The following is a 144179-nucleotide window of genomic DNA, read 5'->3' as shown; positions in this document are numbered from 1 at the left end:
AAAGCCACTGTAATCAAAACAGTGTGGTGCTGGCTTAGACATATACAAGTTGACCAATGGAATATAATTGAAAGTCTAGAAATAGACCTGTGCATCTGTGGCCATTTGATTTTTGACAAGGGTGCCGGTTCTTTTCAATGTGGGAAGAATAGTATCTTCAACAAATAGGCCTGGGATGACTGAATTTTCCCATGCAAAAGAATGAATTTGGACCTCTGCTTCATGCTACATAGAAAAATTACCTCAAGTTGGGCAATGACTTAAATATTATAGTTAAAATCATAAAAATCTTAGAAGAAAACATAAGGGAAAATCTTAATAACTTTCATTTTGACAATGCATTCTTAGATATATCATCAAAATATAGGCAACAACAAGATAAATTGGGCTTCATTAAAACCGAAAACATTTATGCATCAAAGGACATTATCAAGAAAATGAAAAGACAACCTACAGATTGGGAGAAAATATTTACAAATTATGTATCTGATAAGGGCTTAATATTCAGATTATACAAGGAACTTCTATGATTGAACAACAAATATTTTTTAAAATGGTAGAGGTAGAGAGACTAGAGAGACTAGATGTTTCTCCAAAGAAGATACATAAATGGCCAATAAGAATATGAAAAAAAATGTTCAACATAATCAGTTGTTAGGGGAATGCAAATCAAAATCACAATGAGATAACACTTTATGCCCACAAGATTGGCAATAGTAATAATAATAGTAATGACTGTTGGTGAGGATGTAGAGAAATTGGCACCTTCATACATCACTGTGGGAATGTCCAATAGTGAAGCTGTTATAGGAATCAGTTTGCTGGCTCCTCAAAAAGCTAAACATAGATTTACCATGTGATTCAGAAATTTTTAGTTACACCCAATAAAAAAGAAAATAGTATTAGTAACAATAGCCAAAAAGTAGAAACAAGGACAATGTCCCTAGGTAATGGATAAGCAAAATATGATATGCACAATGGAATATTTTTTAGCCATAGAAAGGAATGAAATTCTGATACATGCTACACCATGAATGAACCTTGAAAACATTGTGTTAAATGAAATAAGCCAGACACAAAAGGAAAAATACTGTATGATTCCACTTGTATGAAATGAATAGACAAATTCATAGAGACAAAACCTATATTAGATGTTACCAGAGGCTGAAGGAAACAGAAGATAAATTATTAATGTTTAGTGGTTATAGAGTTTCTGTTTGGGCTGATGAAACAGTTTGAGAAGTAGACAGTGGTGATAATTGCACAACATTGTGATTATAATTAACACGATATAAGTGTATACTTAAGAGTGATTAAAATGGGGGCACCTGGATGGCTCAGTGGTTAAGCGTCTGCCTTTTGGCTCAGGTCATGATCCTGGGGTCCTGGGATCAAGTCCCACATCATGTCCATCATGCAGGAAGTCTGCTTCTTCCTCTGCCTATGTCTCTGCCTCTCTCTGTGTCTCTCATGAATAAATAAATAAAATCTTTAAAAAAAAGAGTGATTAAAATGGCATATTTTGCAGTGTGTAAATTTTTCACAATAAAAAAATTTTAGTGACCCAAAATATTGAGCAGGTATTTCACCAAAGATATAAGAATGGCCACTAAGCACATAAACAGATGTTCAATATCATTAGCACATAAATGAAAAAAAACCCAAAATTTGAAATCCTTTCTTTTTTTTTAAAGATTTTATTTTTATATTCATGAGACACACAGAGAGAGAGGCAGAGACCCAGGCAGAAGGAGAAGCAGGCCCCATGCAGGGAGCCGACATGGGACTCGATTCTGGGTCTCCAGGATCAGGCCCTGGGCTGAAGGCGGCGGTGCTAAACCGCTGAGCCACCTGGGCTGCCCTGAAATCATTTCAAACCAACTAAGAGGCTAAAAGACCAGTCTGACAAGACCAATGACAGGGATGAGGAGCTATTGAAATTTCCACCCAGTGTTGGTGGGAGTGTGGAAGAGGTACAACAATTTTGGGGAATGGTTTCCAGTTTCTTACAATATTAATGGTATATATCTGTCTTACAATTTAGCAATTCCACTCTGATAAATATATTTGAGAGAAAGGAAAGCTAATCTCTACAATATGACTTTTGCAAGAATATTTTATGTGGCTTTATTCATAATAGTCAAAACCTGGAAACAACTTGAATGTCCATCAAGAGGAGAATAAACTTATGTTCATCATGTAATACTACTTATCAATTGAACGAATAAACAATTGATATACACAAGATACGATTAAATCTCTTAGACATGGTTCTGAGTTAAAAAAAAAAAAAAAACCAGAGATAATGGTATACATCGTATGATCCCAATATGGGGAGTTCTAGAAGAGATAAAACAAACCTTTGTTTAGTCAGAAAGTAATTCCTTTTGGGAGAGATTTGGCTACAAATGATTGTTAGTAAACTTACTGGAATCATGGAGATACTCTATATCTTCTCTTGGTAATTATATGGATGCCTTTGATTATTAAAACTTATTAAACTGGGAAATTAGGATATATTGTGAGTAAATCATATCACTATAAAAAGAAATGAAAAATAAAATTATCCTTGTGAATTTGTATGTAAACTTTATTTTTTATTTTTTATTTTTTAAAGATTTTATTTATTTATTCATGAAAGACAGAGAGAGAGAGAAAGAGAGAGAGAGAGAGAGAGAGACAGGCTCCATGCAGGGAGCCCGATGTGGGACTCAATCCTGGGACCCCGGGATCATACCCTGAGCCAAAGGCAGACACTCAACCGCTGAGCCACCCAGGCATCCCAGTATGTAAGCTTTAATAACAGAGAATGTGACTTTTAATTTTTTGAAGGTGCTCAGGGACATGGTTTGAAGTATTAGCATCATAGATTATTATTACTTGCTGCAAGTGGACTGTATATAAATTATATTTTCACCAGCAGGCTCATTATATTCAGTTTTGATTTTTTTAATTAATGTGAAAATCATCAGAATATCTTTCATATAACATGATTCCTCATTTATATATGCCAACAAAGTGCTGATTGTTGTTTTAAATTCTCCTTGACATTTTTATAGTTTGTAGGAAAGATCATGGTAAAAAAGGAAAAGTTGAGGAAAATATTCATTTATCTTTCTTAAAAAAAAAATCTGTGTTGGGTCCTTGCCTCTTTTGGTGATGTGCTTTAGTTGCCAAGTACAAAGGATTCAGAGTTGGGGTTATCTGTTCTGCTCTACTGCTAATTTGTTGGGTAATGAAGCAAGTAAGACAATCTCTTATCCAACATCATTACCTCCAGCTTCTTTGGAATTGAAGCTAGATGCTCTCCAAGAGTCACCACTCTAGCTTTCAAAACCTAAAGGACTTATTTAGGAGTACTTTTACTTCTGCCCCAGGATTAGGGAATAAATTTTTGCAAATAATTATTGATGTCCATGTGTCATGTCAGACAGTATAAGCTGCCAAAAGTCTATAAGCAATTTTTATGCTAGATTGCAGTCCTCAGGAAATTACAATCTAACCTGGAGTGGACGTGTGATGTGATGGTGAGCAAGATGAAGTGGGGAAGCAAGATTTACAAATAGGAAGCAATTAAAAGACAAGGCAGAACTGCATTTAATTAGATAAAACATGTTATCTAGATAATAAAGTGCTATGGCTGATGAGGAAGAAGGGGGAGAGATCATTGGGAGTTACAAATAAAATGTTTTCTTCCTTAATAAGAACAGCGTTTTAGTGTTAGGGCTGGGGTAAAGGGGGCACCATATGCATATTGCATATGCCCAGTCTATTAAAAAAAAAAAAAAAACTGAATCCCTGGGCCTGCATCACTTTTACCTAGCTGATTTTTTTTTTTTTTTTTATTTTTTTTACTTATTTCTTATAATAGTTTTGTTCTTAGTGAGGAAAGTCACTTAGGTTAATGAGTTACTTCAGATTATAAAACTCATAAGGGTAAAATGGGATTTTAATATAGGTCTGCTGGTTGCAAAATTTTAACAAGTTATATACTATCTTTGGAAACCTCTGAACTCAAATGTCTGAGGTCTATGGTATTTAGAACTCCCAGTGATAATCCAAAAATAGCACCAAGAAACATCAAGGGACATGTGATTATCAGGAGCCCTGCAAGAATACAAGGCCAGCATGCTGCTCTCTTTATGGGAAGCCTATGGCTGTGCTGGTTTCAAGGTAAGTGATGGAGAAGACTCTCTCTCTTTCTCCCTGTAATCTCTAAGGAATTTTAGGAAGTTGGAATTTTAGGAAGTTAGTGGTAATCTGATACACTCTTTGGGTCGCAGAGCCTAGAGAAAATTCACATTGTGTACTTATTGAAATTATCCTGGCAGGGCCTAGAGATGATAAGCTCTGCTCTGATATATGCCAAACCATCAAATTATATTTAAATTAGTGTTTTTTGAGCACCTACTATATATTCCCATAGTGCCTTGTAGTGTTGTCTGGAACAACACTAATTCAGTGGTATGCTGAAGGTAACTTGTACAATCTCCTAAGAATCAATTGTTAAATTTTCAGGAGTTTTGTTAGCTGGCTAGTCATGTGAAAAATTAAATTATATAAACTGACCTTTGAATAAGTTAAAAGAGCACTCAAAAATCATTATTCCCTAATTTTTATGCATTTTACTGTTGTCTTTGTTCTTGAATATCATTTGTATCTATTGAATCTCTAGAGTGGAAGTAATCACGTGCTACTGCATGTACTTTTCTAACTTTGCCCTGAGTGGAATTACATTTATAGTCTGAAATCAGCCATGGTAGGAGTACTTACACCATGGAAACAGGCAAATACTGCAGTTCAGGGTGTGATTTATTGTTTGTTGGTTGTCTAGTCTTAAGAATGTTACACAGAAAATATCTATAGTACAGATTAAACTTGAAATTATGTCATGTTTAGGGTGTGTGGGTTGCTTAGTCCGTAAGCGTCTGCCTTTGGCTCAGATCATGATCTAGATAATAGGTTCTAGATAATAGGGTCCACTGCTCAGCAGGGAGTTTACTTCTCTGTCTCCCTCTGTGCTCACTCCCTCTTTCTCTCCCTCCCTCTCTCTCAAATAAATAAAATCTTTTTTAAAAAGTATGTTATGTCTATAACTGTAACATTGTAAATAGCACAAAAGATTAAGAAAATACGGGCAGCCCAGGAGGCTCAGTGGTTTAGCGCCGCCTTCAGCCCAGGATGTGATCCTGGAGATCTGGAATCGAGTCCCACGTCGGACTCCCTGCATGGAGCCTGCTTCTCCCTCTGCCTGTCTCTGCCTCTCTCTCTGTGTCTCTCATGAGTAAATAAATAAAATCTTAAAAAAAAAAAAAAGATTGAAAAAACACTTTCTCAGTATTCAACTGTTATTCAAATCAGGAATGAAGTCACTCATGTCATTGAAAAATGAGTAAAGTTCCAACATACTTACCTTGTTTCCCTTTCATCTTATTCATTAATATAAAATATTAGCCAACATTCATGTCAGAAATATTCTTATTAATTGCAGGCATAGTTTGGTTATGGATACAAGAGTTTGGCAAAAATCAGACTATCTGAGAATTAATTGGTTATGTGGAATTTACAATAAAGTTATATATTTTATTATCTATAAATTGTTATTTATACATTCTGTATATCAGTTAAATTTTAATAAACTTGTATGCATATATAAAATTCTGTACATATAAACATATCTATGTTGATTTATATCTATGTATAGATAGATATAGATCGACATGCACTCTTTCCCCCAGAGAGGCAACTATTACTTATTTATGAGCATACTATACTATAAAACCCAATCTTTGCCCTCAAACAGATAAATCCAAGTTCACATAAAACAAAGATTTTTTTTGTATGACTATAGCAAATACTGTAAGAGGGCATAATAAAGAAAGCAAATGGTTGGGGGTTCAAATCAGAAAAGGAGAGAGGAGGAGGAGAGAGGAATCAAGGGAGACAGAGAAAGGGTAAGAGAGAGAGAACATCAAGTACGATCACTGTGTGATCCTTCCTACTTAACGTGTATGAGGATGATGGCTTTTCTGATGGATCTTTAAGGATAAGTGAGAACATTTAGGCAAAACAGGACATTCTAAATAAAGAGAAAGACTTGATCAGAGCCACCAGGGTGTGAAGCAATATCTTCTGTGTCCATGAAGTTTCTTTTTATTACAAGGGACAGAAACTGACTTTGCCCAAGTTAAGTAAAAAGAACTGAATCTGCCAGAGAATCTCCAGAAGAGCTGAGGATACGAATGAGAGAAACCCGCAACAGTGCCCCAAATCATGTCACAAAATAGTCTCAACACATTTGGCATGGCAGTATACTGCTGCAACAGGCACCATTGCTTACAACTAGATCTTGTATGACCTATGGCTCTTAGAGCTCTCCATGATTTCTCACTCCTCTGAAGGACAGGGTGGGTATCAAATTGGTGAATCCTGAGTCATAGTCTAATCTTTGGTGCCCCAGTGACCTGGGAAAGCAAGCCAATTTCAACTTCATTAAAAGGAGATAGAATCTCTTCCCCATAGAGTTTCTTGGGGCAGGAAGTTCACCCAGCACAGGAAGTTTTCAGATTCAGATAGGGGGAAAAAAAAAAAAGTCCACTTGGTATTATTTTCAGTTCGATTGAATAATCATTTATTAAACATTCTATTTGCTAAGAACTGTGGTAGGTACTGGGGATTCCAATGAATGAGGCAGCCCATGAATTCAAGGTCCTTACTTTTAGGAGCAGAAATAGACATATACATAAGTAAAAAGAATGATGTATGATCAGCTTTATAGATAAAGAAGTGAGGTAGTCTGGGCTTTGGAGACTGTCAGGGAAATAAACAAAAGAAGGCAAATGAAATAAGCCTTAAAGGGTGAGTAGATTATTGATTTGCAAAGAAGATAGGGACCTTCCAATCACATTCACACTTCAAGTAGTCCCATTTGGGGAGAATAAGGTGAGACTATGCTAGAATATGAGGATTATATGAAGGAATAAAAAGAGGCATGGAACATTTTTGGACAACAGATACAACATGATCAGAATGTGTAACATGAACTCTAATAAAGTATTTCAGCACTTGTATAAAATGCAGCAATAACAGAAATGAGACCATTACCACATTCCAAACCAATATGGCAAACAAAAGCCAATGAGGGCTTGAGCTTGGGTGGTGGCCGAGAAATGAAGAGGAAAACAAGGTTGCAAGAAGTACTGTGGATTTGGAGGGATTTGGCAATTCACTGTCCCTTCAGTTGAGAAGGGACAAATTTAACCTTGCTGCTTTTGTACCAGGAGGTCAAGTGCCTGCCCTAATGCCTAATCTGCTCTAGGCATGTCTGTGTCTCCACATTTGCCCACCAGTCCAACTGATGTTTCATTTATAACAGAGCTCAGGTGTTCGCCCTTTGTGCAAACACTGTAGCTCCGTAAACTTCAGAATGGCCTTGATCAATTTTGTCACATCCCTTTTATGAAGTAGAATGATTGTTTGCTTAGCTGCCAGGCTCAGAAAGCGCAGTTCCTCTGTATTTCCTACAAGGTTTCATTGATCAAGTGATAGCCTTTCCTGAACTGTACACTCAGGCATATCCTATGAGGATCTGTAGTGGTTCTTCCATCCAACAGGACCCAATAAGGGCCTTCAGGGTTTTGAGATGAATTTCTTTTATATTATATTTGATAAGACTTATCTTTCCCAAAATATAAATGCCATATTCTTTGATAAATGGACTGAAATGTAACCTAATTTAATTAAAATTCCATGGGCAATAACTGACTGGCAGTTCTGGGTTTTTTATCTGTTTGTTCTGCAGATATCACACATAATAATTTTTAAATAACTAAATTACAGCTGTTTTGAATAAAAATCTAACTGTAACAATCATGCAAGGGCTGGCTTTTTTCTCCATAGATGAAAACCTGTTAATTTTCCTGTTTTCTTCTCTACAGATAGTGAGGCCATGAAGTTTAAACAGAAATGTAATCCTTTCAGGTCTCACTAGTCTCCAAATCAGAGACTGTACTGTACAAGGTTGCCTTCAATTATTTATTACTTATAGCTTCTTTTTACTCTTTGTATGTATTAAGAGGTATAGTTTTCTTATAAAACTACATATTATTCTGCTTGGAAACCACAACTTTGGTGTAAATCAATTCAAGTAACTCTCCTAGAGCTCAGATACCCTAAGATCACCAGAGGGCTCTGTCCCACAGAGACTCAGTCCAACCATGGCAAGGTATCTGAGGAGCTGCAGAATCATGGCAATGGCAAAGCTGTCTTAAACACACAGCACTACAGATACAGTATTCCAATAGGAATTACAACAAAACAAAATCTAGAAAGATTCTCCAGTGAATATTCACTTGGAATAAACAAATAAAAATGTCCTGGCAATGACAGCTACATTGACTCCAGCCATGATTCAATGATTACAAAAGTGGTTTCCTTACTCTATTGGATTTATGTCTGAATATACTGATCCGCTGCAATGCTGAAGTATGGCCAAAATTGTGAAAATAACAATGAGAATACTTGCTTTTGGAAAAAAAGCATGAAAGAACATTGTGTTTAATTTCTGAGATTGTTTTGTCCTCTCTGCTTAGTTCTGTTCCCTCAGAACTTTGGTTCTCAGTTGTCACAGTACATTTATTAAAGAGTCTAATCTTTCTGTCCTGTTTTCCACTGGTCTATGTCTTATATGTCAAGTTTGCATTTATGTGCACAATTTCTTTTATTCTCTGGAAAGTTGTAGAAGATGAAACTTTTCTGTTTCTCAAGATAGATGGAACATATCCATAAAGCTGTCTGGTCTTCGTGTTTGCTTTGTGGGCAGATAAACAACTACTCATTAAATATCTGTGGTAGTTACAGAATTGTTCAAGGTTGTCACTTTGATAAATTTTTCATGAGTTTTAATGGCCTTATCTTTTAATCTCTTCTCTATTTCCAGCTCTTTGTCACTCTTGGATGTTGTATAAGTTTTCTCTTCTAGTTCTTTCCTTCTCTCCTCAATTGTTATTCCTCAATTGTTATTCTTCTTTAAAACCACATGTTTTGTAATTTTAACAAAATATTTATGGAAGTATAATGTGCACAGTTCATAAGTGTACAGTTTCGTGAATCTTTAAAGTATGGACACACCAGTGTAACCACAGTCTACAACAACCACTGCAAGAAATTATTACAGACTCCTACACATTTTCCTTCATGCTTCTTTCTAATCAGTACTCTCTCATCCACAAAAGCAATCATTATTCTTACTCCTACCCCTGTAGGTTAGTTCTACCTGTTTTTAAGCTTTATATAATGAAATCATGTAGTTTGATCTCTTTTATGTCATTTCATTGCCAGATAGCAAAGAAGGTTTATCATTTTTTTTCTTTTCAAAGAATTAGCTTTTGATTTTTAATTTTTTTCCATTTTATGGATTTCAGCTCTGATACTCATTATGTCATCCTTTTTTGAGTTTGAATTGCTCTTCTTTTTGTAACTTCTTTTTTTTTTAAGATTTATTTATTTATGAAAGGTGAGGGGACAGGTAAGGAGTGAGGGAAAGGGAGAGAGAATATTAAGCAGACTCCACACTGAGCACAGAGCCCAGTGTGGGGGCTCAATTTCACCATCCTGAGATCACAACTTGAGCCGAAACTAAAAGTCATTCACTTAATCAACCACACCATCCGAGTGCCCCTCTTTTTGTAACTTCTTAAGATGGAAACTTAATTATTGGTTTTATTTATTTGATTCTATTATAAGCCTATAAAATATTAAATTTCCTTCTAATTACTGATTTAGTTGCATCAAAAGATTATATTCTTTTTAACTCGATTAAAGATGTTTCTAATTACTCTTGTGATTTTTTTCCTTCAAAATGTGGGTTGTTTAGAAGTGTGCTGTTTAATCCCCCAAATATTTAAAGATTTACAAAAATTTTTAGGTTAACTTCTAATTTGGTTTAGTTGTGATTAGAGAATAAACTTTGTACCAATTTAATTCTTTTCCATTTATAGGGACTTTAGTTTCGTGTTTTAGAATATTGTATAAACTGAAGAATTTTCCATTTGTACTTGGAAACTGTACATATTCTGCTATTATTTGGAATGTTCTATATGTCATTTAGGCCATGTTAATTTTTGGTGCCATTCAGTCCTACAGCCTTGCTGATTTTATGTTTAGGAGGTTTCAAATATGTTACTGTAATCATTAAATTACCACTTCTCTTTTCAAATATTACTTTTTGCATAATGTATTTTAAGACTTTTTCTTATATGCACATACATAAGTAATTGCTCTATCTTCCTAATATATTAACCATTTTATCATTCTGAAATATCTTTTTATCTCTTGTGGTAGGAAGAAAGGGGTAGAGGAAGAGAGAGAAAGAGAGAAAATCCTAAGCAGGTTACATGCTCAGCATAGAGACTGATGTGGGACTCAATCAACCCTGAGATCATGACCTGAGCCTAAATCAAGAGTTGGATGATTAACTGACTGAGCCCTGTTGTGATATTTCTTTCTTTTTTTTTCTTTTTTAAGACCTTATTTATTTATTTATTTATTCATTCATTCATTCATTCATTCATTCATTCATTCATGAGAAACACACACACACACACAGTGGCAAAAATATAGGCAGAGGGAAAAGCAGCCTCCATGCAGGGAGCCTGACATGGGACTCGATCCCAGGACTCTGGGATCACACTCTGGGCCAAAAGCAGGCACTAAACTGCTGAGCCACCCAGGCATCCCTGTTGTGATATTTCTTAAAGTCTATTTTGTCATATAGTTACTCCAGCTTTCTTATATTTACTGTTTGTGTAGTATAGTTTTTACTCTTTGTATTTTTGACCTATTTGTGTTTTTGAATCTAAAGTATATGTCTTGTGAAGTAATATAGCTGTTATTTTCTTTACATTCAGTCTGACAATCTCTGCCTTTTGCAGTAGTTAAAAGCTTGATATTTAATGTATTTTTTTTACATGGTTAGGTTTTCACCTGTCAGTTTGCAGTCTTTTCTATATATCTCATGTCATTTTTGCTCTACTTTTCCTTCTTCCTTCTTTTGTGTTTCGAAATATTTGCTGGGCAGCCCGGGGTGGCTCAGCAGTTTAGCGCCGCCTTCAGCAAAAAATTCTGGTTTTCTAAAATGTGGATACCTTTATTTAATCTTCATTTTTGAAGATTAAATAAAGTTTTTACTAGACAATAGTTTTTACTAGACATAGAATTCTTAGGTAATAATTTTTCCCCTTTTGTCAGCCCTTTGAATATGCCATCCCACTGCTTTCCAGCTTTCACTGTTTTTGATGAGAAGTCCACCGTCAATTGTATTGTTGCACCTCTTAATGTGATGAGCCATTTCCTCTTGCTGCTTTCAAGGTTTTTCTCTTTGATTTGACTATGGTTCTTCTAGGTATGATTATTATTGTATTTATCATACTTGGTGTTTGTCAAACTTCTTGGATCAGTAGATTAATAATTATCAAATTTGGGAAATTTATGACCATTATTTTTTTCAAAAAAAATTTTTGTTACTTTCTCTCCTCTTCCTTTCTCTGGAACTTCGACTCTACAGATATTGATATGACGATACTGTCTTGCAGGTCTCTGAAACTCTTATCATTTTCCTCTAATCTTTTTCTCACTATTCTTTGTATTAGATTATTCTTTATATCTTCCTTCCTGCATTCCTGTATATTGATTCTTTTCTCTTCTCCTACTTCAAATTTTCTACAGAACCCATCTAGTGCATTTTTATTTCAGTTACCGTACATGTCAACTTTAGAATTTTTTCTTTTTTCTTTTTTTTAAAGATTTTTTATTTATTTATTCATAGAGACACACACACAAGGTGGGGGGCGGGGCAGAGACACAGGCAGAGGGAGAAGCAGGCTCCATGCAGGGAGCCCGAGCCGGGACCGATCCCGGGTCCCTGAGATCACACCCTGGACTGAAGGTGGCGCTAAACCACTTAGCCGCCCGGGCTGCCCCTAGAATTTCTTTTTTAAATAGTTCTCATTTTTCTATGGTCCCTCTCCAGTCATTGTTGTCACATTTCCTTTAATTCTCTAGGCATAGTTTACTTTTGAATTTTTTGTCTGACAAATTCAACATTTGAATTTCACTCAGCATCATTTTCTATACATTTTCTATTAACTGCCTCCCTCCCCCATATATCTCATATATTGATGGCACATTTTCAATAATACATTGTTATTAACTCTGAATTCCGACTTATTTTTCTGAAATGTTAAAAAAAGTAACTAGCCAAACATAAACTGCAAAATCTATCTTCACTGCAGTATGTTGCTATTGATATCTCTGTTTAGATTTTAAGGATTTCCCTGTCTCTGCATAGCTAATGATGAGTCAGTGAGTTAGACAGAAATTGTGCTCAAACACCCAAAGCCCATAAAGCTTCTATACCCTCTGCCCATTTAGTTTGTATGACTTTGGGGGTACATTCAAATTTAAGCCTATTTTCAAGTCTCCCTTGCCTTCATCGGAATTATAGGCTCTTTCCAGTATCTTCTCCACATGCATGCAGTTTCTTAGTGAGAAATGTGTAGAATGCTTGTCCGGCCTTTCTGTGGCTCTCTCGTTTACAGGATATCCTTGTTGAATTGCTGATTAGACTGCCACTTTCTCCAACCAGGACCACAAACTTAGGCTAGCAAAGATAATTTTCTTACTTATTTTGATCAAGTTTACCACTTTAGTCAATAAATTAGCAACCAATTCTACCCTGCACCTGAAATCAAACTTTCTCAACAAAGCTGCAGGGATTCTCAGATACAATGATAAAATAACAGCTCTCCTTGACTCTGCTGGGAAGTGAGAGTAGGGTGACAGGAATGGCCCAGCCAAGAAGGCCACAGAGTCCCACTGATCTCATTTGAAGGTGTAGCAGTTTTTCCAAGAATAAATACTTCTTAATGTGCTTTTTCCTTTTGTTGATTTCCAGAGCCCTAAATTTGTTTTCAATAATTTTATTCAGCTTTATAGTTCTTTTTTTAATGGAGGTTAGCCTACCTATTGCCAGAAGTTCCTAAACTCCCTAATTCCTGAAATTCTCTTATACAATTATTTTTAAAGGACCATGCCTTTTTAACTTCATTCCATGTCTTTTTGGTCTTTGCCTTTTCCTTAAATGTTGATATTTTTTCAAGTGCTTCTTCTCAACATTCTTCTATTCTCATAAAACTCACATTGTCTGATTAAATGTAGAAAGGAGGTTCATTAGCCTGCTCAGGCTACCCTACAAAATACCACAAACTGTGTAACTTAAACAACAGGAATTTATTTCTCTCACATTTCTGGTAGTGAAGAGACCAAAACCAAGGTGCAAAGTGATTTGCTTTCTTTCTTTCTTTTTTTAAAAACATTTATTTATTTATTTATTTATTTTAAAGATTGATTGATTGATTGATTGATTCATGAGAGACCAAGAGAGGCAGAGATACAGGCAGAGGGAGAAATAGGTTCCAGGCAGGGAACCCAACATGGCACTCGATCCAGGGTCTCCAGGATCAGGCCCGGGGCCAAAGGCAACACTAAACCACTGAGCCACCTGGGCTGCCCGTGATTTGCCTTCTTTTTTTTTTTTTTCTTTTTTTTTTATTTATTTACTTTTTTATTGGAGTTCAATTTGCCAACATATAACATAACACCCAGTGCTCATTCCATCAAGTGCCCCCCTCAGTGCCCGTCACCCAGTTACCCCAACCCCCTACCCACCTCCCTTTCCACTATCCCTTACCCCTTATGATTTGCTTTCTAATAAGAACTCCCTTCCTGACTTGCAGATAGTTACCTTCTCACTGCCTCCTCATAAGGCTGAGAGAGATAGCAAAATCATTGGTGTCTCTTCCTCTAAGGGCACAAACTCATCATAACCTAATTATCTTCCAAAGACCCCCATTTCCAAACACCATCATGTTGGGGGTTAGAACTTCCATATATGAATTTTTGGGAGATACAAACATTTAATCCATAACAGGAGAGATGGAGTAGGGCCTCTCAGCCAGAGGAGACTGGAACAGGTACAGAATACATATAGTAGGAGAAGATGGCTGGGGCAAAGAGAAGGCAACAGCTTATAATGAGTTCATAGGAAAGGGACTCAGACTGATATGATTCCTGGTGCCCTAAAACTATAACATCAGTGACACTAGTAGGTGGGGAATGGAAGAGTACTACTTGGTATAATAAACTTCAGCAATTCTGGAAGTGGCAATATAACTGACAGAGAAACTTGTGGGCTTTTGTGCATGAAAATCTATACAAAAATTCAATTGACCTGAACAAATACATTTTTCCTTCCTCTTTGGTATATTCTTGCTAAATCTGTAACTCAATTTTCTGCCTTCCTAGAAAGTTACCTACAATTAGCAGTTAGGTAATAGGAGAAACACTTACATAATCACAATTCTGACTAATCACGACTTGGGAGAAGACCTACTTATGTACAGATGAAGTAGGGTATAGTGTTAACAAATATCTGAAGAAGGCGTTTTAAAGAGAATAGGGAAATATTAAGTGAGACACAAGGGAATATGAGTAGGAGTAATGAGATGACAAGCAGAAGGGAGTAAAGAGAATAGAGCAGCTCATGATTGAGGTAAGAAGAAACATCACTAGAATCCAGAAGACTCAAATAAAATCTGCTCTTTCTATGAAAAGAGCATTTTATGAGTCTAAGAGACTCTAAGATAAATGCACAGGAAAGTGAAATTGTAGTACATTTTATGACCCTACTACCATCTCAATGAGGATGTCATACTTTACTATTTTTATCAGTACAAAAAACCAAAAACCAATCTAAAACTAAAACAATAACAAAAACCCTCAACCCTGTCCCCCCAAACAGCTGCAGTGTTGATATAAAAGTTCTAGTTTAACACAATTGCTAATCTCTCAAAGATGTCAAGTCTCTGCATGATACAGGGCCCATTACTGCCTAGAACATTCCAAATGTTAGTTCCCTACTGACAATTTGTGTAGCTTTGCAAGGATTAGAGAACCAAGAGAGAGATACTTAAGCTAATCTATATATTCGTATCCGTATAATAATTGAGAACATGCTCAACTGTATTAAACATTCATTTTATTTTTTAGATTTTATTTATTTATTCATGAGAGACAGAGAGAGAGACAGACAGACAGACAGACAGAGAGAATGGCAGAGACACAGGCAGAGGGAGGAGCAGGCTCCATGCAGGGAGCCCAACATGGGATTCAATTCCAGGTCTCCAGGATCAGGCCCTGGGCTGAAGGCAGCACTAAACTGCTGAGCCACCTGGGCTGCCCTGCATTAAACATTTATAAGAACTTATTTATTTAATTCTTAAGCTAATCCTATAAATTATGTTCTCTTATGTTGTAGATCATATTGATTTATTGCTTCCAATTATTTTCTGTTCTCCCCAAAAGAAAAAAAAAAAACATTGGCTATAGGCTTGAATATTTGGCTTTCTCCATTGCTTAGTTCCCAGTGCTATTATTGTAATATTTTCCAGGTATAAACTATTCCTTTAGCTTGGAACTTAGAAAGACTAGTCTCTGTCAGGCATCATCACATATGAAGCACAGCTAACACACATAACATGGGCAGGATATAAACCTGTGTTGTCTGAAATCACTAAGACTTGTAGGTTGTTACCCAGTACAATCTAGTGGGAACTGACTAATACATTTCATTATCCCTATTTTGTAGACGATAAAGTTGAGTCCTCAAAAGTTATAAAAGGTATAAAATTGGCTGAGAATGTATAATTAAACAGTGGTGGAACAGAAAGTACACACAGTCCCTAAGCTCTCCTAACTTCTACTATTTGGATTCAACACATCTTTTTAAGCCTCATAATTTCCATGATTATTCAGACCCAGTCCTTTGCAATTCTTTATAGCTCACTGATGGATATCAGACCTAGATTCAAGTCTTTGGAAAGCTAGGATGAGAGAGAGTCATTTGTTAAGAGTCATGTACAGGATCATTTTCTTCTTTTAAGATATAAAGGACATCATTGGGTTTACTGAAAAGCTCTTGAGAACATTTTATTAATACTAGGCCTTATTTTTTTATAGAGTTCCACATCTGTTTAATGACTGGTATTTTCTGGGCCAATATTTTCCAGGATTATGATTCTTGTAATGGAAAAAAATGTTGGAAATGAGAACAAATTCCACTCCTGGTAACATCACTTGTCAGAGTTCAACCTGGGATAAGCCACTTATCCTCCCAGAACTTCATTCACATTATTTGTGAAGTAAGGATAGAAATTCCTATGATACAGCCTAAGATAATCATTAAGGAGCTTAAGTGAGACATGTGATACTGCTTTATCTGTTATAAAAATCCACATGCAAATATAAATGGTTATTCTTCTCATTAGAGCCTCAGCATGAGAAAGGCTTTTAAAGATCATATACAGATCCTTAACTTGCATTGAAAAATTCAGATTTCCAGGTAAGGGTTGAGAGTGGGAAGAAAAAAGAAATTGTTCTCACCTTACAAAACTCCACAAAAGCTTCTATATTTGTTTTATGAGTCTGTTCTCCTTTCTGCAGTGAGGAGAAGGAAACACATTCTGTGATTAAGCATTGTAAAGATGAACTCCTAGGTGACTGGAGACAAGGAAGAAAGAGTAGTTTAGAGAAGGGGAAGATTATTTGCTATATCAAGGTTTCTGCTCTTGCAGCCATGTGTACAGTAACTAGCTCTCTCGTGATATACATGTATCCAAATCAGCAATCAAACTTGGAGACGGTTCAAGAAATTAGCTTTTCATTCATTCAGAAACATTTATTGAGGGTCTTCTACATGCCAACTTTTGTTCTAGATATTAAAGATACAGCAGAAGACAGAACAAGGTCCCTCCTGTGATGTACATTTTAGTGAAGAGTTGACAGACAATTGGCACAAAATAAACAAATACATAATAAGTAGAATTTCAGTACTGACCAGTCCTATGGAGAAATTTAAAAATAGAGGCTGAGTTGGAGTGAAGAAATGGAAAGACAGCTAAGATACTGCAGAGAGAATGGGGGAAGAGCCTACTAACCAAGAGAGAAATGCAGTTGTAGAGGAATCGAGGTAGACATGCAAAGACAAACATGGTTCAGGCACAATTTGAGGAAACCTAGTCAGATAGGAGTACTAAGAGGCTCTGTTTTTATAGGACCTCTAGGCTGGGAGATGTGGGTACACTGGCTTTAAATGTAGTTGGAAATACTGCGTGGCTTAATTCTGCAGAGGGATGTGGTCCTGTTTACATTTTTTAAAAGATCACTTTTGATCTCTGTGTAGAATGTGGACAAAAATGGGTCAGGTGAAGAGACCAGAAGATCAGTGAAGAGGTGAGACAGTAATTGGATAGAAGGTGCTTCTGATTAGGTTGGCTAAAGCAGTGGAGGCAGGGCAATGTGGGCAGACTCATACCACATTTGGCAATGGATCTGGGGGGAACACCCCAGATGATTTAAATCTGCAATGTAAAGGAAAGAAAAACCCAAAGGATTTCAAGATGGAAAAGGATTTTGACATTTTACTAGATTAGAAAGAACTGCTGGCATAGGTGGGCAGTGATCAAGAGGTTATTTTTTTGGATATCATTCTAGATGACTGTTACAACATCCAAATGGACAGATGTAGTAAGCGGTTAGATATCTAGTCTGTAGATCAAAGGAGAGATTTAGGCTAGGGATATGGATGAGAGATTAATCAGTGTGTTAAATTTAAATCCCCCAAACTGATGAGCGTGTAGATGAAACAAGAAGACCAAGGAAAATCCTGGAGCAATACAATATAAAGACCCAGAAGCCTCTTACCATCCACACAGAAATAGCACAATAGTTGCACAATAAATATTTGGTGAATGAATAAATTTGTTACCATAGGGGCTGCCTAACTTGTTAGGAAAAGCATTTATTATTTCATGCCTAGGCCAATACATTGGATATATCTATTAAAATATGCTAAATTTATCATTCTTATCTTATGGTAACAAATGTTGGAGATCAGTAAACTTTAAGTCTTCATTTTCTTATACTATGCCAATGATTTTCACCCACTCTCAAACAATCTCTGTGTAATACTTGGTAGTTTTTGCCATTCTCTTGGCTGGGGAAGAGAGAAATCTTGAACTGATTCTATTTATTCTCCTTTCAAGTACAGATAAGAAGTGGAGATTTTCCCCATCTGTCTTGCACATCCAGGTGATCAAATCTTTGCTGTGGGTAGCTTGTGAGTGTCCTGGGTTGCCACAATTTGGAAAGGACTGAGAAAAATATTAGCCCAGACAATTAGCACTCCTACTCAATTATTGACGTGGTATAGGGAATCAGATATTGCTGGGAGGCCCACACAGGATGGTTATAGTAGGTTAATAGGACTTCACCCTGAAGGAAATTCACAATGCTTATTTGAACTGCAATAAAAGACCTGTTGTACACCAAAGAAACAAACAATCCAATCATGAAATGGGCAAAAGACATGAACAGAAATCTCACAGAGGAAGACACGGACATGGCCAACATGCACATGAGAAAATGCTCTGCGTCACTTGCCATCAGGGAAATACAAATCAAAACCACAATGAGATACCACCTCACACCAGTGAGAATGGGGAAAATTAACAAGGCAGGAAACCACAAATGTTGGAGAGGATGCGGAGAAAAGGGAACACTCTTACACTGTTGGTGGGAATATGAACTGGTGCAGCCACTCTGGAAAACTGTGTGGAGGTCCCTCAAAGAGTTAAAAATAAACCTGCCCTATGACCCAGCAATTGCACTGTTGGGGATTTACCCCAAAGATTCAGATGCAATGAAACACCGGGACACCTGCACCCCGATGTTTCTAGCAGCGATGTCCACAATAGCCAAACTGTGGAAGGAGCCTCAGTGTCCATTGAAAGATGAATGGATAAAGAAGATGTGGCTTATGTATACAATGGAATATTACTCAGCCATTAGAAACGACAAATACCCACCATTTGCTTCAACGTGGATGGAACTGGAAGGTATTAGGCTGAGTGTAGTAAGTCAATCGGAGAAGGACAAACAGTGTATGTTCTCATTCATTTGGGGAATATAAATAACAGTGAAAGGGAATATAAAGGAAGGGAGAAGAAATGTGTGGGAAATATCAGAAAGGGAGACAGAACATAAAGACTCCTAACTCTGGGAAACGAACTAGGGTGGTGGAAGGGGAGGAGGGCGGGGGGTGGGGGGGAATGTGTGACGGGCACTGAGGGGGACACTTGACGGGATGAGCACTGGGTGTTATTCTGTATGTTGGTAAATTGAACACCAATAAAAATTAATTTATTAAAAAAAAAGATCTGTTGTATACTGACTTGGCACCTATTTTTGATTAATGGCCCCCATGTAGACAGATTTGGGTGTTCTCTAGTTGCTGGTTCCTCTCTCTTCCATGAAGTATATTTTAGTCTAGCATCTTAATACCATCTCTAATTTTCCTCCCCATCATCAGCTATGCAAATTCTTATCTAGCCTCATGTTTGAAGTTGTATGGCTCTTGAACTGTTCTCTTTCCCCTGTGCTATTTATACATAAATGTGTTTCTTGCTGTAGGAATTTTTTCTTACTGCTATTCATAGTATTCAAGAATATCACTTTACTTTCAAGAGATAACTGTCTTTACCATTATTTTGATATTTTATTCCACAAATGGAATTGATGTTTCTTTTAGTTGGCATCTTCTGTCCTCCTAGGGCTGTTAATGAAATTGAAGTAATTGTTGGTGTTGGGTAGGAGAGAAAACAGAGTAACCAGGAAAAAGTAGGAAGAAAAATCTTAAGTAATATTTAGAAAGAGCATCCATTGGTAAAACATTTTAGGTAAGGAATATTCAGTATTATACTACTATACCTTCTTTTTTATGTTTTAAAGGAAACTTCTAGAACAAAAAATATGCTTTCTAACATACAGAGAGCAGGAAGGCTTTACCCCCCCCCCCCCGAATTCTTTATCTGTCCTATATAAAATCACTCTCTGGGAGATAAGACCCTAAATTGCTCCATTATGTCATGGCTTGAGTTTCTGCAGAAACAAACCCTGAGCTAACGATTTGAGTGTCAGTAGTTTACATAGGAAATATACCAAGAATTGGGAGTAGGGAAGTAAGGGAAGAGAATGATGTCATTCCAGGTAAATTAAAGAACAGGTTACTGCAGAGGACAATGAGACTCAAACACTGCTGGGAATCTTGGAAGGTTGTGTGTGGCATGTGCTTCAAAAGGGTGGGGAAGGAATGAAGAAACTTTGTCATTTGGCTCTCATCTTTCATTGGCTGAGTTCTCCTTGGGAAATCAACTGGCTGATATTCCAGCCTGCCTTGCGTGGGCCTATCATATCAGAAAAAAGTAGAGAGATGTAGATGCTTATAGTAGAAAGCTGTCAGCACCCTGAAGAACTGTGAATGCCAAGGCAAAATGTGTGGGGCACTTAACCTCTAAATCTCGATGGCTTACCAACAACAAAACCCTTTTTCTCACTAGTCCGCATGTGCATCACAAGTTGGCCTGATGGTTTGTCTATTCAGTGACATCTTTTCTTCTGGATGAGGCTGCCTGAAAGTTGATGATCTTTGGGGCAGAGGGAAATGGAACTCAGGAGGATAAGACACAAATAATTAAATTATCCTGCCTGGAAACAACAGGTGTCATCTCTTCTGACAACTCATTGGCTGGAAATAGTCACATGATTCCTCTCCAAAACAAGGGATCCAGGAAATTCAGTTGTGTATATGCCTGGGAAAAGAAAGAAAGAGAGGAGAAAAAAGGGAGAGAGGGAGAGAGAGACAGAAAGAGAGAAATAGATATAAATAAGTAGCACAACTTACCAGTTTTCCCTTCTGGTCGCCAAATATTTGGTTAACACTCATTCTCACACGCAAAATGTACTTATCTTCTTCCTAAGGAGAACTATCCAAAAGTCCCCTCCAGTCATAGAATATAGAATTAGGAAACCCTCTCCTTCACCTTGCACCCAGTAGACAATAGTGCAGCAGGAATAGCATATTTGCAGTAAAGACTCCCATTTGGAAATGGGAACCAAATACAAAGCCAACACTAATCTATGGTAGTTCTGATATCATACTGGACCGACACTTGAAGGGCCTCCTATGAGGAGGGGACAACTATTCCTTGCTTGAACGGCAGTTCTCCCAAGAACTCCCTTGTCTGTTTCCTGCATGAAATATGTCCTTACATTTTGGGATATCATTCATTTTCCATAATCCTTTTTGGTCAGATTTAAAGTTGCAGTTGGGATTATGCTCTCCTGAAAGAATGAGTAAATTTCTTAGCGTAAGTCTTTGCCATAGAAAGTTGAGAGCTAACAGGTTAAATCTTAAGCAATCACAGTCTCCTTTACTCAAGACTAATGCAACAAACAAATTCTTTCAAAAACTTAAGTTTCTTATGAATATTTGATTTGCACTGTTGCATTTGTCAGTAATCCCATTCAAAATTCTTTTCAAGACTTATTTTCATGTCTGGCATCTTTCTTTTCCTCCTTACTCCATGCCTTTGCCTCTCTGTATAGTTGAAGGTGTTTGGAGCTTGTGAGGCTCACACTGTTAGTCTCTTTTCCCCACTAAATCATTTTATACAATTGAAAGGATTTACTAGGGCTACCTTAATCCATTCAGAGGTTTTTAAAGAGTCAGCATAATAGCCACATCCTTTATTTGATTCTTGCTGCAAATTTGAATTTTAAATCTTTGTTACTCAAAGCATTTTTCAATTTTATTCTCATTATTTGGGGTTGGGAGCAATTATCTCTGCTATACTTACAAGTTTCCAAAATTGCAGGACACCCCCCCCATCCATTTTCTTTCATTCCTTCTTGAAATCCAGCCAATTTTTTTCTATTCTTTCATTCTGATAGCTTGCTAAACATAGCTACTAGCAACCAATATATACAAATAACACTGTTTTTCAACCATTTCCCTGTTGCTAAAAGTTCATTAAGTGCATATGTGGCTCCCCAACTTATTGTAGGCATGAGTTCAACCAAATGTATTGCCAGTATATAATATGGAAAGTTATCCTTTTAACTCTTTAAAATAATTATCTTTCCACCTACCACCTGATTCCTAAGCTAATGGCACATAGTTTTCATACTTTTCATGATGTTGTTTCTCTTCTAGATATACATATTTGCATCTGTCATGGTAGTCTAAGTTGTGCTGTGATAGGAGCAACCTCAAAAAATTCAAAAGTTTTGCTGGGAGATTTTCTTAGGGTCATCTTTTTCTAATTACATGCTGATGGAGAAGGGATCATCTTGAAATTTGTCATTGTAAAGTGAAAATGTGGTCTGAGAAGTCTTACACAACAATTAAATGTTCCAGTCCCAAATGGACACACATGTCACTTCTGTTCACAACTCTTTAACCAGAACCCAGTCATTTGGTACTGCCCAGTCACCAAAAGGTCATAAAATTCAGATTTCCCACTGCTTGGAAAGATAAAATAACCTAATGCTTATTAAGCAGAGCAATGACTACCAGAGTCGATTATATGTTTTAAGCAGAACAAATTTGTTTAATATAATAGAGTTTGCTGCTTATCTGTATGTACGTTGCTAAAAAGGATTTTCTTAATTCAGATTTTAAGCTATATTTGTGTATCTCACTGTAACAAGGAAACTGAGGATAATGTACATTGAGAATAGCTTGAAAAATAATCAGTTGAGTCAAATTTTATTTCTTGGTCTTTTGCTATTTAAAGGATTTTGAAAGATTAAAATTGTACTGTTGGTATTGTGTAGCCCAATATTGCCTTTAATAAAGATTTTGTATTTCATTTTATTTTTAAAAATTCTTTGAGAGAGAGAGAGAGAGAAAGAGAGAGAGAGAAAGCATGAGCCAGTAGGGTTGGGGAAAGCAGAGAAAGAAGGAAAGAGAGAGAATCTAAAGTAGGCTCCTCACCCAGTGGAGAGCCCAATATGGGGTTTGATCTCCTAATCTTGACATGATCTGAGCTGAAATCGAGTCAGACACTTAACCCACTGTTCCACGCAGGTGCTCCAAGATTTTATATTTTAAAAAATGAGGTAGAGCCTGAGCAAAGGAGACACACAGTGCTCTCCTCCCACCTCCTCTATGGGAGGTAGAGGAGCAACCATTCTTTACCATCTATGTTCAGCAGGTGTTACCTGCTAATATAGCCATATATAGTTCTAGTCTTTAGCCAGCTCCTAACTGCTTAGGAATATAGGACCTGGAGATGTTAAAGTTTCAGAAACACAAAATGTTAGTGCTTGAGGGAGCTTTTGATATCATATAACCTAATTTCTATTTTTTAAAGATAAAACTTTTTATTAATGGTAGGTGTTAATGACTTGTAAGTCATTAATAGTGTACTATTAATAATTACACTACTTATTGAATATGTGTCAGAAACTATTTTAAGCAGTTTATATTTATTTATTCATTTAATCCTCCAACCAAACCAATGAAGAGATATTATTATTGCTAGACACATTTTATATATTAAAAAGCTTACGCTGAGGGGTGGGTCCACTGACTTGCCTATATTAGCACAGACAGCCAGTCCTAGGTCTTGGATTCAAATGCAAATCCACCTGGTTCCAATATCTTTGTTGTCAAACATTGGAGGATACCTCCTCCTATGACAGTATCTCATCTGTCATTATTAGATTTTCATTTTCTGTACCTTCTATTTTAATACAGTAATATGTTATTAGAATTTGTATTTCCCTCTTGATATTAAAAAGAAACATCTCTGAGTTATGTGATAAGCATAAAGAAATGCCTTTCCTGAATTGATGCCAGTAAAGACTGAATCCCCAAATCCCAAGATATTTAGTTATTGTGTCCAGATGCTGGGATGACAAGTTTTATTTACATGTCCCTCATTTGTTTCCATGCTTGGTTTGGTTCCTCTTTGCTCTGCAACTGTCCTTGGGGGCATTTCTGCTTAATGGAATAACAAGATCAATAAGCAAGGCTGTTTTATTGGCCTTAACAAATGGCAGAATAACTGGCCTGATGGCCACGTTTTTGTAGATCTGTTACCAGGACTTTGATGTTCTGGTTTTATAATAGCCATTTCTCAGGAAATGCAGATTGAGAGATTTAAAGAGTCCTGATGAAATTATGTAAACCCCTGGATCCAGTCATTCTCGGTTAAGTAATTCCATAGTCTCCCTGGAAAAGCCCTTTTTTTCCTATTAAAGTATTGCGAGTATTATAATTAGTCATATTGTGTTGTTGCCATAATTCTTATGGCCAAGGTACATTAGATATACTTTCTATTTCCTATGGATAGTTTCTTCTACCACAAATCTATATGAAGAAGAGGTACTCTAAAGGACACAGATTAGTTCTCATCTCTACATTACAAGTCCTCAGTTTGCATTAATATAGCAATTTGGCAACATCACTTCTCACTCTACACAATGATATTCACTTCAAAGTTACTTACACACAATGTTACACTTTTATATCGTCTTTTATTATAGGCCTTCATAATAAAGAGTTTATATTAGTTTCCTAATTAGTTTTCTAATTAATTAACAAATTACCACAAATCTAGTGGCTTAAATCCATGCAAATTTATTCTTACTATTTTAAGGGTCAGAATTCAGAAATCAGTCATTGGGTGAAAGTCAAGGTGTCAGCAGGGCAGGACCATACCCCCTTCGGTGGCTTCAGGTGAATCTTTTTCCAGTTTCTAGGGCTACATTTCTTTGCACTTATTTTGTTTATGGCCCCTTCCTCCATCATAAAAGCCAGTGGCATTGAATCTTCAAATCTCTGCTCTGTGACATCACTTTCTCCGCTCTGTCAGTATTTCCTTCTGCCCACCTCTTACCATGATGCTTGTGATTGTATTTAGGGTCCACCCAGCTAATTCAGGATAACCTCCCCATGTCAAGATCCTTAATTTAACATCCTTTGTCATATAAAATAATATTCACTCTTTTGTCATATAAGGCAAAAATTACATGTACCAGGTAATAGGAAATATCTTTTGGGCTCATTATTTAGCTTACCACAGTGCTCATAGAAACTTTTTCTCTATCTCCTGATTTGAAGATATTGTCTCCTAATATGTATTTCTGTATACAAGGAATGAAATTTGAATTTCATATTGAAAAAACATTTCTCTTAAATAATATATGAATGTTTTTTATATTTTATATAAATTGTGATGGCTCCATCTCAGTCTTTTTAAAGAAGAGAGCAGGTTATTGTGCTTGAGATGGAAGTTACTTATAGGCCAGAAGAAAAAGGTAAATGTACAAATAAGGCTAAAAGAAATGGGTTGAATAGCGATATAAACCATGTTTTCATAGGGTGAAATAAGGATTCCTGGGAGAGTTGATATTTGAATTGCGTTTTTCAGTTAAAAAAATTTGAATAGAAAGGGGAAGGCAGGGACATAAATGAATTTCAAATTAAGGGAAATATTAATTCGTTACTTAATAAAGATTCTTCTAGCACCATTCTGAACGCTGGGGTACTCGATTAAATAAAAGAGAGAAAGCCCTTCCTTGCAGTATTTGTAGTCAGGAAAGAGGAAGCAGACAATAAATGTAGGCAAATAAATGTATAGTCAAGTTAACATAACAATTATGATGAAGACAATTGTCATATTTGAAGAGGGTAGATGTGGTCTGTACAGCTAGAGTAGTGGTTCTCAGGCAGCGGTGATTTCGTCTGCTCAGGACATTTAGTAATACATGGAGACATTCTTGGTTGTCAAAATGGGAGAGGTGCTACTGGCATCTAGTGGTTAGAGGTCTGGGATGCTGCCAAACATCCTACAATGCACCAGACAGACTCTCAGACAAAGAAATGTCTGGCCCATACTTCTGTAGTGCTGAGGTTCAGGAACTCTGGTCTAGAGGATGAAAGTGAACTTGGTAGGAGTCGAAGTCACTGAGGTTAGCAGAGGCCTGCTCATAAGAGCCTGTTGGCATTGGTAACTATGTGGGCTTCATTCTGTGTGTAATGGGAAGCCCTCACAAGGCTTCAATCAGGGAAGCCACATGATTCAATTTGCATTTTATTTGTTTATTTTTTAAGATTTTATTTATTTATTTATAAAGAGAGCACAGGTGGGGGGAGCAGCAGGCAGAGGGAGAAGCGGACTCCCCTGAAACAGTCCTATCATGCCCTCCAGGGTTTGCAGCCCATCTCCAGCAAAATTACTGATTTCCTCAACATCCTCTCTCTGTGTTCTCTGCTTGCTCAACTGAAAGCTGGATGGCTCTTGCCTGGGATTTCTGCTTCCTCTGCAGCCTCTCAAGTGGTAGCATTTTATTTCTTACAGTACACATCTACAAGGTATGAAGGTGAGTTGAGGGTCTTCTCACTTTCTCACTTCCAAGTTGACTTATCACCACTGAACAGCATATTATTAGATTCTCCCAGCCATCACCTACCCCCGGGACACCCCAATCACTCTTTAAGTTTTAGCTCTTTGATTACTGACTCTTTCCAATACTATGATCATAATTCCTGGATATGTCAATGTCCATGAAGATTATACTCCCAAGATCCTGGAATGTTAGTTACTGGGTCACCTCAACTTCAATAACCTTGCACCCTCCATATCCAGGTCACCCACTTCCATAGTTCTCTCTTGTCATTACCAATAAATTCAACCTCTTTTCTGACTCAATGTTAAATACCTGTTAGTTCCCATTCACCCACTAAAATACTCAGATCCAAGTGTCTTAATTATTAGGACTTACAATCCATTGATGTCATTAAACCATTGTGACCCTTTCATGACCTTGCTAGTCCTCTTACTCAGTTTAAATTTCATGGTTCATCATTATAAATTGTCTCCTTCAGACATGCTCAAGTACCTGGCATCTCTCTATATTTACTATACTTGGCTAGCAAAACTCCTGCCTTGGTTATATCCAATCTTCCACTTATTTTGTATCTGTACCCCGATAACTACACATTGCTGGGGAAACTCATAAACATGATTGCTATAGACAGGATATTTGTGTTCCCTAAGTTCATATGCTGAAATCTAATTTCCTAACTAATAGCCTCAAATAAGCTCTTGGCATGGATCTTTTTTTTTTTTTTTTTTTTTCCGCATGGATCTTAAACTTATTGTATCTTGCTAGTTTTTTCATTCCTCTGCTCTTCCTGATGACCGCTGCTTGCCATGTTCTAAAGCCTCCATTGTCCTCACTTTTCTAAGTCTTCACACTCCTCAGTGTTTGGCCTCACTGGTCTTTCACTGAGAACATAAAAGCCAAAAAAGAAAGAATGCCCAATATATTCATCATCACCACTGACTACCTGGTTGCATTTGTGCCCATTTATTGTTCCTTCGTGCTTGTTATTATGGATTAACTGACCCTTCTTCTACTTGAGACTGATCCTTTTACTTGAACATTAGATCTCGCTCCCTCTCACTCACTCCAGCACATAATTTACAATAATTCCCTCTTCTTTCATGAATTGTCAGTTTTACTATCTCTCATTGATCATAATCTCAGTTTATAAGTGATTTTTATTTCTCCTATCTGAAACAAAGCTTTTTCCGACCCTATTCTCTCTTCCAATTGCCCCTCATTGTTCTGCTCCCTCTTATAGTAAACATTTTCAAATATTAGTCTATGTATGTTAGTTCTAATTCCTCTTCTTGCATTTTCTCTTGAATCCATCCCATTTGGGCTTTCACCTCTTACTTATCCGTTGAACTTTCTCTTGGTAAAGTTACCATGTACCTCTTTGATACCATGTAAACGGTTAATTCCTGAGTCTACATCTTACTGGATCTATAAACTGCCTTTTACATAGTCCTCTTCTTAAACACCATTCTTTCTTGGCCTCGAGAACGCCACACTCTGTTTCTGGCTTACCTTGCTGGCTGCTCCTTCTTAGTTGGAAAATAAACAAAAAATTCATTTTATCTTATTGTTTTCTTCTTGTTGTCAGCTCTTCCTCACTCTCCTGACTTCCAAACTTTGGAATGTCCCATAACGCAGTCTTTCAATAATTTCATCCTTTGATGATTCCCAATTTCTTTTCCTACCTACAGTCCTACCTAACAAAGCTGCACTTCCCACAGTCTTCTCTCGCCTCATTCAATGACAATTCCATTCATCTGGTTGTTAGGGCACAAAACCTAGGGATCATTCTTTAGGTTCATTCCTCAGGACTTGGCAATTACAATTTCTTCTGCTTGTTATGTTTACCCTCCAGACAAGTACATAAGTGGCTTCCCACTATATCAGGCCTTTATTCAAGAGTTGCTTTTTGAGGGAGGAATTTCTCTGACCACTCCTGCTCCCCACCCCACTCCCCCACCCCCCACCCCCCCTCTGCTCCTGCCACCCTCTTGTACCCTTGTCTCCCTTTTCGGCTTTATTTTTTTTTCCCACAGCATTTATGATCTGATGTTTTATATTTTTTACATATTTTTTGTGGCCTGTCTTCCCTCATCAGCACATAAACTCCACAAAGACAAGTACCTTTGTTTTGTTTACTATTATATCCCTAGTGTCTAGACACTGTGTAGTATATGGTAAGTGCTCAAAAAAATATTTGTTGAATGAATGGATATGCCTCAACAGATTCTGATTCCTTATGCATATTTGGATCTCAATAAATGATTGTTGAATTCATCTTTGTTCAAGATGGGAAAGGATCATTGAGTACAAACCTATATTTTGCAAAGAGAAAGCTAAAATCTTAAACATTTTAGCAAGTGATTTACCATAATTGCACAAATAGCAGAGGGCCATAAGTAAAAGTCTCTTCTAACTACACATAACATTTAAATTTGAAATAAAAGCAGAGGTTGATACACTTGAGATAGTTTGGAGCAGTGAGTACCTGAATGGATATATTTATTTTTGTATTTGTTCTATAAATATTTATTTAATACCCCTATGTGCCTTGCCCTGTTCTCAGGTCTGTAATAAAATATTGAACAAGACAGAAAAGATCCCTGCCCTCGAGGCTGTCAGAGGAGACAATTAAAGAGGCAATCATAATAAAATGTGATAGACCATAAGAATGGGAATTGAAGGGTACTCTGCCAGTGGAGATAACCTGACCTGAGAAGAAGCTTCCTGGAAGAAATTACTTTTAAGGTGTGACCTAAGGCTAAGCAGGAGAAACTGATCTTAGCTTCTTCCCAAGCAAAGCTGGGAAGTTTGTGACCAGAATCTTACCACTTTGAGAATCTTAGAATTCAGAGTGTTAGATAATCTAGTCAGATTCCTATTAGCTTCTGTATCTTATCCCCTCCATGTTTATTATCATCATTGTTATCTCCACAATCAGCATTTCATCACCTGGGCCATTGTTTTAGCTTCTGGTATAGTAAGAACTTGCACTTTATTTGAATAAGTTGACTTAAAAAAAAAAAAAATCTAAATACACAGTGTCATGAGAATTCCAGCAGTGTTTGCATCCCATTCAGTGAATGAACCCCGAGGATGAATATTTTCCAAATAGCCCTGAAAGTGCATTATGTAAAAATCTGGACTTGCTTGATAACCTGTTTCTCACAAAGTACCCAATATTCTGAGATCTTTTTCCTTTCCTTCTCCTATCTGCCTCAGCAGTACTTTAAATTGCTTATTAGAGCAGTTAGGCATTTAGAATATTAATGAGGACTAGCATACTCCTCTATTAAATTACAATGATATGTTAATATTCAGAATTTCGGTGTCACCTTTATTTTGGAGTTTGGTCCACTAATAAAGGCAACACAGAGTCAAGGTGATTTTCAGATCATTTTAACAGGATAACTAATATAAAAGGATAAGAATTTCTATCCTGGACTGCTTTCCATTTCAAAGTTGATGAGGACAGTGTTCTACTGGCAATAAGGACAGAAAATTTATAAGGGTATGCAAGGCAGATTATGGTGCGACCTAGCTGTTGAATTTTTCATCTGTACCATAAACAAAGAAGGATGAGAACCATTTACTCTGCATTTCAAAGATCTGTACATGAAAAGAGGCTGTAGAGTGGGGGAAACGAGTGGGGGAAACCGGCACAATTAAATTCTAATCTTTAAAATGTCACTTAATGTTAGACATTTCTGTATATGGCTTCTCACTCTTAATATTTTTATTTTTTATTAAGCGCCTATCTCATTTGGAGAACAAGTCACTGAAAAAGCAGCAACCAAGGGATTATAGCTCCCAATTACATTATGGGTTCTGAAGTAATGCTGGCCCAGTGTTTCAGTACGGCAGTGATTAATGTGAGGAGATTTTCTTATCTTTATAACCCACTTATACTACAATATAACACCCTGATAACAATCCCTGAGCTGGGTAAAATGAATTATCATCATGGGTGTTGGCAGAAACTTCAAATCAGAAATGCAAAATAAACTGAAATTTTAGTGACCACGTAGTGTTCACTACAATCAATGGTTAATGCCAGAAATTTTGGCATGTGCCCAGAAGGTGAGGAGGAAGGATTAAACCAAATGTTTCTGACAAGGACAGCGAGGGACTTTTAAAGGATGGAATGTTTGTTTCCTCTGATGTCAAACACTCTGACATCTACATGATCTAACAATGTCATTATATTAACACCAGGTCAGCATTTAGTAATTTCTTCTGATTCCAGCAATATTGACTATAATGTTTCACTTTTTTTGCCTTCCCTTACTGTTTATTTAAAAGCCATCCCACTTTCTAGGTATTGTTTTTATTCCTTTGTCTGTGCATAGATGCATATATATGTATTGTGGTGTGTGTATATATACATATGTATACACATACATATATTCATTAATATATGCATATATGTATTACAGTAATTTTATTTTTTCCAACTACTCTACAAGGTATATAATTATTCAAAAGAGGGCTATGTCATTAATATCTATGAATCACTTTGGTTTAACAGATGGAATGATTCTTTTTTTATACAGCTTTAAAATGGACTTTTTCATATCCATTGGGGCTTCTTAGCATATGATAATAAATGTTTGTGCACATTTAAGGATGTAAAGAAACTACCTGTGATAAATGTTAACCATTTGGAATTTAACAAATGTACTTAGGCTCCTTTGAGTCTCTTGCTCAATGTTTACGAGTGTAAATTAGAGACCTGAAGGCATGAGCAAGGTTCTGATGCATTGGCATAAGGCATAGGTTGCAAGCAGGTGGCCCAAGGTGATGTTTTATTTTGTCATGATTTAAAAAATATTCGTAATATTTTTAACTTAAAAATTGAGAGTGTTCACAAAGACATTTGACTTTCTGCTTGTCTCAAAATATTAGGCATCTGGGAACACTTGACACATATTCAGGGGTATACTGATAGATGTTTAACGTCCAGCTGTCAAGAAAAAAGAATCCTCATTTGCAGCATTTGCCATTTCTGTGCTATAAACACTCCCACCATTACTGATTTCAAGCTACTGATGTGACATTATAAAAGTGGAGTTGAGAAGATATGCACACAATCGGCTGTTGTAGACCAGTATGAGCTAGCTCACTACTGTCTATGTCAATCCTCAACACAACTAGTTGAGGTTACTAGCTGCTCCTTTTAGAGGAGGCACCATCTCTCTTGTTCTCCATATTTCCTACCAAATCTGTGTCTCATATTTAGATGACCTGCTAGTCCACAGAGGGACTGCTAGTCCACAGAGGGACCTCTGGCTTAAGGAATAATTCTGTTGAGAATTAAGGCCTGCTACCTCAGAAAATGAAATGAGCTCAGTGTTATTTATGTGTGTGCTGTGTAGTGAAGGCCTTGTGTTGAAAGAGCGGACCCAATCAGGATGGCATGACAAACCGGGGGCAACAAAAGCAGACATGGACACAATGTGCCAATATCCACGCATCTGAAGGGTGGAGCTCTCACCTTTTTCTGAAGAACAGCTTTGCAATGGGTGGTAGATAAAGGCTAGAGCAGGGATGGTGGCAACGCTAGGATGACAGTGTTAAGTCAAAAGAAACAGCCCCCCGGAGGCAGCCCCCTGGAATGTCTATGTAGAGCTGGTAACCTGAGCAAGCATCTAGGGATCTGAAATGGTCTTGTACTTCCCCAGGTGCCTCTGGGGATGTGTGGCCAGATAGCTGCCATACCCACTCTGGCCCTCTGTATATTCTATGCTCTGCTTTCAGGAACCAAGGCTGAGCCTGCCCAGAAATGCCCCATATGATGGTGAGGGGTGAAGATGGTACAACTTTAAGGTGGTGCTGTTCCATAGACTATGCCTTAGATGGTCCCTCCTTAGCCTCCAGCATATAGCCTGTACAACCATACCTGTGTGAAAATAAGACCAACCAACTTTGCTCAGAGCTCACTATACCAAGGGAGTCAGCCACCATCACTTGCATTTTGATGGAAACTCAAAAATAAGCAGAGGAGTGGGAAAATTTTATAGTGGAAATGATGGGAGGCCTCAGGTGTGCCTTGATTGGGAGCTGTTGGTGTGGGGGGAGCTGTAGGTGGGCCAAATGGAAGCCTATAGGCATGACATCTTGTATGATCGGTTAAGGGTGCATATTTAGCTCTCTCTGGTTGGTCCTAAATTAGAATGAGGGGCAAGAATTAGGGAAGCTGGGACACTGGGTGGCTCAGGGGTTGAGTGTCTGCCTTTGGTTCAGGTCATGATCCTGAGATTCGGAATCGAGTCCCGCATCAGGCTCCTTGAATGGAGCCTGCTTCTCCCTTTGCCTGTGTCTCTGCCTCTCTCTCTCTTTCTCTCTCTCTCTGTTTCTCATGAATAAATAAATAAATCTTTAAAAAAAAAAGAATTTGAGAAGCTGTCAGTTATTAATCAAGTCCTGTCATTTTGAACTGGATTGTTACAGAAGTTATTGCTTGGTTTCCTGAATTGTTAGTAAAGATAGCAATCCAGCTTCCTACAAGTCTGACTTAAATAGCTGGTAGACTTCCTTGGCTGATTATTGCAAATAAGGGGGTTGCTCCAGGTTGCGGGTCAGTGTTCTATTTTCACATATGGTCTGGGCATTGTCTATTTGTATATTCAGTCTCAGATGGTGGCCCTGACTGCCCTTCTCAGAGACTGCCTTTTCTCTGTTATATTATTTCTGAGAGTATTTGTAAATATCTGTCAATATTAGGTCCTCCAACAATTAAATGGAATTTTACAAAATGCATGTTTTAGGTGGTATGATATTTATGGTAAGAAACATATATTTGGTCTTCATCCACTATTCCTGGCACATAGCTCCTAAAGCCCTAGGAATTCCCTAAGTTATGCTAACTAGATGAATTTTGGAAAGCTGAGGATGAGAGTTGGTTGTCAGGGGAACCCAACCTCTCAACCTTCAGGGAGAGGAGAGGGCCTGAGGATTGAGTTCAATCATCAGCCATCACTAATTTAATCAACAGAGCTTCTATTAACCCAAAAGGATGGGGTTCCAGTTTGGTGAACATGAGGAGATGCAGGAAGAAGGGTGCATTCCTAGAGCACGGAAGCTCCATGCCCCTTCCCACATACCTTGCTGTATGCATCTATCTACATAAGTTAAATCCCTTTATAATGAACTGGTAATATAATAAGTAAAATGTTTCTCTGAGTTCTGTGAGTGCTCTAACAAATTAATCGAACCCAAGGAGGTAGTCATTGGAACCTCTGATCTGTAACCAGTTAGTCAGAAGCACAGGTGACAACCCATACCTACAAATTGCATCTGAAGTGGGAGGTAAGGGGTCAGTCTTGTAGGACTGAGGCCTTAACCTGTGGAATCTGGTGCTATCTCCAGGTGGCTAGTGTCAGAATTGAGTTGAATTATAAGATATTCAGTTGGTGTCAGAGAATTGTTTGGTGTTGTGGAAAAAAACTCCACATGTTGGAAATGGATAATACCAGAATCCTAGCAGTGGGAAAGGGAGATTGATGGAGATGGCATAGAATAGACCATGACATTGAGCTGCAAAGGGAAGACAGGAGAACACACAGAGAAAGCCTGGCGCTAGCAACAAGTCATGCTCAAGAGACTGGGCACTCCTCTATGCTGGCTCTATTGTATTTTGGTGTTGCTCAAGTCTATTGTATTTTGGTGCCACTTAGTCTTTACTGGAGGAGTTTCCATCTAACGTGATAACTGAACTTAGCTGCCCACCTTGAGATATCTAGACCAGCAAAGGGGTTCAATATATCTTAGCAAAGCAGTAAAGTGTAATATGCCCGTAGCCAACATGGTAGCTTTTTAGGCCATGCTGTTGACCTCGAATCAGGCCTGGATCAGAGTCCAGCCTCTGTCATCTCTGGTCAATGGACTCAGCTCCTGTCCCCGTGCAGAGCAGCACACACGCTGAACTGCCATTTGGATTCCTTTTAAAACTTGACAAATGGTGTACAGGGAGTTGTGCTTCCAAATTTCTTTGGTTTCATATTAGAGAGGAGTTCTTGAAAGTTGGAATTCCTGGATTCTGCTTTTTATTCCACTTCTATCTTGCAACTATCTCTTCAGTATTTTGTTTTTCTCCAACCCTCAGACATCGGTCTTCCCCACCCTTTTAAATAAAATTCCAACTTTTAAAGATATTTCCTTTGCTAATCAGAAGCAATAAAGTAATTTCTCTCTAGTTTTGGCTTATCTTAATGAAGCATGAAGACTTTCCCTCCCATTTTTCTGCCTTTTCTCCCACCTCTCTATTTTTCCTTATTTCTTCTTTTTAGCTTATCTATGTGTCCTTTGGCTTAGCTATGCCTGTGTTATTGGGTAGTGTTGATGGGAATTTAGAAGGCAGGAGTATGTTATTGAATTTGCTTTGCCCTGCATTTAATACTGTTCAATATCCAGCTATGTTTTCTGGTTTGACAGCAGTGCCACCAGAAAATAGTTTCTCCCCCCAGATGGCACACTGAACTTTTAAATTTCAAACCATCTATGCTAGATCTCTAGCAGAAAAAAAAAAGTCATATAATTTTGCATTATTTGTGGTGATTTCTGTTCAAATACATTAAGAGGTATAGAAAAGCAAAGGAAATGGATTAGGAACCACAAGGCATCCAAGGTTGTAAGGATACTGGGAAGTTACTGGGATATATATATATATATATATATATATTTTTTTTTTTTTTTTACCACTGTGTAATATAAGGCAAGTAGTTGATAACCAAACAATGCTTTGCGTTAAGGTTTAAATGGTAGGTGTCTTCATGCTAATTGTCCTCAGACAGACACATTTTTAAAAAGTCTCTCCATCTCCCCTTTTGGACATATACTCCCTTTGGAACATATGACTCAAAAGTGAGCACAAAGTGCTTTTTCAAGAAGAAAAATTCACTCTTTCCTTCTGGCAATCTTCCTCCTGCCAAGGTGGTCCATGACTCAGCAAATTCTGCCATTTGTCTCATTAGCTGGGTGGCTTTAGTAGATGGTGTCATTCTGTGCCCTTTACCCAATGGTGCAGTGATCACCAGCTGCTCTCAACCTCAGCTGCTGTATCCCTAAGGGTTCCAACAGAGAAACAGAACCAGTGGGGGAAAGAGAGAGAGATGATTGATTGATTGATTGCAAGGACTGACCACATGATTCTGAGTGCTGGCTAGGCAAATCTGAAGAAATCCATAGGGCAGGCTGTTGGGAAGGGCAAGCTAGACTTCATAGGCTGAATTTGCCCCCAAACTATTGTCTATAAACAGAATTTCTTCCTCTCCAGGGAAACCTCAGTTCTGCTCTTAAGCCTTCTAACTGCTTGAATCAGGCCCACCCAGATTATCTAGGATGATCTTCCTTACTTACTGTAAACTGATTATGGACTTTAATCACATCTGCAAATACCTTTACAGCTATACCCAGTGTTTTACTGGGTAACTAGAGACCACACTTAGCCAAGTTCCCATATAAAACTGTCACAGCTGCTCTTCCTCCAGAGAATTGCTCTCAGGTGATGGGAGCTGCCTGGCGTGGAGGGATATGTCCCCAACTGAGGAGCATGCCAGTCATGCACTGGCTGCAGGGTTACAAAGACCTGCTTATTCTCTTTTAAGATGGGGACGGTTTGTGGTTCAGTTTACATGAATTATTATAGATGACATATAGTATGACTATCTAATATGTCACATATTATTATAATATTATATAATAAATAATAATAAATATTATAATATATAATAAATAATAATAAATAATATTATAATATTATATATTAAATTCATAAATACATACATCCTAAATTACCATTGCCTTGTGTGCAGAAACCAGCTTTGTTTTCACCAAATCATTTCTCCTTTTCTTCTTCCTGGGCACATAAGAGGACAACGTTATTTTAGGGTGGACCATGTGACTAGATCTTTCAGCTGCTATAAGCAGATGTGATGTGTGTCACTCAAGGCCAAAATATAGAAGGGCAAAAAAAGTGTGGGTTCTCTGCATTTTCGGTTTCCTTCTGTGGCTACCTGGATAGTGTGAAAAGTTTAAATGCTGTAGATGCTCGAGGTAGTGTAGCTCTGTGATACTAACAGCAGTGCAAGTCCATGTGTCAATGCCTAGGAGGAAACTGCCTTGGAGTCATTAGACCTGGTGTGGATTTTCATAAGCAAAGATTGAACCTCTCCATGTTATGCCTCTAAAATTTTAGGATTTGTTTGTTACTAACCTAACATATATATACCTTTTCTTCTTCTCTTAGGGTGAAAGATACTATATCCACCTAAAGTTTTTGGTTTTGTCCTTGTTTTTTTTTTTTTTTTTTTTTTCAAGATACAATGTAAGTAAGCAATTTTCTGAAAATGCAGACAATGTAAGCAATTTTCTGAAGCCACCCTGCATTTTTATACTTCCATGCTCATTCCAGTAATGTGTCCTCTTGGTCTAGAAAGTCCCAGCACAGACTTGCAATCAGTCCAGTCCCTATTCTACTCTTTAGAGGCATAGTCCTACCTAGATTACTTACATTTCTCATTAATAAGAAAATTATAATTCCTAGTCAAAGTGTTGTTTTTTTTTTTTTTTTGGACTTAATAAATCAGTGTTCACAGAAGCCCCTAGTGTAATCTGATTCAGAAGTTAAAATGCCTAGCAGAAACTCATTAATGGTTTTGCTGTCTTCCCCCCCACCCCCCGCCCCTTATTAAAAAAGCCTAGACATCCTTCAAGGCTTACTTCAAATGTAACCTCTTCTTGCTTAAATGTTTTCCATTTTTCCTTTGCAGTCACTAGGCACAATATATGCTTTGTTTAGCTTTATTTCGTTCTGCCTAGAATGAGAGCTATTTGTTCGCACATCTTACAGCTTTCTAGTAGATTTTCAATTCTTCAAGGGCAGAAAGACCTGTCTCTTTCATCTTTGCATTTTCTCCTTCCTCCTCACAGCACCCAGTGAGTGCCTGGTAAGTAGGAGGTTCTCAACAATATTTATTAAAATGGAATGAAATGAAACCTAAAGGGTTTTGCAAATAAAAATGGACCTGTCTTTTCCCAGAACCTCCAAAGGCATTTTGGAAAGGAGGGCAAATGAGATAGGCAAAGTGTACGCAGTGTACATTCTTTAAATCATTTGCAAGGTTAAAACGGAAGGTTCATGCTGTCTGAAAGCTATGACAAGGAATATTTGCAGTTAAGCAAGTTTTATGAGGCAGTCATTCTACATGGATTTTACACAGCTCTGCTGGTAGCAAAGACATGCCACAGAGATATTTGACATTTTTCTTTACAGACCTCATTCCACTCAGCTCTGGACTCAGAGCTTCACTTAGCTTGCATAATGGCTGTCAGAAGAGGGAAGAAGCCTGCAACTTAAAGTCTCAGAAGGTGGCGAAAGAGAGAATGAAACCTGCAAAGGCGTTCTGGCTTTCATTGCCTTTTCACAGCTTTGACCACAGGGTTTAAAAATAATTGCAATGGCAGAGATTTAGATACTTAGGAGAGAACACAAGCATGTGTTTTTAAGTGTTTGCTGTCATTCTTCTTAGATAAGCCATAATTATTAGAATAGCTCATGGAATTATGGTTGGAACAGTTTTTAAAGCTGAGTTTTATAAATTTAGCTTTATAAAATTTAGTTTTGTTTTGTTTTTAAATATTTTATTTATTTATTCATGAGAGACACAGAGAGAGAGAGAGAGAGAGAGGCAGAGACACAGGCAGAGGGAGAAGCAGGCTGCCTGTGGGGGCCTGATGCAGGACTCGATCCTGGGACCCTGGAATCACCACCTGAATCAAAGGCAGATGCTCAATCACTGAACCACCCAGGTGCCTCAAATTTAGTTTTATAATAGAGGAATGGCAAAATATATTATGATCCATTAATTCTAAGGAATATTCTGAGACCTTTAAAATACCATATTTTTGCAGGGTATTTATCAACTGAGAAAAAGGTAAGAAGGAGTACGTTATCCAACCAGAGCAGCCCAGTTAAATATGTATGTCTAAAAAAGGATGTGTGTGCATATGCACGGAGAAAGCCTAGAAGGAAATATATCAAAGCTATAATATCTGTTATTTTAGGTTTTTGACTGGCAAAACTGTTGTGGGTAATTTTCAGGTGTTCTTTTTTGTTTTTGTTTTTAAATATGGAAACTTCACAAATTTGCATGCCATCCTTGTACAGGGGCCATGCTAATCTTTTCCACATCATTCCAATTTTAATATATGTGCTGCTGAAGTGAGCACAACTTTGATGTTTTTATAATTACTTTTCTGTGTCTCACTTTATATTTCTATAGGATTTTCTTTGAATTTTCCCCTTATATGTGCTATAAAAACAGAAAAAAATCAGAAAACAAAAGATGACTTATTTTGACTTAACGTGATAGCTTCCCTTTAGGCAGTTAGTATAGGTTTGGCACTAAGCATTTTTCATAAGTTATCTTATTTCATCTTCATAAAAATCCTGCTGTTATTTATATTTATTTACCAACTCCAAGAATCAAGGCATGGAAAGCTTAAGGAGCAGGGTTGTGGTAACCCAGGTAGAAAGTGGCAGCACTCAGATTTCACATCCACTGATGCACTCCAGAACTGTGCTATTAACATTAGACTCCAGGCAACTCCTAAGATGCACAGAGGGGAGAGGATATTCATGGTGAAAGGTCCTTGTATTATTTGGGAGGAATTCTGTTCCTAGCCTAGCCTGCTGAACACAGTGAGAAAGACTGAGGACTGATCTTGAAATGGAGGAAAGATGATCTCTGAATTAAGGTAGTAGGACTGACTGGTAATACACGCTGTATTATTATCCAAAACAGGTCCCCAATTTTTGATGGCCTGATTGATGGTTACAGAAATTGATGGTATTTGAAGGTTTTGACAGGAGAGTGGTAGTCAACCCTGTCCTTTTTTTTTAAATAAGAAAAATATGTTTGTTTTGTAATGTGTGTTACAGTAAAAAGGTCATATCCTTAACATATATAAAGCTCTTCCAAACCAATAAAAATGAAGAGTACAAGAACAGCCACTTACAAAAGAACATGTATGACCAGAGAGCCCATGGAAAAAATAATCTTTCTCATTAAACATTTCATAATCAAGCAATAAAATGTGATACCTATTTCTCTTTTCAAATTGATAGATGATTAACATACAGCACTGTATGAGCATTAGACATACAACCTAATGATTTGATACATGAATGTAACACAAAATGACTACCACAACAAGTGAACATCCATCACCACACACAATTACAAATTATTTTTTAACTCTATTCTATTCAACAAATATTATTTGAGACTGTATCCTAGGGACAAGTCTCTTTTTTTTTTTTTTTTTTTAGGGACAAGTCTTCATGCAGGTGGTTTTATTTTATTTTTTTTAATTTTTATTTATTTATGATAGTCACAGAGATAGAGAGAGAGAGAGAGAGATTGGCAGAGACACAGGCAGAGGGAGAAGCAGGCTCCATGTACCGGGAGCCCGACGTGGGATTCGATCCCGGGTCTCCAGGATTGCGCCCTGGGCCAAAGGCAGGCCCCAAACCGCTGCACCACCCAGGGATCCCCATGCAGGTGGTTTTAAAGGCTGGATAGGGGCAATGGAGACTAGGGGCAGCCAGGACTGTAGGTAAGGAGAGAGGTCAGGTTGGGCTCAGCACAGGAACAAGAATGCCAAGTGCTATCTGCATGCTGCCTTCCAGTTTCTGATATGATTTATTTATTTTTATTTTATCCACTGAAGATCCTTATAAAAGGGAAACACAAGCAGTATTTAAGAAGTACTCACTATATGCTAGGCACTATGCTAGAAGTTTTGCTCATTCTGGCTCATATAACCTCCTGAAAAGTTCCTTTTAGGAGGTCATGGTTACATACTAGCCACCTTAAGGTCAGAAGAGTGAATGAACACATTGTGAGCTCTGGAAACCCCCAGCATCCACATGTAGAGCTCTACCCACTGTACCACACTGCATGGGCTCTGGGTCACCTAAGGCTGACATATTGGTCACCTAAGGCTGACATATTGTGTCTCTCTCTTGCATTTCCACAAGAGAGAGATGTTCTTTTTTTTTTTTTTTAATTTAAAATTTTATATATTTATTCATGAGAGATACTCAGAGAGAGGCAGGGGGAGAAGCAGGCTCCTTGTGGGGAGCCCAATGTGGGACTCGATTCCGGGACCCTGGGATCACAACCTGAGCCAAACGCAGATAATCACGGAGCCACCCAGGTGCCCAAGAGACATGTTGTTAATCAACTTGGTACCTCTTTCAGCTTTTTTCTCATCTATAAAAGGAGTTCCAGTTTGCACATGCTCACCTGGTAGTTTCTCAGAAAATCTCTCCCATTATTCACCAACTGGGTCAGGATCCACTTGAGACATTCATGGCACAGTGGTGCAGGCTGTAGACTTTGGGTTTAACTTTTTTCTCCTCATTGTGCTCTGTAAAGTTCACTGCATGGGCTGATGCCTGTTTTTAGAAACAGTTTTATTGAAATATAGCTATGTTCATTTGTTTACATACACCTATGGCTGTTGTTATGCTACAATGGCAGAATTGAATAGTTACCAGAGAGACTGGCCTTCCAGGTCCAAAGTATTTAGTATCTGGCCCTTTACCAAAAAACAAACAAACAAAAAACCCACCCTAATCATAATACCCTTTGTCCTATTGTCTACTTGGGTCCCCTACTGCTCTTCCTACCGACTGCAGTTTTAGTTCAGTGCCATCTTGGAAGCCCACCATCTTTAAGCCAGCCCTGTCTACTCCCTGTCCCAACCCATCTTTTACCTTGGATAGGAGTTTGAGGAGAACACAGGAGCTTAGCTCAGGTCTTGGAGAAGTCCCCACAATTACAAGAAAAGAGGAAAAACAAAACTGTCAGAGGGTTTGCAGAAACTAACAGCAAACAACAGACAGATTTCAAAACAAGGCAAAAAAACAAAAGACAGGCATTTAATGGTGTCTAGAGTTGCAAACACACTTGAGAAAAGTGAGCAATGAGAAAGGCTGCTGAACTTGACCCTTAGCCGTTTATGGGTGACCTTTGGAACTGAAGTGTCCCCTGAATGACGTGGGTGGAAACCAAATTTCTGGCAATGAAGAAGATAATGATTTGGATTTCCAGAATGGACTCTGAATTACTGGCTGAGGAGGTTAGCACTTCCTGCCTGCCTAATTTCTCATGGGCAATTTTGTGATTTTGTTTCCTTATTTAACTTCTCTACACAGTAAGAAGCGCTAGTTACGCTCATCATTTGCAATCAAGCAGCTGTTGCCTCCGGAGGCTCTCTGGTCAATCCACGTGTCTGCTTCCCCAGTAGCTCTGAGTGTTTGGTTTCACTCAAGTTTTTCTTTTTTCCCTTTTTTGAAAGTGTGGAGACATAGTTTGTGCCCTGGTATGTGCTCCTTGAATTCCTTGATAGGAGAAGCCTTGGAATGTTAATGAGGTCACTCCTTTCCTGGTGGACAGAGAGATCAATGGCTTTCAGGTGTTAATGAGAGGTCCTCAAAATTTATGCCCATTGTTAGAGAGCTGATGGCTCCCTGCTGAACTGTTAGACCTTTCTTAAATGGACAACCAAAGACATTTTTTCAGCCCTGCATAAATTTCAGTCATCAGGCTCGGATATGCAGTACATGCATCAGAAATTCCAGCTGTCTCAGTTATGAACTTCTTTCAAACTTTCATGTCTCTGACCTCAGATAGAATTGGTCCTCTCCATTCCAACCATTCGTTTGATCCCCATTTCTATCACCTCCTCCAGGCATTCACCCATCATTTATCCCATTTCTTCAATGTTTTTAACTTCTACCTCTCCACTGTGTCTTCTCTTCAACCTACAAATATATTTAAGCTGCTCCCTCCCTAAAAAAAATTTCTCATGTTATCTGCCTTTTTCTCAAGTTATTGCAGTCTGTGCAATCACACACACTCCCCTTTTACAGCAAACTGTTTGAAAGAGAACACTAACCCTAGGTATTATTCCCTCACTATTTTTCTTGCCTTCATCCAACTGGTGTGGGTCCCTGTTAAAAATACTCTGGAAAGGTCATTACTGATCTAACTGCCAAATCCACTGACTTCTTTCTCTTCCATCAGGCCCCTCAGGCATCTGGTCCCTTTCCTGAAACCCTCTTACATCACGTGCTAGGGATCAATGGTTTCCTGGTTCTTCTCCCCTTCTGATCACTTGCTTCTTAGTCGTTTTTGTGAAATCTTGTTTCTCTCTTCCTTCATGCTATGTCTTCTCAGAGTTCTGTTCCAGGCCTTCTTTTCTTTATTTACAAATTCTTCCCAGGCTTCTTCATCCTCATTAATGATTTCATCTACCTTTCAAATGCTCAAAAGACTCCCAAACCTGTATCTCTGGTCTTTCTCTCCCTCTCCTGAGTTCAAGATTAGTGATACCAGTTAGTCATTTTTGCAATGATGGGAGCTTTTTTTCTGTACCAGGTGATGCAGTAGCCACTAGCCTCGTGTGGCTATTAAACATTTGAAATGTGACTACAGTAATGAATCAAATTTTAAGACTTATTTTTTATTTTTTATTTTGAGAGAGAGAGCATGCATGGGTGGAGGGAAGGGCAGAGAGAGAGGAGAGAGAGAATCTCAAGTAGGCTCCATCCTCAGGGCAGAGCCTGGGTCTCGATCTCACAACCCTGAGATCATACCTGAGCTGAAATCAAGAGTCAGAGGCTTAACCAAACCGAGCCACCCAGGAGCCTCGAATTTTATGTTTTATTTAATTTTAGCCGATCTGAATTTCAGCAGCCACACATGGCTAGTGACTACTGTATTTGATAACACAGCTAAAGACGCTTTAATTTAAATTCCCTATTATATATCTCTTTTAATTTTTTTTCTATAACATATCCCAAACCAAGCCCATCACCTAATTCCCCAAATATCTCCTCCTGTTATATTCCCCATTTCATTAAAATGGCATCACCATCTGAACATTTACCAAATGTCAAATCTGATTTTTTTTCCCTCACCTCACACTGATAATCAATTGTTACTGTTGGCAAAGTATTCCTAAAATCTGATTCTCTTTTACTGCTAATGATTCCTTAACTGCTAACTATATGTCCAACATTCATTATTAATGGCTTTTAATGCATTATCCAATCACTTCCTACACATGTGCACATGTGCACACACACACACACACTCATGCTTGATATTTGCCATTATAAGTGCTAAGACACACCCAGTACAGCCAGGGAGATAATCTTAATTACAAGTCTGAAAAGAACAAGATAACGAGATACCTTAAAGAACTATTAAAAATGTTGAATTCCTTAGACTGTTGTGTTCTCTGGACACTCTTTGTAATCTCACCTCCCTGTTATCTCATACTCCACTGTGGCACATGACAATGTTGCGATGGAGACTGCTAATTCTTCATTTTTCCTGTTCCTTTAAGATCAATCAGTAGTTTACTTCTATTCCTCCTTACTGTCTAGTGATTTGAACAGCAACCAGATTGTGGCCAGAAACTACTTTGAGGGATGGCCTTCCGGTTCTACTGAAACCATGCAACAGTCCCTAAGACAATGTCATCTGGTTGCAAGTGTCAGAGCCAAGTGCCCCTTGAGTCGTAATAGTTATATTATATTAGTTCCTCAAAAGTTGATCTTAGAGTTGCCATGTGACCTAGCAATTCCATTTCTAGGAATCTATCCAAAGGAATCAAAATATGCGTTCACAGAAAAAAAGTGCACATAAATGTTAATAGAGGCATTATTCATAATAGCCAAAAGATAAGGACAGCCTAAAGATTCATCAACTGATGATGGATAAACAAAATGTGGTATATCTATAAGATGGAACATCATTCAGGGACGCCTGGGTGGCTCAGTCGGTTAAGCACCTGCCTTTGGCTCAGGCCATGATCTCAAGTCCTGGGATCGATCCTGTGTCAGGCTCCCTGCTCATGAGTCCACTTCTCCCTTTCCCTCTGCATCTCATGCCATCCCCACCCCCTGCTTGTACTCTCTCTCACTCTCTTTCTCTCAAATAACTAAAATCTTAAAAAATAAAAAGATGGAACATCATTCAGCTGTAAAAAGGAACAAAGTACAGAACATGCTACAACACAGATTAAGTTTAAAAACATAATGCTAATTTACAAAATCTAGACACAAAGTTCACATATTACGTGAAGTATCCAAAATAGGAAAATCCACAGAGACAGGAAATAGTTTAGTAACCACTAAGCTATTTGTCAGGGAGTGGGGAGGGGAAGATGGAAAGTGAACTAAATGGGTATGGGGTTTCTTTAGGAAGGGATGAAAATGTTCTGGAATTTATTGATAAATTCTATAGTGGTGATGATTATACCACCTTGTGAATATACCAAAAAAAAAAGGACAATTTAAAAGGGTGACTTTCATAACATATGAATTATGTCTCAAAAAGAAAAAGAAAAAGAAAAAAGAAAGAGAACCTATATATGCAACTATGACATAACCCAACAATTGTACTCTTGGTCATTCATCCCACAGAAATGAAACCTTAGGCTCATTAAAACACATGAGTATTCATAACATGAGTATTCATAATAGCTTTATTCTAATAGTCAAAACTAGAAACAATCCGACGTTCTTCTATGGGTGAATGGTTAGTCCATTCACTGTGTACATTCATACCAGGAAATGATACTAGCAATAAAAAAACATACACCATTGGCATAATCAACCACCTGGATGAAATGCCAGAAAATTATGCCTAGTGAAAAAACAGCCAATCCTCAGTTCTTACCTACTGTATAATTCCATTTCTGTAGCATTATTGTAATGACAGAGAAATGGGAAATAGGTTAATGATTGGCAAGGGTGAAGAATGGGGAGGGGAGGCGTGAGAGGGAAGGATGTATGACTCTAACAGAGCAACAGATAGGATCCTTGTGGTGATGGAAATGCCCCACATCTTGATTTTATCAATATCCGTATCCTGGTTGTGATATTGTGCTATCGTTTTGCTGATGCTATCACTGGGGGAAAGGAGGAGAAGAGCATGGGGCTCTCTCAGTATTACTTCTTACAATTGTATGCAAATCTACAATGAACCTAACATTTAAAGGCTTAATTAAAAATAAAAAACAACCTCTAAAGTCAGCATCTGGAGGTACTTGCCAATTTAAACTCAGTGGAAGAACTTGAATACCCTAAGATATAACTGTGCCACTTAAATTCTCTGTAGAAGTAATCAGTTTGGAAGAAAATGCCAGGGAGATTGCACATTTGCTGAGCAGGAGCCAAATGTGACCATGAGATGGGGAGGGTCAAGTCAAAGGCATCTGTCAGTGTAAGGGTGTGTTTTGCGAGAGAGTTTAGCTGATAGGAAAACCTCAAAACTCCAGGCAGGATCATCTGACTTTGGAAAAGAGATTTTAATGGTCAGTGTTATGTGGCAACTCGGCAAGGCTATAGGCCCCACTTACTCAGCTAAACACTAACAATCTAGGTGTTGGTCTGAAGGTGTTTTGTAGAGATGATTAACATTCATAACCAGGAAACTCGAAGTAAGGAGATTATCCTAAATAATCTGGGTGGGCCTTATTCAAGCTGTAGAAAGGCCTCAAGGGCAGAACTGAGTTTTCCCTGAAGAAGAAGAAATTCTAGGGGTGAGGGGTGGGCAAAATGTTTGAAGGGGAATGGGAGATACAGGTTTCCAGTTAGGGAATGAACAGGTCACAGGGATGAAAGGCACAGTAGAGGGATTATAGTCAGTGTACTATGGCAACTACACTTGTGGTGAGGACAGCACAATGTACAGAGAAGTGGAATCACTATATTTATTCACTGGAAACTGATCTAACTTTGTATGTTAAGTGTACTCCGATAAAATTTTTTTTTTAAGTAAAGAAGAAATTCCACCTGCTGATCGCAATTTCGGTTCATACAGATTCGCGTGTTTGCCTGACAATTCCACTCTGCTCTTTTTGGTGGCCTACCCTATAGATTTTGGATTTGACTGGCAACCCCTGCAATTGCATAACCTATTTCCATGCAATAAATATCTATATCTATATCTATATCTATATCTATATCTATATCTATATCTATCTATATATAGTTGACCCCTGAATAACACTGTACAGGTCCCTTAATATGCAATGGGTTTTATTTTTTGTGTTTATATGTGTATATAAATACAGTGCAGTACTGCAAATGTATTTTTCTCCCTTATGATTTTCTTAATAACATTTTATTTTTAGCTTATTTTATTTTATAAATATTGTAATAATACATATATAAAATGTAGGCTAATAAACTGTTGGTGTTATCAGTAACTCTCTAGTCAACAATAGACTATTAGTAGTTAAGGTTGGAGGGGGAGTCAAAGTTATATGTGAATTTTCAAAGGCACAAGGGGCAGGTGTCCTTAACCTCTGGGTTGCTCAAGGGTCAATTGTATGTTGCAAGCAATAAATCTCTTTATCTCTTTCTCTGTATATATATGTGTGTATCTCACCTGTTCCTACCCTCTATTGAGACCCTACCTAATATAAGAAATTGTTGTATTTAAAAAAAAAAAAAAAAAAAAAAAAAACCTCTTTTCTCATCTAGCAGACTCCAGAAGTGTTTTGAAAACAACTCTGCAGACCCAAATTTTATTATGTTGTAGCTTTGATTTATTTCCTGGAGGCCTATGAGTTATAATAAAACTCTAATTCCTACAGTCAATTAGAAAATAATGGAGTTAAGTTTTAAAAAACTCCCCCTAAATTTAAAGGCCAAATGGGAGTGAGTTGTTTGATCTTCATTTTTGATGAGATATTATCAGCTACGAGATGGAAATGGCCTATATTGCCAAAAATAAACTCTTTTTCTTTCTTTCTTTCTTTCTTTCTTTCTTTCTTTCTTTCTTTCTTTCTTTCTTTCTTTCTTCTTTCTCTTTCTTTCTTTCTTTCTTTCTTTCTTTCTTTCTTTCTTTCTTTCTTCTTTCTTTCTTTCTTCTCTCTCTCTCTCTCTTTCTTTCTTTCTTTCTTTCTTTCTTTCTTTCTTTCTTTTCTCTGTCACTTTCTCTTATCCTCCTGTCTTGTGTTTATCAAACTTCTATTGAGACTTGGCCATGTCAGGCTAGGTGCTAGATACTGATATTACAAATACAAGGAAGCTGAGTCCTATCTGGCTTCCAGGTCCTGCTTATGGTCTCTCATGGAAGAAATGAGCATAATTGACTAATATAAAGAGTGTCTTGTGGGGATCCCTGGGTGGCTCAGTGGTTTAGCGCCTGCCTTTGGCCCAGAGCACGATCCTGGAGTCCTGGGATCGAGTCCCATGTCGGGCTCCCGGCATGGAGCCTGCTTCTCCCTCCTCCGGTGTCTCTCTCTCTCTCTCTTTCTATCATGGATAAATAAATAAAATCTTTGAAAAAAATAAAAAGAGTGCCTTGCCCTAAGGAAAGAGATTAGTCTCCACCACCATCTTTGGAGATTCATTTTCCATTTTGGGGCAGGGTGAGGGGCATCCATGACATATCATTTGTTCATGATTTTGAGGAACCTTTGAACTATTAACTGCATGCCCAACAGCACATTTGACATCAAAGAACAGAGTGGCAAATTCTTCTGAGTTCTTAACATTCTTTACTCATGAACTATGCATTCCCTGCTGATAACATTAGGAAATCTATTTTACTAAAGCAAAATTTCTGGAATTACTCCCTATTGCATCTTGTCTGTCCTTTTTTTCTGCCTAGGCTGAACATGAATACATGATTATACTTTCTCACACAATATAGTGCAAGTTCATATTTTAGATGGCGAAGTAGTGGGCTCTGTGACATGAAATCTCTATTCAAGTTTTGATTTTACCTCTATTTTAAAACTCTATCTGATGTTCAAAAATAACTTTTTGTTTTTGTTATTGTATCTGTAGTATGATTTTAAACCAGCAGAAGAGTTATTTTTCTTTGCCAGGTTTTTGACATCAAAATAAAGACACTATGGCTTTCATTAGGACTCATGACTTTAATTTACTTGTTTAGGGTCTTCTCAGAGCAGTTAAGAGGATGGCTTTGGGGACAGTATGGCAGGCTTATACCACAGGAGCCTGAGTTTCCTTATCTGTGAAACAGGGATAATAGTTAATTCTTCAAGGCTTAAATGAAGTGGCTAGCTAAGAAATACACCCAGCATGCAGTGAGTACTCTATGAATATTAGCCATGGTTATATCGTCCTAGCAGTATTTTATAAGTACCCTATTGGTTATAGCATGTGTCTTATAATGCTCACACATCATGGAATTTTTAGGAAGGCAGGCAGCCCATCATTGCTAACACTGTGCAATCAAGGTAAACCCTAATCTTCAAAACACTCTCTAGATATATATATATATAGAGAGAGAGAGAGAGAGAGAGATAGATAGATAGATAGATAGATAGATAGATATGTAGATATGTCTCATTGTACAGTAAATGTTATATATATATATAACACTTACTATTTTTAAAGCATTCACCTCCTCATCTGCTTTACTTAACCATTTATATGGCCTGCAAAAGCACATCTAGTTTTCCATTCCACCAAGAAGTGGTTCTTCAAGAAACGGAGGAAGGTTCTCAAGCTTAAAATCTCAAACATGGAAGACCTTGAACTAGAATTCCAGTTCTTTTGAGTCTATATTTTCCCATCACATCTCACTTATTTTGTCTAATTCAAAAATTCACATTCCTTGAAAGTGAAGAATTTGAATCTAATAAAAACATCCCTATTTTTTCAGTGACCTCCTTTTTAACATGCCTCACCGAAGAGTGGAGATACACAGACTATGTCTCTCAGGATTTACTCTGATCACGCTGCCCTTCTGTACAAATATTTCAGTTATTCTGTCTTCCAAGACACAGCTCAGTGCTCATATCTTCTTGATCACTCTTGCCTGTTCTTTTGTCTGTCCAACTCTCTGAACATTTATCCTATCCTCCTTTTTATTGTTAGTTACCTTTTTATATGCATGCCTATTTCTTCAGTGTGACCATTAACATCCTTATGCAGAGGGACCATAGCATAGCACAGTACAGTTATTTGATGATGAAGACTGTGATAATGATAGTGATAATGATTACAATACCTACTGTAATCTCTCCAAGTAACCTTTTTGATGGTTTGTGCCCCATGGTTGTGACCTTGGCAAGCCATCATCAATTGGTCACCAATTGTTCACCTGTTCACTTGTATTCATTCATTTGACCAATATTTTCTGAGACTATATACTAGACCCTATCTACTTTCCAAGTTTATAAAGACAAAGAAGGTCTGAACTCAGGGACTTGCATTCTAATGGAAGAGACAGACTTAAAAGCAAATATGCAAGGTAGTATTATATATATTTCAAGTGCTAGAATAGTAATACTACTAGGATGGCAAAAATGAGGGAAAGATTTCTAAGTTATTAATGAGGGGAGAGATGGGTTCAAAAAAAACTTGAAGAGAAGAGGAGAGATAGAGAAGAGATGTGGTTCAGAGAAGAGCAAGTCCTAGAAAATGAGTAGGTGGGACAGCTTACTTACATCTGTTTTTTTCCCCCCCTGCTATTGGCAGCTAGTACATCCCAACACATGACAAGACCACTAGTTTAAAGTGCGTAGAGCTAAAACAGAACTGGAGATTTTGACCTTCAACAACTGGAGTAGAAGGTAATGACATGATCTAATTTAAAGAAATAAATTACCCGTTATTTGGAGAAGTTGACTGTGAGATGACCCAGAATTATATTAAGATCATTGTGGCCTGCTTATTCAGAAGAACAAGCCACTCTGTGGGATTCTAAAGAGCTCATTAAGAAAAACAGACTTGCTCTGTCTTTGAGACTTTCACAGAAATCGTGTGTAGATATGTCTCATTGTACAGTAGTAGGCAAAATCTCAACGTAACATATTTTACTCAGTATGTGGTACCCTGTGCCAGGTACCATTATAGGAGCTGAGACTATAGGAATGAATAAAGTAGAAACAAGTTATTGCATTCCTGAAGCTTACATTCTAGTGGGAGGAAATCAGTAGTAAGCAAATAAGTGAATGATTTAGTGCATTAGGAAAAGAAAGTGTTATGGAGAAAAATAAAGTGGGGAAGGCTGGTAGGGAGTATTGAGTGGGGCGAGTAAGCAAGTTGCAATTTTTATTTTATTTTATTTTTTAAATAATTTTATTTATTTATTTATTCATGAGACACACACACACACACACACACACACACACACACATACACAGGCAAAGACACAGGCAGAAGGAGAAGCAGGCTCCATGCAGGGAGCCTGACGTGGGACTCAATCCTGGGTCTCCAGGATCACACCCTGGGCTTCAGGCGGCACTAAACTGCGGCACCACCGGGGCTGCCCGCAAGTTGCAATTTTTAATTGACTGATTTGAAGAGGTCTCACTCAGAAGGAGGCAATCAAGCCAAAATATGAAAGAGATGAGGGCCCAAGCAATGTAAATGTGTGGGAGAAGAGAATTCTAGGCTAAATAAACAACAGTATGTGCAAATGCCCTGGGGTAGGACTATGCCTGGTCCATTAAGGAACATCAAGGAGCCAATGTGGCAGGAATGGAATAAGTGAGGGGAAGGACATGAGGTTAGCAAGGTAATTAGGGGACAGATTATGTAGGGCTTTTATCTTTTTTGAGTATGTTGTCTTTAACTCTGAATAACATGGGGAGGCATTGGAACTTTAAAGCATGATCTGTCTTTTGTTTCAGTGGCATAATGTAAGCCGCTGTATTGAATATATTCTCTCAGAGAGCAAGGGGCAGAATTGGAAAGAATAGTTAGGAGAGGGCAGTCCCGGTGGCTCAGCGGTTTGGTGCCCCCTTCGGCTCAGGGCGTGATCCTGAAGATCCGGGATCGAGTACTACATCGGGCTCCCTGCATGGAGCCTGCTTCTCCCTCTGCCTCTCTCTCTCTGTGTCTCTCACGAATGAATAAATAAAATCTTTAAAAAAAATAGGAGATGTTTCTTGATAATCCAGGTAAGAAGTAATGTGGCTGGGTCCATGATGGTAGCAGAGATATGTATAATGACAATAGGTCAGAATCTAAATACAATTTGAATATAAAGTAAACAGGATTTGCTGATGGTGAGATATATTGTAGGAGACAAAATAAAAAGTAAAAAATGCTTTTGATATCATCTGTTTGCCATTAACTGAGATGGGGAGGAATAGGGGAGAAGCAAGTTCTGAAGTAAGATCAAGTTTTGGACATACTGTATATGAGATATTTACTGGACATTTAAGTAGAAATGTTGAATAGCAATCAAATGTATGAAGCAAGGAATTAGGGGAAAAATCCATGTTACAGATCCAAATTTTTGAGTCATTGGCACATAGATGGTATCTAAAGTCATAAGACAGGATGAGATCACCAATGAAACCAGTTGAAATACAGAAGAAAATCCTGGGGTACCCAGATTAGGGGCTGTGAATATGAAAGGAGCCAGCAAGAAGTCTAAGAAAGAGTAGCCATTAAGGCAGGAAGAAAGATATGTGGAATGTGTGGTATGCTGGAAGCCAAGCAAAAGAGGTTACAGAAGGATGTATCCAATATTATATCCAATATTTCAGTAGACCAAGATGAATGAGAAGGGAGAACAATCACGGCACTTAGCAACATTGTAATCATTGGTGACTTGATAGAAACACTTTTCAGTGTGGAGTGATGGTGAAGAAAACCTAACTAGACTGGATTTAAAAGAGAATGAGGACAGAGAAATTGGATACAGCAAATATAGACAACTTTTAAATGAGTTTTCTTTAAAGTAATCAGAGAATGGAGCTAAGGTTAGGGAATATAGTGTATTTCGTTAGTTTGTTTGTAAGGGGATATAATATTATAACCCTAAAATCTGTATGACCCCAGTATCCTTATTGGAAGAATGAAACTACATGCCAGAGTAGGGACAGACCAAAATCTGGGTACCTGTATCACTATGCTTCCCCTGTAAAAGACTAAAAGTTCTAAGAGATTGAATTCTTTCAGAAGAATTTTTCACCTTAATTTAACTGACATAGCAATCAGAAGAGTTTGACTTAAAGTAAACCAAATTGTAAAATCATAAGCCTTAAAGCTGACAACCAAAGTTAGGATTCAACAGTGATACCCCTGGTTGATTTCACTCTTAGAAGAACATTGGCAGCTTAATGACAACTTTGAAACAATAATTTGGTGACCAAGCTATGAAATTTTGATCACACCAGTCTTCGCATTTAATTTAAGGATTATACTTGGGAGAATCACAGAATATGGGGGTAAAAGCAGCTTTGAAGAGGATTTAATTTAATGTGCATCTTTTATCAGTTGGTCACTTGAACCCCCAAAGAATAAAATGACATAACTGAAATCACAAAGCCGGTAAAAAAACCAGACCCTGGCTCTTATGATCCCAGCAGGGGCCCAGTGCTATGTCTCAGGCTCATTTCACCTGGGAGAGTGCTCTGCTGAGGCCTAAGTGGCCTGTGTATCAGTTTATATGGCAATTTTCCATGAAGAACAGACATGATAAGAAAAAGCTGCTAAATTAGCTGGTAAATGCTGAAGTCAACACTTTCTTGATTGCTTTCCCCGGCAGTCAGCAGCTAAAATAAAGAATTAATGCCCCAAAGCTGTGTCATTCATATGTATTTATAGAGCACCTTCTGTATGCCAGGCATCATGCAGACCTCTAAGAGGGATATGATGAATTCTGTGCTTTCTTAGGGCTTATGTCATTTCCAGAGAGGAGAGGGAGAAAGGGGACTGACAATTTCTGGGCTGGGCACCTTTATGAATAATCCCTTCTTAAATTTCAGCATAGCCACATGGGGTGGGAATGGTCATTCCCTTCTTACAGGTACATAAAACTGGGGGTAAGCAAGGTTAATCATGTTGCTCAAAAAGAGCTATTCTGGACACACATTGCTGACTGTGGAGATCATGTTTTCTTCTTGCACACCCAGTGGGCAACTGGAATCTGATATTTTACTTACATGGTAAGGGGCTCTTTCATGTGGGAAACTACATTTTTGAGGGACTAGAAAGAAGATGTGAGGAAAAGATTCTAACAACTCAAGAGAAACTTGCATGTGGCTTGAACCAGTAACTCAAAGAAGGGGTGATGTGCTGTCCTTTTCTGTCTCGTAGGGGAGGGGGAGGGGAAGAGGGCCTGGGAAGTCCCTGCAATTAGTTACTCAGACTTGCATTATTCTAACACAGGAAACCGACTAATTTTCATGATGCCACAACACTAGCTGAGAATTTCTTTACAAGCTGGTTACGAATTTTAATGTTTAGAGTTAGTGACCAGTCATGTTGTTCTATCTTTGGAAAAGTTGAGTTTCAATAACCTAAGGGACAGATTTAAATAAATGGGTATTAAGTATAGTGGCAGAAAACATATATCTAGGAGTTGGGATACCTAGATTTTAGTCCTAAATCTGCCTCTTCCTGGCTCTGAAACTGGGGGCAAATCACTTTGGTAAGACTCCCAGGGTCCTACTTTGCTCATCTTTAAAATGAACAAAATGATGAGTGCTACTGGACATGATTCTTGAGAACAACTGAGATATGTAAAAGTGCTTTATAAACTCGAATATTGGAGTGACTGGGTGGCTCAGTTGGTTAAGCATCTGCCTTCAGCTCGGGTCATGATCTCAGGGTCCTGGGATTGAGCCCTGTCTTGGGCTCCCTGCTCAGCAGGAAGCCTGCTTCTCCCCCTTCCTCTTTGTCTGCTATTCTTTCTCTCTCTCTCTCTCTGTCAAATAAATAAATAAAATCTTTTTAAAAAACCTTCTAGAATACCAGTACAGATCTCAGTTATCATCATTTTATAAGTATTCTTAAATTTCTGATTGCAGTATAAGGTATTTTGAACATATGAGGGTTATCCAGAAATATTTAGTCATCTCTGCTGGTCCTTCTGAGAGTCTTTGCTTTTGAGTGACATAGAATTGCAAGATCCAGTTATATCTCTTGGGCCACTTCAAAGAATCCCTGGCTCTCGGAAGTTCTAGAGCCCTTGGAGGAAACAATGAATCTTGGAGTACCTTGGACTCCAGCCAAATTCCCAGGTGCTCTCCCGTGCCAGACCTCACAGTGGACATGGGATTATATAGGCTTTAGAAATGTGATAGTTTTTGGTGGTGCTGTGTGTTGATCATCAAAATCACACTGAAAATGAAAAATGTAGGCATTCTTTTTTTTTATTATTTATTTATTCATGAGAGACGTATAGAGAGAGGCAGAGACATAGGCAGAGAAAAAACCAGGCTCCTCACAGGGAGCCCGATGTGGGACTGGATCCCGGGACTCCAGGATCACGCCCTGAGCCAAAGGCAGATGCCTAACTGCTAAGCCACACAGGCGTCCCAATGTAGGCATTCTTAATGAAAATATGTGCAACTATTAATGTGTTGAGCCTGGGTCACTGTACTTGATTATGTACTGTTGGCTCCTTGGAAATTTGGAATTTCCAATGTGTAACTGTTCCTAGCAACAGTTGTTCCTTGGAATTAATATGAAGGACGTGATTATTAGAAACATCCTCAGTATATTGAGACCTTGCATGGAAATCTATATCATTGGCTTATTTTGTGCAGAAATTTCATTTAAAATCTACAAAAGAAAAGATAGAAGGTGAAGTATTGTACTAGAAATGTGAGAAGATTTAATTAGAATTGTGGCTCACTTTTTCTTTTAAATTAAATTATTCTGCATCTTTATTGTTTCCCACCTCATTATTGCATTCATGATGGCAATGGATGAAAGGTAAATTGTTCTGATTTAATGGGTTGAAGTTACTGCAGAGGGATTTGATAGTCAGAGTTCTTCTTAGCTTTTGTAATTGAAATAGATTTGCACTAAAGATACACTGTTAACAATTTAAATAAAATGTTTTTTATCAGCTAAGAACAATTTTCATGGGACAAACTTAAGTCTGTACCTTTCTGACTTTGTGGGCAAAGAATTTGATTAAAATTGACCAGCTAAGTGTGACTGCCCTTTAGAGCAATGGAACATTCTAATGAAAAACCCATTTGCTGGGGACCATGTACTGGTGAGCTGTAGCTGACTGGAGTCACTGTGTGGTTTTGGCTGAGGAGCTGTTCTCTCTGTGAAAAGGAGAAGAGGGAGGCAGTAATAACTTGCATGGGCCAAAGTTGGCCAGATGAGATTGCAGTCACCTTGGTCGGGAATTGCTTGATTACAAGCAAGAGAAATCTGTTCAAAATTGCTTTAATATAAATGAGACACCAATTGCTAAGAAACAGGGTATCTTTCAAAGCAGGGAGTGTAATCAACCTCATGGGAGGCTGAAACCAGAGCCTGGACAGCAGGTGGGAGCCCAGGCAGCCTGTTTGCTTGTCAACTTATTTCTACATCAACCCTTAGATTCACATGGTCTCTTACCGTTGCCTCTTTTGGCATATCTGATTCATTTTTTATCTCTCTAGACACCAGCTTTCTCTGGCTACTTGCACATGGGCCCAATGAAGCCATCCTAGACCAAGGTGATGGAGCCAAGTCCTGAAGTCTTTTGCATTCTGATTCAATTTCTTAGAGTTTAAGGCCTACTTAATTCACTCTGAAACTGGTAGTATAGTCTGGCCTTCAGGATCCCTGGAATTCTAAGTGAGTACCAGAAGTCCAGGGAGATGCTCTGAGGGCTGGGCCCCAACATATCGGCATGGCTTGGTAGGGGGGAATCTGAGAAAAATTGAAAAGTTAACACGTGCTCTTGTCTTTCTCCATGTTTTCCATCTGAGTGCCATCACCCCACCGGGGCCATCTGCTGCCCTCACACTGCCTCCTCTGATCCCCATGTTCTCTCTTTCTATAGACTCATTTCAATGATCTTCATTGGTTTTTACCTTCTCAGCTATGACCTCTCATTTATTCAGCTGTGATCTGACACCATCTAACAAACATAGAGTCCTCTACAATTTACAAAGAATACTTGTTTTCAAAAGCGTTGACTCAAATGATGAGAATGCCAGATGCAAGACAGGAGTCATGTGAGGCCAGAAGAGTCTTGACATAAATGTGAAGTCAGAAATATTTGGATTTGAATCCCACTTCTGTTACTTTTAGTTGTGAGAACTTAAACTTGGATGGCATCTCTGCTCTAGCATTTTCAATCATTTCATTTCTACTTACTGCACAGAGTTACCATAAGCATTGAATGAGGTAAGGTGGAGGCCTGGGTGGCTCAGTGGTTGAGCGTCTGCCTTTGGCTCAGGGCATGATCCTGGAGTCCAGGGATTGAGTCCCACATCAGGCTTCCTGCATGAAGCCTGCTTCTCCCTCTGCCTATGTCTCTGCCTCTCTCTGTGTCTCTCATAAACAAACAAACGAATGAATAAATAAACAAACAAACAAATAAATAAATAAATAAATACATTCTTTTAAAAAAAGAATTAGGTAAAATATGCAGGTATATAAAGTACCCAGATTTGCTAGGCTTTCAATAAGTGATAACCCCTCAATCTTCTCCGTTCCCCGTGCCCTTCACTCACATCTCATTAGAAGAATGGTCACTTTTTAGAGTGAGCTCAACACCTGGTGGGAACATTTAGAAACTCTACGGCTTCTCCTTCCAAGGCAGGTAATTCCCCTTTCGTATGCACAGATTGGAGACAGGCTATCACACTCTTCCAGTGAAAGGTTGGTTACAACGTCCAAGACAAAAGGCTCCAAAGCAAAGAGCCATTTCAGATCTAAAAGGTGTCTGTGGGCATCATGGACCAAGGAAAAGATGGGGACACATTTCTAGTAATACCACCTTTTAACCCTGGAAGCTCCTTTTTTAGATAGCTGTATTAACTTTATATATATAACCCAAGGTATATACCCAAACATAGCCATAGTCATGAAAATAATAATCTTATGAACAAGTGCTGCATTTTTGCCACAGGTCCTATATTTACCATATCAAGGGTAGCATTTCATCTCATGCAAAACCCTTGGAGTCATTATCCCACTTTACAGGTAAGGAAGACTTAGATCTGTTCAGTAACCTGTCTAAAGTTTGAGTGTATTAAAAGATATAGGGATTCCAACTGCAAAAATGATGCTTCTAACCCACTTACAACATGTTGCTCTGTGCTCCACTGTTTCCCATGTTGCTCTCATTGTCCTCAGCCCCAATCACAGCGCTCACCAAGTCACCTGGGAGGTCCAGTTCCCCATGAACCCTAGCCCCGCTGGGCTGCATGGACAAACTGCAGCCCCATAGCTGAGATCCACACCCCATCCATCTCATAGATGTAGAACTCTTGCCACTAACAGGCATACTGAAATTCTGTTACAAATGCAAAATTTCACCCCAGATGTACTGAATAAGAACTGGCACTTTAAAAAGCTTCCCAGTTGGTTTCTGTGCATACTAAAGTTTGAGAAACACTGATCTGGTGTGTGAACCACAGTGGATGTAGATTATCTTAATTGCTTGGGTATTTTTCAGCGTGTTAATCTCCTTTCTGCATTAGCTCTAATGTTTGATCCCTGTTAGGAATCTCTGTCATGGAGCTTTTCACCTCCCTCTCCTTTCCTAGCTTTATTCAATAGCAGTTTCTTCATTGATTGAGGGGATTTGGGAACTAGGACAGAATTTAGTTTTGAGGGGCGTCTTTTGTCCCACCCCAAAGAGAAGGCACCGCTCAGGTCCTCTACCACAGAGGTCAGGCCCCCTGACTGGGAAAGAAAGCATTCACAGCTCAGAAGAATGAAGAGATGTCTTAACTGGCTTGCTGAATTTGAGCCTTCTCTCTCTGTTCTCCTTTCCACTTCAGGCTTGAATACAATTACAGTTGCAGGCATGACACTTGTCCATCTTTAGGTGAGACGTGCTAAAGATGTCAGCGGCTGTGCACCGAGTTTGCTGCTTTCAGAACATTTCTGTCTTATTTTTAAGAGCAAAGAGAACCAGAGAAGGGTAATTGATGCCTTTAAGGTAGTAACAGAGGGGCACTGGGTCCTTCACTCTGGCGAAACAGAGATTTCAAGTAATTCTTAATAAGTGGCTTTTAAATTGCATGGAGGTTGGTGAAAATAGGTCAAGCTGTCCTTGGTGCTGGCCAATCAATTATAATAGATGACTTTTAAATCTTTTAAAAAATTCTACAATTTAGAGATGCAGCAGAACAGGGGAGCTTCCCAGACTCTCTCCATCTCCATTCCTTTCACTGAAGCCTGGCTTAGAAGGCCCCAGGAAGGATGTGGAGACCCTATGAAGGCTGGCTCCCCGGCTGCTGACAGTAGAGCTCAGATAAGAAGGCTGGAAACCCTGGAAGAGGGAATTCTGAGAAACCTGACTATCGCCTCTCATGGCTTCACAGTAGTTCTTGGGGAGAAGACTTAGCCATCATTTAGACTACAAATCACTTTGTTCTTTGGTTATAAAACTAATACATGCTCATTATAGAGAATTTAGAAAACACAGAAAGATCCATAGAGGGAAATAAAAATTGCCTGTAATCCCACTAGCCGGAATAATTATTTATATTGGGTTATAGTTCTGTTCAGCTATACACATTTTCTTCCACTTCACATCTTCATGATCATTAATAAACGTTGTTAAAAATGTGACTTTAATGATTGCTCCATATAAATGTGCCCAGTCTTACTTATGCAAGATTACTAAATTGATCATTTCAGCTATTTCTAATTCTTAGCTATTAAAAATATCTGTTATGAATGCTCTCTAACACAAGTCTTTAACCATCTGTGATTAGCCCCTTGGAATACAATCCTAGGAGCAGGATTATAAAGTGAAAGATGTGATTCATTTTAAAGTTTTGGATACAGATTGCCAATTCCCTCCCTGGAAAGGTTGCTTCCAGTTTGCAGCTTATTAGTACCTATTGTGACCTTTTCAGATAAAGTCGTCAGTATGCTTTGATTCATAAATAATAATAACAACAGCTAATTCAAAGTGATTTAAACAGAAAGGAGATTTAGTGGTTTAAGTAAATGGATGATACCTTCCTTGTTTCTTCCCTGTGTTAGTTTTATCCTCAGTCTGAGATGGCTGCTGGCAAAGTGCTGCTGCTTTTATACCTAGAGGAGAAAGACAGTTCAGTCCCACAACTACAGATAAAAGCCATTCTGATTGGCCAGGAAAGGCTAGGATTACCAGGCTAGGGTAATCCTGTTACCTGATGGATGCTACCACTGAGCACCCTAGGAAGGGAGGCAGCCAAGTGAAGTCAGGCCCACCCTTGCCATACTGTTGCTCACAACAGCAAATGTATGTCATGCGTGTTGGCAAGGCAACCACTATAGTCTTTATATCCTGTTAAATATTGTCAATTTAAAAGCTTTACTAACATGATAGGCAAAAGTGATATTCCACTGCTATTTTACTTTGCATTTCTTTGATAATAATCAAAGAAAGCTTTAGTATATTTTAAAAACTATTTAATGGCCATTTGTATGTCTTCTTTAGTGAACTGCTTCTTCAGGCCCTTTTCTGAGATTTTCCTGGATTCAGTCCTTTCACTTGGTGGCACCTGGGTGGCTCAGTCGATTAAGCTCCTGACTCTTGATTTCGGCTCAAGTCATGATCTCAGGGTTGTGAGATTGAAATCCATGCCAGGCTGCACACTGGGCAAGGAGCCTGCTGAAGATTCTCTCTTTCCCTCTGCTCCTTTCATCTCCTCTCTTAAAAAAAAATAAATAAAAATTCTATTCTTTTTACAGATTGTAAAATTGTATTTAGGAGCTTGAACATGGAGAACAGTGGCTCTCATCCTGGTTGCACATTAAACTCATCTAGGGAATTTCAAAAGGTATGATGTCATTAACCACCTCCAAAGATACTGATTTAATTCATACAATGTATGTTTTAATCTCTCCCCTGGAGATTCTAAATTACTCCCAGAATTGAGAAATGTTAACCTTTTGAAATGCCCTCTCTCAACATTCAAATCTACCTGTATCTCTTTCAAATCTGACTGAACTTTTCTTCTTTTATAGATTACTCTGAAATCCTACAAAGATATCATAAATAGCTCACGTAAGATGAAGCACTTATTCAAACACTGGAAAAAACCAGAATGAGATGAATATTCATAACCACTTACTATACATAAGTCAAGCAATCAGCAGCTTCTCCAGCAGGGTCAGTGCAGCAGTGCTCAGACTTGCTGGAATCATTATTGGCCTCTTCCTTTCTGATTAAGGAGAAAAGGCAAAGATGTCCCCAAGAAACCAAAGCCAGAAACAGTATATTTGTAAACAGGGAACTAAACAGGAACGTGTTCCTGTTGAAAAGCAGGAAAATATTTACCTCTTCTTCGGTTGTTTATGGCACTTTAGCTGTACTACAGAAACAAATGGTGTTATGCTTGGTTTATTCCCACTCCTAAAGAGTCCGAGGAAATGTGAGCAGACATTGCTTTAACAAATGACAGTGCTTCTATTAAGCAGCTATTCTGCATGCATCTGCCTTCTCTAGGTTTGGGGAATAGCAGGGTACTTGTTATTCCCAGGATGTGTTAAGTCAATGAAATCAAATGAGAAACTTTGTGCCTTCCAACATTGTGCTGACAAATTGGTTGGATTTTTTTTTTTTTTTAAATCAGAAACACCTCACTGCTTCAAATCATCAATCAGGAGAAATTCTTTCATAAATGTTCCTTTTCTTGGCTGTAACTAAGATATGCTTCCTCCTTCAGTGTTCAGAGGGCTATTAAGGTCTTTGAATACTAAGAGGAAAGCTAGCATTCCATCCCAGTGGTTCCTGCCGTTGCCTCTAAGTATTTATTTGATAAATAATCATGTATACTTGAAATCTTACTTTATGCATCCATCCTTGATTGATTATCTTTAATTATCTCAGTCTTCTAATAGATGTATCCATAAGCTGTTTGCTTATGTTTTATTTATCAAATTATAAAAATATTTGGCATTTTAAACAAACACATAAACACCATCTGTGCAAATTGTTGCAACTATTACTAGAGATAAGTACTCAGTAATGAAGCATGGTGACATTAACAAGTACTTTCATTGTCCTCAGGGACAATGACAAGGTGAATATGTTTCAAAGGAAGGCAAGACAAGCATAGTCCATCTAGAAACCCTCCCCTGTATAAGACAGAACTTTGTGCTTTATACATTTTAACTCAGACTTGCATACCTGCTTGTCCTAAAGGTATAATGGAAATGCCTAAAGGAGTTTATTATTCTAGTAGCCTAATTTTACCTACCAAGCCCAGAGCAGTATGCAGTTAATGAAAGGAAGTCTTTTTTTTTCTTGCTTCCTTGAGAGTTAATAATACAAAAATGCAGATTTTTGAAAAATATAATCAGTCCCTGAGGAGATTGCTCCCATCTTTACAATTTGCAAATCCAGCAAAGTGCAGCAAACTGTGCAGTTTAGCAATCAGTGAAGAATCCCAGCCCTCAAAGAGGCAACACAGTTTATTACTTTCTGAAAATTCAAATGTCCAAGCCCTGGGAAAGATATGGCTAAGATCTTTCTTGTCTGGCAGACAAGAGGAAAAGATAGGCAGTAGCCTAGGTGATACTCAACATAATATTTTCTTGAAGTGGAAGGCAAAAATAAACAAAATTCTAGAATAGACTCTTGTACCTATGACCCAAAAGATACTGGAAGAGCCTCTGGCTATTTTTGGAAGCACTTCTGTTCCTACCCTGTTTTCCTAGATAGATGCCTTCCCTTCTTATACATGCCCACTGTCCTCTTTTAAGTAGAGGAGTACAGCAGAAAGAGCAAGGGCTTATGAACCAAAGAGGACTTTGTACAAATATCCATCACAGACACACTGTGTGACCTTGAAAAAGTTATTGACCTATTTCTTTCTTTCTTTGTGATATTGATACAATTCATCAACTTTATTCAGATTTCACCAGTTTTATATGCACTCACATGTGTGTGTGCATGTAGCTTCATGTAATCATCACAAGAGTCAAGACCCAAAACATTTCCAATCATAAAGATTCCTTGTGCCACTGATTTATATAGCTAAATCCATCCCAATCCCTAACTCCTTACAACCACTACCCTAACTCCATACAACACTACTCCATAATTGTCATTTCAAGAATGTTAAAGAGATGGAATCCTATACTAGGTAACTTTTTGAGATAGGCTTTATTTTTTTGAGATAGACTTTATTAACTCAGCATAATTTCTTGAGATAGCAAACCTTGTGTATTAATAGCTCATTCCTTTTTATTGCTGAATAGTATTCTGCAAATCAAATGTTTTCTTTTCATTTCTTATTTTTAATTTTCTTTTACTTTAATTCTAGCATAATGAACATACAGTGTTATATTATTTTCAGGTGTAACAACATAGTGATTCAACAATTCTATACATCATCCAAGTGCTCATCATGACAAGTGCCCTCCTTCATTCTCATCACTTATTTCACCCAGCTCCCCTCTGGTAACCCTCAGTATGTTCTCTGTAGTTAAGAATCTGTTTCTTGGTTTCTCTCTTTATCTCTTTCTGTTTTTCCATTGCTTATTTGTTTTGTTTCTTAAATTATACATATGAGTGAAATCAGGTATTTGTCTTTATCTGGCTGACTTATTTCTCTTAGCATTATACTGTCTAGCTCCACCCATGTTGTTGCAAATGGCAAGATTTCTTTTTATATATGTGTATATATATATACATATACACACACACCAGATTTTCTTTATCTATTGTGCATATATCACATTTTCTTTGTCCATTTATCTATTGATGGACACAGAAATAAATCCACAATTATATGATCAATTAATATTTGACAAGCAAGAAAGAATATCCAATGGAAAAAAAACAAGCTCTTCAAGAAACAGTGTTGGAAAAATAGGTCAACTACATGCAAAAGAATGAAGCTGGACCACTTTCCTACATCATACACAAAAATAAACTCAAAATGGATTAAAGACCCAAATGTGAGACCTGAAACCATAAAAATCCTAGAAGAGAGCAGAGACAGTGATGTCCCTGACATTGGCTGTAGCAACATTTTCCTAGATATGTCTCCTGAAGCAAGGGAAATAAAAGCAAAAATAAACTGTTGGGACTACACCAAAATAAAAGGCTTCTACACAGCAAAGGAAACAACCAACAATATGAAAAGGCAGCCTACTGAATGGGAGAAGATATTTGCAAATGGCATGTCTGATAAAGGGTTAGTATACAAAATATATAAAGAACTTCTAAAACTCAACCCAAAAAACAAATAATCCAACTAAAAATGGGCAGAAGACATGAAAAGTCATTTCTCCAAAGATGACAGCCAGATGACCAACAGGCACATAAAAAGTTGCTCAACATCACCTATCATCGGGAAAATGTAAATCAAAACCGCAATGAGATGTCACCTTACATCTGTCAGAATGGCTAAAATTAACAACACAAGAAACAACAGGTGTTGGTGGGGAATGTGGAGAAAGGGGAACCCCCTTGTGCTATTGATGGGAATGAAAACTGGTGCAGCTACTGGAGACCAGTATGGAGTTCCTCAAAAAATTAAAAATATGATCCAATAATTACACTAATGGGTATTTAACCAAGGAATGTGAAAACATCAAGTTAAAAAGATATGTGCACTCCTATGTTTGTAGCAGCATTATTTACAATAGTTGTTATTGATCTTTTTATTTTTTTATGTAAAGGGAGGGAGGAGAAGAGCAGAGGGGGAGGGAGAGAGAGAATCCTAAGCAAGCTCCATGTCCAGTGCAGAGCCTGACACAGACCTCGATCTCACAACCCTGAGATCATGACCTAAGCAGAAATTAAGAGTCAGACACTTAACTGACTGAGCCACCCAGGCACCCAATATTGACCTTTTAGACTCAGTTTTCTCAACAGAAAGATTGGCCTAAATAAAAGTAGGAGCTCAAAGAATATAAAGGAAAGATGGGAGGGAGAGGAAGAGATAGAGACAGACAGGGTTGGGAAAGAGAAGAGAGAGGGGGAATAGAGAGAAGCTGGAGGAAGAATGGGAGGGAAGGAGGAATATGGATGTTATTAGCATTGAATGAAATAATTTCTTAACCAACCTTAGTTTCTTATCCATTCTCTTTTCCTTCAGCTTCTCCCAGTTCATCTCCCTTTACTTTCTGCTCAGAGCACCAGCAACACCCAGTCAAAGCCTTTGATATAAGGACCATCCAGCTCTAGGGTTGCTGATGGACCTAACCATGTAGCCCATTTATAGCAGAGCATGGGGATGACATATGGCATTGGTCTGTGTGAGTCAGGTTAGCATTACCTGAGGCTGCCTTCGTTGAAGGTTGAACATCCCAAATACTATTGAAGCAGGCTGCTAGTAAACCATGTGCTGTTGTTAGACTTTTATTCAATTTCCCCTGTCCCAACTAAGGCTTATTTAAAAATTATCATTATTGTGCTCTACAGAGGAAGAAAAGTAAAACATAAAACCAAAAAAATCTCAGGGTTTTTTCTAGGAGTGGTGGGCATGGGGGAAAATAGGGTCAATAAAAGACATTAGCATTTGTTAAGCGCTTACTAAGTGCTACTCAGTTTGTGATTTATATATCTTAGTTAATCATTATAACAATATCACAAGGTAGGTATGGCTATAGATCATCTCTTTTTACAGAGACAATGGAAGCACAGAGAGATTAAGAATTCTCAACTAGACCTTGAGCTAGGGAATGTGGAGCTGGAATTGAAACCCAGACACTCTTATTATAGAATTATTGAGCTTAATTTTATGCTGAGAGTGGGTATAGGCTTGGAGTTGAACAGACATGAGGTCAAGTATTGACCCTGCCATATGAGGGCCAAATGGCATTGATCTGCTATTTAAACTTTGTGAATCTTCCTTTGTAAAATGGAGATGCTAACAGAACTTTGCATCAGAGGTCTGGTTGAATGTTAAATGAGGTAATGCATGTAAAAACCCTTAGTATGGGACTTCAGATACAGAGTCATCTTTCTATAAGTGCTAGCTATGAATAGCCTCATTTTATGATAGAGGTGACATAAATAGCAACATTACTTTGTTTTAATTTGCTAATTTTTGTACATTCATCGGCACATAGGCACAATTGATGATGGTGCAACTGTAAATACTTTTTCAGACACTAATTCTTACTTTGAAAAAATGCATATTCTGAAAATTTCTCATGCACTCAGATGAAATGGTTTCTGCTATTATGATAAACTCCTAAATAGGACTTAAAAATCATCCTGGAGAGAAGTGGACTGTGTACAATAATAAATTGCTACCCTATTATCCTGCTTTCTTAATACTATCTAATCCTTGTTGTTTGGTCTAGGTCATTAAGAAACTGTATCTGTAGGGCTTAAAGGAAGGCAATGTTGTGGAAAAAAATTAGAGTTCAAAATTCAGATACTAAGATTCTTTTTGCTCACAAACTCAAGGCAAATACGTGCTTTCTTTTCCCATGTTGGATATATTTGAGCACCGGCCTCCTTTGATCTTTCTTTGAAAAGGGACATGCCACAAAATAATGGCTCCATGAGGAAACAACGTTAAAATGGTGCCAACTGTATCAAACCTAGTTTCATGACTATGTGCCATTTATTGGCTCCGTGCTAGTAGATTGAGTAAAATGAGGGAAACAGTTTAAGTACCTTTTCTGCCTTTTAATGATATGTTGAAAAGTGTTTCCAATTCTCCTAAATGCCCCCAATCATCATACCTGAATAGTGTTTCAACTCTGCAATTTGAACCATTTCCTGAGCTGTTTCCGATCAATGTATATTGTTTTCACACCAACTAATTCTAAAGAGTTCTAAGTAATTTTCATCTTTAGCAAAAAGGCCTGTAGGTAGGAAAAATGAAGGCTTCCAGGGGTGAAATACAGGTAAAGAGAGCCATGAAAGGGAAAAGAAAGTGAGGTCACTTAGGCCCCTGAACAGAGGCTGGGAAGGGGGCATCTTTGGGAAGAACACTGGGGTGGTTTTTCTCATTGCTAGCCCCATCCCCACCACTTTAAAGTGCCCATGACTCCCAGGAAGGGAAAAAACAGCATCTCTTTTCTCCCAAACCATGTGGAAACTAAAAAGATTCTTTGAAAAAAAGTTTTCATGGTTTGAAGCATGCTTTTTTCATTTTATAGTGTTCAAACCAAAAAGGAGATAATGATCACACTGTATCTCTTTCCCACGTGCCAATGAAGTAAACACTTCTGTGTCATTTTTGATACTCATCAGAAACAGAAGGTAGTGACAGAAGATAAGAGAGGATGAGAGAGGAGGGGGAGGGGAAGTAGAGGCATGGAAGGAGGAGAGAAAGAGACTGGTCAAAGGGATGATCATGGTTGAAATCCTTACTTTGCCTGATGGATTTTTTTAGAGGCTATTCTATCCCATACATTACATAAGCCTCCAAAAGGCCACTGCACTGTGTTACCAGCCATGACACAGCCTTGGGCCAGTTCTGGAAATGGTTACATGCACTTTAGTGTCCTCCCAAGAAAATCAAGGTGACTGGATTCTATGCGTGTTATTTGTAGAGACTTAATTTTAAGCACAAACTGAAGAATCAATGGTTATTTGCTACTTGCAAACAAGTCATATATGTAGGGACACATTCAGAGCAGAACCAGTGGTACTAAGAAGGAAAGTCATCTCTTATATTTATCAGAGAGAATGTGTGATGGCCAGACACACTCATGGACAAAGACATTCAGGTCCTGGGCTTTTCTAGAGAAGAAAGAGAGACAGAGAGAGAGAGAGAGAGAGAGAAAGAGAGAGAGAGAGAGAGAGAGAGGATGTGACGGGCAGCCATAGAAACATTCCTCACCCAATACATCGAGGGCTTGAAGGACTCCTGTAAGTCTGGAAACTCCAATTTAAGGTGAAGGAAACTACATTCTGAATCAGAAATGATTTGTCTGATGTCAAAGGTGAATGTTTATTGTCTAGCATAAATAGTAAAAAACCCTGGTTTCTCAATCAGTCATTTTTTAAAAATCACCCTCTGTTGCTTCTCAAAGAGCTAGGAGATCTGGGCCCCAATGTCTTTCTGCCAGTGTTAAGGACACGTGACTGCTCTGCCCCCATCACCATCTTTCTGAGGCATCCCTAGCCTGCCCACTCCACACACAGGACCCACGAATACCCAATCTGGTCAGTTCTTTTCTGTGCAATATTTTTGAATCTTTGTAAATTGGCATTTGGATGAAGAGGAGAGGGTGTTTGGTGCTAACAAACAAAATTACCATAGCAAATGCCACAGCGTTTTCTAGAAATTAAAATCTAGTGAACTCAGAATACCTTGTCCATAGTGTTTCAAATAATGACAGTCACAGTGATTCCTTTTTACCATGTAAACATCTAGATTTCCTATCTCTTTCATGTTAGGAAGTTAAATGATTATTTCTTCCTGTCTCCATCCTTTAGGCCTGCAATCCCATAACCACCCCTTTATTGATTACCTCACTGTATCAAATCAATCATCCCTATTTTATTGTGTCCACTATATGGACTATCTCCTGGCACCACCTGTTACCTGCTCCCTTCAGGACAGAGGAAAAGCAATGTAACTCTGGATCTGCAGATCCAGAAATTCTTCCAGCTTCTTCCCCATGGCCTGCCTAGGGGATTTCATTCACTGATTTTTCTAACTAGTGTCTGTATCTCACAGGTGCAGGAGGTTACCAAAACCAAAAAATAAATATGCGCCCTGTCCTCAGAGAGCTTTTAGCTCAAAGGAGAAGACAGATCCCTGTAGTATCAATATCACCTGTGGCCCTGTTAGAAATGAGAATCTCACATGCATTTCATTGAATCAGAATCTGCATTTTAATGAGATTCCTGGGTGATTCCAATGCACATTAAAGTTTTGGGAGCTCTGATATCGACATCAGATAAGGAACTATAATGCACGTGGCCTTTACCAATAACTGGGAAAATAAAAGATATTTGCTGTAGAAGCACACAGATGGGCACTTAACTCAGATTTGATTAGTCAAAGAGGACTACTGAAGCTGAAATCTGAAGGGCACATTTATGTGCATATGTGTTAGGGAGGGGTAGTTAGGGAATACGGAGTGATCTGTTAGAATATGTCAGGTGCTGCTACAGTAACTAACAACCCCAAATTTTAGTGGCTTGAAAATATCGACAATTTCTTTCCCTCTCATTGTACTTATTTATTGTGGACCAAACTCAAAAACAAAACTGAAGGGAGACTCCACCTCTGCTTTTATGTTCTCTGAGACACAAGCAAAGGAATACAGTGACTTACACGCTGGCTCTTCAGTCATCAGCCCAGGAGCAGTGCAAGATACTTCTGTGTAAATTCCATTAGTCAAATAGATTGACATGGCCATGACTAATTATAAGGGGGCAGGAAAATATAACCATGCCATGCTTGGATGGGGAAAGAGCTAGAATACTGGTAAACAATCCTTATGACTGCTATGATGGAAATAACCATTATGGAAGTATTTCAGGAAAAGGAAGTAGTGTGTCCAAGAGACAACAGAGAGCAAAAACTATTCTAGGCTCTGCTTGAACTTTTGAGGTTCAGAATGGGGTTCAAAAGGAAGAATTATAAAAAGGTAAAGCTTGAGAATTAGGGCAGGAGAAGATTACTCAGTCTCATAAGCTCTATTAAATAACTTAGAATTTTATCTTAAAAGGTATGAGGAATCACTGGAAGATTTTAAAGTTCATAGCAATGCCATCAGATCAGCATTTGAGAAGATCACTCTGTAGGGAATACTCTGGAGGGAAACAGGAATAGATTCATTCATTCATTTATCAAATATAATACCAGGAGTCACGTACTGTGTTGGGTTGAGGAAGAAATGAAAACATATCAGATCCTTGACTTTGGACCATGAAATACAGTAGTTGCAGGGAGAACATTTAGCAGTACCCAGGCAAGCAGTAAGAATGCCCTAGACTAAGGTAGGAAGATATTGGAGATGGGGGTAGAGAGAAGTGGGCATATCTGAGAAAAAGCTATTGGGTATGGGTATTAAAGGAGGGGAAGAATTCTATAAAAAGATTTTTCCTATGATTTAGGCTACAGGGTGGATGGTGATGTCATTTACTGAGATGGGGAACACCACTGAAGGAGTAGACATGGGCAGGAAAGAAGTTGGATGAGTTCTATTGGGTCCCAATGTTTGAGCTTATAACTTGGTTCCTGTTTTTATTTGTTTATATCAGTTGAATTTCATAATAATTTTATTTAAGTACTTAGTACATAATTTTTAGCTAACCTCTTGAATTTGGTGACTGGACATTGGAAATATTGTCTAGTTTGGACCCTGGCACTCTGCTTTGGTATCCTATCCTCAGCTTTCCCCACAAGTTTTGGATATTAAGGGAAGTTAGAGAAATTTGGAAGGCACTGGTATCACCTCACCCAGGAATGAGGAGGAGCTCATTCATATAACTTTAGTAGTGTTCATTCAGTTCGAGGCTGTTATGGACTAAATGTTTGTGTACCCTCAAAATTCATATGTTGAAATCCTAACCCCCCAGTGTGATAGTATTTGGAACTGGGGCCTTTGGGAAGAGATTAGGTCAAGAGGGTGGAATCCTCATGAATGGGATTAGTGCCCTTATAGAAGAGACCCTGGCCCTTCTACTATGTAAGGGCACAGTAAGAAGAGGGCTGTGAACTAGGAAGCAGCTTCTCACCAGACACCAAAGCTGCCAGTACTTTGATTTTGGACTTTCCATGCTCCACAACTGTGAGAAATAAATTTCTCTTGTTTATAAGCCACCCACCTATAGTATTTTGCTATAGAACCACAAACTAAAACAGAGACCTTTAAACCATCTGTCTTATTCATGGATGTTTGTATTCCATTATGTAGTATTAAAAGCTAAGAGCCATATCAACATTTTCATGGCTTTGGATATCCAGGTGTAGGTGAGGATAGTGGATTAATGGGAATTTTTCTTCAGTGTTCCTGGAGGTTTATATGGCATATAGATCTCCTGGCATGGTTAATCCTCTTCCAGGTATACATGCTTGAGAACCTTATGCACATATGTCTGGGACACATGGACAGGAATATACATATTGCAGAACAGTAATAATTAAGGTTGGAAAAATCCAAATATCCAGAAAAGGTAAAGTGTATGAAGAAATTTTGTATATTCATAAACCATTGTATCTATAGTAATGAACATTACCAAAATCACAGCTTTGATCAACATTATAGATAATTTTCACAAACATAATGCTAAGCAAAAGAAGCAAGACAAGAAAAAATACACAAAGCTGCTATATTACTTAGGGATGCATGCTTAAGTGGTATATCATAAAGAAAAGTAGCAATATGATTATCAAAAGTGTTAGGATAGCCCTTACCTTTCTTTGGAGGGAAGTTTGGAATTGGGATAAGGGGGAGGCACCCAAGGGTTGAGAGCTCCTGGAGCTGCCAATGCTCTATTTCTTGAAGTTAATTGTTATACTTTGGGGGAGAGGAATTAACCTAAATTCTGTTTTAAAATTTCGATTGTGAATTCAGAGGTTAAATCTTGTCTTCATGTGGGTCCTAGAATCTCTATGTTCATCAAAAGAGAGAGAGAGATTTGTAGCAGTAGATTGAGCTGGAGAAAAGTGGACAAAGGAATTGGCAGATACTGGATTATAGAAACTGGTGAGAAGACATTAATGAAACGGGGTCTTTTGACTAGCTCTGTTCTTTTCTTCAGGGGGCACACTGCTCTTCCCCCTGAAATCCAAGGTCATATCTTCTTCTTTTCCCTTATTCTGCCAAAATGGGGCATCCTATAACTTGATTCTTTTCTTTAAATTTGGCTCAGTCACAGTGGCTTTGGGAGCCTTCCATTCATCAGAGGGCAGAACATGCCCCAGAGTCACCTTGGCAGTATACACATATGTAGAGTGATAGTTTCCTAAAGGTCTTTGTCTGAATTGCAATTGCGTACATTTCTTCTTTGTAAATTCTTATTATAATGCTTTTATTTTCTGATTACTAACATAATACATGAGATCTATATGTACTAACTTATAAAGGCCACTAAGATGTAACTGAATTTTTAGAAAAGCAGGTTATAGCTATGTACAGAATAATGCCATTTTTAAAATTATACATTTCTATATGAGTGTACATGTGTGCCAATGCATGGTGGGGAGGGATGATTTTTAACCCCAGAGGACATTTGGCAATGTATGGAGATATCTCTGGTTGTCATAACCAAGAGGTGGGTTCATGCTCTGTACCTCTAATCTAGCAAACAGAAACCCAGGTGTCTATGAAATATCCTACAGTACGCAGAACAGCATACCCTCACTCCTAAAAAGCTATCCTGCCCAAAAATGTCCACAGCGCTGCAGATGAGAAGCCCCTCTATTAATAAAAATTAGGAATCATGTCAATTTCTGGGGAGGGGTTGAAATGGTAAGGTATTTAAGGAGTATTTTAGCTTTATCTGAGTTTTTAAGTAAGACAGTTTTTTATATTCTATAAAATATTAATAAGCATAATAAAGCATGAAAGTAATTTGTGTATGTTATAAAAATTGGAAAATAGTTATAAAGAAAGATTAGTATAGTTAAAAAGAAAATTAAAACTATACAAAATTTACCATCTAGAGGTATCTGGCATATTTCTCTGTAAGGATTTTTTCTATGTGTATATCTGTGCATATATTATAAGAATTATATTTTTTAAATGATGTTCACACTCTACATAAAGTTTGATATATTTTACCACCTATGTTATATTCTGAACATCTTCCCATGTCAATAAATATTCTTTAAAAGCAGAATTTTAAGTGGCTGTGAAGCATGCGCTCTAATGAATGTACCAGAGCCACATTTCTAAAATAAATTCCAAACTATTTGTAATAAGGGAGTGTGTGTAAGTTTAGAAGATATTCAAAGTGGAGGTGAATTTCTTTGGTTTATGGAGAGAATAAGCCATAGTACAAAATGCCACCTTGAGATTTTAGTCAGATGATGACCTCATTCCATTTTCAACACTGGACAAATTATCAGAAATTAATAGATAACACACATTTGGAAATGGAAATTTGAGAGCTGGATGCCAACTTAGAAAATATATTACTTAGTAATGTTGCTACAGCCTACTAAGAAGCCTACTAAAGAAGCCTACTAAAATAATAGTAATTGCCACTTGTGGTTTAATTATTCCATTTTCTCAAGAACATAGTTTGGAGCTCAAGTATGCATATTAGGTAGCGATTAACCTTCAGTGGTAATGTGGAGGACACCAAATAGCTTATTTAAGCATCTCCCTTCTCAAAATGCCACTAAAATGAATTAAATTCCAATTTCTATTCATGGATTAGAGCAAATTGCTCATTACGGCTGGACGGATGGAGACCTTGTGACAAGTGGGAGGACACTGGGGGAGGAAATGACTGCCTGCAAGAGGTTTGTGCCCATCTAAAGATGAGGAAGGTGGAAGAGCAGAGACCTCGGGAGCCCGCAGGCACTCTGACTTCCCCAAGCTTGGCTTTCCCACACCTGGACAAGCCTGTTAATTCAGCACTGGCTGGCTTGAAAATGCTTCGAGATCTCTGCCAGATTCTCATTTGCCCTACCTCTGCCCTGTGCACTTGACCTTGCATGCTTCAGACTAGCAGGACGACACAGTGGAGCAGTTGGAATTAGCTTTCTAAAGCACCATAAACTCAGCAAATATTTCTCTCCCCTCTGGCAACGAAGTGATGAGGTCATGATTCTGAGGTGAGACAATGTGTGAAAACAGTCCCGTTTCTCTCTGGCTAAGGGGGAAGACTCTGGAATCCTAATCCTCACTGGTCAGCCATGCAGCTCTGGGCTAGTCACCTGGACTCCCTGTACCTCAGCTTCCTCTGTCTGCCCCATAGTGAGAGCCCTGACACCCATTTCTTCTCATTGCTGAAGGATTACATGAGATGATATAGAAAGCAGTGTGCTGGGTATAGAGACAAGCTCAGTCCCAACCAGTGGTACAGCTCTCTGTTGTCACCCTTCCCGCCCCCCCCAATTCAACTGCTGAGCTAAGTACAGAAGAATGGAGAAGAATTTTTTTTTTTTTTGGCTTTTAAAACTTTATTCACTTCAAAACCTTTATCAGAGACACAGTTCTGTCCTAGGGTGGGGGGTGGCCTCGACCTCCAGAGCAGCACTGTTGTTACCCCTCCCAAGGCAGAACTAATAAACCAGGCCGCCTCCTCCCCAGCAAAGGGATGCAGGCCAGAGCCCAAGGCCAGACTGGAGAGGGGGTCCTTGGGCCTCTGAGTGCTCACCCCAAATGGAAAGGTCAGGCTACTTCAATGGAGGATCAAAGTTTGGGGCTCCAGTTTCCCCTCACCCTGGAAGAAGGGGGGGAGGTCTCCGGGGCTCTTCAGGGGGATGAGAATGAGAGCACTGAGGAAGGTGTCATGAAAAACATTCATTCTGTCATGGTCTCCGAGCCTCTCTCTCTAACCTGCTCAGACTCATGTACCTCTTGGTGGACCTGTTTCTTTTCTGGCTTTGCTTTGGCATGCTGGCTAGGCTGGTTTATCTTCTCCTTCTGGTTTAGGAGGGTTAGGGAAAGAAAGAATACCTTTCTGACACAGTATCTCCAGGGGAATTGTCATTTACACATTGATTCATCCACTCATTCATATATTCAAATGCTCAAAAATATTGATTGGATACCTTCTCTCTGGGCTAGACATGAGATAAGGAGGTGAACAAAATGCACACCATATTCTGGAAAAGCTCGGGGTGTACTGAAATAAGAAGGTATTTGAACAAACTCAAATGATGAACCTTGTTAGCAAGAAAAACAAAGCAAAACCAAAAAAAGAAATCACTGACCCCCTTCTCTATATGACCTTCTCCTGCTTCCTTTTTTAGAAAACATCTTCCTCTTTTCACAGCTGCTGGTGAAGAGGTGGAATGTCGATATTCAACCTACAAAAGCTGTGCCTTACGTACCAGTTGTTGAACATTTAGCAGAACATAGTTTGGAGATCTTGAAGAAGTAAATCTTTTACTAGCCTGGTCTCTCAGAATGCATTGGCATTCATTCCTGTCCAAGTCTCTTCCTTTATTTATATTGAAAGGAAAGTATGTCAACATTAAGGAAAAACTTGTGAAGTTTGAGTCAGATCCAGTTCTAGAACTTAACTCCGATGTTGGGAAGTATTGATTTCTGGACCAAACTCTCTGTAAGGTTATTGTGATGAATTTCCTAATTGTTTGAAATGTTTGGCTGTATGTTTGGTTGTGGGTTTGTCTTTAGGGCTGAGATATTTTTTCTCATTGGTCTTACTTAAAATGATTCCTTTTTGGCTTATCCTGGGAACTTTGTAACAGAAGCTATGACTTGGATACTTGGTAGAAATAGTAGATGTCAGAATCACATCTAGAAAAATACCATGAACAAGTTCTGCTCCACTGAAATTCTTAAGACTGTGGAGTAGCTCCCCTAATGGTGTGATGACTCAGACTGAATCAGACATGGAATATGCATTACAGAATGGTATTTGGGAAAAGCACCAACTTGCAGGTCTGAGAAGGACATGAGTTCTCCACAAACAACTGGGTCCTGGGGTTAAGCAGAAAACCCTTTGAGGGAACAGTAAATGTAGTGAGCAGTGAAGATCTGGAGATCTGCTTGAGCTTTGCCTCCCTCTGCAGCTTCCAGGTGGACTGCCCAGTGATTGTCTAAGCAAAGTAACTACTAGACACAGCCTCCTAAGTCAGTTTGGCCTTTCTTATGATTGAATCACCTGACTTCCTCACTCATTGTCCTCACCTCTTTCAGATCAACATATTAGGAGCTCTTCAGCATTCACAGGCCTAATTTTTCTTCAGGCTCTAGATCCAACTATTTTCCTGAGTTTTAGGAAACCCCAAACCTCAGACCTAATGGATGTATTCTCACCAGTTCTTGATGTCTAAACATTTATTTCATACACTGATTTCAGTAATTGGATCTCTACGTTAATATCTTGACCCATTCAGGTTCCTTTGGGACTGGGCTTCTCCCTTGCATTGGAAAATTTTCTTAAGGACAAGACTCAGGGTTCTGAATGCTAATTTCTTTTTTTAATTTTTATTTATTTATGATAGTCACAGAGAGAGAGAGAGAGAGAGAGAGAGAGAGAGAGAGAGAGAGAGGCAGAGACATAGGCAGAGGGAGAAGCAAGCTCCATGCACGTGAGATTCGATCCCGGGTCTCCAGGATCACGTCCTGGGCCAAAGGCAGGCGCCAAACTGCTGAGCCACCCAGGGATCCCTGAATGCTAATTTCCATACTACTTGAAACTCAAAGCTAGATCCCTGCATGGAGACTTCACTATTCTCAGGAACACCCACCTGCAGCCCTAGCTGGCACTACTTGTGTATCTACCTAATATGTACTATGTGCTGTGTTCCTATCTCAGTCTTCTTTATTACTCTACCTGTCCATCCCTCCCACCTCTAATTCCCTATTGATACCACATAACATGATCTGAAATTTGTTCATCTGAGTACCTATGGTGGGTGCTTTGGACACAATAGTGTATAGGACTGAGGACATCTCAGTGCTTTTCATCCAGTGAGGCATGCAGACAAGGAGATGAGCAATTATAACAGCATGAAATGCTGTTGTAGGGAAAATGTTGGGTGCTCTGGAAGCATTTGCGTGGGGGAAGCAGACATGTAGTTTGGACATAAGATGAGAGATTCTGGAGGTAGTGATATTTAAACCAACACTGGAAGGTTAAGCCAGACAATGGGAAAAGGCAAGAGAAAGAGTAAGGAGACATTATATCAGACAGAAAATTAGATTAGTTGAAGACCAATGAATAAGAGAAAGTGAAGATGACCTATCTGAGGAGTTGACCAAAAGCTTGAGAGAATGAGTGATGAGAAAAGAAGCTGAATAGGGCCCAGACCACACAGGTAGCAAGCTTGTTCTCTATCCTAACAGCAGCGAGAAAGCCTTGAATACTTTTAGGTAGGGAAGTAGCATGCCATGTGGGAGTATGGACTCCTCATTCTGGCCCCCCTGATCTGGCACATTCTGTTTACAACCAAAATCAGCATTCTAACAACCAGTTCTATCAATTACCATTGAAGGTTTTGTCAGGATAGGCTAGAAAAGCTTTATTCATGCCATGTAAGTATAGTCTCACCTTGATAGTTGATATGGATGGTTCTACTAAAAATAACTCTCTCGTATTTGATGGCCACAGGCAATTTGGGGGGCTGATAACTTCGCTATGCTTTCTAATGACTCTGAGGTGTATTTTGAAATATCAGTCCACAAAAAGCATCTTATTGTGGGAAATGAAGCCAGATTGTTCTCCAGATGCCATCTTCAGAAAGAAAACATTGAAGTCTAATTAAAATGCAGCCTAAGCTATATTTCACTGAGGCTTTATAATAAGTATTTCCAATAGCTAGAGAAAAAAAATATTCTTCCTGATAATCTATGTCCACACTCTTCCAGCCAGCCTTATGTTTATTTTTAAATATTGAAAGAGAGAGCAAGTGAACTTTCAAGAATCCAGTCATATCTTCTATAAATACACAATATTCACTAATTAATTTTTTAATAAATATTTCTGAAAACCTGTTAACTCCTAGGTAGCTTATAAAGCTGACAGAAGGATTTTTTTTTCTCCCTCTGGAGAAAAAGCAACAAAAACATTAGAACCAACTTTTAGGAAGAAAGAGTTAATATAACATATGAATAAGATACTGCAATCCACAAGACTATAACTATCATCTACTTTCTTCACTTTTCTATTTAGTTGGAGCTAGAAATGAGGGGGTAAGACAGAAACTGCTTCTTCCTATAACAGAAATGAGGACTGTCTTTTCTCTCGGCTTTTGCTCTGACTTTGATCATTATCCTCCCTTCATCTCTGTCTCTCTGTCTCTGTCTCTCTCTCTGTCTCTCTCTCTCTCTCTCACACACACACACACACACACACAAACACACATATGCACACACCCACAAATATGCTCACATATAATCAACCAGATGCTATATAGGTGACAACTGTTTTTTTGTTCTTGTTTTTTATTTTATTTATTTATTTTTAAAGATTTTATTTATTTATTCATGAGAGACACACACAGAGAGAGAGAGAGACAGAGACATAGGCAGAGGGAGAAGCAGGCTCTATGCAGGGAGCCCAATGCAGGACTTGATCCCGGGACCGGGACTGCTGGATCATGCCCTGGGCCGAAGGCAGGGGCTAAACCGCTGAGCCACCCAGGGATCCCCAGCTCTTGTTTTTTATTTTATTTTATTTTATTTTATTTTATTTTATTTTATTTTATTTTATTTATTTATTTATTTATTTATTTATTTTTAAATACAGAGATTTAAACAATTTCACTTATTTTCCTTAAGAAATTTCAAAACAATTCAAGAAACATGAAGTACATTATATTCAGGAGACTTTACTATTCAAGAACTACAAAACTCACTTTTTAATTCTATGTCACAGAAAATGAAAGAAGAAAAACAAAGAGAATACAGGAGAGAAAATGAATATATTTACATATATGTGTGTGTACCTATATCTGTATGTACATATACCTCTATGAGATATACTACTTGGGGGTAAGGCTACACAGCAGAAGGACACCACAAAGGGAGCTTCAGAGGCAACTACACAGTACAGGGAAGTAGAAATCCAGAAACCTACAGCGCAGGGGTGGGGGGAAGGGGAGACAACATGGAGCCTTTGTTTTTTGTTATTATATATATATTTTTTTAAGCATGGAGCCTTTGGATAGACCTTCCTCACCCAGACTGAGAGCATTAGAACTGGTGAGCACTGCCTATAACCACTCTTCAATACCCCAGTGAACTCTTCATCATTTGGAAATCATCTTTTTTCCTGGACAAAATTAATTCTTTTTTCCAGCCTTTTTGTTTAGATTTGCTGAGATATTGCTGATACACAAAAATTTGCACACATTTAATATACACTCTTGATGAGTTTGAACATATGCATACACCCATGATACCATCACCAGAATAAAGGTACTGAACATAGCCATCACTTCTAAAAATTTTTCTTGTGTTCTCGTGTGTGTGTGTGTGTGTGTGTGTGAAAAGCATTTAACATGAGATCTGTCATTTTAAGATTTTTTTTAAAGTACACAATACCATGTTGTTAACAGTAGATATTATGTCATACTACAATAATTCTTTAGAATTCATTCTTCTTGAATAACTGAAACCTTAATACTCATTAAACAATGAATGTTCCACCTCTAACTTCCCCAGTCCCTAGCAACCACCAATCTATTCTTTGCTTCTAGGACTTTTGATAGTTTTAGGTACCTCTTATAAGTGGAATTCTGCAGTAATTTCTCCTTCTGTGACTAACATATTTCACTTGGCAAAATATTCTCTAGGTTTCTCCATTTGTTGCAAATGGCAGGATATCCTTTTTAAAGGCTGAATAATATTCCTCCATATTTAGAGAACACATCAAAAAAAATTATAATTTCTTTTTTAAAATTATAATTTTCTTTTTTTTTTTTTTTGAGGCAGAGATCAACTCCAGAAGCCATAGTTTCTCCAGTCCTGTTGTCCAGGGCTCTTGGATGCATAGTCTTCCCTCTACTCTTTGTTGTTGTTGCCTTTGTTATTGCTCTGAGGGTTGCTCTCTATATTTTCTGGTTGATGACCTCTCTTAGTGGCATGCATGAAACCTGTAGGTATAATCTGGCCCCTTTAGGCTTGTGCTTCTTCAGAATCCTGCATATTGCTTCTCCCTTCTTTAGCTGCAGATAAACATAACAAAGAGATAGGCAAGGCAAGATATCCTCAGTACTTACCATGGTATTGGGGTTACAGCAGGCACCAAACAAATATTTTAGGAATATTAAATAAGTTAGAAACTGCTTTTTTTCCCCACTTAAAAAAAATTAAGCAATATACAAAAAAATCTCTGGTATTTACATTTCAAATCCTATTAGTTTTTGATGTCCTCAACTGAAGTTCCTTGTATTGTCTCATGTTGATTAGTTCTTGAAATCAGCTTGGATTGGGGGGTATTTGTTAGCCTCAAAATATTTTTAACATTTAAATTGTGTTATTCAGAAATGCAATTGCCCTTTGTTCTTTAAGTATTTTGTTCTCATTTTCACTTGAAAACTGAAATGTTTGGTCATTCTCCCTTTGGGGGTAAACAGAATTAGTTGGATAACCCTGATCTGAGTGTGCTTTAGGACATAACTCTTCTTTTTTTCTCCATGAGGATTTGCAAAGACATGCCCTGAACCATTTATCTGAATGTAAGACACTGGAAGATAAAATGAACACATTTGCATCTTAGGACTCTTGCTGTAACCCCAAATATATTACTAGCTATCAGTTCCATTGTCAAGCTTCAGTGCAACTCTTCTTGGCAAGCGATTTTATTTAAGTCTTTCTTTCTTTTCTTCTGAAAGCTTTTCTAATATAAGATATAAGATTGGAGTACAGCAATGGCCTTCACTGCCTTTTCTTTCTCCCCTTCCCAACCATGAGCAGCCATACAGGAGATTAAGGTATGAACTGGAAAGAAGCCAGCCTGTAGCCTTTCCATTCTTCTCGCTCCCCTGCCTTTCTCTATGTTTCCTTTACCTCATTCAAATTTCAAGGTGAAGTGAGGCTCTGAGGAGGGCAGGTGGATGGTCGCTATATGAAAGTGAATTGGATGACAACAGAACCCAGAGGACAAGGATGTGTCCTCCTGTGTTTACTACAGTTAAAATGCTTTTCAGTATTTGTGCATTGCAAGAGTGCATAGATTTTTATAAAATGCACTTGATTATATAATCTAATCCTCATTCCAACACTGAAAGCCAGGTGTAGGCAAACTACTACATAGCTGTTCTTGCTTTTCTGCCTCAGCCCATAAAAATAAGAACTTTACATATCTTAGAATTCTCAGAGAATAAGTCCTTTCTTCTATCCCTCACTGGTTTCTTTCCATGGGAAAAGAGTGCTCTGACTAATTTGTGGTATGACAAGACATCAATCAGTCTGGACTTTTCCATTTTATTGGGTTTATGCATTTACAATTTTGCACAAAGTGACCTCAGCACCCTGAGCTTTAACTTCTCTTTGACTTGCTCTTTGGACTCTATGGACTTAATAGCTGATAGCAAGTCATGGTTCTCCATGGTACTGGCCCATTTAGTGTTTACACAGCAGCCCGAAGTTTCTTGGGCATTCATAAGATCTAAGACTTTCAGCACTTCAAACCCCAACAAAAGATTTTATTATTTCCATGTTCAGATGTGGAAAATGTCCCAGAGAGGTTAATAACGCGTTCAAATCCTTATAGCCAGTAGAAGGATTGAAGTTTAAATGCAGGTGTACCTTGGCTCCAAGCACACACCTTTTTATTGTTATTGTCCTGTAACATTGGCCCTGCAGATCATATGCTAATACTGTGGTTGGAAAACACCAGAACGCACTTTTCTGCTTGTAGAGGACAACGTGTTTTCCTAAAATGGTTAATTTGAGTTCTAAAATGTACATATGAAACAAGTACAGATAATCATCAGATGGGACTTCATCATGTTTCTGGAGTTCTCTGTCATTCCTCTATCACTAGGAAATTAGAGAGAGAATTCTGTGTCTCACCATCACAACTTTCCCCAGCCCCTCATGGGCAGCAAGTGAAGCTAAAGTGTCTTCTCTTGCTTAATTTTTGTAATTTAGTCATAAATATATATATATATATATGTAAATATCACATACTCATATTATCATATGAGTATCATATGAGTAAATCATGAGAAAAATAGGCCATATGATAGTCACAGTTCTTTGAAGGCCAGCAGCCATACTGACCCACCAGAGAGGCAAGAACTCTTTTTTATAGTTATGAGACTTGAAAGATAAAAGTCTGGTGGTGCTTGTTGCCATGGGTTCTAAGGACAGCCAACCTCAGAGAACAGAGTCTGTAAAGGAGATGTGGAAGGAAGCGGGTGTCCTGAGGGTATACAAACCTCAGATTCCTGCCGCTCCCTGCCGTTCCTTCTGCAAGCCCATTCTCCTTAAACTGATGAGTGGGTTTTTCGTTGCTTAGAACTGGAAACCTACAAATGTAGCCCAGACTGTCATCATGTTGTAATATTGTGATATCGCATCCTTATGTTTCTTGATTCAAACCTTTCTCTCTCTAAAGGTCATTAGCTGGATATGGATTTGGTTGGGTTTTTGTGCCCCAGACCTCCCAAATTTCTGTGTGGTTGAGATCATCTTGAGAAGTACCTCATGCTACATGACCCCCAGAAGAAATAAGCATGGAGAATGGGCCTTTTCCATCTCCAGCTTGAGATGGGAAATGTCAATCTACTCTTGGAGACAGAAGACTAGAGGCACTTATGGGAAGAGCCTTCTGTCGTGGAAGGGGGGTTATGGGATGCAGACTAGGCTGATACATAAAGGAGCGTGGGTGTGCACTGTGGGTGTTTTCACACTTCTGGGAGAAGATTGCAGTCCAAAGCACAGCAATGAGGAGTATAACCAAATTTGAAAATGCAGGCGCCATGTGTGTCTTGAGCCTTCAGCAGTAAGACCACATCTCTGAATGTGTGGGAAGGGCACATACACTTTGCCAAGGTTTTATATCAAGGCAGTGATGAAAGTCACAGGTTAACTGGATCTCCTAAAAACACAGCAGGTTCTAGCATCTTCCCTCGCTCATGCTATTTTCACTAAAAAGTTGCATTTTTTATTTTATGGCCAGAGTGCCATCCCTCCTTTATATTTTCTTCCATACCTCATAGCTGGTTGCTAATAAGTAATAAAATGAGCAAAGGCTGACAGCAGGAAAAAGAAGCAAAGAAGCAAATGGCATGGATCAGCCCAAACAACACGGACTTTCCCTGAGTAATCAAGAGTGCTGATTTGCAAAAGTATCATGCATCCTAAACAGCATGCTTTTCAAAGGCTGCACGCTCTCCAGTAATTACCTAACCAATAGGCACAATCCTCTGCATTGAGATTTGCCATTTGCAGGTGGAGAAACAAGAGGTAGAGCCAGCCGGTGAGGGAATTGCTTTGTTAAGAAATCCTTGCATGTGTATTGCTTTTTATAGCTCTACAGTGAACTCTCACATTCATTATCCTGTATATGCCAGCAATGCTGTAAGATAGTTAGAAGAGATACAGTTTTTCACATGCAGTGGGTGGGAAAGCTCAGACTCAGAGAGGTTCTCTGGGCAGCCCAAGTTCACACTCATGGACTGTCTTGGAGGTGGGACTTCAAACTGGCACCTGCATTACTGGCTTAGGAGTCTTATTACATGATCTGGGCTCCAGATCAGGAGTGTTGGCCCTTTGGACAACCCACATTTTTTGAGTGATTTTTTTTTCCCTGACAATTTAACTAAGGCAAGACTTTTATAGAACATTTATAACACAAAATGTACACAAATCACTCAAAAGCAACAGTCTGGAGATTGGATGTTCAAAATATTTTAGCATATATTTTTTCTTACATTTTTCTTGTATAATAACAATTCTAACATAAAAATATGCTAGGCACTACTTACATACTTTATACATATTAATTTATTTAATTCCCAAAATAACCCTTGGAGGAAGGAACTATTATTCATTTTATGAATGAAGAAACTGAGGCATAGAATAGGTTAAGAAATTTGCCCAAGGGTACCTACCTACTGCATGTGACTCTTGAGCTTATGCTCTTAATTACAGTAATATATGAATACTCCTTACTATAACACACAAGTATACACTCACACACGTGTGTGTAAACACACAAATTTGGGATCGTGCTCTTCAGTTCTTTGGAAGCTTCTTTTTGCTTTTTTTTTTATATTTATTGCATCACATTATTAATCTAGGATAAAATATTTGCATATATATTTTAGATTTACTAAAATTTTCTTAACCTTCCCTTATTAATATGTATTTAATTTTCTTCTCTTTTTTCTTCATAAATAAAAGTTAACATTCTTTTTTTTAAGATTTTATTTATTTGAGATAGAGAGGGAGAGAGCACAAGCAGGGGCTGTGGCAGGCAGAGAGAGAGAGAGAGAAGCAGACTCCCCGCTGAGCAAGGAGCATAATGTGGGGCTCAATCCCAAGACCCTGAGATCATGACCTGAGCTGAAGGTAGATCCTTTACCGACTGAGCCATGCAGATGCCCCAAAAGTGAGCATTCTTAAACATAGTTCACTTTTCCCAGCTCTAATTATTTTCTTAAGATAAATTCTTAGCTTCTGATTCAAATTTGACACATCTCCTTCCAGTAGCTTTTCTTTGCATGCTTACAATGTTAAGATTAAAATCACTTATAATTTTTCACCCTGCTTTTTAATTTACTAGCATAATGGTCATTTTCACATTTCATTTAAAGAGGTAATATATGTGTTAATTTGACAAAAGCTAAATTGATATGAAGAGAGTGAAGGAAACAATGAGACACAAGAAGATCTGTGAGGCACCTGGGTCGTTCAGTTGGTTGAGCATCTAACTCTGGATAGAATCCTGCGATGATGATGACGGGCTTCCTACTCAGCAGGGAGTCTGCTTGACACCCTCTTCCTCTGGCCCTTCTTCTCCCTCTACTCCTGCTCTCTCTCTCTGAAATAAGTAAATAAATCTTAAAAAACAAACAAAAAAAGAAGTTGTCGGCAATGGTGACTTATTCTCAGTGTTACTCCCTCAAATCCATCCTTCACACCATGGCTAGAGTTGTCTCTCTAATATGAAAAAGCACCATGCTGTCCCTCTGCTCACAGCTCTCAGTGGCTCTGGGCACCTACAAGTTATTACCCAAATTCTTCTGCAGGGCACATGGTGTGCTGCATGACCCAGATAAAGGTGCATGGGGGACCATCTAGTCACCTCACAGGAAAGTTTAAGGTTCCCCACCATACTATTTCTCATACCCAGTTTTTTTTTTAAGTTTAACTGATATGTAACATTGTATTAGTTACCGGTGTACAACATAATGACTCAATATTTGTATATATTGCAAACTAATCACCACAACAAATCTAGTTAACATCCATCAGCACACATACTTAACAATTTTTTTTTCTTGTGATGAGGACTTTTATGATTTACTCTCTTAGTAACTTTCAAATATGCACTACAGTATTGTTAACTATAGTCATCATGCTGTACATTTCATCCCCATGACTTATTTGTTTTATAACTGGAACTTTATAGCTTTTGACCCCTTCACCCATTTTGCCTACCTTGTGCCTCAGGCAACCACCAATTTTTTCTTTGTATCTACGAGCTTTTTTTTTGAAACCCATATATGAGAGATATCATACTATATTTGTCTTTCTCTGACTTATTTCACTTAGCATAATGCACTCAGGTTCCACCTGTGATATTGCAAATGACAAGATTTCATTCTTTGTTATGGCTGAATAGTATTCTCCTAAGTCCTACCTTTTGATGGTCCTCTTCCCTGGAATGCTTTCTCTTTCTTCTTCCCCAGATTGACCTTGTTAATTCTGTAGGACCCCGTTCAGATATTATTTCCTTCAGGAAGAATTTTTCCTTGGACTCCACTACACTCTGAGTTGAATAGATGAACCCCATCTGTTAATCACATGGCACCGTGGGGACAAGAGAGAAGCTTGGGAAGCCCTCCAATATGGGGAATAAATCCACTCAGGGACACAGTCTGCAGAGGCATTATATTTGAGGTTTTCCCCAGGCTCTCTGTAAGGAGTATTGTTCCTCTTGAGTGATCAAGGAATCCCATACGACTTCTTGATCAGAATTTCCCTGGATCATGAGAAGTCACTGGGGAAGGCCCCTTGTGACTGCTTTTCTTTGCCCCCTCCTTCAATAGCCCACCAGCTTTCCTGGTGCAGAAATCAGTCTGTGTCTTAGAAGACTTCAAAAACGGTTCTCTACCTCTGCTGCTATGATTGCCAATAACTCTCTTTAGCTTCTGGTTTAGATTCATGAGAAAAACAGATTTCCTACAGGATAATAACTGTTTTTATTAGTTTTCTATACCTTAGTACAAATGAGAGTCTGAAAAAAGGAGAGAGAGAAGGAAGGGGACACAGAGCATTCTGAAATTTGCTGAAGGCCATATAGAATTAGTCTACCCTAGGGGTTGCAGCCACCGACCCTAGAGAGTGAGTATCAGTGGGACCTGGGACTGGGACTCACCAGGACTTGCTAAAGTCCTGTACCCACAGGGGCTTGACCTGACTCTTTAGCCCCTGTTCATAAGGGCTCATTGTCTCCTCATTTGAGATCCCATAGGGATTACCTCTGCATCCCATGCTGGGATCTGGACAATTCCAAATGCAATTCGAGCAATCCATTATTGCCTAGAGGATTTGTTGCTTATGGAAGATATAGCAGCTGAGATCATAAAGAATCTATCTGCCTCTCTGTGGTTTCTTTGTAGATAGTTTAACGTCACTTATTTCAGCAGTATCTGACTCTTTGCGAATGGGATAGCATCTGTGTGTTGCTTTTTTTAACCTTATTGCCTTGGTCAAAATCAAAGTAATCTTATTATAGATATTATTTCCTGTCCTCCCTATGCAGATCTTTATTTCAAGTCCCATCATGACACAGCTTACTGGAACCAGCATCCAAAATAGCTTAGCCCTCAAAGCAAATATTGCTCCTTTAATGGAAGGGCCTGGGACCAGAAGTCAGGCTGGGATGATACTCTGCTTTCTTATACAGGCTGTCATGACCTGGATCAAATAATTTCACCACTGAGTTGCCATTTCTTCCTGAATCAGTAAAGTGGTATCTCCCTCCTTCGTCCAGGTGCTGATGAAGAGCAGTTGAAAAATGTCCCCAAGGCATCGGAGTTACATAGTTGCTTTTTCTAGTAGCATCTCTATCTTAGTAAAAGTTCTCTGGGGCTCATGTGGCTCAGGTAAAAATTGCCTTTCATCTATTTCTTCTTTGCTTTCCAGATAATCCGTGGCTAAAATTAGCAATGCTTAGTTCAGTAAAAAATATTGTTGCAGCAGGCAGCCATGGAAACGGTGTTTGAGCAGCTTGCCCTTCAGGGAGCTGCCTTTTGTGGGATATGCTTTCTCACTGATTAAATGAAACAACTCACTGCTTTTGAAACTGAGGTTTGAAACGAGTTAAGAGTACAGGCAAATCTTTCAAAAGAACCATCCTCCTCATTTTTTCCCCTTAATTTCCATCAAGGAAGGAAAAAAATCAAGTGTCAGAATTTGCTTTTGAATAGAGTATGGGAAGATTAATCTGTTGACCCACCATCCTGCATCTGAGGTGTCTTTTCAGTAGTAATAGTGGGTAATGATATTAACATTAATTAATGCCTTCCTCCATAGATGATTTTGTAGTTCACAAAAGAAGTTTTCCTCTGCACTGCCACTGAAGTCTGATGAGAAGTCTAGAAGGTAGAGAGAACGTGATGGAGATATTCTTGAACAGATGAGGACACTCTTTGTTATCCGCTTGCTGGTAACTGGAGACCATGGAATGAGAGCTCATGTCTCTCATTCCTGGTTCCATTGTTCTTTTGCATTCCCTGGCCTATCTCCTTGTACCTGGGGGTACCAAATCCAAGCAGCCGAGGTCAGACTCGTGTCCAATTGTTTGCATTTAATAAACTCTCAGCTTCATCCTGCTTAATCTCCCTGACTTCTAGAATTGCCCCCCTCTCAGAGAGCAGAGCCCTCCTCGTGCCCCCTGGGAAGGAGCCACATTCTGATCTGTTATTCTAAAGGACCCTTCCTCTGGGTCCTTATTTTCTTCTGATTTCTACCATACTCATTCATCCCTTTCTTTCCAGACTCTGCTATCCTGCCAAAGATATATAAGTTCATTCACCGAAATGTGTTTATAGAGCCTAATGAATTAATAGATTCAAGGCAGGGACTTGCGGACTTTAATAGACTCTAATTGCTTAGGATCTAGTCAATGGCTCCTTCATGCAAATTTGGCCAACCAGACCAAGGTCAGGAGCCTACCCCAGCATCTTCCACTAGGGCCACACTGGTGACCGAAGGGTAATGATGTTGGGGAGATTGAGTATAAAAAATAAACTATTCCTATGAAAAAGTTTGTCTTTTTTGCTGTTGGGTAAAGCATCCTTAGGAAATGGAAGGTTATGCTATTCAAATGATTTAATATATTTTTTTTGATTTAATATTTTGACGCTTACTATCACTATAATTTATCAGATAGATTTCTGTCCCCCTTGCTCCACTCCTCCCCTCCATCCAAAATGCTTCAGTAACTTCCCCAAAAGCACTGGGGCCAGAATGAAGTTGCCCATCTCTGCAGCCACTATAGTCACAGGCATCTGGCTTTCCTCTTGTCCTGGCTACCTGACCAGAGCTCCATCTTTGGGTCTTTAAGCCCACATGCCACTGCCACTGTATGCCATGAGGAGAGGGAAAAACTCATAATAGTTTCCTCGGCTCAGGAACTATCCAGCCCTGTTGCACTAAGATTTGTTTCTACTCTATTAATAGAGTGTGATGATTAATTTGATGAGCTTTCAAAATTGGTGTCATTATCAATTGTGCTGTGTGGAGATTCTCAGCCCTCAGAAGTGTATGGGAAGGCAGTTTGCATAAGGGTCTCCTCAGGTATTCAGGTATTCATTCAAGGTTGCAAGAGAAGGTGTACTGTGTTGGCATAACCCTGACTGTCAAATTCACTGTGCAAAGTGGGTCAGAGAAAACAGCCACACATAGGACTTGTAGTTCTGTGTCAAAATTTGTGTATTCTGAGTATATGAACATAGTGTTTTTTTCCTCCATGAAATCGTCCCTGTGTCTCTTCCACCCTCCACTCTGCTCTCCTCTGGGTTCCCATAGTATCCCGTGCTTATCTCTGAGGTCTTATCAATCTGTACTTTTCCCTTATTCTTAATCATTTACCTCTCTAGCTCCAGTATCTGCTATTATATCTGTTGTATGAATTTAGGTTAAGAGCTTGCACAAAAATACAAGACAAATAGATCTCATTTTACATCTTAATTCTCACCAGCTAAAGGTGCCAGGGTAGAAATCGTGCACTGGTTGATTGCTAATGCGTGATGCAGGCACGGATGAGGTCCTGGTGCCTCCAGTCTAGGGATAGATGCACCTCTAGTTTAAAAAAAAAAAAAAAAGAATGTGGCATGTTGAGAACACTTGCATGCTGTGACTTTCATATGTGCTCTAATTTAGAAAATGCTATCTTTTAAAGGTCTGAATGGATAGATACAGATTCAGAAGGCCACACTGCTTAGGTTTTCACCTTTACCCTCTATTCCGAATAGAAAGGTTCTTAGGTTTCTAAGAGTAATATAAGCTAAATTCTTTAGGAGAGTTCATCCCTACAATACTCTTTTTGAAAATTCTTGCCTCTTAGTTGAAATATTGTGAAATGGGAAAAAATACAAAGAAAACATTGTGAAATGTTTCACATTTCAGATATAATGAATCCCATATCCTAGGGAAAAAATACATATATTGTGAAGTCTTTCTTTCTTCTTTCTTTCTTTCTTTCTTTCTTTCTTTCTTTCTTTCTTTCTGAGCGAGAGTGTGAGATAGAGAGAGAGAGCATGTATGGGGGTGAGGGAGGATAGGAGAGAAAGAGAGAGAAGCAGGTTCCTCACAGAGCAGAGAGCCCAACATGGGGCTCGAGCCCAGAACCCTGGGATCACACCCTGAGCTGAAAGCAGTTGCTTAACCAACTGAGCCACACAGATGCCCCTGAAGCTTTTATTTTCAGTACTGTGATAGCCTCAGTTTCTATGTCTGGAATTATATTAGGTTCTTGTATTATCTTATATTTGCTCTCTCCATAATAAAATCAAATATTTAGGGATCCCTGGGGGGCGCAGTGGTTTGGCGCCTGCCTTTGGCCCAGGGCGCAATCTTGGAGGCCCGGGATCGAATCCCACATCGGGCTCCTGGCACGGAGCCTGCTTCTCCCTCTGCCTGTGTCTCTGCCTCTCTCTCTCTCTCTCTGTGACTATCATAAATAAAAAAAATAAAAACTGGAAAAAAAACAAGTTTAAAAAAATAAAATAAAATATTTATATATAACATGTATATTGTCAGTGTATATAAAGCCATATATATTGCTAGTATTACTACTAAGTGATTGAGTATATGTATTTGGTTGCACATTACCAGATACCTAGTAGGGATCCACCAAAAACTGTTATCTTATGAACATCTAACACTTCTTTCAGTTGAAATATGTACATAATTAACTTACATACCTAAACTAGAAAACTACTATTTTTCTCATTTAAAAAAAAAGTAAATCATTACTGATGACCCTAATAAAGATTAAATTATAATTATAGCATTTATAAAATATAAAACCGATATTTTTAAATGTGAAATTATTTTTTTTAAATTTTTTAAACTAGAAATATAATTTAAATATAAAATAAGCAACATAGAAGATTGAAGTCCTGAGGTAAAACATCCTGGTGTTAATGGTGAGTGGTCTTAACCAGGGTGAGAAAATGAGTAGCTAAATGTCCTGTCCTCCATTTATTAGTGCTTAACCCCTTCTGAACCTCTGAGAAACATCCTTGCTGGGTCAAAATTAATATTCATTACTTTTCTTGGCTGTAACAGAGACAGCTAGTGATCTGCTCTCCTTGTCTTTTCGGAAATAGAACCCTCAAGTTTTTTTTTTTAAGATTTATTTTATTTTATTTTACTCATAGAGACATACACAGAGAGAGAGAGAGAGAGAGAGAGAGAGAGAGAGAGGCAGAGACACAGGCAGGGGGAGAAGCAGGCACCATTCAGAGAGCCTGATGTGGGACTCGATCCAGGGTCTCCAGGATCATGCCCTGGGCTGCAGGCGGCGCTAAACCGCTGTGCCACCGGGGCTGCCCAGAACCCTCAAGTTTTATTTGGTATGTTCATTCTCCAAATTCCCTCTCAGCTAAGTGTACCCTGTGTGACTAGGTTCTTTTTTTGTTTTGTTTTAAGATTTTATTGATTTATACATGAGAGAGAGAGAGAGAGAGGCAGAGGGAGAAGCAGGCTCCCTGTGGGGAGCCCGATGTGGGACTCAATCCCAGGACCCCAGGATCATGACCTGAGCCAAAGGCAGATGCTCAACCACTGAGCCACCCAGGCGCCCTGTGTGACTAAGTTCTGAGTAACAGGGGTAGTGATGTGGCCATTACCAGTCATGTCTTCACTTCTTCTCTCCATTTCCGCTAGCTGGGGATGTGAAAGTGGGAACTAGAGAAGTCCTCTCAAACAAAAGATGGAAGCTGTATGCGGAGGGTAGCAAGTCTCTGGTAGAAGCCCAAGTCCTTGATATTATGGAGCTTCCTGGTTGGTCTTGGCCTGCCTATGCTCCACACATTTTGTGACAGGAACATACACTCTCTTATTTAAACCACAAGTATTTTAACTTTGGTTCTATCCTAACCCTTACAGTGGCTTCCTTAGTCACTCTTCCTAATCAGACACTAAACTCAGGATGTGTTTGCCCTGGAGTGGGTTTGGCTTTGGAAGGCTACACTGGAGGAGCAAAGGTGACCTTGGCCACATCACAAACACCAGATAGTAGAACACACCATCTCCTATCTTCTCTCCTATCTTCTCTCACAAATGGGGATGAAACGGTTGAAATGAAGGGCTTTGTTGTAAGATACACTTAGGTTTGAACCGTAAGTCTGCCTAAAAATCTGTCTTTTTTGGGTTTGACTTAATTGCCCGTGACAGAGATGGTTAGCATATTAATCAAGATTCTCCAGAGAAACAGAACCAATGGAAGATAGATAGATGATAGATAGATAGATAGATAGATAGATGATAGATAGATGATAGGTAAATAGATAAAGAGATTTATTATAGGAATTGCCATGTCATGAAGAGAGTGAGGGGAGAATCTGAAGTTTCAGGCATAAGGTCAAAGGGAAGAAAGAGATCATTGTGTAAAGACCAGTCTCTGCTCAGGTGGGAGGGGTAGTGATTCCTGCCATGTAGGTAGGATGAGGTGTAAGCCGTAGAGAAGAGTTACTTGGTGCTGCCAGCTTAATACAGCCACACAGGCCCGATGATCCAGCTGGGAGTGAGGCTTTAGTTATTGGTAAAAGCTGAGAGAGACAACATAGATAAGACCTGAATGGAAGGTAAACCCACCTGACCCCTGTGGTTACTCCACTTGGAGGCTCATGATTTTTCTCATATGCTTGTTTTAAATCTGCTTCCTGCACAGAGACTCAAGGTGTCAAGGAACTGGACAGGCTAAACACAGAGATGCCTCCTCTCCACAGACTTCTCTTGCCAGCGCCATTCCCCTTGGCCTCTTTCTCACCTTCATATGCACCTGTGCTGCAGTTCTGTCCACAGCGGACATATACTCATGCAGTTGTTTCTTCCTTTCCTCGCTGTGTTTTCTCCCAGACCTGTGAGGATTCTTCTGATTTCCCTAGCTGGCAGCTCTGCTTACATTAGAATGAGTTAAGAGAGACCATGAGATAGAACAAAACTTTGAAATAACATGGACATTAAGGGAATTAAGTAACCTACGCAGGCTTATGAATTTCACATAGCTTGGGACTGACTTATGTACCCCAGGAAAGCAGTCATGTATCAACACCTGCAGGATTTGAAGCTACAGGGGAAATATTTGAAAATTGTTGTGCTCCGATGTTTGAGCACATCTGAGCATCTAACAGAGGGGTTTCTCTGTACCTTCTCTCGGACTCTGGAGAAGTACAAGTGAGATTAGGGATATTGGCCTGGCATTCCAGAGTTGAATCTGGTCCACAGAATAGCAAGTAGCATTTGCCCAAAGATTTCTTAGAATTTGACTGATACACATCTATCTATGCCTTGTTTCAACAACAGATTTTATTGTTCACTAAATCTTGGATCGAGTGTCTTATGTCTGCAGGCTTATTTGTGTAAGTCATTGAGTAAATGGGAGTGGATTCTTCCTCTGATTAGCATGGCCAGTGCAGACCAGAGCAAGCACCTACTGCATACGGACTATTGTTATTATATGCCTGGCTTACCCCCAACCCAAAACCCAACCCCCTAACCACACCCCTGACACCAATACATTGTACACTCTCTAGAGCAAGGACGGATCTTTTTGTGCCTCTGTTTACCACATAGTATCCAGCAAACTTGCAACAGAATATACCTTTAAATTGTATTTTCTAAAGATGGCTGCACCAACACATCTCATCTCACTTGCTCTGCTCGCAATATGATGTTGACCCTACTCCCATTGAGAAGTAGGGTCTTGTTCTTTTCCCTTGAATCTGAGCGGCCCTGTGACTACAAACAAAATGACACTACATGACTCCTGAAGCTGTTATAAAATGGCAGTACAGCTTCTACATTATCCTCTTTGGATGCTTGCTCTTGAAACCCAGCTACCATGTTGTGAGAAGCCTGAGCCCCCATGGAGAGGTAGAGAGGCCACGGGTAAGTGTTCCCAGTGACAGCTCCAGTTGAGGGGTTGAGATCCCAACTGTGAGCTAATATCAACCTTCAGACATGTAAATCAACAAGCCTTTAATTGATTCCAATTGATTCGCACTCCTGAAAGCACCCTAGTTAGTGCCTCTGAAACAGAGACTGCCTGCTGAACCCTCCTCACATTGCAGACTAATGAGCTAAATAATTGTTTTAAGACTAAGTTTTGGGGTAATTTGTTATGATGCAACAGATACCCCAAACAACACCTATTATTTCCTCTCTGCTGGTATATGTCTTCATGGTCTCATCTTCTCTCCTATCCTGGAACCTAGGCTTCTTAGAGTCTGGAGCTTTTTCAGTCAAAACTTCTAGAATTTTCTTTCATGCCATACTAAATTTCATATTAAGTTCCTTGCTGTTGTCCTTACATGGTCTTAGATATCCAGTCTTCATATGCTTGGTCATCCTATTTCTTTGTCATGCATGCTTACTGTTACCTGTGCTCACCCAAGTCTTACTCATTTTCAAGACTGAGTTAGATCCCATGAAGAATGTCCTGATTCCTTCAGGCAGAAGAGATGTTTCCTCTTCTAAACGCCCATAGAATTAGAGACAAATTTCTCTCATTAGTATTATCATCTTCTGCCTTATGTTACAGTTATTTCTTTACAGAAGTTTCTCCACTTCTAGATTGTAGTGTTTATCTTTATATCCATTCATATATACAAAAATACTTATGGAATGTTTACTTCTTGCCACACAATGTGCCAAACATAGTGTAAAAAGCAGCAAACAAAGGAAGAAGTGGTCCTACCCTGTTTGGACTTTCAGTCAAGTGAGAGAAACACAAAAAATAAACAAATCCTTGACTATTATTCTTTTCTAGGGGTTTTTAACTAAGTCACTCACATTGAGGATCTAACATGATATCCCATTTCCCTTGCACTCCTGGGAGGCAACCTGGAAAAACTGGAGATCTGGGTTTGAGTGCCATCAGCCTACTTACTATCTGAGTAGGAGCAAGGGCTTTGATTCTTTATGTATTACTGTCCTCATTGCTCAAATGGGGATACTTTTTTCAGCTGCATAATATTTTTGCTATTATTAATGAAAAATCTCATATAAACTTTGTGCTGAATATATATATACTCTTCTTGCTTAGTATGCAGCCCCACTTTTTGGCTTATACTCAAGTAAGGAGGCTGACCAACTGACGTCTGTTATATGGATCTTGTACTTGGTTTTTTGTTTTGTTTTGTTTTGAAGATTTTATTTATTCATGAGAGACGCACAGAGAGAGGCAGAGACATAGAGAGAGGAGCAGGCTCCCCATGGAAAGCCTGATGAGGGACTCAGTCCCAGGATCCTAGGATCATGACCTGAGCCAAAAGCAGACCCTCAACCACTGAGCCACCCAGGTGCCCCTGGACCTTGTACTTCTGTACATAAAACACCTTTTCAGGTGTGAGGGTGCTGAATTTTAAGCCAACTTTGGTGCCATCTGGAGAGAAAGGTAGGAGGACCTCACTCTTTGTCACATGACTGACTCCTTACTCATTATGTAAAATTCAGACCTCGTGGCACCTCCTCAGGAAAACTATCACTAAATTGAATCTCCTTGGGTTTTAGCCTTCACAGAACCCTGTATTTCTCCATGACTTTGTCACAACTGCCATCAATTACTTAAAAACAAAACAAAACAAAAAAAAACCCTAGCACTTCTGTTAGACTACAAGCTCAGGAAAGGCAAAGACTAGGTCTGTGCCATGATCACCAGCACTAAATAAAGTGTCTGCCATATAGTGTTCAAAGAATATTTATAAAATTAATGAATTGGGGAAGGCTTTGTAGTTGTAGCTGGAACCCCAAGAGATAAGTAAGCTCAATAACTGCAAATAATTTTTCTTTATCCAATGGCCACTCCCCCAACTACTCTTGGAGACCATTCTCCTTGAGCATTTTTGATCTACCCTCAGAAGATTCTGAGGTCAGAGGGTGGAACCTCACTTTAATGGACTCAGAGGAAGAATGACAAATTTTATTTTGCCAGCTAACAATTTTTTTCTGAACACCACCTCTAGATTTTTTGTGATGACCTATGGAAGGTATAAGAAATGAACTTCTTAAAGCCTGATGGTGCAGTCAAACCAGCAAGCCGCTTCCAGCTGAGTCTGTAATAGCAAACCCCAAAAGGTAACTGACAATTTGAGAGAGTTATAGCTGGACTAACTATAGTCCCTGAGACAGTCATGCTATGGGACCATAGCCTTCCAGATACATCAAACCCCAAGACCTTTAGAAGTTGAGCAGCTCAGAGAATTTTAACTTAAAAAAAAGTAGGTAACAGCTGTCCTGCCCTGCCATGGGCAGGTAATAGGCCATTCTCCCAAGATACTCTAAAATAGCCTTTTCTAGTCTCTGCTCATAGCCAAAAGGGTTGCAGTAAAATATCTTCCTCTTCAAAGTATGAGGCCAGATATAGCAGTGTAACAAATAAAAGTAACACTTGGAATCTTTTTGTGAATATTAGCATTAATTATTTCTGTAGAAATATGAGGCTACAGTCCTCATGATCTAGCTAAATAAACACTACAGTCATCACCAAAACTGCAGTTCATGGTACCAGATCTGCTTCCTTGCTCATTAATGGTGCCTGCCAAAACTTCACAGTATAAAGCTAAATGTAGTCAGAATTAACGTATCTACTGACCTAAGACCCTTAGTACAAGGAAGATTTATTAGAATATTAGACCATAATTTTAATTCAGGTTATTCAGCTTCCATAAAATCTCACATACCTTTTATATTTTAACATGTTGGAAGGGGCTGTCCTTGCATAGGATTAGAAAGATCTGCTGGGGCTAGAAGAGAGAGAATTAAAAAGAACTGGTACTTATCATAGGCTGACTTTCATGTATCTGAAAAATATTGTACAGAAATTGAATAAAGTCTATTACCATTTTGCTCTTGTATTTTTTGTGTGCTATATTCTGAGAAAATTCATTCAACTCTGCTTCTTTTTTGTTGGAGATGTAGAACTGCTATTAACATGAAATAGGGAGGAAAAGCAAGGCTAACGCATCTCATTTTCCCAGAAAAATTTTTTCCTCTGAGATGCAAAAGGCTTTCTCTTCATCTTGCATGCAGAAATATTCTTTTCCAGTTTCTGTGAAGTTTCCTTGCCTAATGAGATCTGAATATTGCACCAACTGGTAGAAACATTTCTTAGTTCCTTAGTCTTATTCTGAAAATGAATACTATTTTTGCTTCCAATAGTCCCGGGTTAGAGAAATATCTTATACTGTTTATATTGAAAATGCACATATGATACCTTTATAATAAACTCTTTCATTTAACAAACATTTAATGAGCACTACACTAGGCATTGTTGGGATAGAAAATCCAGTGAAGAGAGAACTTCTATTTCCGGCCAAAATTGAAGAACCATAAATACCCTCGTGAATAAACCAGAAATATACGCAATACAAATCAAACAATGGTTTAAAAACATTAGACATCAGGCAATAATGGACAGTGATTCCTGTGAGATGTGAAACAGATGAAGTGAGATCTACAATTGCTTCATCTTAATGTCTTGAAAGAATTTCCAGGCTAATGCACAGGTAAGAAGTCAGAAGGAACCTAAAAGACTCCCTGTGTTGGGAAAACAAAACTGAAAGTTCAGAAAGTCCAAATGATTAGAATTCAGAGGATTGTGTACTAGAAATCAGAGAACCCTAAAGATCTACAGAAGGTGCCCTTTGAGTATTCATCAGAGTATTAATCTATGCATACATGTGAAGAAACAAGCTATGATGGAGAAAGATTCATCTGAAAGAAATAAGACTGTAGTGGTTATACATGGGTAGGACTAGTGCCTATCACCACAGCCAGACTAGAAATCCTTATGACTCACAGAGTATGACACAGAATACACAGTCTGTCTTAAGAGTGGGAAACAATTAGTCCTGGTATGAGCAATGCACTGATCCTGCTTGATAAATCTTAAAAGAAGACCTGAAATGATAAAGATTTTAGGTAACTTAACTGCATTCCAGAATGAAGCTCAAGAATATTTGTAAGAATACAAAAGTATAAGCATACAACAAGTTAAAATTCAGTGTTTGACATCCAATATAATACTTCCAGATACTCAAAGAAACAGGAAAGTAAGACTGTCAATGACAACACTCAGACAAGTGAAACTGATCCAGTAGTGACATAGAGGTTAAAATTTGCAGCCAAAGACATTAAAATATAAGGAATAACTACTGTATATATTTGAAAGATTAAAGAAAGAAAAAGAAGACTATAAAACCTAAATCAAACTTTTGTGGATGACAACTACAATGTGGGAGATAAAAAATACACTGGATAGGATTAACCATAGATTAGACACTGCAGAAGAAAATATTAGTGAACTCAAAGATGTAGAACAGAGCAACAGAAACAATCCAAAATAAAACACGGAAAAATATTAATTAAAAAAAATCAAACAGTGCATTGTGTCCTGTGACCAACTCCTTATGACCTAACATATGGATAATTAGAATTCCAAAGAGGAGAAGAAAAGTGAAGGATAGAGAAAAATTTTGAAAAAATAATAGCTAAAACTTTCCCAAACTTGCTGAAAATTGTGAATCCAATATCCAAAATGCTCAATTCCAGACACAGGAAACAGGAAGAAAAAAACCTACACCAAAGCACTTCAATTTCAAAAAATTGCTAAAAATTAGGAATATATAAAAAAATCTTAAAAGCAGGCAGAGGAAAAAAGACATCATATAGTAAGGAAGAAAGATTAGGATACCAGCATATAAAGCATGTAAGAATATGCCATTTCTCCTGGGAAACAATAAAACCAAAAGACAGCGGAGCAACATCTTTTTTTTTTTAATTTTTAATTTATTCACTCATGAGAGATACAGAATGAGAGGCAGAGACATAGGCAGAGGGAGAAGCAGGCTCCTCACAGGGAGTCTGATGTGGGACTCAATCTTAGGACCCCAGGGATCACGCTCTGAGCCAAAGGCAGGCACTCAACCACTGAGCCACCCAGGCATCCCATGGAGCAACATCTTTAAAGTACTGAGAAAAAAAAATGAACTGAAAAAATCTTGAAAGACAAAAAAGAATTCTATAACCAGCAAAATATCACTCAGAAGTGAAAGTGAAAGACTTTTCCAGACAAATGAAAGTGGAAATAATTTATCTCTAACAAGGAATGCTAAACAACATCCTTAAGACAGAAGGAAAATTATACCAAATGGAAATACAAATCTACATAAAGAAATGAAGAGTCCTGGGAATGGTAGCTACAAGGATAAATATAGTCTGTTTAATTTTTGTGATCTCTTTAAAAAGGTAATTGACTCTTCAAATAACATTGAACATAGTGTGGAGTTCTAATACTCAATACAAATCAAATGTGTCACATTAACAGCACATAGCCTGGGAGGAAAAAATTAGAAGTATAATTATTTCGGACTTTTATACTATAATAAAGGTAGTTCATTTTCATTTGATCATACTTGGATAAGTTAAAGCTGTATAGGGAACCCTGGGTAGCGCAGCAGTTTGGCGCCTGCCTTTGGCCCAGGACGTGATCCTGGAGACCCGGGATCGAATCCCACGTTGGGCTCCCGGTGCATGGAGCCTGCTTCTCCCTCTGCCTATGTCTCTGCCTCTCTCTCTCTCTCTATCTCTGTGTGACTATCATAAATAAATAAAAATTAAAAAAAAAAAGTTAAAGCTGTATACTATAAACACTAAGAAATTAGAAAAAGAAGTTTCGGTTAACACAAATGGAAAAAAGTAAGAGTAAAGGGAAATCAGTGTCATAGAAAACATATACTACACAGATGAATAAAAAATAGTTCTAGATTTTATGTTTAGATATTAATTTTTGTTTATGATGTGAAATTAATTGAAAAAAGTTACTTTCCGACCGGTACATTTTTGAAAATCAATTGACCCTGTGTTTGTGAGTCTATAATTGGACTCTCTAATCTGTTACATTGATATATTTGATATCTCTGTGCAAATATGGCATAAAATGTGCATTCTTTTTTTCAAAGATTTTATTTATTTATTCATAAGAGACACACAGAGAGAGGCAGAGACACAGGCAGAGGGAGAAGTAGGCTCCATGCAGGGAGCCCAATATGGGACTCAATCCCAGGACCCTGGGGATCACGACTTGAGCCAAAGGCAGATGCTCAACCACTGAGCCACCCAGATGTCCCCAAAATATGCCATTCTTAATCACAGTGGCTTTATATTAAGTTTTGAAATTACTTATTGTGGATCCTCCTGCTCTATTCTTTTATTCTTTTTTCTTTGTTTTGACTATTCTACCTCCTTCATTATTACAAGTCACTTTTAGAATTAGCTTGTAAATTTCTTCAAAAACAATTCCTTCTGAGATTTTTATTGTAATTGTTTCAAATCAATGAAACAATTACAATTTTGTCTTCCAATCAATGAATGTGATATATCTGACCACTTCTTTAGAATATCTTTAAATATTTAAATATTTAGAAATTCTCAGCAATGCTTTATAATTTTCAGTATAGTTATATTGCTATCCATGGGGATCGCTGGGTGGCTCAGCGGTTTAGCGCCTGCCTTTGGCCCAGGGCATAATCCTGGAGTCCCAGGATCAAGTCCCACGTCAGGCTCCCGGCATGGAGCCTGCTTCTGCCTCTGCCTGTGTCTCTGCCTCTCTCTTTCTGAATACATCTATCATGAATAAATAAATATAATTAAAAAAAGATATCTTGCTATCTTTTACGAAATTTATTCTTAAGAATTTTAAATTTGATGATAATTGTTTTTTCCTAAAGTTTCATTTTCCAATTACTATCTGTATTATAGATTCAATTAATTTTAGTATATTAACCCTGTATCCTGCTAATTTAGAATTAAGATGCTTTGGGTGGAAAACTCTATGCTATATATTATAATGCACTTTCATGAATTCAAACATTTACTGCATGCCTCATATATGCCAGAAATGTCCTGGATTATTTTCTGATGGAAATTTGATGATTGAATTATTGCTTAGGGCCATTTTACCTGTCTTACTTTTTCTACCCACTTAATTCTGAGTTAGTATTATAGCATTATGTTCTATAATATAATTTCATGATATAACTTATTTTTAAAAATTATATAAGTAGAATTTGGACTAAACCATGAGGCCTAGATACCAGTCCATGATGTTAGTGGTCTATTTTGTTTTTTAATAGAGCTATAATTCTAGTTTAAGTTTACTCCAATTATTTTATTCTACCTTTTTGATGATTTTATAAATTTTGCTTATATTTTTGGATAAATATACTGCAGTGTAGTAGTAAGAGAATTGAATGTTGAGGCTCTAACTGACTCAGATCCTTTGTGTAGTTAGTGATTCTTTCTTTGGATATAAAACACAAGTATTTCTTAGAAAAGACACAGATAGAAGGCCTGATCTTTCTGCCCCTCCTTGATGAGTTATTCTGAAATGATTAACAGAGATGAGGTAAAAAATAAGGAGGTTTTCAGTCTACAATTCCAGATACATCTTTTCATGTCAGTCGTAGCTCCCAGAATGTGGCAATCCCAACTGTTCTGTATAGGATCAGATACTAGATGCCCTAATAGTATCCTTGAGGCATTTTGCCTCAAACATTTTTGTGTCAGCAGTTGGACAGCTCCAAATTATGGCCTTGATCAACCAACCTCAGCACCACTCAGAGAAGCCATTTCATAACGGGGTACATACCGATCCTCTTTTTTTTTTTTTTTTGAGGGAAATCTACAATGAGATATAAACACTGAGGTTCATTAAACACCATACATATATAAAATCAAAACAAACATCTCAAAATGTAATACCTACAATATATAATGCCCACAAAATACAATATGTGTAATTTTGTATTCTACTTAATTCTTAAACAAGAACCACAACCACCTTAATTGGTTTCATGACTAATGAGGTACAAATTGCCATCTTAAAAAATATTACTTTAGAAGTAGCAACTATATGGAGACATAATCTTTAATAAAAGAATTTAAGAATTAAACAAATTTCAGGTTTAGAGGAATGAATAATTCCCAACAATTTGAATATGAGGATCCCATATATTTATATATGAAACCTAATCAGAGATTCTTATAATAGAAAATAACACAGTTAAAAATGATATCCTAATGATTTCTGCACCCCTGCCAGACATTTTTGGTAGCATTTTGTTTATTTCAGCATACATCTTCATATAATCACACCTCCCCAAAATTATTTACTTATTACACTGATACACAAAAGACCATGACTGAATATTTTTTAGCTTACTAGAGCATATGTTCTGCTTTTTCTTTTTTTTTATCTCATGGAAAAAAATGACTTTGATTTAGGTTTTTGGAATTACATGCATCTGGATTTAGATGCACTGAGGTAAGTGCATGTGCATGCACACACACACACACACACACATCCCTTTGTTGTCTGCTTCCAGCTACCAACAACTCAGCTCCCCAGTTTGATATATTATTCCCAATTCTAACTCAAGAGTTAGGCTAAGGGTCAGAGGATGATGCCAGAGTCCCACATGTAAAAAACTACCCACAAAAATGTTTTTGGGAAGGCTACTTGTGTAGCTTGGCAAGTCCAACATGGGCAGCATCTCCTCCAGTAGCAGCACAGATCTCAAATTTCAAGTGAGTACTCAGGAAGCCCCTGACTTGTGTTGGTGGTCAAGTTGTGTGAAAAATATGAAACCTTAAAAACTAGACTGACAGCAGCACAATGAGATTCATAGACTATGAAAGGCAGAATTATATCTCCCATTTTGCTCCAGAGCATAAGATCACTGAAAGAACACGCACATCGCTGACCGGTGGAATCATCTACTGTTTCCATTAGGATTATGTTTGCCCCAACTAACAACACTATAAAACAAAAATACTCCAATGGCGTAAGCATGTAGAAGCTCATTTGCTCCATGCAATAAGGTACGTAGACAGTCTAGAACAGCTTTTGCCGGCTCACCTATGCAACCAGAGACCTGGTCTTTAACTCTTCCTTCCACTATCCATAGCATATTGGCCTTTATCTACATTCTTATAGCTTCATGAGATCAAGATGACTGCTTAGACCTCGTATGCACATTTTAGGCAGTAAAGGTGTAGGACAAAAAAGCTGAGAGGAAAAGTAACTTCTCTCGCAGAGGCTGCACAGGAAGCCCTCACTAGAGACTTTCACAGACATCTTATTGGCCAGGAATGGCCAAAATTAGAGTTAGGATTCAGACATAATTCTGTCCATAGCCTATGCTGCCTCACATTGATAAGATAAAACAGGCAAGAAAAAATATGCATGCAGTGTTTAGTAGTCTGCACAAAATTTTAAAGTGATTATTACTGAGACACTCAAGTCACCAGAACAATATATTCAGGCAGAAAATAGTCTCTTGTGCCCAGTAGTTCATATGTAAATTTTGAGTACCTTCCAAGTCCAGTTCTAATGTGACAGGGGCTTGGAGAACCTGTTGCCAAGCAAGCAGCAGGGCTACATTTTTTACTCAACTGCTAGCTGTTCTGATGTCATTTAGGAATAGCCTGAGGGTAAATGCATCTTCTTGCTCCTGTTTCCTGAATCCCAGATGAACAGGATTTTGTCAGAACCCCACGTCAGGCACAGCTTTGGCACAAATCCCAGAGCCACCATGTGGCCACCACAATGCTCAAACTCTTTCCATTCTGGCATAGTGAAAGCCAGATCTGTTCTGAATTGGAAAAGAGAGTGTGACATTGTTCCCAGAGGAGGAGATGGTGGAAATAAAATAAATTTCACTGTTATTATCATAACATAGCCTGCATATTTCATTAGTAGGGACTTTAGGATCATTTCAGGTATTGTTTATTAACATGGTTCTGGGATCATTTTCACCATATTCCACCTTCAACAGGGCATGCATAGAATAACAGGGTTTTCTGCATAATGTACAACTGTTTAAAGCTGTGTTATCTCTGAGGAAAATGAGACTTTCATCTACTAAAAAAATACAATAAGAAATGGATTTGTTTAAAATTGGATTGAGTTCAACACAGATATGCAAAACTACTGCTAGAATATTTGCATCTTGCCTCCTTTAAGAAAGAAACCAGGATGAGCTCTCACAGTCATTTGAAAAACGGAAACTGTCTTCTCATTATTACCTAGTTACTGGTACACTGCTTCTACTACCTCTAATGATCAATTCTCATGGCAGCATCATACACTGTTTCTTCAAGTGGGAGGGAAAATGACAATCATCATTCTGCCTGTGGCTAACGCCTGTTGAGACCAATCCCTTTTGGGGAAGTGGGGAACTGATAATAATTCCCTCTGTGATTTTCTCCAGGGCTGGGCAATATCTACACCCAAGGCCAAATAGGGAAACTTGTATTTGTAGTCACAAGTGGAAAGTTTGGCAACAAATATAGGTGGCCAGTAAACCCCCAATCCTACCTTTGAGGCTCTGAAAATCATCCGAATGAACAGAAAATCATTAACCATGGACTTTTCTTCCAATATAAGAAATACAAGAGAAGCTAGGATTTGCTCTTCATGTTGTGTGGGTGTGCCATTTTATTCTGTGCTCCCCTCTCTCAGGGAAAATGCAGGAAGTAAGGATTTTTTACAGATCCCCAACTTAGTATTTTTCAAGGCACTTAACATACTTTTCTTTACCCTCACAGGAGATAGGTATTATTATTTTCATTGCACGGAAGAGGAAACTGAAGTTGTAAGTGGTAAAGAAACTTCTGCATGGTCTCAAGATAATAAATAACAAGCCAAAATATGAACACATATCAGACTAGTTCCAAAAACCATTTTCTTTTTCTGTATCATGTTCAGAGATGGGAAAAACCAGTTGTGAGAAATGAAAGGTGACATTCCCATGGCAGAGCATATTCTACATTGGGGGCCTCATATTCTAGAAGGGGAATGGAGAAGCTGAAGGTCATTTTGAAGAAGGGTGATTTGGAATGGAGAGGCATCTGGGCATTATGACATAAGGAAAAGTCAGAGAAAGATAGGAAATGAAGAAGACTTGATCAAGTATCTTAATGAACATTCTCAGTGTAAGAAGGGCTTACACCAGGCAGAAGGATTGCCCACATCCCCAGGACCAATGTATAGCTGTTAGAGGAAAACATAATCCACCATAGGAAAGGATTTGTTGTAATTTGATAATAGTTCCAAAACTGAATAGTCCATATCATACGGTGTTGACCCAGAGGCTTAACCTCCTGAATCTAAGAGGCTGAAAAGGGAACTTCTGCACTGGGTAGGACATAGAATGAGGTGCCCTCCATGGAAGCTCCCACCATTTTTCTTTGATTCTGTGACCATAACTCTGTGTGAGTTAAGAGTGGTGCATGACTTTTGCTTCTAGTGTAGAAATATTATTGGCATAGTCATTGTGGAGCAAACAAAGGTGATAATGAGAAGTGAGCAGCAAGAGGAACAGGAGTAAAAGAATGATTTAGTCAAGAAGAAGCTAAATCAGAAATCGGATTTCTGACCATGTTCCCCTTCTTACATCAGATATTCTTGAAAATAAAGAATCAAGTTTATAAATCTGTACTTGTAGATCAAAGGGGAAACAAGGAAAGAAGGGAAATGGCAAGATTAGAAAATTAGATTGGGCAATTAGATTATAAAACTGAAAGCAGTCAGGGGGAAATTTAAGGGCTTTTGGAGCTTAGTGATCATGTCTTATTCTTCTACTTGCCCAGTACATCCGCTACCACCTATTCTTGGCACACAGAACTTATTATATATTTGTTGGAACTCTCAGAAGGGGGATAAACCTTACTAAAAGACAGAATTCAGAAAAATGGAGAGACATGAAAGGAAATTGCATGCATTGTGCAAAAGGAAATATTTTATTCCATGCACACTCTACCCATTGTGGAAGTTAACAAATGCCTGCCTGAATATAAGCTGATCATGTGCCTAGAAAAGAAGATGCTATGTATTCTTTTGCTGATACAGAGAAATGTGAAAGATGTAGAGGCAAACCAGCATATCTAAAACCAACATATCTGCTGTCTGAAAGAAATGGCATAGGGTAGAAGTATGGATTTTTTGTTGAATCAGACCCAATACTGGGAATGCCATTCATAGACCCCATTGACTGGGCTGAAAAATCAGGCAATTCCTTAAAGATAAGTTTCCACGTATTGCCTGTGTGAGCCTATCATAGTGATCTGTGCTGATTGAGCTAGGGGCAGATTTCTTCTTTTTCTTTTTAAAAAGTTTTTATTTTAATTCCAGTTAGTTAACATATAGTGTAGTATCAGTTTCAGGTGTACCATGTAGTGATTCAATACTTCCATACATCACCGGGTGCTCATCACTACAAGTGCCCTTAAGCCAGAGGCTTCTGTCTATGCTCTATTCAGAATCATATTAGAGGTCTGTCAGCATAGACATTCTTTACTGGTGATTTGCCAAATAGATTAGCTTTAGGATTGTCAGATTTAGCAAATGAAAATACAGGACTCCCAGTTAAATTTGAATTTCAGATACATCATTTTTTAGCATAGCATGTCACAAATATTGCATGGGTCATATTTATATAAACATATAGTTACTGTTTATCAGAAATTCAAATTTAATTGGGTATATTGTATTTCATCTGGCATGCCTCATCAGATTGGAGCTCAAGACAGAAAGTTTCACAGTAACAGAAAAATAGGAATTCTAGAACAAGAGACACAGCTGAATAAATGGATGGAATTCATGAGTAGGAAGCAATAGTCGGCTACTGCTGGGGGAACCAAAAATGCTCCAAGCACGAGAGCTGCCACTGTGCGAAGAGGATGCTGTGGTACCCCTGATAACATCCCAGTTCCTCATGAAGTCTAACCATGTCCTGCTAAGACAGCTGCCCAGTCTACTGCTCTATGACTTCAAATAATAAGCCCTCAGTATCTGGGAGAATTAGTGCATTTCTATTATTGACAGGGTATAACTGATAGAATATAACTCTTAGAGATACTCTTACTTACCTCCTCAATATTCATCCCCCCCTTTTTCCTTACCGTCAAAACCCTGACTTCAGTTGGGACAGTAATATGCTGATATGATCTAAATCAAGCTCGGCAGCCTGGTTCCCTGTTCCACAGCCTCTCCCAGACAAAAAGGGCAGGTGTTGCCAGCTTGGTCCCTCTCACGACCCTCTGCCCACCTCAAGGAGGAACTGATGGGAAAAACTGCAGCAGCCTTCAGGCCACCGTGATGCAGCAAGCACAAACAGTCAAAGCTAACATTCTAAATGAGAGCATCATTGAGCAGCTGACACAGCACCAGCAACCACCACCTAACAGTTATATATCTTTTTATATAAGGAAAACAAATCCTCATTTGCTCATGCCACCGTTAATTGAGGTTTCTGTTACTTGCAGCCATATCTAGTCCTAACTAATAAATCAACCAAAGGAATCATCTTAGAATCTGCTGAAACTATCATACTTCAAGTTCCATTACAAAGCATGACAAATAAGAAGATAGGATTACCTCCAAATATGCCATGATTATTCGTCACTTCATAAATCTTTTTAGAATTGTTCCTACACATAATTCCTTCTTATTCTTCTCTACTTACCTGAACTCTTTCATTAAATATTATCTCTTTTCTGAGAGATTCTCTTATCTTTGCCCACATTGATCCTCTTTCTATTCTGACAGTATTTATAGCCTGAAGTTTGAAACACTTATTTAATGCTTGGAGAATGCAGCCCTCTCTTGCTTTACAGCTTAATTTTTGTGCTGCTATGTATGGAACCTATCCTTTTATTGAATGGTAAACTTCTGGAAGGTAAACACTATGCTCTTATTTTTGTGTTTTAGTGTCTAACACAATATTTTCTAGGTAAAAATACTAAGGGAGTCTTGACAATGCCACTAATAATGTTGTCAAAGAATATTTGGCGGGATTTGGTAAGACCCCTGGCCATGATTCTAGAGTATAGGCTGTACTAGATAGGTATAGCCATGGCCTGAAAGAGAACCATGGAAGGCAGAAGTAAGCAGCTATGTGACTGGCAAGTTATTTAACATCCCTGAACCTTCTCTTCTACAAAATAGAGTCTCACTATAAAGATGAGAAATGATGTTGGTAAGTGCATTCCCCTGTGCCGGTCACATAAAAAACATTAGAATCATTAAAATTCAGCCTTAGTATCCTAATATGTATGCTAGCCAAATTAAAAAATATTTTGGCGGCATTGAGAAAGGATAAAATTCCATATTTTGCTCAACAAAATGGATGAGAATGGGGGAAGGATAGTACATTTAAAACACACTGGACTAGTAAACAAGAGATGTACTTCTAAGTCTAATCCAGTGGCTAACTGGCTGTGTGATCCTGGGTAGGTCACTTAACTGGTTTGAAATTCAGTTTTCTATTCGTATAATGTGGATAATGGGACTCAATTTGCCTGCTTTGTGGAGATATTACAAAAATCATGTGAAATAATGTATGAAAATATATTTTGAGAAATACAAACCATTATATTAACTGCAGGGTGGAAGAGAGAATCTATTGATTCAAAAATCATCAATAGATGCAAATTTATTCATAGCTTGAAAAATCTTGTTCAAATTTCAAACTCACATTGAATGATTTAGCAAAACTCCAGCACTTAAGAAAGTGTTCAGCGACAGAACGAGCTAGACTTTAATTAAATGGAACCGAGATGAAATTAAAACAGAAAACTCATTTCCCTTGAATGAAATGCAAATGCATTTAAATGCACCAAATAGTAGTACTATTTCATTTTTTAAGAAACACTTGTGAAAAACATTAGCCACACTGAGAACTGTCAAGACTTCAAACCCACAGTGTTAGACTGGAAGAGACTGGGGCACCAATTCTACCTGGTATGGACATTATACACCATAGTGAGCTCTCACATTCATGCTCTGTGTGACTCAAGATCATTCATGCAGACTCAAGATCAAGGATTACAAACTTCCCATCAGTACTGTCTATCACTTTATTTCCAATAATGTTTGGAGGTATGATCATGCATTTTTGTTTATTTGGTGGGTTGGTTAAGGTAGGGAAGGATGTGCAGTTGAAAAAAAAAAACATGCAAAACTAGGTATGTTTGAAAAGGGTCTCATTTCCACCTCGGGTCAGCAGACTCGAGGAGAAGTCTTTACAATGACAGGAGTCTATACCAATGCCAATGCATTTGACATTTCTCTTCTGAGATGATCATTCCACCTTCTTGATCGAGTTCTCCCTCATTTCCCCATCTGGAAGGAATTGCTTGGTCTTTTAAGCTACTGGAGCAGATCTAATCTATGCTAACCATCCATAAACTCTTCATTCCCTTGTAGTGAAGTATTTGTGCGTATGCAGTATGGCCCATAGTGGATTATGAACTCTTAAATGGCCTGCTAAATATGTTTTCACAACCTAACTCCAAGGGTTTCTAGGCCAATATCTTTAATAAAGGAAGCAAATGATAAGTACACTGGGTGATAGTTATGCAACCAAGCCTCTACCTTTGCTAGAGCTCTAACCAGTGGCTATTAGTCTAAGGCTCATTGACTCCCACAAGGTCTATGAGTGATCTTTCACAATATTCATGAATACGAGGTCTACCCATCCTTTGCATCCTTTGTAGACATCCTTTGCTGTCTACCCATCTGTCACTATCATCTATTTATCTGTCTACTTATGTTAATTGGTCTGGTGAGATGAATGATCTCTGACTTTCATCAGAATCTCAAAAAGACTTAAGAATCATTGCATTCCATCCACATTCATATTGTAGACTTTCCTCCAGTAGTTCCTGACTTTGCCTGAACATTTAGACAGCTTTTAAAATATATAGCTATTGCTTCAAGCGTTATTATATCATTGATGGAGGGTAAAGTGTAAGCACAGGTGCTTTTTGAAATTCCCTAGAAGATTCTCATGTGTAAACAAAGTTGATCCTCAATCTTTAGTCACTGGGTATTGGAACTCTCTGAGGCTGGACTGCTACCCTGACCCCTATTCTGTGGAAGTCCTGATCATTCCTACAGGTAGTAATTTTCTAGGGCTTGTTCTTAATTCAGCCCTTAATCCATGACTTTTGTGCCTCAGACTCCAAAATACTCCCTTAGGTCATTTAAAATTTTTGTCACTATACTCAGTGCTCTCTTATCCTTTTAATTCTAGCAGGGAACATGGCACATTTTAAAAATATCATCTGTGTACCTAGAAGGAAGAAACATGAACTGCAGTGTTCAAGGGAACATGTCCCTATATGGACATGTGTAAGCACAAAATGACCTTGGACACCCCCCCCAAAAAAATGACCTTGGAATGGGTAGCTATAGTGATAATTATATCAGTCCCTCTAGCTTTTGTCCTTTGGGGTTTGCTTTCCATGATTTGCCAGGAGACCCAGAGTTTGATTTCTCTCTCCCATTCCCCTTATGTTAAGAATCGACAGCATTTGGAACAGAAACAGGTTTCTGAGACATTGTCAGATCTCTTCTGGGGATTTTTTGTGACTAGAGTGTTTATCTCCATTTGCCATTTCCTGTAATTAGGCAGCATATCACACATCGGATTCTTTGAAGGACAATTATTCATTGTGTATATCATACAGACTCTTTGCTTCTCTGCCTTTCTGAGGCAACCTCTTTGGACATTTCACTCCCTATTAGCAATTCTGCCAAAGTGTGATATGTAGAAGAAGCAAAAAAAGAAACTTAAATCTAAGTGTTGTTGTTTTCTCACATCTTTGCTCAGGATCAGGAAGGTGAAGAAGTCAGATTTCATAGCTCAGGTCTGTTTTACAATCCCTGGTGGATGTCTATTCAAGACATTCCAGTCCAAAATATACAGATATTTTGAAAGGTTAGCTCACTTCTTAAATGTCCTCTTAAACTACTTTTTTTTTCTTCATTTACTGAAAGTGGCAGGTGATTTTAACTTCTACTTTTAGTTCCCCTGAATAATTCTTCTGATGCTAAGCATCCCAATACCAGTGACAGCTTGTATGTGGCCAGGATGAACTGACCAACATAAAAAAACTCCCAGAAAGAAAAAGCAGGACATTTCAAGGTCCCACATATAAGGAGGAAGAATCACGCAAGCAGAGGCTGACAAGTGAGTGGCTAATGGAAAATGTGACCAAAAATATGTCTGACCAGAGAAAGTCACAGAGCCAATAGAAGTTCCTGTATTTATGAGGTGAGTTGCTAGTTCTGATAGAGCACCCACAGGGTGCCAAGTGTTGGGAAATCAGCCTCAGCGGGATATGTAATCATGAAAGAACAGCATGACAGGAACAATGACTATCAGCCTTTATAATCAGTGTGGACCAAAGTCATGGGGAGAGTGGATCCTGCATCATTATGAAATATACAGATCCTAGAGGCAAAATTATTAATATTTAGGAAACTAGAGCTCATTGGTGAAGCATGTTGGCCTTTCCATCACTCTTTCTTCTGGGGACATTAACTTATACTGCTAAGGCTTTAGGGGAGAACTATGGGATAGCAATATAAGATGTGGGCTTAAGAGTCAGTCAAGGATTCAATTCTGCCACCTATTAGCTATGTGATTTTGATATTTTTTAAACTTCTATAAGTCTGGCACAAATAAGTATTGATGTCTATTAACTCCCATTAATAATAACAACATTGTTATTATTATTATAGCAACCATCAATATATATTCAGCATATAGTGTTATCCTAGGCACTGAGTTTGCCAATGGACCTAGCTCCTGAAATCTGAGAGTAGCCTAGCGAAGGGAAAAGACTAAGTTTTCATGACATAAAGACCTTAACTCTAGTCTGAGCCCTACTGATTGTCCTTTTATGACTTGGGACAAGTTATCTTTGCCATTTTATTTTATTTTTTATTAAAAAAAAGATTTTTAGAATTTATTTATTTATTTAGAGAGAGCACATGAGCAGGGGGAAGGATAGAGAGAAAGGGACAGAGGAAATCCTCAAGCAGACTCCACACTGACCATGGAGCCTGACATGGGGCTCAATCCCAGAATCCTAAGATCATGACCTGAGCTGAGATCAAGAGTTGGATGCTTAACTAACTGCGCCACCCAGGCACCCCATATCTTTCCATTTTAAACTGCAGTCTCCTCATTTTAAAAATGGAAGTAGTAATGGCTACCTAAAAGTTTTATAAGAATGAAATAACGGTATCACATGCTGCATGGTTAGTAAATGTCTGGTGTGTAATGGGTTCAGAGAGTAATCATAGCTCTTTCCATCCCCTGCCATCTCCCAGCCACTGAATGACAAGGTTGATATCGACAGTGGCAAAGCACAGTCTGACCCAAGCATAAACATTGAGAAAATGCACAGATTAAGATTGAATGCACATGCTTGGTCAGGTAGTGGAATTAGAGTGGAACAGTGAGTGATGAAACCAGCATTGAAGTTGACACCATGGACACGGAAGGTTCAAGAAACATTCTCTACAGTAGGAAAGATTATTTTAACCAACATCGTAGGAAAGCAGAGGGGAAGGTTAATTTCTGTAGGCTTCCAGAGACCTTACAAAGAGCTAAGAGCTAATCATCTTGTGAATATACTTGGTCTGGGATGTTCATAAGATAAAGCTATTTTATAATACTTAGTACTGAAAGCCTGTGCAGAGGTCCAATGGATGGAAAAGACATTTTATTGCTGTTGTTCTAAATATAACCATCAGAAAATTAATAGGTTGGCTCTCTTAAGTTGACCTTTTCATAAAAGTGTATATCTTGTTTATTTAAGTAGCGTCTGCTGTCTTCGTTATAGTTAGTGCTAGGAAATGGCATTGATTGAGAATTGAAATGAACTCACCAAGAAACTCTGTATTTGTATTTACTTTTTCCTCAAGATTAATTTTTAAAATCAACATCTCTTTTTCTGATGGGCCGACAGTCTCTAACAAGAACAGTTAAATAAACAAATCATTAGGCTGAGAACAGACGTGCCACCACAGGTCCAATCGCCCAATTTAACTGATCACTGATGGATCTTAGTCATGACATATGACTTCCAATTTTCCAGAAAGCAAAATGTCTGCACTGTTTTGTCAATTATTGTAAAGAGTGGCAGCTTACAAATATGTTAAATCAAAAAAAAAAAAGAAAAAGTTGTAACATGTCACTGGCGCTTGTTTTCTGAGATCTGTTCTCTTTTCTTTGTCAATAATAACGTATTTCTGTTGGATTATATAAATACAGCATGTTGCTGTAATCAGTATCTGCTCTGTATGAACATGCTTTTAGGAGCAGGCAGTGGCTGTAATACTCGTTATTCAAACCTCCAATTTTTCTTCTATTGAATAACAGCTTTTATTTGTAGCCTTAGTGTTGATTCCATTCCAACCTCTTTTCTCAAGATGGAGGAGGATGAGCCCCTAGGGTCCTTCTACTGCTTTTCTAGCTAGGAATTATTTTCTAGTAATGTAAGCAGGAGGTGCTTTTTCTCCAGGGTGAAGCATTAAATCCCAACACATGCCTTCCTGGGGCCTTAACTGAGTTCGGAGTGCTCTTGCTGAATCAATTTTGGGAAGGGAATCAGATTTCTCTGTATTTAGCAGATGTGCCTGGCACATGACAGGGAAAATCAGATTTTCCAAGGGTGTTGGCAATATTATTCTGCAAACCTTAGTTAAGAGGTACAATAGAGGTGAGATAAAGGGCCTCAATTTATTTCTTAGACAAACTGTCTAAAGGAGAGATAGGTTTGGAATGTAGGAGGCAATTGTCCCCTCTTGGCTGCTTTGCTAATTTAAACAAAAAAATGGCCTTAGCAAAATACTTCTATAATGGAGGCAATACTCAAGAATGATCAAATAGTATCCCCCACCTACTCATGATGGAACAATAAAAATATTAAACTCTGTCCTGTTATGGAGTATATTTTAGAAAAACACCTCCCTTTCTGAGTAAGGGCCAAAGCTAACTTGTAGGGTGTTTTGTAAAATATATCAACAGGTGTGAGAAGTTGATGTTGGACTTCCTGGGTATGGATTGTACACTTAGTCTATAAATAATCAGGAGAATGATAATAGCTATTATTCTTCAAATAGTTGCTATATGTCAGTTTCTGGCTAAGCCATTGGCATATGTAACTCAGTTATTCCTGCCATCTACACTATGAAGTAGGTGTAGCCCCTTTATTCTAGGTGATGAATGTAATGATTCAGGTAACTTGCAGAAGGTCCTACAGTTAAAAAAAGTGATAGAGACAATAATTGAATCCAAATCTGATGCCAAATTTTGTACTCTAAGCCTATGATGGCTACATTTATGAGTCAGCTTGCCTGAGCTAAAGGATGCTCAGGTAGCTGGTGGGAGTTGACTGGGGCAGCTTAGCTGGAATAAGTGTGACTCTCATCTTCCTCTTGGGACAAGCAAGGAAGCAGAACAATAACTGGGTTCCAAGAAAGTAAGCCCCATCATGTAAGTAGTTTCTAAGCCTTTGCACGTGTCCTGTCCATTTCTTCAGTCAAATAAATCACATGACCAAACTCAAAGTCAGAAGCAAGGAAATATTTTGCACCTTTACAGTAGAAATGATTGCAAAGTCACTGAAAGAGGTCATGGCTTCAAGGATGGTGAAGAATTGGAGCCATTAATGCAACCCACCATGAATATAAACATATTTTAAATGACATAGGCAAATTACCCAATTTTCCCTATAATGGGATGTAAAATTGATGCCCTAGAAGATGAACCATATTTATTTTATCAATCTCATCTCCAATATGTGGCTAATAATGATATCATTGGGAGAAGTACATTGCTAAGCCCAGAGCCTGACAGTAGTAGCCCTTTGATAAATGTTAACTGTTATCGATATTATTACTTCTGGGATTAGATTGAAATATATGCCCTCATAATACTTCCCCCTGCTTTTCAAAATTGAACTATCATTAATCTACGCTCTAGGAATTAGCCCTGGCTTTTGAAACAAATCTGATCAGCTTCCCAGATTATGCCATATTTATGCCTCCTAGCACATCATCACATATGTCAGTTTGAGAAGTTCAAACTCTTGCTTTGAGAAGCAAGATTATAGGAATTTTTATACCAGATTTCTGGAAGAAGTGTCAATTGTTTTATCTTTTCCAGTTCTCCCCCCTAAGCCTGCCTTTTTGGAAATGGGCATATTCTGAGGTCCCCGAAACTGACTTTCCCCTGTAGTCAAACAAACAGATGCATTTCTCTGTCTTTCCTTGATGAAAGGGGGCCACTTCCAAATACAGTTGTCCTTACCCACATTACATTTATTAATTGGAAATAAAAATTAACTTGGATATAAATTCATTGTAAGTAGATCGATATTTTCCTCTGCTCCCTGCTGCAATTTCCTTACTCAGAATTGTAACACATTTACTACATTCAGCACCTAGGCCTTCAGTGGGTATATTCTGTAAATCAATGCCTCATAATATAATTCAAACTAATCCCATAATTGAATCTAATTAAGAACAGCTTCAGATAATTATTATAGAATTATCGAAAGTAGAGATTGAAGAGATTTGTTCATTTATCCCATGTGCCCCTGCTGAGACTAGGGTTCCCTGTAGCTTTTCCTTCTAGTGATCTGTCTGGTCTTGTTTTGAAGTCTTAAAGAATTAATCTGTCTGATGTTTTATTTGAGACTCCACTTAGAAGTATAAGAGGTTTCACTGGTTATTTTAACATAATATTTATTGTCAGTAGTACTTGTCTCTCATCATTCTGTTAAGATATGTATTTCATTTTTGGAGTCGTAGGACAATCTAGACTACAATACATTCCCAAGAGAGAAAATGAAATTCTTTGAGAAAATGTATACAGTGACTTAAAATATGATTATATATCGGCTGATTTAATGAAAAGTACAGCCAGATCCAGTACTCACAGAAAACTTGATTTTTCCTTCTCTTGGCTCTGTTTTTCTCTGATCAGTTTCCATTTCTGGTAGATGGTTCCAAAGAAGTGGCAAAGGTCAACCTTGATTGCGCCAGGCTTTCATATGAGATCCATTCTTTGCCAATGTCTGTATCAGTCCCCCTCAAAGTCTGGTGATTGGCTTTGGGTTAGATGCCTACCCTTGACCAATTCTATCCCAACTTAGATGGGATATTCTGATTGATTAGCCTACATCACATATCTACCACCATGGTAGGAATGATAGGACCCCTTGATCAATAAGGTTTGTAGAACCATAACGAAAAGAAGAAAGGATTAGTTCCCATAAGTAATGGACTTAGGGGCACAAAAATAAAATATATAGGTATTTTCCACTTATCTTAATTTTATTCTATTTGAGTGGATTGCAACTTCTTCTATCTTATTTCCTTAGGAGTTAAACTATAAGGGTGCCCTCCTCTGCTATTTCAGCTATTTGAAGTCTACAATAAAAAGGTTTCCTTTTGCTGAATTCTGAAGACATCTTTGAGAACCAAGTGATTAAACATGCTACCTGTGGAGGGAACACCTTGATATTTCAAGCATCCAAATTAGCCTGATCTGAGAAGGACATAAAGGGAATGTATTAGGGGTAGGGGGAAAGAATGAGGTGAAGAGGGAGGGAATTACATATCCCTTTCCAATTCAGAAATCTTAAAATCAGATGTTTTTTTTTTTTCTTGAGAGAGAGAGAAAGAGAAAGGGCAAGCACCAGCATAAGGGGCAGAAGGAAAGGGAGAGTCTTTTTTAAACAAAGATTTTACTTATTTATTTATTTGAGAGAGAATGAGAGTACAGGCAGGAAGAAGGGACAGAAGGAGAGGGAGAAGCAGGATCTCCGCTGTGCAGAGAGCCTGATGCAGGGATGGGGCTTGATCCCAGGACCCTGGGATCATGATCTGAGCTGAAGGCAGATGTTTAACTGACTGAGCCACCTAGTTGTCCCAGAGAGAGAGTCTTAAGCAGGCTCCATGCTCAGCATAGAGCCTGACTTGGGGCTTGATCTCATGACCCTGAGATCATGAGCCAAAATCAAGAGTTGGATGCTTAACTGACTGAGCCATCCAGGTGCCCATAAATGATTTTCTTAATAAGAGAATGATTCCTTAGATCCAGCTAAAATGTTAGAATACCTACCAATCTTAAAATATCATTCCCTCATGAATTCTTTTTCCTGAAGAAAGCTAAATTCTAATCAAAAGTTGTGTCTGCAGTCAAAAAACACAGTCTCTTCAATAAATGTTGCTGGGAAAATTGGGCATCCACATGCAGAAGAATGAAACTGGACCACTCTCTTTCACCATACACAAAGATAAACTCAAAATGGACAAAAGATCTTAATGTGAGATTCCATCAAAATCCTAGAGGAGAACACAGGCAACACCCTTTGTGAACTTGGCCACAGTAACTTCTTGCAAGATTCATCCATGAAGGCAAGAGAAACAAAAGCAAAAATGAACTATTGGGACTTCATCAAGATAAGAAGCTTTTGCACAGCAAAAGATACTGTCAACAAAACTCAAAGACAACCTACAGAATGGGAGAAGGTATTTGCAAATGACGTATCAGATAAAGGGCTAGTTTCCAAGATCTATAAAGAACTTATTAAACTCAACAGCAAAGAAACAAACAATCCAATCGTGAAATGGGCAAAAGACATGAACAGAAATTTCACCAAAGAAGACATACACACGGCCAAAAGCACATGAGAAAATGCTCGGCATCCCTTGCCATCAGGGAAATACAAATCAAAACCACAATGAGATACCACCTCACACCAGTGAGAATGGGGAAAATTAACAAGGCAGGAAACCACAAATGTTAGAGAGGATGTGGAGAAAGGGGAACCCTCTTGCACTGTTGGTGGGAATGTGAACTGGTGCAGCCACTCTGGAAAACTGTGTGGAGGTTCCTCAGAGTTAAAAATAGACCTGCCCTACGACCCAGCAATTGCACTGTTGGGGATTTACCCCAAAGATACAGATGCAGTGAAACACCGGGACACCTGCACCCCGATGTTTCTAGCAGCAATGTCCACAATAGCCAAACTGTGAAGGAGCCTCGGTGTCCATCGAAAGATGAATGGATAAAGAAGATGTGGTTTATGTATACAATGGAATATTCCTCAGCCATTAGAAACGACAAATACCCACCATTTGCTTCAACGTGGATGGAACTGGAGGGTATTATGCTGAGTGAAATAAGTCAATCGGAGTAGGACAAACACTATATGGTCTCATTCGTTTGGGGAATATAAAAAATAGTGAAAGGGAATAAAGGGGAAAGGAAAAAAAAATAAGTGGAAAATATCAGAAAGGGAGACAGAACATGAGATACTCCGAACTCTGGGAAATGAACTAGGGGTGGTGGAAGGGGAGGTGGGTGGGGGGTGGGGGTGACTGGGTGACGGGCACTGAGGTGGGCACTTGACGGGATGAGCACTGGGTGTTATTCTGTATGTTGGCAAATTGAACACTAATAAAAAATAAATTTATTTTAAAAATGTCAGGAAGCAAAAAAAAAAAAGTTGTGTCTGACTTCTGTTGGCAGGTCTGACCTTGTGGGTGGAGGAAGTTGTAGGGTAGGTTCAGTCATGGCAGCCTAACTAAAATGTTCACTTTTTGCAGGTGACATGATACTATATATAGAAAACCCTAAAGACTCCACTAAAAAAGTGCTATAAGTGATGAATTAATCATGGATTGGAAGAAGAAGTATCACTAAAATGTCCAAACTACCCAAAGCAATTTACAGATATAGTGCAATCCTTATCAAAACACCAATGGCATTTTCCAGAGAACTAGAACAAACAATCCTGAATTTGTGTGTGAAATCACAAAAGACACCAAATAGCTAAAGCAATTTTGATAAAGAGAAACAAAACTAGAGTTATCACAATTCTAGGCTTTTTCAATTTATATTACAAAGCTGTAGTAATCAAAACAGTATGGTACTGGCACAAAAATAGACACATAGATCAATAGAGTATAGAATAGAAAACCCAGAAATAAACCTACAATTATATGGTCAATTAATCTTAGACAAAGGAGGAAAAAGCATTGTGATGGGAAAAAGAGTTTCTTCAACAAATGGTGCTAGGAAAACTGAACATCTACATGTAAAAGAATAAAACTGCATTACTTTCTTGTACCATACAGAAAAAAAAAAACTCAAAATGGATTAAGGATCCAAATGTGAGACCTGAAACCATAGAAATCCTAGGAGAGAGCACAGTCATTAATGTCTCTGACATTGGCTGTAACATCTTTCTAGGTAATATCTCCTGAGGCAAAGGAAACAAAAGCAAAAATAAACTATTGAGACTACATCAAAAAAAAAAAAAAGAAAGAAAAAAGCTTCTGCACAGCAAAGTAAACAACCAACAAAACTAAAGACAATCTACCAAACGGGAGAAGATATTTGCAAGATATGACATATTCAATAAAGAGTTAGTATCCAAAAAATATAAAGAACTCACATAACTCAACATCAAAAGCCCAAATAATCCAATTAAAAATGGGCAGAGGACTTGAACTTATGTTTGGAAAAATTGTAGTATTGCAAGTGTTTTTTAATATACATTGAAAAAATATTTGATAGGAAGCTAATAATAAATTTAAATGAATAAAAAACAGCCTGGTCTATCAGTGAGTTTGTCTTGTGCATTACTTTCAACATGTGAGGCAAATAAAGATGTAGAGAAGGGCTAGCAGCTAGGAAGAATCTCCATGCAATACCAAAATGTGTGCAGCTTGAGAATAATGGTCAAATCTGAAAGAGTGATTGAAGTCACTAAGATTTTTCAAAGACTTTGTTTGAAAATCGGAGATTGGCATTAAAGAATGAGACTTCTCCCAGAAAGACTAGTTATCTGGCTCTTGGGCTAGCATCTACTCAAGTGGTTATTCAAAGTTTAATGATTATTACTATTATTTAAAATAGCACAGGTTAGGTCTATTAAAAATGATGGAATTGTGTCACTCTTTGGTATATTACAAAACTACCTTCCAACTCCAATCCATAACCACTTATCTAAAGAGATGAAATATCTTAGTATCAGATGATTTCGACTGTTGGAATTAACCGTAATTTATATTTGGTTGCATCATAATTTGTACAACAAAATATCTTTAAAAAGGAGTATCTTTAAAATCTTGGACAATTATTTTTATTACCTTCTCAGGCCCTTCCACCTTATCCCTCCTATACCCTGAAATCTCTTATATACATCCTGCATTCACAGGTTCCTGGGATTTGCTAACCTATCCATAAACTCTAGAAGAATATTTAGAGCATATGGAGCATGTTTCTCTTCCAGTTAGTTACCAAACATAATTAGTACCTTAGGCTAGGGATAGATTTTATATCCTGCTTAATGAATCAACAAGTAATGAAGTCATCCTAATATAGTATATGTTCCTTATCTTCCTTTCCATCTATATCGCTAAAAACCTTCAGAGCTAGCATTCCAGCTATATAGGATTTAGGCTGTTTGCTTTCCAAATAAATTACTATATTTCCTATGATTTAGAAGTGGAACCTCCTGAATTAATTCTTTAACTTTCTTTTTTCTAAGTCTCTTATTTGGTACCTTTTTTCTTTCTTTCTTTGCTCTACTTTTTGTGTAATTATCTTGTTTTTTTAGCTTTATTGAGGTATAACTGACAAAATTGTAAAATATTGGAAGTATACAAGGTACTGACTTGATGCATGTACACAAGTATTTCATCACCTCACATATTTACGTGGTTTTTTTTGGTGAGAACATTTAAGTTCTATTCTTTTAGAAAGTTTCAATTATGTAGTGGAGTATTCTCAAATGCAGTCACCATGTACTACATAACTTTTTTCTATCATCCTTTACATTGAAGTATTCTTTGGTTTGATTTTTTATTGTTGTTTGTTTTACTTTCTACCACAATTGTTTGTAATTTATATGAGGTCTTTATTATTCATTGGAATTCTTTTTATTAACCTTGCTCTTGGTTCTTACTCTTTTTCCTTTTGCCTCTTTTGAAGTTTTCACTGTCATTCTCAGTATTAGTTTCTTTAAGACAGTCTTTCTAATTTAAAAAAGTATATATTTCCTGAGATGTCTGACTATCCTTAGCCATCTGTTCATACTTTAAAATGACATTGTTTAAAAGCTAATTGGTTTTATTGCGACGATGTCAATTTTCTGGTTTTGATAACTCACTATAGTTATTTAATAGTGTTAGCCACTGGGGGAGCTGGGTGATGGGTACATAAGACTTCTCTATGCTGTATTTTGCAACTCTATTAAGTTTACAGTTTAACACTGGGCTACACAGATGTACCAATCTCCTGCAAATTGGCCAGAGCCCTGGCTATTGAGGAAAGTGTGTTATACATCTGATATAGATATTCACATAATCTCTCCACTTCTGGTATGGTCCCCTTACTCTGACCTATGCCTAAGGTATCCCATTTGAAGGCTCTTTATATGTACTTTCTGAAGAATGAACCTCCTGTTTTCTCTTGAAGTGGGAGGGGGCTAGTTGCCTGGCTATATGGAATGGGTAGAGGGGTGTGACCTGCAGATCTAGTTGTTTCAGTTAGTCCCTTTTACTTTTAGTGTTATCCAGGACATCAATTCTTGAAGAGCCTCTTGCCTCCAATTCCTAACACTATCATGAATTTTGTCTGCTTCTTGGCTTTCTTCACTACTAAGTCAATTACCATTCATCTCTCGGTTTTTGTTATTTTATTGATGCTGGGCTTTATTTTGTTGTTTTTCTTCAAATTTTTATAGGCTTTTGTAATTTTTTTAAAAAGTCTCCTACTTTTATGTTAGTGAGGTTTCCTGGAGGAAATCAAATAAATGCTATCTGCCAAGCTAATCTTAAAGTAAAAGTCTCCCGAAGCCAAAAGCTTAAGCAGGGTTTCATGAGCTATACAACAATAAGAAATGGATAGCAAGGGTTATACACTAAAGAACTATCCTCACTGTGTGAATCCAGACCAGAATTTCAGACAAAGGCAGTTAACCTTCTGCAGAGGAAGGTTTTCCTTCATTAAAACAACAAACAAACAAAAATCTTGATACTACCTTTTATAATAAACAATAGCCTATCTCAAAGAGCTCAATCTTGTCAAACAGCAGTTTATGACAAATACAAACTAAGAGAATTCAGCTCAGAAATGTTAATATCTGGTCTGTATAATTACTGTGGTGCAATGGTAGATATTTCTGCTTTCACATATTTGTTCAACAAATATTCATTGAGCTCCTGATATGTGCTAAACAACACATAACCACTGCGCTGTCTAAAAGAAATATGAAGGGGAAAATGGCAGAACTCATAATATTAACAATTATAATATCCTTTAAAGCACTAAAGAATGTTAAATTAGGAAAAGACCACGCATATTATCTAGTCTTAATTCCCTCACCAAATGTATGAAGAATTATTATAAATAACAATAGTCATGATCCCCTCTTCTATCTGTTAAAGTGTAATTATATTCCAGTGTCCAAATAGTGGCAATTTATGATTTAAATAGCCACTCTAGGGCGATAAAGAGTTCATTAAATATACATATACATATACATATACATATATAAAATGCATGTATGTATGTGTGTATGGTACCAAATTAGTATGTAAATTAATACCAAATAATTGTCATGCCCTTATTTATTTTTTTTTAAGATTTTATTTATTTATTCATGAGGGACACAGAGAGAGAGGCAGAGACATAGGCAGAGGGAGAAGCAGGTTCCCTGCAGGGAACCCAGTGGGGAACTTGAATCCAGGACCCCGGAATCACAACCTGAGCCAAAGGCAGACGCTCAACCACTGAGACACCCAGATGCCCCTGTCATGCCCTTATTTCTTCATTGTTGCAAAGTAACTCGGAATCCAAGATGCTAGTTCAATTCAAAGTTCCTGATTTTTTAAAAAAAGGAATCTGAAGTCCCCTGGTATTAAGACAGACTTCTAAAGTATTTGCAAAATCCTTTTACTTGCTGGGTGAATTTTGATACTTCACATGAAATGAAAATTCACAAAGTGCAATAAGGCACTTCAGTGTTTGGCACTATGCAGGGTATTCCTCAGTCACTTTCATAAATGTCATTTGTCTATAGCTTAGAAAACTTCACTCAACTACCAGAAACTTCTTTCTATATCTTAGAGAAAATTTAAGTCTTCCTTATGTACATAATTGGGAATAGCCTAACAGTCAAGAACACAGACTCTGGAGCTAGATTATCTGAGTTCAAATTGTGGCTCTACCATTTACTGACTCTGTAATTGTGACAAACAAGCCCCTTATATTCTCTATGCCTCAGTTTCTCCATCTGTAAAATAGGGACAGTGGTAGCATGATTAGTGTAAGATTATCTGTATGAAGCAGTTTGAACTATATTTGGCCCTTAGCATTATCATTATTGCCTGAAATATAACATACAGGGAAAAAAATTAACTGGAATTAATCTTTCAGAAAGATTATTCAGGTCCTTTACTCTGCAACATATGTTTCTCTTTCCTTCAGTTGTTAAAATTTATTTAATTTCCTAGTGAAAATATGGAGCCTCTTACAATCTCTTTCTTTTTCTTATTTCCTTAATACTTTATCAATTTCTTACACTTTTACAGAGCTTTGATGGTTTGCAAACCAGTTTCCCACTTTTTTTCAGCCATCAGGTCAATGCCATGATTATAATTATTTCATTTTCAAGATAAACAAATAGATTTGGATGGTGGGTGACTTGTTCAAGGTCCACACTTAAATCCAGGTCTTATAATCACAAGTCCTGTGCTCTTCTCATTATATCTAATGGCTTCCTTATAAACAAGAGATGAGAAATTATCAATGTCAATTTCTACATATTTACTTTTAATAAAGTGACTTTGGATCTTTGTTTTGGAAGGATATGCTCATAGCAATGACTTCATGTATAAGGAGGTAGCTAAAAAGAAGAATTCACCCAGGGCAATTTTACACTGTGGAAATCAGAGGCTACAGCTCTTGGCAGCAGCTCTTTCTTTGGGTGATTCAATCTCCTAAAATGCTGGTGAGCCAAAAGCACTGCTTAAGAAGGGAACAACTAAGTCTCTAGCTGCCAATCCCAACATTATTCAGAGTGAGATGTCAAGATGTGTATAGTTTTAAAATGTATGCCCATGCTTATTTTATAAACTTCAAGTACAAATTTCAGAGAGGGATAGTACATTTTTTAAAAGTTTGTAAACACTTGAAGGACCTGAAAGACCAGATTAGTATTGAAAGAAAAAAAACCCACCCCTTTTATTGGTTTTGTTGGCTTATAAGCATAGAAGTGTGGCAACACCTGATTCCATCATCTTTATCTGTTTTGTAATTTCCCATCCTTACCCCTGGTAAGGCAAGGCACATCAAAGTGAACCACTGAGACATGATCAGTATTAGTGAAGACTGGGCTTTTGTCCAGTAGGTGCTGAGATATGTCCAGTATCAACCTGCCACACAAGAGGAAGAGTCTCACCAACCTTGACCAAAAGAGAAGGAAGCAAGAGGAATTGGAGTAACACAGTATCCAAAGGAAGCAGAGAAGCAGAAGGAGGAAGAGATGCAAGAACAGAACCCAGACACAATGTTGGAGGGCAAATCTATGATCAAAGTTGATCGATGTCAACTGCAAAGAAATGTTTTCTGTCCATTTTAGCACTTCCAGTGTATTCATAAGTGGCTAATATGAAGATTGTTTTTTCCTTCCTTGGAGAAGGTGCCACTCCACCATGGCTCCAGACACTATGGGGCCAAACACAGGACAACAGAGGCATGATTATTCCTGAGCATGAGATGAAAATTGTAAATAGAATGAACTTCTCAAGAGGCTGAAAAACTGTGCAATCAATGCACTAAATTTTCTCCTTTTTCGAAGCATAAATGAGCCAACTAGTCAACTCCCTATCAAAGAAAACCCTGCTTGAAGATAGGACATCAGAACATCAACAAGATAATACTGCTAAGAACTTTCTGAACCCCTGGATTCTTTGTGCAATGAAAACCTTCCACAGTATCTAGAGCATTAAAACATTGAAAACACAGTTGAATGAATTGTTTCATTCTTCAATACCTAACACTTCTGCATAATGAGATTCTCACTCGTGTATCTTCTGCTTCAAATATTTTATTTTAACTATAAATGGTACATTAAAAAAAGACCTTAAAAGCTAGCAGACATATTTTGTTTTTGTCCCTTTTGCATTGTCTCAGCCTATAAATCATTGTGACTATTAAAATATAAACACCATGCATAAGTCTAAAGTTCAGGTGCAGACTCTGTCCAATCATGAAGTGTGACCAGAAAGACTTGAGGCTGAGTTGTGGCCCTGGGCGTCCTCAGCTCAACCTCTACTTGATGGAGGAGCTCCCTCACTTGAATGTGAAGGCTTAACTCAGCTCCAAGGGAAGCTGCTGCAAAGCTAGAGTGGAACACCTCCTTCACTTGAGCAGTTCATGTGTTCAGGGATAGTTTGGGGAAAACAACTCCTTATTTGGAGCCATTTAATTTTCTTTGTCTTCTCCTTTCCTCGGGACCTCAGGTGACACCCTACCGGAGGCTAGGGGCCATCTAGAATTGCCCACTGATATGTGCCCCCCCAGGAAGCCCACCCACGGCCCAAGGCACCCAGCTTTCCACCTTTAATGCAGACCAGCACTTGGGCATCTCATGTTGGCCTTGTTTTAAGAAGTAGCTCTGCCTTTTTCCAGGTAACACATTTCCCAAGCCTGAAGTGGCACAAGCAAACCCAATTTCTGAAAGCTCAATTTCTGGGCATAAAGATAGTGTGAAATAGAATGCAACTCCTAACTGGGAAACTAAGGGTTGTGGAAGGGGAGGTGGGTCGGGGGATGGGGTAACTGGGTGACAGGCAATGAGGAGGGCACCTGATAGGATGAACACTGGGTGTATGTTATACTATATGTTGGCAAATTGAATTTAAATTAAAAAAAATAAAAATAAATGTGGTATATGATTCTTTATGAAAACCCAGGAGCAAGAATAGAGAAAAGAGCAGTAGGGGAAATCTCTGCTCTTCCTATCGGTCATCACTACCCCTTCCACCTGGGGTCCTTTACCAGAGCTGCTTTGATAGCAATGCAATTGGTAGATTCATCTTTTATTTCTACAAGGACAAGGTTGTGGGGAGTGAAAGAAAAGACTCCTGTATAACTGCTCATAAAATGCATGTTTGAGTATTTTCATGCCCGGATCAGATGGGGATGTGAGACACAGGTTAAGGGCGCCCCGGACTTGCTCTTAGTAATACTTTTCTTCTTAGCATGGACATTCTAACCAGGTAGCGAATGTTTTTGGGTAATTAGATGCATTGGCCCGTTTCTAGAAAGTGAAAGGTAAATCAGTACCTTGTGTGATTGTGGGAGGGCAGGATCCAGCTGGATAGAGAGGAGTGATGGAGAAGCCCCACCCTTTGTGGTGGGCTGGCACATCTCAGAGGGGCTCATTCTTTGAGCTGGGATGGCATCCAGCATCAGTGATGGGTGGTTTCAAACAGGCTCGCTCTAATATGCAGATCCAATGAGCCAGAGAGAAAGGTCCACATCAGGCAGCTGCATCCCCCCCGTTATCAATCAGCTGCAGTTTCTACCTCACAGCATCTGCTATGTGGGATTTGGATGCAAGTACAACTACATGCTAGGCAGCTGCAGAGTTTAAATAATCGTTGCCCCTGACTTAGGAAGGTCATACCATTCCATGGTGTTAGATGTCAGTGTTGTAGACTCTTGTGGCAATCCACGCAGAATGGATGCTGGGCCCAATTTCTTTGTCTTAGTGAATCTGATTTTCTCTGTTTTTCAAGAAGCAGCACAGAGTGAAGTCAGGGAGAGGCCAAAGGGAGTTGCTGCTGTGCTCAGTCAGATTTAAATGGAACTGATTAGCTTCACTTATACCCCAGAGATTCCTGGAACCTGGATCAGGCTGTTCGTGCCCCAACGAGCACCTAGGACCAGGAGGTGGCTGAATCAGAAGAGCAGCATTACATGCAGATAAAATTCATACTCTCCCTTTGAATGGAGCAGCCAGAGAGAAGGAGAGAAGATAGTCAGCAAAAGGTAGACACAAACTGCTCTTGTTGGCAACTGCCTTGGTGTCTAGAGGAAGGAGAGGCTGCAAGAGGGCCAGGGAAGGAGAGTCTGGTGAGCCCTTGGGCACACCTGCGGGGGCTGACATCACACTTGCCTCTCTCCATATCCAAGCCCCATCATTCCTCATTCATTCACTACATTAGTTGTCAAAAGCAAATTCCTTTTTCTCAAGAACAAAGTAAAAATTGTAGTGATATCTGACCTTAGAGAGCACTTGTGAGGATCAATGGAAATAATGGTTTTGTGGGTTTTTTGTTTTTTGGGAGGGATTTATTTTATTTATTTTTTTGGTTTATTTTATTTTATTTTTATTTTCTAAATAGTGAACGTAGTGTTATATTAGTTTCAGGTGTACAGTATAATGACTCCAATTCTGTACGTGACTCAGTGCTCTTCATGATAAGTGCACTTTTTTTTTTTTAAAGATTTTATTTATTTATTCATGAGAGGCAGAGAGAGAGAAAAAGAGACAGAGGCAGAGACACAGGCAGAGGGAGAAGCAGGCTCCATGCAGGGAGCCCAAAGCGGGACTCGATCCCGGGTCTCCAGGATCAGGCCTTGGGCCAAAGGTGGTGCTAAACCACTGAGCCACCGGGCTGCCCAATAGGTGCACTCTTAATCCCCATCACCTAGTTCCCCCATCCCTCCACCTACTTTCCCTCTGGTGACCATCTGTTCTGTATAGTTAAGAGTCTGTTTTTTGGTTGCCTCTTTTTTCCCTTTGTTCATTTGTTTAGTTTCTCAAATTTCACATATGAGTGAAATCATCTGTTTTTCTCTGACTGACTTACTTAATTTAGCATTATACCCTAGATTCCATCCATGTTGCTGCAAATGGCAATATTTCATTCTTTTCTTATGCCTGAATAATATTCCATTGTATATATACACCACACCTTCCTTATCCATTCATCTATGGATGGACACTCAGGCTGCTTCCATCATTTGTCTGTTATAAATAATACTGTAATAAACATAGGGATGCATCTATCTTTTCAAATTAGCGTTTTTGTATTCTTTGGGTAAATACCCAGTGGTAAATTACTAGATCATACAATAATTCTATTTTTAATCTTTTGAAGCACCTCCATCCTGTTTTCCACAGTGGCTGTACCCATTTGCATTCCCACCAACAGCACACAGAGGTTCAAGGAAATAATGTTTTGTAAGTTATTTGTCACCATACCTGGCACATAATGAGCATCAGTAGGTCACCAGTAATGGTGTCACAGCCACTGCCAAGTACATGAAAAGTGTCTCTCCTCTCAGGGTCATTGTAACTTTTTTCCTAAGGGCAAAAGAAGGTCCCAAAGGCAGACTGTCTGTTACTCCAAGCCATCAACCTTACTGGCAGTGCAAGTAATGATGTCAAAACAAAACGAAGACAACAAAAACTTGAACTAGAAATGGTAGAAGGGGAAAATTTATTTCAAGGATCATGGAATGTCTCAGGGAAATGTAGTTGGGCCTCAGGAATACCTGAAACCAGAAGATAGGGATGTCACTGCCTTGTGTTGTTGAGCAGGATTCTCTTGCCCTGGTTTTGGAGAATACAGAGTCAGACCTGCAGAAAGTGAAGGGAGTTGCTACTACAACTCAGGCCCTGTCCCTAATTTTTTCTTCTTAGTTTGTTTCATTTTCCCTTTTTGCTGAGGTCATGGCTGTGCAGCCATGTAATTGGGGAATCCAAGAAGCTGAAGAGAATCTCAGATTCACATGTTACAGCCTAGGTACCCAAAGAGACTAATTTACCTTTGTCAGATCCAGTTACAAACAACAAAGGAAAGACAGTAATTGTCCAGGTTGGGCAAGAAATCCACCTTTAGATTATAACCACGTTTGTGAGAGGCACAGCTTGGGTCAGGTGCCCAGGGCTGGATCAACCACCATGGTCATGGGGGCAGAATCAGGTCAGGTTAACACAGGAGCTCTCATGATGACCATGTAAATGGGAATGAAGGAGACGGTTCCTAGAAAAAGTGGAGTTCTTGGCAGGCAGAGTTTAAGAGAACTCAGCCCAGAGCCCTTCTTGTGCTATAAGGGTGATGTGATGAAAGCTGATTCCTATTTCCATGTCCTTGGGTTCCTTGAAATTGTCATGTTAACCTGCTTTATAGAGAGGCAAAATGAACTATCATCAGGGTGAACTGAGGGTTCTTATAATCTTGGAAAGGAGTGAAGGATTGAAGGAACTTTGAAAAAAAAGAAAAAGACATTGCACCACTTTTTTGAAATGACTCATTTGGAGTCATCTGACCCAAGGCAAACAACTTAGGATTTACTTGAGCTCTATTTATTGAAAAAATGCAGAAGTTGATATATGGGTTTGGATCTTGGCTGTGCTGCAAAATAGTTGTATGACCCAGGGTAGGTTACTAAACCTTGGTTTCTTCATGTGTATAAGGAGGATAATGCAATGATACAATCTATGTAGTGTTGGGAGAACTGAAGAAATACGTATTTAGCATGCTTAGTAGAGTATAGATGATATAGTACTCAGGAAACATGAGCTACTATTGTTTATACCTCTTAATTTCTCATTTAACTGACTTACAATAAACAACCTTAAATTACAGCTATCAGTGTCTTTCTCCTTCTTCAGAAATTATAAACTCCTATCAGGCCTGGGGTCACTTCTTATTTGTCTTTATATCCTAGGCCTCCAATAGTGGAACTTCACTAAATATTGACCAAATAAATGTTGACTGGGCTAGATGGCCATCTGTACACTTTCCACTGTCTCTTGGGGGCTCTGCAAACAGGCATTAGACGATGGTAACACAACTGAGCCATATATTGTGAGCTCGCATCTTCCCCAACTTCAGATGAATTGGTTCCATTTATTCCTTCAGTTTATTCATTCAACAACTTTTTATTGAATGTTTACTAATATTCTATAAATGAGCCAATTTCTGCTTCTCTGGAGATGAACAATGAGCTCTTGCCTCCACAGAGTTGATAAGAAATATCCTGTGCTAGTGCCAGGTTTAATGCCCCTGTGTGCAAACCCATCAGCCCTGGATTATAACTTCTGTTTCTTTCTTTGTCTGCCTCACTTGTCAGTGACCTTCTTGAGGACAGAAGGCATGTATTTTACTTCTGTGACTAGCTCAGTGATTTTTACATAACAGGGTTCAATAAATGGTGAACCAATGGATGAATGATTTCCTAGAATTATCCTAGAAGACCCTGATAACCTTTGAATAGATTCATCTATATTGAATCTGCATGTCCTTTGAGTGTGATGGGAAAAACAGTGAATTTTACAGGTTGGGCCTTTTGAGCTTTCCATGTCTTGCATGAATGGCTTGAGTGATAGATATGCCCATGGTCTCTGAAGCAAACAAAACAAAGCAAAGCAAAACTTAACAGTGAGAATAAAATTTGATTTCAAGAAAATGACCCTTTCTCTAATCTTTCAGCATTCTCTTTTCTTGGAGAAGAGGTATACCTTCTCTCTCCAACCTTAGCTCTTTGCCCTTGAGCTCAAACTTATATTATTAATCATTTGAAACTATTGTTTCCATGGAGATAGCCTAGCAACTCCTAGACTTGGATTTAGCACTGAATAAGCCATACTATTGATAGATATTACATTTTTAACTTCTTGATCCATGAAAGTTAAATATATTTAGTATCTAGTTCATTAACAAGTTCTTTTTCCTCTGATTTCAATAAAAACAAAATAAAGCACCTTATTTTTCTAAAGTCAGGAGTGATTGTGTAAGACTGCCCATGAAGTAATAGTTTCATTATTTGTGATTTATTTAGTGAACCTATATATAGCCAGGCAGCATTCCAACTGTTTTAGAAATATTTAATTCACTTAATCGCCATAACAACCTTATTAGGTGTGTGCTAATATCTACATTCTATAGATGAGGAAACTGGGGACATTAAGAAGTTGTATAAATAAGAGAACTGGCAAGTGGGTACATTTATGACACATTTATATTCCCTGGACATGTGCTGAATCCTCTCACCCTGAAAACCTGCTGCAGGTCCAGTTCTCATTCATTCCCTGCCTACCACCACTCTTTGTATTCCTCTATCCTGCCCCAAGGACATACGCTATCGTCTGAGACATGTTTTAAAGTTTGCAAATTATTATATGGTTGTAGTTTACCTTAAAATCCTTTGGCATCTATAGACAAGTACATTATCATGCATGTCATAGGCAGTGCAAGCTTCAACTCTAGGGACAATCACTTAATTGAATTGAGAATGCACCTTGCAGGAGTGGTCAGCTAGGAAGGTATCAGAAAGGCCACGCTCAGGGACAGTGCGGACAGCTGCACTGGTATCACTTTGCAGGTGTCCTTCAAAACAAAAAGCTTGGCTAATTGACGTAACAAATGACACATGTAATTTTATTGTCAGTGAAAATAGTGCCTTGTCAGTTAACTTGATAAATATTAGAAATGGACATTCATTCATGGAATTATAGGTATTCAATCTATGTAGATTGGCTTAGGTATTTTAGAAATATTTCCTGTCTTTGCTTGAGGAGAACATAAAACTCTAGCAAGCCTGGTAGTGAATGTTGTCTGTCCCACATCCATTTTCTAGCCAGTTCCCAAAGGATTTCTGGTTGGCTGATGCCAACTGTTAAGTAACAGAATCCTGCCTCTGGAGTCTTGTCCTAAATATTTCTGGTGACCTTTCCTGTGAAATGGTGCACAGAGCACTTGCAATGACAGAGAGCTGGGACTTCATTGAGCTTGAGGGACATGTGTCATCAACCACATTGGACTTGGTTACTAATGTACCTTATTTAGTAAATGTCTCCCTATATGGCAGAATGTACTCTGAGACTTGTTTGCATTAGTAAGTTTTAACCTTGTTGTAGTTAAGATTGTGGGGACGGGCCTAACCCTTACCTACTTCAAATTTCTTTTGAGCCTACTGTTGTCTATCGAAAAAGAAGCTGAGTTGTCCATGGTGAAGTGATCGAAAGTCAGTTCACAACAGGCATAACAGAAAGTAAGAAAGATTTCATCCCTCCTGCTTCCTGGCCTCTCCCTTCCAGATTGGCCTGAGGCCCTTTCCTTAATATATTTTTCTACATGGTGGTGGTGTGTGTGTGTGTGTGTAATGATGGTAGTCATCCTTGTCTCTTCCTTTATAATATAGAAACATCTCTGGGTTTCAAATATTATATTTGTTTTCTTCTTTTGTTCTGCTATTAGATGGTTAACCCACAATGAGCTAGCCAAGGCAAATGCTTGAAGTTGGCTAATTGTATCTTCAGAGCTCCAAATGCCTATAAGTGCTCTCATGGCAAGATGCTTAGGGGTGTTCACTCTCTCCCTGTCCCTGACACTTCTCAAGGGAGGGTTCACAATGAGGGGCTCTTGATGGGTAAGAGAACAAAAACAGGAAAACACAGCATGGTTTTCCAGATACCCACACTCAACAAATGTTTATTGAGCAACCCCTGCCTCTTACGAGGTACATAACAGGTGAGTATAGAAAGATTCAAACTCAAAACCTGCCAGAGGGTGACTAGGTATCATTTCTGCACAGCCAATCTTTCCCTCTCTGCTTTTGACTTTACTACTGGTGCATGGTAGCAGAGGCTATTACCCCACCAAAGCCAGCATTTCCTGGGCTAAAGGAAATTCCTAAAAAAGTGCGCATTATATAAATTCTGGGAACAGAATTAGTTCTGTGCTTGAAAACCTGCCTTCTAAATTATCTTCCTTCTAAGTCACTTCTGGGTAAAGTGCAGCAAAAAAAAACAAAAACAAAAACAAAAACAAAAAAACCAGAAGGAGATTTTTTTTAATTCTAATTTTGCTCCCTAAAATCACATATGATAGCCCACCTGCAGGGCGCTGCCCCAACAGGCAGAGAACACAATCTGCTATGTTGATGAAGCCATCCTCCCTTAGTCAGGCAGCATGGCCCAGCTGGAGGGTTCTGGCTCCCTACCTGATTGCAGTTAAGTGCTGAATGCAAAGTCTTCTGGGAATTGGCACCTCCTTGAACCTGGCCCATGTTTTGATTACAGAAGCCAAAAATAGGTAAGCAACCGCAGAGCTCCAGGTAGGAGGCACTGCAGACAGAAGGCATCCGCTTTTGCCTTGAGTAGGAGACAGTCTTTAAGAGATGCAAGTTCTAACACCAGCCCCATTACAGCCTGTGATTTTGTATTTATGGGGGATGGGGGTGTGAGAGGGGATTTAGGGAGGAGTACTACATGCCCAGACCTTGCATAGGGGCTTGAAGATTAATAACTAAGGAAAACGTTATGAATTCTTCATATATATATAATATATAATGTATATTATATATATATTATTTCTTGCTATTCAAATGTAAAATATTATTGTAGCAAGAATATGGAGGTGCTCCTTGAAATGAATGCATTTTACATGGAATTCTATGCTTACCTCAGTTCCTAGCTTCTATACCTTCTTTCATCAGGCAGGCCAGGTCTTATACCTTGAGAATTCTTTCACTTGATTCTTCCATTTCTCTGTTTGTATAGGGCCTCTTTGTTTTATAGGAGCCATTCCTGGTCCTCTCTTTTTCATCACTGCCTGGGACCAGAAATTAAAAATTCCATCACAGCAGGATGTCCTAACTGCCTGGCTGTCCTGTCACCACCTCTTCATTCTTCTTTTCCTCTCTTCTTTTTCTTTCCTGTTTTCCTTCTGGTCCCTAAAGTAATGGAATAGTGAGAAGACAGCAGAGAATTTGAAGTAGACACCCCAAGAGTGCGGTGATATCTGGCATTTCCTGATGATTAGTAATGCTGAGCACCATTTCATATATCTGTTGGCTACCTCTATGTCTTTTTGTCTGGAAAAAAAATGTTCTCATATTCTCTGTCCATTTTTTAGTTGGATTTTTTGTTTGTTTATTTGTGTGCTTTTGTTCTGTGAAACAGATGCCTACCATTTTAAGGAGCTGTTATAAATCTTATCCCTTCACCCTAGATTAAGAACATCTCCAAACCTCCTTTTTACAGGTGAGAATAAATCTATGTATAGTTGTCTTCATTGAGCTATGAGAACAAAAATACACTTCCAAAAGCCATGCTGATTCTCTGATACTGGCTAGCTTCATGATCCTGGGCAAGTTATCTGACCAATGTATGCCCAAGTTTCAACAACAGGCTTTTGTGATGATTAAATGAGTCAATACATGTAAAGTGCTAAACAATTTCTTGGCTTACAGTAAGCTTTCAATAACTGTACATTATTAGCACTATTAGTAGTGATAATTGTATCCACTGAATGCCAAAGAACTTCCAGTAACATGAGGGTCCTAACTCTAACTTTCTGTGCAGCATTAATAAAAATAAAGACTACTTTTCAAGATCCATCATCTCTATCTACTTCCTATCATCTCATCTCAAAGAGTAAAGTCCTGAGAGATGGCAGGCAAGAGAAACCAGAGAGAAAAGTTCATAAACCTGAAAGTCAGGACAACCAGTTTTTAATGAGTCCCTGTCACTAACTAGCTGTGTGACTCTGGATAGCTAATAGGGCCTTTCTGAGTATCTTAATGACTTTCTTACTGTCTTATTAACTATCTCTTGAAGGTAAATTCTAGCTTTAACACCTCAGGAATCTGTGTTCTGCATCAATGGCTACAGAGTGAGGGGAGGCATTTACAGAGCTCAGAGAGTCTTTCTCTTTCCTAGTACTTCACATTTGGCTGACTTCCTTGAACCTGACACTGGAAAAAGAAACTCAGAACATTTTAATTTATGGCCCAAACAAAAAGTACTCTTAATTAAAATTTAGAAGCCAATTCCATGGACAATGTCTGGAAGTGAGCCCAGAAGAAAAGAAAGATTATGGCATAACCAAATAAGCCTGTAAAAGTTTAAAAAGTGGTTGAAGAGAAATAAATGTGTATCCATGCAAATCAAGATAAGGTAATTTGGGGATAAAAGAGGGTCCATTATAAACTGACTTGGGCATTCAGCCTTGGCTCAGCCAAGTGGTCAAGGAATTATACATAATCAACAAGTTTCTCACTTTTCACTTTACAGGGTTATCTCTGGACAGGAACATATGTCAAAGCACAGAGGAGTGCTTGTCTTTTTAAGAGACTCTTATCAAGGGGAGCTATGAGGAAACTTTTAGGATCATAGATTATTATCTTGATAGGGGCTTCATAGGTATACATGTCAAAACATCAAATTGTACACTTTAAATCATGCAGTTTGTAATATGTCCCCTATACCTCAATAAAATTGTTAAAAAAATTCTACTACAACACTATAATCACCTAGTTCTTCTTGATCCTATTCTTATGTTCCATGTGCGGTCTACCTGAGAGGATCAACTCTGGCACACACCTGGAACATCATCAGGTTTCTGGCCAAACTCCATCTCAATAGCACCCTAACTTCATCTCAGATAATAGCAAGAACAGTGGCTTGCACCTTTGCACAAGGTGATCCTTCTTTCCTGTTTTACCCTTCCTCCTCCTGGCCTAGTACAGCATCTTGGTGATTGGATAGGCCTCTGCTGGACTAGAGAACCATATTAAAAACAAAAGGGCCAACAGTGGAATCAGCTAAAACAATGGACAGACCTTGAGACTAGTAGAAATAATAGAAAGAAAAGTGTCAAAGGAAGAGGCATATGTCCAACGAAGCCATGGTGGTTTATCTAAACCTCCACAGCCTCTGTTGGGCATAACTGAGTATGAGAAACCCTATCATGCAGAAGATTGGAAACTCCACTGACAAGGCTCTGCAGAAAGCAGCAGCAAGATAGAGGAACATGATCATTTTATCTTACAGTTATGTAAAACTGAATGTAACTCAGGGTTGGTAGAGATCCTTGTTTAATGATTGCTTGGGAAGACTTGTAAATATGTATTAAGCATACGTTTTTTATTATAATGTGAAAGGAACTAATGAAATAATGCACATGAATGTGGTTTGTAAAGTATAAAGCATGAATAACATGAAGCACTAAACATCTTTAGTACAGCTCAGAAGAACTAATGGTTATGGACGAAACACAAACACATCCTAATGATGCAGGAGGCACAGAAGCAGAATATAGAAATCAAAAGAGGTCTGAATGTCTTTAAATTCAGAAATAAACCTTATAAATAGAATCACATGAAAAAAAGAGCTTCCAAGGGGTAAGATCTACTAACCATCTTCATAAATTCTAAAGCACAAACATTTATTTTGAATTTATATGTGTGTGTATCCATCTATTTATCTGTATATTTATATATGTATGTTGTTGTTTTTATTGTTATATGCCTTACCATTTTGACTTCTATATAAGGCAGAAATCTGGCTCCATGGTTCAGCCTGAGACTTAAACATCAACCAATAGCAAATCTGAGTACCAAAAATAGTTATAGGTTATGTTGGTCAAGTCAGAAGCCACTCTTGCAAAAGGGACTGTGTGATTTGCCTTTAGACCATATTGAAGAATCCCTGTATTAGAGCAGCTCCAACTCATTTTATGCTTCAGTGCATTAAAGATAAATTTAAATTATACTTTTGGCTCCTGTGCTACCTTTGGGGAACTCTCCTCTTCCACATCTAGTGAATGTGATGATCTAGCGTTTGTTGATGAGGACACCATCTCCTTGACCACAGTGGTTAGTTCAGGTATGTGCACATGACCCAGATTGGGTCAATGAGGACCATACCTGAGAGTTCTTCATATAATTATTGATAATAAGGTGACCTCTTTTCACCGGGGTTGTGAAGGTCATCAGTCTGAAGCTGCTGGTGCCTACCACAAAAGGAGGAATTTATTTCAGAATGTAGCAAATAGGGGATGCCCGGGTGGCTCAGCGGTTGAGCGCCTGCCTTCAGCCCAGGGTGTAATCCTGGAGTCCTGGGATTGAGTCCCACATCGGGCTCCCTGCATGGAGCCTGCTTCTCTCTCTGCCTGTGTCTCTGCCTCTCTCTCTCTCTCTCTCCCTCTCTCTCTCTCTCTCTGTCTCTCATGAATAAATAAATAAAACCTTAAAAAAAAAAAAGAATGTAGCAAATATACAGAAAGGAAAACCATATAGGCAGCATTTTTATGTCAATGTTTGAGCCTCTGGATCCAATCATTCCTTTTACTTTCTCCAGTTTTATTGAAAAAATAATTAACATACATCACTGTATGAGTTTAAGGTGTACAGCAGGATGGTTTGATTTACATGTGTTGTGAAATGATTATCACAATAAGTTAGGTTAACATCCATCTTCTCATATAGATACAATACAAAGAAAAGAAAGAAATTGTACTTTTGATGAGAACTCCTAGGATTTACTCAGTTAGCAACTTACCTATCTATTGTACAACAGGCTTAGCTATAGTCATTGTGTTGTGTGTCATATCTCTGATACTTATTTATCTTATCACTGGAAGTTTGTGCCTTTTGAATATCTTCCTCTAGTTTCCCTTCCTCCGCCCTCTGCCTCTGGTAACCACAAGTCTGATCTTTGTTTCTGTGAGTTTTAATGGTGTCGTAATAACATTGTATGGTGACAGATGTATGGATCCAATCATTCTTGAAAGCAGTTGCATCACTGCATTTTACAAGTGTGTAATATATAATTTCTGTATTTATGAAATGAATTTGAGCTGGTTTACTTCTCCTTGCAACCAGTCAATGTTTACTAATATTATGAGATGGATTTAAAATGCAGGCCTCTCATCAAATTCTCTTCCTACCCAACTAGCAAGGAAAAACTAGCGTTCAATATAATAATATTTACCTTTGGGAATCTTAAAGGTCTTGGCCAAGGATTTAGGTCTGGAAGAGCTTAAAATAGCTCCTCAAAGAGATAAACCTTGTAGAAATTCTGGAGCAATGCATATTCCAATGCCTTCTTCTGGATGAAAGTGAAATAAAGCAATGTATATAGTTTAAGCACTTTTCAGTTCTTTTTATTCAGTCTAGAAAATGAAGTTATTCATTTATGTTGGCCATGTCTATCATATCATATTAAAGGGAGAAAGTTGTTTCTATTTTCCTTTATATTGTAAACACTCTAAAAGTTTATACATTAATTGTGTCATGCTTGTATTCACAATAGAGAAGATTCCTTGGACCAGGCTGGGATTCAGGAACCCTAGTCTGTGTGTGTATTGTCATTTCTACAGTGAGGAACAGGGGGAAAAGCAAATACTTCTTATATTTCTTTATTGTGCAAAACAAGCCTTTAAAATAGTCACATAAGGCATCATATCCTATTATGGTAAAACTTTTTCATTCTTCTGGAATAAATACATAAAATATAGAGTCCAGTAAATTGCTTATTTCAAAAAGTCTCTAAATAAGAAGAAACTCCTTTAAATCTGTTTGGTAAGCTAGCTATGTGTTAGCCAACAGGGAGCCCATATCCCTGTCATATTTGATCAAGAAGAAACATTCAAGCTAATTTATGTTACAGAAATCTCATTGGTATAGATTTTACTGGAATCAATTCTTCAGAGAAGAAATTAAAATAGTTTTTACTAAATCAATATGAATTCTTAGGCCTGGAGCTTCCCTGAATTTAGAAAATGTAAACTAATCTTTGAATACAAATTGAATTCCTTGATAGTAGGCTGTGGAATACTAACCTATAGTGCTTATACATTTAAACACACATGCAGATACACACATGCACATACATTTATAAGAAGAATTTATAAGAATAATTGACATCTGAAATCTACTTACATTTACTTATTCATATTTACCTCTGGTTCTTCATCAATTTTCTTCCATTGTCCTCTGTCAGTAAGCAATAATAACATAAGTACTTGCCTGCAGCCAATTTTTTATATTCCTCTTATTCTGTTTATCTCAATCAACATTTTTTGCTGCCAATATTAAATATTCAAATACAAAGCAATTTTCTGTATTGTTATATGAGTTATCCAATTTCACTGTTTAAATGTCCAAATTAATTTGACAGTTATCCTAGTTAATTCAGCTTTAAAAATAACAAAATACATACACCATCTCCTGAGTGACCAATAATTGCTATAAGTCTATTTCCAAACATATGACCTATGCTGAATACAGATCCAGCCCTTAATTTCTTCCATTGGAAATGCATTTTAATAAAAGCATGACAGGGGGAATCATGACTTAGGAACTAAGATAATTAAGGAGAAAGGAGGATTGAGTTTGGGTCAGGTGATAGATGGCATGAGTCTCAGAGATGCTGGATTTTAGGAAGGAAGGAGAGTAAGTCTGGGAGTGGAAGAAATGGATGACACCCACCCCACATCTAGGCCCAGTGATATGCAGGCTGTGGAAGTCAGAATCAAACTTAAGGTAGAACAAAAAGGTGGGGAGAACATTCAAAACAGGTTCTAAAAATGAGAAAGTTTTGCTGACACCTGGCCTTCAGTTTTAGAAAGCATAGTCCATCAGTTTTAGGAGCTGGGAAGGATAGTATGAAGTTGTAAGGGGGATTTGAGGAGCTTGATGGGTTGAGGGTGAGAGTAGAGTGACCGTAGAGTCCTAGCCATCTCCTGATGACAGGTGTAAACTGAGTAGTGGGGATGGTCCTTTCTTAAGATGATACCTAACTGCTGTGATAAGTTAGTAAAAGTATTTTATGAATTAAAGATTTCTGTTCTTTTATAAGCTTCTGAATACACTTTTGATTTTCATTTGGAAAATGTATATTGAAGAAGTATGACTTTCTAAGAACAGAGATAGGACAGATAGCTAGATGTAATGTATAATGCTTGGTTAGATATTGATTGATTGACTTGTATTGACTTGTATTGAGGTAGAGTTGGCACACACTACATCAGTTTCAGACGTGCAACATAGTGATTTGACACCTCTATATATTCTGCTATGTTCACAAGTGTAGCTACCACCTATCACAATGCCTTTGACTACATTCCCTATGCTATACCTTTCACCTTCATAACTTACTAATTCCATCACTGGAAGCCTGTATCTTCCTCTTATCTTCACCCATTTTGCCCATGCCCCACCTTCTCCCCTCTGGCAACCACCAGAATTTGTTCTCTGTATTTATGGGTCTCTTTGTGCTTTATTGTTTGCTCATTTGTTTTGTTTTTTAGGTTCCATATATAAGTGAAACCTTATGGTATTTGTCTTTCTCTGACTAGCTTATTTCTCTTAGCCTAATATCCTCTAGTCCATCTATATTATCACAAGTGGCAAGTCTCATTCTACTTTGTCTAAGGAATATTCCATTATATGCTGCATTTTCCCTATCCATTCATCTATCAATGGACAATTATGTTGCTTCCATATCGCAGCTATTGTAAATAATGCTACAATGAACATATGAGTGCATATATCTTTTTAAGTTAGTGTTTTCATTTTCTTTGGGTAAATATCAGAATTACTGGATCCTATGGTTATCTCTTTTTTAATTTTTTGATGAATCCCCATAGTGTTCTCCACAGTAGCTGCACCAGTTGACATTCCCACCAATAGTCCACAAAGAAACCGTTTTCTTCATATCCTCTCCCAAATTTGTTACATTTTGTCTTTTTGATACTAGCCATTCTTACAGGTGTAAGGTTATGCTGCATTGTGGTTTTGAATTACATTTCCCTGATGGTTAGTGATTTTGAATATCTTTTTTTTTTTTTTCATATGTTGGCCATCTGTATGCCTTCTTTGGAAAATGTCTATTCAGGTTCTCTGCTCTCCCCCTTTTTTTGGAAGAGAGAGAAGGAGATTGAGAGAGCATGTAGGGGAGCAAAGGGAGAGAGAGAATCTTAAGCAGGTTCCGTGCTCAGTGCGGAGCCTTACATGGGGCTCAACCTCATGAGCCTGAGATCAGGACCTGAGACAAAATCAAGTTAGACCCTTAACCAACAGAGCCACCCAAGCATCCCCCTCTGCCCATTTTTAAATTGGATTGTTTGTTTTTGTGGTGTTGAGTTTTACAAGTTCTTTATATGTTTTGGATATTAGTACCTTATTGAGTATATCATTTGCAAATATATTCTGCCATTCAGTAGGTTGCTTTTTTTTGTTGTTGTTGGTGGTGGTTTTTTCTCTGTGCAAAAGCTTTTTATTTTGGTGTAGTCCCACTATTTTATTTTTGCTTTTGTTTCCCTTGCCTCAGGAGACATATCTAGAAAAATGTTGCTATGGCCAATATCCAAGAGATTACTGCCTATGTTTTTTTCTCTAGGACTTTTATGGTTTCAGGTGTCACATTTGGGTTTTCAATCCATTTTTATTTTATCTTTGTGTATGGTGTTAGAAAGTGGTCTGGTTTCATTCTTTTGCATATAACTGCCCAATTTTCTCAACACCATTTGTTGAAGAGACTCTTTTCCCTATTGTATATTCTTGCCTCCTTTGTCATAGATAACTGACCATATAAGTATGGGTTTATTTCTGGACTTTCTATTATTTTCCATTGATCTATGTGCCTATTTTTTGCACCAGTACCATACTGTTTTTGATTATTGTAGCTTTGTGGTATATCTTGAAGTCTGGGATTGTGGTATATCCAACTTTGTTTCTCTTTCTCGAGATTGATTTGGCTATTTGGGGTCTTTGTGCTTCCAACAAATTTTAGGATTGCATGTTCTAGTTCAGTGGAAAATGCTGTTGGTATTTCAATAGGGATTGCATTGAATCTGTAGATTGCCTTGAGTACTACAGACATTTTAACATTATTAATTCTTCCACTCCATGTGCATGATGTAAGTTTCCATTTATTTTTGTCATCTTCATTTTTCTTATCAATATTTTATGTTTTTTAGAGTACAAATTTTTCACCTCCTCGGCTAAGTTTATTCCTAGACATCTTATTCTTTTTGGTGCGATGGTACATAGAATTTTCTTAATTTCTCTTTCTGCTACTTTGTTATTAGTGTATAGAAATACAACTGATTTCTGTATATTAATTTTGTATCCTGCAACTTTACTGAATTCATTTATTACTTCTAATAGTTTTTTGATGGGGGCTTTACAGTTTTATATATATAGTATTATGTTATCTGTAAATAGTGATGATTTTACTTCTTCCTTTCCAATTTAGATCCCTTCTGATCTTTTCCTTGCCTGATTGCTGTGGCTACAATTTCCTGTCCTATGTTGAATAAAAGTGGTGAGCATGAGCATTTTTGTCTCATTCCTTATCTTGGAGGAAAAGCTCTTAGCTTTTTATGTTAACTGTAGGTCTGTCATATGTGGCCTTTATTATACTGAGATATGTTTTCTCTAAACTTCCTTTGTTGAGAGATTTCATCATGAATGAATATTGAATTTTGTCAAATAATTTTTCTGCATTATTGAGATGATCTTCTGATGATTTTTATCCTTCATTTTGCTAATGTGATGTTTCATACTGATTGATTTGCAGATATTGAAGCATCTTTCCATCCCTGGAATAAAACCCACTTAATTGTGAAGAATGATCCTTTTAATGTATTGTTGAATGTGGTCTGCTAATATTTTGTTGAGGACTGTTGCATTGCTATTCATCAGGGATTTTGGTCTGTATGTGTTTTATTTTGTTTTGTTTTGGTAGTTTCTTTGCCTGGTTTTGTTATCAGGGTAATGCTAGCCTCATAGAATGTATTTGGAAGCTTTTCTCCCTCTTCTGTTTTTTGGACTACTTTGAGGAGAATACGTATCAACTCTCCTTTAAATGTTTGGTAAAATTCACTTGTGAAGCCATCTGGTCCTATACTTTTGTTTGTTGGGAATTTTTTGATTGCAGATTCAATTTTGTTTCTGGGAAATCAGACTGTTCAAGATCCTGAATTTTTCAAGTAATATAAAGAAAAAAGAAAGAAGAAAGGAAGAGACAGCTATAGAGAAAATTTAGGGGAAAACTAAAGATTTTTCCATATGACATGTGTTTTAGATGATACAGTTATTCATGTAACATTTCTTGGGTGTGATAATTATTTGAAAAATATCTCTGTTCTTAGGTGAAATGGGTTGAAGTATTTAGTTATGATGTCTGAAATATTCAAATGCTCTAGCAAAAATGGAAAGAGAGGGAGACAAAAAAACAAAAGTGGGAAAATATTACCAATAGAGGAATCCAGCTGAAGTGTATATGGGCGTTCATTGTACTATCTTTAAATTGTCTGTAGATGTGACATTTTTCAAAATAAAAAAGTTAGGAAACAAAGCCTCAACTCTTCATATTGTTAAGTCTTATATATCAACTCGCCTAAAAAACAGTGTGTGCCAGCACCCTTCACAAATTTCTTAAGTAGATTTTGTGATTTCTTCTTAATTGGCCATGTTGTTTTAATAAACCCACAAGATTGTTTCTGCTAAATTACAAAGAAAAGTCACATAAAAGAAAAATGGCATTTGTGATCCAAAGGGGGGAAAATCATCCGTTTAAAATGTTAGCTTATTTTGTGTCTTTGTTATGCTCAGCAAGTTGTGTCACTTAGTTATTTTTAATCCCAGTTAGGTTTAAATTTATTTTAGAAGGACAAGTGAAATAGACCCCAGCAGGGTTTGTCCTTATCAATTTATATTTCTAGTCAAGCTGCATTTTATTCTGTTTAAATGTGTTTGGAATTATTTTAGCCTGAGGATAAAAGCCCCTTTAAAAATTAGATGGTAAGTTGAAAGGCTGATGAAGCTGTTGTTTTTTAAATAGACATGCTCATTTGGAACTTCTTGATTTTTTTATGGGAATGAGTAACGGAAGGAAGGGTGAACTTGAAGTGATTTAAAAATGGCTTCTAGAAAACTCTCTCGCATTTCAATAGAAGTTGCCTTGAATGTGTGTTGTGTATGTCCTTTTGCTTCTTCTGCATTTCAATCTTGCCACAAAGGGAAGAGCAGAAGCGGGGCTGGCATGTGTGGTTTTTAAAGAAAAAGTAATCTCTTCATCAGCTAGAACTAAACATTTGATCTTTGCAAGTTTCTCAGAAAGGCTTTTAATACCAAGGTGCTCCTAAGGAGGAGAGCCAGAGGTGGAGCTGCAAAGAAGCCACAAGGCCTGCCCTCTAAGAATACTTACTCCTTGCAGCGTGGACCACAGCTCCAGCACCACTTCGGAGCTGGTAGGAAGTGCAGAGTGTGAGGCCTTATTTCTGAATTAGTGTATCAGAATCTGCATTTTAACAAGATGCCAAATTGATTCATATGCCTATTAAAGTTTGAAAAGCACTTTTCTGAAAGAATAGGCTTTCCGCACGAGCTATTATGCCATAGACTCACCTAGGGAACTGCAATTACTGTTGCCTGGTGTGGTCGGTTGAATTGTGTTCCTGCCCTCATCCCCATCAAGAAAAGAGATCTGCTGAGACCCTAACTTGCAGTGCCTGTGAATGTGACCTACTTTGAAATAGGGTTTTTGCAAATGTAACCCAGTTACAATGAGGTCATATTAGACATCCAACTGGTGTCTTATAAAAAGAGTAGAGAGACACAGAGATACAGAGGTGCAGAAGAGACACCTGGAAAAAGGCCATGTGACAACAGAGGGAGAGATGGCATGATGCAGGTACAAGTTAAGGAACACCAAGGGGTGTTGACAACCAATAGAAGCCAGGAAAAAGCAAGGATCATCCCTTTGAGAGAAAGCATGACTCTGCCAACCCTTTGATTTCAGACAAATTTCTGTTACGTTACTAAGTATGTGGCAATCTGTTATGGCAGCCTCAGGAAATTAATATACCTGTGCCTGAAGTCCAGAAATTCTGATTGGATTATTAGGGGTACATCCACGGCATTGATATTTTAGAAAGCTCTATGATTCTAATGTGCAGACAAGGTTGAAAGTAACTACTCTAAATGCTCAGAGCAGATAAGAAAGCAAGTTAGAGTTTCTCTAACTCTGAGAAATAGTCAAGGAAATTAGGAAATGATAAAAAAAATTGTACATTAGTGAAGATGGAAGCTGACTCTTCCCAGGTATTTTTATTTCTTAAAATTATACTCAAAATAGTATGCATATGCACATATATATATAACTTATATATGATAGTGTCCATTATTTCCTTTGCTTTGAAGACTAATAAAGTATTTCAATAGAAAACATAATAATTCAGTGAAATCAGATTGGCTCATTTTATTACACCTGCAAGAGGATTTTTTATTGTGCTTTTATTGTGCCAGGCCCCACCATCCCTCTACCACCAGGATAGTGTTTTAGAGGAAACAAATAGTCTGTTATATTCTGATCTAACAAAGCCAAGCCCCAAAAGTGAAAGCAAACGTCCTAGTCCACAGTTCTGATCTTTTCCACATTTGTGAAATTGAAACTTAATCTGTGAATTTAGCTATAAGCATTCTCATGTACAATGTTTATTGTTTACAGGAATTTTATAGGAACATTGAGGAGAAACCATTAAATGTGTTATAAACAACACATTATTATTAGAAGAGAAGGCACTGAAAAGAGCTAACCTGATTCACATCCTACAGTGGCAAGTTATTAGTTTGCCTGTGTGTTGAGAAACGTATGAAAAATAAGGCTGCACCTCTCTTCTACCATATCT

The 144179-nt window shown here is 38.2% G+C and overlaps 1 non-coding gene across 1 annotated transcript; it reads right to left on the bottom strand.

Moving 5' to 3' along the window:
* Positions 1 to 38488: 38488 nt before the first annotated feature.
* LOC121501134 lies at positions 38489 to 38595 on the bottom strand. Its single transcript, XR_005990554.1, has one exon. It is a non-coding gene; the product is annotated as a U6 spliceosomal RNA (small nuclear RNA).
* Positions 38596 to 144179: the final 105584 nt, after the last annotated feature.

This window comes from Vulpes lagopus, chromosome 10, assembly GCF_018345385.1.
Source record: "Vulpes lagopus strain Blue_001 chromosome 10, ASM1834538v1, whole genome shotgun sequence".
Taxonomy (NCBI): domain Eukaryota; kingdom Metazoa; phylum Chordata; class Mammalia; order Carnivora; family Canidae; genus Vulpes; species Vulpes lagopus.
The sequence above is the reverse complement of the archived record's forward strand: the minus strand, read 5'-3'. Positions and strand labels throughout refer to the sequence as shown.